Source organism: Zeus faber (assembly GCF_960531495.2).
Source record: "Zeus faber genome assembly, chromosome: 14".
NCBI classification, from domain to species: Eukaryota; Metazoa; Chordata; class Actinopteri; order Zeiformes; family Zeidae; genus Zeus; species Zeus faber.
Window position 1 is genome coordinate 4,650,767 of NC_137200.1, and position 144,179 is coordinate 4,794,945.

Here is a 144,179-nt window from a genome sequence, read left to right on the forward strand (position 1 = left end):
TTAAGTAGGTAGGAGCATTACCAACAATCACTCTGTAGGCAGGCATAAGAGACTTGAACTTGATGCGAGCGGCTACAGGTAACCAGTGGAGCTCGATGAGCAGCGGAGTGACATCTGCCCTCTTTGGCTGGTTGAACACCAGTCGCGCCGCCGCATTCTGTATCATCTGCAGTGGCTTCACCGCACAGGCCGGAAAGCCTGTTAAGAGAGTGTCGCAGTAGTCGAGACGAGACATCACCAAGTTTGTACCAGCAGTTGAGTGGCATATTGGGTCAGGTAAGACCTGACTTTTTGGATGTTGAATTGTGCGAAGCGGCAGCACCGGGAGACGGCGGCAACATGGCCCGAGAATGTCAGTTGGTCATCAATAATGACACCTAGATTCCTTGCAGCCTTGGTAGGAACAAGAGATAGAGAGTCAATTTTAATATCAATGTTGTTACAAATACCTTGTTTGGCCGGGAAGACCAACAGTTCCGTCTTCGCCAGGTTTAGTTGAAGATGATAATCCTTCATCCATGTGGATATGTCAGCGAGACAATCCGAGATCCGCATCGACAGTGGGGTCGTCGGGCGGGAAAGACAGATAGAGTTGAGTATCATCCGCATAGCAGTGATATGAAAAGCCATGTGAGCGGATGATCAGGCCCAGTGAGGTGGTGTATATGGCAAAGAGGAGGGGTCCCAGCACCGAGCCTTGGGGCACCCCTGTGGTGAGGATGTGAGGCACAGACAGCTGGCCTCGCCATGTCACACTGAACGAGCGCCCAGTAAGGTAAGATTCGAACCAGGAAAGTGCACTGCCCGTTATGCCCATACTTGAGAGTATGGACAGGAGTATGCAATGATTGACAGTGTCAAAAGCAGCTGATAAGTCTAGCAGAATGAGAACCGAGGATTTGGCAGCAGCTCTAGCAGTTTTTAAGGCCTCTGTCACAGACAACAGGGCTGTTTCGGTGGAGTGACCACTTTTGAAGCCAGATTGAAGTGTATCGAGAAGGTTGTTTCTTGACAGGTATTCTGTTACCTGTCAACAACCGCCCTCTCTATGGTTTTGGAAAGGAATGTGAGGAGTGAGACCGGCCGATAGTTTTCTACTTGAGTGGGATCGAGTGAGGGTTTTTCGAGCAGTGGTGCGACCCTAGCCACTTTGAAAGTGGCTAGGGTCTCTTCCCTAACTTCTGGGAAAGTGCGGGAAGTTAGGGAAGAATTACTCGTATGTGTGATTGCTGGGGTGATAGGCTTGAAGGAGGTTGGATGGGATCGGATCTAGCAGACAGGTAGTAGGACGGCTATGTGTTAGTAGTTTAGATACCTCACTTTCAGCGAGGGGGGTGAAACCAGGGAGCAATGAGCCTAGGGCTGGAGAAGACAGGTTGTGAGTAAGTTGTTGAGTGAATTGGCTGCTGATGGCTGCCACTTTGTTAGTTAAAAAGGAGGCAAAGCAGTCAGCAGTGAGGTTAGTAGCTGGGGGAGGTGGTGGAGGGTAAAGCAGAGACTTGAAGGTGGCGAATAACTTACGTGTGTCTGTGGCACCGTTGATCCTATCGTTGAAGAAGGCCTTCTTTGCAGTAGTGATGCTGGAAGAGAAGGAGGACAGCAGTGTCTGGTAGCTTGCAAGATCTTCAATTGTTTTGGATTTGTGCCATTTCCTCTCGGCTGCTCTGAGGTCAGTGCGCGTTGTCCGGAGGGTGTCAGTCATCCAAGGGTGCGACTGGATTGATCGGGCAGGTCTGGTGGATAGTGGACACAGGCTATCCAGACATGAGCTCAAGGTGGAGCAGAGAGAATCAGTGGCATCATTAACCTGCAGAGAGGAGAAGGTGCCGTGAGGCGGAAGAGAAGAGGAGAGCACAGAGGAGAAGTGGGTGGGAGAAAGGTTGTGGAGATTGCGGTGGATGGTAACCATGGGTGGGGAGGTGGGGGTTGTTTTGGTAGCTGGACATTGAAGTGGATGAAGAAGTGGTCTGAGAGATGAAGAGGGGTGACCCTTAGGTTGTCCGTGGTGCAGCTCCGGGCAAGAATGAGATCAAGCTCTTTGCCAGCCTTGTGAGTCGGTTGAGTCGGGACCTGTCTTAGGTTGAATGAGCGAACCAAAGACAGGAAGTCAGCCGAGCTCGCACTGTCCAAGTGGATGTTCATGTCTCCGAGGACGAGCATGGGACACTCATGCTCAGGAATTGATGACAGCAGGGTGTCAAGCTCATGAAGGATGTCACCTAGTTGTCCTGGTGGGCAGTAGATGACGACCACATAGGCTTTCACTGGAGCAGTCACCAAGACGGCGTGATATTTAACTTGTTGGCAGATCAGCAAATAGCAGTGAAATGTGGAGAGTCAAACCAGTAGTCCTGAGCTGCAATACTACAATACTAGATAATATAAACAGAGCAGTAATACACTACACAGCAACCTCAGCACTAGAGCTTGTCTCCAACTATTGGGATGTGGTGAGATTATCGTGTTTTTCCAATTGAGTCATAATATTTTCTTGGCAATTGTAAAGGCGATCAAAATGGGTTGGTTGTGTTTAGGTGGTGGGTCAACTGAGGAGAGGTCACAGAGGAGACATATAGACGGGGAGACTGGAATGCTGCGACCCAGAAGGGTTGATAGCTTCTTGGTGATGTTAGTCCAGAATGCTAGGATAGGTGGGCAGAGACAGGAGACATGAAAGTAGTCATCTCTAGTATTAAGGAAACAGTGAGAGCAAATGTCTTCATCCACAACATCCATGATATGATCCGTGATATGAGCTCTGTGCAGAATCTTATATTGGATGTGTTGCATTTTGGAGTTGACCAATATGAGTGAGATGTTCAATCATTGGAGGTGGTTGTAGGATGTTGTTCGTTAATTTGATTTTAACTTGTAGAGACTGCTGTAGTTGAAAGAATTGGAGGAAGCCATTACCACCTATATTATACCTTTGGGTTAAGGTTTTTATTTAGGGTTTGTTCCAGATGAGTAATTCCTCGTCTTTTCCAAGACCTAAAGATTATTGGTCTATTTTTAATCAGAAAATCTGAGTTGTGCCGGATTGGCGTGAATTTGTTTGGAGATAGAGTTTGACCACTTAGTTTGAGGAATCTCCACCAGGCTGACAGGGTTGATGACATGAATGGATTTTTAAAGCAATTATGTTTCCTTACTGATTCAGTAAGGAATGGGAGATCAGATAATGATAACTCCTGACATTCTGTTTGTTCAATGTCTCGCCATCCATCGCCCAATTGTTGCTCTGGTTGTAACCATTTAATTATGAATTGAAGATGGTTCGCTAGATAGTAGTATCTGAAGTTTGGGGCTGCTAGGCCTCCAAGGTCTTTGTTTTTCTGTAGTGTTGCTGTTGTTTAATTCTCGGTTTCTTGTAATTCCAATAAAATTGATTGACCATTGAGTCTAGAGTATTTTGTCGGAAAATTTAAATACAATAATAAGGACCAACCGACTCAATATATTTGCAATTCAAATGAACAATTAGACTTAGTGCTTACCATCTAGCATGTAAACTTGTTATTAAAAACTAGGACAAGTCCACAAACACGACTTGTTAGCCCGGGTGTGCTGATAAAAGAGCAGTTTTGCAGGACAAAGTTGGACGAGATGGGAATAGTCCATATTCTGCTGCCATGTTTCAGTCAGGAACATAAAATCCATACTTTCACTGCAAAAGAAACCATTAAGTACAAATGACTTGTTACCAATAGACAAGCATTGATCAGAGCCATCTTGACTGGCAAAGGCAGAATAGCAGCAGAGCAAATAATGGCCCATCCGATCCCAAATAATGTTTTGTATGGGGAAATTACCTGGTGAGGGGCTTCATGACCGGTAAGACTAATAGGGGGAGCTCACAGGGGGGGGACAGTATTCTGAGGCGCCACCATAGATGGAGTTGGAGGTTCCGGGTGTGTGGGATGTAAACAGTCAGTCACGTGGAGAGGACAGTAAGGCCTGCTGCAAGTTGGCCACAAGCATTCGACTACCCACCCTTTTTGGGCAGACCCCCTCAGTCCCGAAGAGGGAGAAACGATCACAAAACAGATTAAAATTGTCAATAAAACCGATATTGTGAGCTCTGCAGGTGGACTGGAGCCAAGTGTTGAGGCTGAGGATTCTGCTGAGACACCCTGCTCCACGGGAAAGTAAGAGAATAGGACCGTAAATAAAAAACAGACTTTCCACAAATACTTAAAAAGGTTGTTAAAATCTTTTTTGGTCAGCTTTGACTGAGCTGGATCGTTTGACCCCGCGTGAACTATTACACGTTTGGTAGAAGATGGGAATGAGCGCAGCAGCCCCGGAAGATTACCCAGGCTCCAGGGAAGCAGTGTGTGGCTGTGTTGAATGTTCCTGGATTATAGAGTCCCCAACTATAATTGTGTTTGGGGAGAAGAGGGGGACGAGGGACGAGTTGCCGAATGAGAATGTGGTGTCCAAGCAGGCTAGTGTTGTGGCTAGTCAGCGACATCAGACCTGCCGGCTGGCTCAGAGAGAGAAAGACTTCTAGATCCTTGGATCACGGCATCTTTGAAGAGCTTACGATTGATAGTGAGGTCATTACCCAGGATGAGGGCCATTGATTTGACTTCACCATGGAATGACGAACACTGCTAGCCACCAGTGGTGAAGAAGATGCAGTGTAAGCGGGCGCTGTTTTTGGAGAGAGATCCAGATCAGGGTGTGCTGCTGGAACTGCAGGAACACCAGCTGGGCGGGTCAGAGTGTCCGGAGACATGGTCGCTTAGCCTTTGGAAATGCCCAGGTGAGGTGGAAAGGGAGCCCCGTCCGAGTAGCCCTTGCGACCGTGGACAACCACCTCGGCCAAAGTCGACTGATGGCCAGGTGTTGAACAGGAGGAAAGCCCTGGACAAGTAGAGTGGTCCCACAGAACTGTGTCCGAGTCAATCTGCCTGGACTGTCCAGAAGCCACGTAAAGCCACGCAAAACTGGACAAAAGAGAGTGCTTCTTCTGCAGTTCAAAAGCAGTCAAATATCCTCCTTCGGGTCAACGATCCTATAGTTTGCTTTATGGAGTAGCACACAGTCCTCACAGGGCATAGTTGGTTGAGTTAGTTTGCGAGCTTAGTTAAGCTAGTAGCTGAAACCGTAGGCAAAGTGTTATCCAATAGGAAGCAAAAAAAAAGCAATGTAAAAACCAAGATTTTTGATAAAATAGTAAAAAAAACTAGCAAAACAGCTAAGATCAATTGCGGTCAATCGGTTAAAAACGTTAAAAATATAATCATATCATAACATATAATAAGCTTATCATGAGGAGTGCTTGGTTGTTTGTGGCAGAAAACATTTTAAAAGAAAGAGGAATTAATACCAATTATCTGTGACAAAACTGCAGATGAGGGAAATGTAAGTATTTGCAGGTGTTTCCTTTTTTGTTTGTGTGTGTGTGTGTCCATGGTAGATTGACTGAACTGTAGGCTTCGGCGCGCAATCCACTCCACGTTTCTCCAAACAAAACCGTAGATGTATCCCGCTGTATCCCGCAGTGCTCCAAGCTCCGTGCTCCAAGCTCCGTGCTCTGGCGTGCTCTGGTGCGCTCTGGTGCTCTGGACATGGTTGTGAAACTTGGAACAAACTTTTAAATGGGGCCTTGTATCTAATATGAGTGAAGATTCAGCAATTGGCTTATTTATCACCTCAAATGTGTTCAGAAACAGATTTTGGTGGACTAATAACCTGAAATCAGCGTAAGTTTACCGACTAAATACAACGGCACCCGGAGTAAAGCTCAAACCCCATTGTCTCACGGAGCTTGGGGCCTCAGGAGGGGCTCCCACATTAAACAGAGCATCAGGAACAAGAAGAATCTTTAATTATCACACAACACACCAAACTACAACACATGCACACACACACATATGCACATGCTTCAGATGGTGGCCGGTGAAATGAGGTCTCTGCATTTAACCCATCCTGGCTTGTCCTTCCTCCGGGGGGGGAGCCAGGAGCAGTGGGCAGCATTCGTCGAAATTTAAAAGAAAAACAGCGCTTGTTCATTAACATAACATCTATTTCAATGTGTCAATAATAATTTTTAATTCATAAAAAATTCATGAAACATGAAATTTTATTAAAAAATATTTTTTTCCCACAAATTTTATCTACTTCAATAATCATCCATTAACTGAATATATGTCTCTGTTCCTAATGAAACAGTAGTGCCAAAGGAGAGCCTTCTAATATCCAGCTTGCAGACTGAATGGAACTGAAAAACTCAGTGTTCGAGTGTTTCATTTGCACAGTACAGGGGAGATTGGCCGGATTCAAGTACATAAAGAAATGCAGAAAAAAATGCTATTGTTGAATTTAAATGGGTCAAATGATGCAAGCTCTCCAGAAAAAGATGGTTTCTTGCCTGTTTTAATGGAGTATACACCGCGTTCCAAATTATTATGCAAATTGGATTTAAGTGTCATAAACATTACATTTTTTGTTTTTCAATTAAACTCATGGATGGTATTATGTCTCAGGGCTCTTTTGATCACTGAAATCAATCTCAGACACCTGTGATAATTAGTTTGCCAGGTGAGCCCAATATAAGGAAAACTACTTAAGAATGACGTTCCACATCATTAAGCAGGCCACAGGTTTCAAGCAATATGGGAAAGAAAAATAATCTCTTTTCTGCCGAAAAGCATCAAATAGTGCAATGCCTTGGACATGGTATGAAAACATTAGATATTTCACAAAAACTTAAGCGTGATCATCAAACTGTGAAGAGATTTGTGGCTGATTCAGAGCACAGACGGGTTGGTGCAGATACAGGCATAATGAGGAAGGTTTCTGCCAGACAAATTCATGGGATTAAGAGAGCAGCTGCTAAAATGCCATTACAAAGCAGCAAACAGGTATTTGAAGCTGCTGGTGCCTCTGGCACTTCAAGGTGTAGGATCCTCCAGAGGCTTGCAGTTGTGTATAAACCTACTATTCGGCCACACTTAACCACTGCTCACAAGCAGAAACGGTTGCAGTGGGCCCAGAAATACATGAAGACTCATTTTCAAACAGTCTTGTTTACTGATGAGTACCGTGCAACCCTGGATGGTCCAGATGGATGGAGTAGTGGATGATTGGTGGATGGCCACCATGTCCCAACAAGGCTGCGACGTCAGCAAGGAGGTGGCGGAGTCATGTTTTCATGGGGAGAGAGCTGGTAGGCCCCTTTAGGGTCCCTGAAGGTGTGAAAATGACCTCGGCAAAGTATATAGAGTTTCTGCCTGACCACTTTCTTCCATGGTACAAAAAGAAGAACCGTGCCTTCCATAGCAAAATCATCTTCATGCATGACAATGCTCCATCTCATGCTGCAAAGAATACCTCTGTGTCATTGGCTGCTATGGGCATAAAAGGAGAGAAACTCATGGTGTGGCCCCCATCCTCCCCTGACCTCAACCCTATTGAGAACCTTTGGAGCATCCTCAAGCAAAAGATCTATGAGGGTGGGAGGCAGTTCACATCAAAACAGCAGCTCTGGGAGGCTGTTCTGACATCCTGCAAAGAAATTCAAGCAGAAACTCTCCAAAAACTCACAAGTTCAATGGATGCAATAATTGTGAAGGTGATATCAAAGAAGGCTCCTATGTTACCATGTAACTTGGCCTGTCAAGATGTTTTTGATTGAAAAAGCTTTTGATTTCAGTCAATATGACCTCCTAATGCTGCAAATTCAACAAATGACCATTTTCAGTTCTTTACAACCTATAAAATGTTTTGAAACTCTGTTGTGCATAATAATTTAGAACAGTGCATTTTGAGTTTTTTATTTTTGAAAAAAATACTGTTATCATTGGGAGGTTTGTTCAATAACATTCAAATGATACCCTCAACAGTTGATGACTCGAAAATTACGCTGACTGTCATTTGCATCGACTATTTAGGAAAATCAGAGCAAAATATAATTTGCATAATATTTTGGAACGCGGTGTAGATAACGTGTATTATTGCTATGAAATGACAAGAACAAGTGTGAACAAGCTTAGTTGTGTCTGGTTGGTGGAGGTTTTTTCTTTATCATTATAAATTACAAATATAAATATAAATACATAAACGTATGACTATGTACATCAGAGTTGTGTCGTCAGATAAGGAACAGCTGTTTCGTTTGATAGTACAGGACCTCCCAGGCGCAAGGATGCCAAGTATGCAGAGAGGTAACAGCTGTTTGGAAATAGTTCAAAGTTCACAACATAAACCCTTTGCTTATGCTCCTGTGAGTTTTTCGGTTTGTGCACTCTATTTCGCTTTGGACACAAACAGCGCACGTGTCATGCCAGGGAGCGAATCCAATTGAATTAAGCTGAATCATGTTTGTGTCATCGTTGACTTTTTCTGATTTGACATGTAATGTTTAATGTGTTGCACGGTCTGAGTATTCCTTAATTTGATTTAATGGTTGACATTTCCATCTGTCGTGCACATGACCGATGCACGTTGAAAGCTTCCTCAGGTGCAGATCCTCCTGCATTTATTTTTGAACTGTGAACAGACTTCGGCCTTTCAAAGCCGTCATTTACAATTCATTTTCCCTCTGCTGTCTTACTATTTGTTTCCCTCTGCCTTGTTTTTTGAACCTTCATTGAGACAAAGGTGAAAAAGCAGGTCACAGCCTTTAAGACAGTGAACACCAAAGCCGGAACCGAGAGGAAGAAAAAAAATAAAAGATTCACGACAGGAATCAAAGCAAACCTGATTAAACTCACATTAGCATCTAGAGGAGTTTCATCAATCAATGCCGTCTTCCCAGAAGAAATCTGAAAGGCCATCTGAGGCCCAAGGACGGTGTGAATTTATTTTTAGGGTAAGCAAATAATTAAATAATAATAAAAATAATAAAAAAATCTCATAATCTCTGACCTTTTGTCAATACCAGTGATTTATCCATTGACATGACACAGATGCTAATGTGAATTCAGTTATCTTAATCATCCAAAGGACCACATTGACGCATATTAACAAATGCTATGGCAAGCAGCTGAAGCTATTGTGGGCGGTGCTTTATTGGTGTGTTTAAAGGGAAAGTAAACCCAAACGCAGGGCAGCAGGTAAGACAGGTAAACTGTAATATTATTCTATGGAAATGCAATGCCAATGTCACTTTTGGCACCGACGGATCAGTTTGTGGCTAACGGCTGAATTGGTCCTGTATGGGGTGACCTACTACGTCCACATATTGCATATATCAGTGTCGCAGATCCGCCTGCTACATGCCAACCAAGTGGCATTTTCAGGGCCCTCCAGCACAGAGACAAAGACAATGGAGTAGAAAACACACCAGTTTATTGGAGTGAGTGGACTAGCTGGAATAAGCCCGGAGCAGATTTAAAACATGTCATGACAATGGCTCCTCTCCTGTGTGTGTGTGTGGGGATGGGGTTTTTACCTGTTGCTCGTTGATTACTCTAACGAGCAAAAGGCATACCTAGATTGAGACAGGTGTGGATACTTGAACCACACCCTACATCACAATCACCATTTACATTTCATGCTTAGATGCAATTCAAAGGGCACTTTTGTTTCAAAAAAATCAATCCTCCTATACATTCTAAATCCAGCCCTGCAGGATATCATCACATTACAACATTCATAACAATGGATTGACTTTTCTTTATGATCGGAAAACCGAGGGCTAGTTCTAATGACACCATATCTTAAGCTGTTGGTGCTGCCATCTTAAGCGCTCTCTTAAACTCCTCTACTGTAGAATGATACTGTCTCTGGGAAATGTCCACTCTAGACAGTCAAGGTGAGCAAACCCTACTTGCCAAATAAATCATTGATAAAGTGTAGGTGTAGGTAAGAGGTTGCTTAAGACAATGACGATAAGATAATGGGATTCCTAAGAAAGCGCTATTGACATGGCTTTTCGAATTTAGATGTGTGTTTCGATAAAGGCATTCAAACATACACATGTTCACATACACGCATTCACAATAAATAGAATGATTGACCAATCAGTTGCTCCATGGACATATGTTCCCATATGAATTGTATATTGTTAACAGAAATGTCAACAATAAAGCAGAGCCAAATTGATATGTGCCAGTCACATACATGCACATACATGATTAAACAATGAAACAAACTCAGTAGGAGTGGCCTTTCTTCTCTTGTAGTTTATACGCAGGTTGTTATCGGATTGTGGAAGGACCCACGATTCATGGAAGATACTGAGGTTTACATGTGCGTGCACGAAGGCTATGGGACTGCTTTGTCTCTTTGTGTGTGTTTGTGCGTTTGTGTGTATTTGTATGTGTCTGTGTTCATATAGGGATCAGTGTGTCTGTACAAGCCTGCATTTCCCATGCAGACAGCTCCAGCCCCTTAACCGCCCCAGGGACCGCTTGTGTCTGGTGAACCCTCGTTCACCCTTGGGAACAGCTGGATATATGCGCTGCCTCCTTGCACGTTGCATGGCAGCTGATTCCAGGAAGGGCGAGGTGTCCGTTATGATCCGCTCTGTGGAATCTGTCTACGGATGCTACTCTCAGTAAAGGCAGGAGAGAGAAGCCAAATCTTTTCCTTTTTCTTTTTTTTGTTTGTGTGTGTGTGTGTGTGTGTGTGTGTGTGTGTGTGTGTGTTTGGTGGCTTCCATGTTTATTGTCACTTTTAACTTTTAACAGATTTGAATTGAGGATGATTATCTGTTTTGTTTCATGGTGTGATGTTAACTTGACAAAAGGACAGTGATTGTTTACCCACAATAACTATTTGCTTTGTGGTTTTGCAGTTTTAACCCCCTGCAGGTACTGTAATTCTAAGACCCAGAAAATAATCCAGAATCCTTTCTTCATGAGGACATTTATATCAGACCATACAGCAAACAGAACCAAAAAGCACCATACCCTAGATGGGTCTTTTTCCAAAGATTAATTGATTCTGCGCCGTCTTTATCTAATGAATCGCTCTTGTCAGATTAAGATTGCATGTTGCCAAAACACAAAGTGAAACGAGTTAAGAGATGTGGCCGCCAGTGAACCTTTGGAAACATTACGACGAGATTGCAATTGGATTACCTTGTCAAGCTGGTTAGGAATTTATTTATTTATTTATTTTGCTGAGCCCATTAAGACCTGAGTGGCACACCGGTTTTGAAGAACAAAGAAAATCAGGCCTTTGTGAGGGAGGCCGACATTTCACAAACAAAAAAGATAAAAATAACATTGATTATTGGTTCACTGGTGTCCAAACATCATTTTTTTTTGATTTGCAAAACAGACACACACACACACACACACACACACACACACACACACAGACACACACACACACACACACACACACACACACACACGTATGTGTGCGTATCCCTTCTCCAGCAGCCTATGTTCCCCCCCCCCCATGGAAGCAGTGACTCAGCTGTTAGCTGGGCTGAGTCACGGGGGGCCTGCGGCGAGAGTGGATCTCCATTGGAGGAGACAGCCAAGGCACGCAACGATGTGCTCGTGCTCTTTCAGCCGGGCAGGTCTCATGCTGGGGAGACTGGGACAGCTTCAGGGAGCCGGGGCAGGCGTGCATGTGGTGGGGTGAAGGGCAGCGTGAGCCCCCCCCCCCCCCCCACCCCACCCACTTAAAGAAAACAACAAAAAAAAACTACCCCTCAGCCTAATACGTGCACAGGCATGAATATTTGGACAGGCTACTGCTCTTACACAGACTTAGCAGAAATGCTGCATCCCATTGCAAGTCGGTAATTCTGAGTTCACTGTTAAACGTGCAATGCCTCCTGCCATGTTGCTGTGATGTCAGGTCTGTAGTCTTGGCATACTTGGCCTGAGCGATCTTCCTCGATATTCGGACATGGAATCTCAACTTAAATGGCAATTCCTTTGCACTTTTCCCGGTAGGAGGTTGGAGTATTATTATAATAATACTAATAATTATAATAATAATTAATATCATATGCTCCAATTTCAATAGAATGCAGCAAATGGAATGCAGCAAGCTTTGTGTACACTATCAACCATTCAGTCTTTTCGATTTTACCGCTGGTATTCTTGGAAATAAAGCTTTGAAGATGCTATTTGAGCTTTCTCAATGTAGGATTTAGGATGTAGGATTTCTTTCTTGGGTTTCTCCATAACAGGGATAGAGTGGTTGGTCAATATGTCTCCATCCAATGTGACAGGAATTTAAATACCGTGTTGTTAAAATGTGGCCGACCTCTTTCGGTGTCATGCAATGACACGGGGACGTAGTCGCTGCAGGCTAGTTTGTATTTTGGGAAAATATGAAAGATTTGGAAAGGCAGTTGCCTTTTCCTAAGGGGCAACAGTTATCATGTGTGTGCATGTATTAATCAGTGGCCATGCGCTTGTGTGAATGTGATTTTTGTCCACATTGAGAGTTATACAAGTGTGTGTGTTCACTCGTGTCTTGCTACCTTGGCATGTTCTGATTCTTTCAAAGCCCCTGCAGTGTGTTGAACAGTAATGTTTGTGGGTTGCAGGGTGGGGCTGCTTAACGATGTGTCACTCCAAGTGGCACGCTCGGTTACCCCCGTCAGAGATCACTGTCATAGTTCATCCGCCAAACTGTGAAATGCGCCTGGTAATGATATCAGCCCGACTTACAGTATGAGGCTTTGATGATCTCTGATAGCCACTCTACCGTGGGTGAAAAAAACAAAAAAAAACGATGAGATGGTCCCTGGCTTCTCATTTCACTAAGTTATATTTCATTACTGATAAATATCAATAGGACAACAAAAACAGCAGTGAGCAGCCGATGAAAGGGAAGCACAGAACACACAGAGGCAGGTTCTACTGCAGTTGCCACCAGAAGGAAACACTATGATGGATGTGAATTCCAATGATTATCAATCAAAGTCAAACTTTCATTCTTCAAAACTAAGAGAACATGTTTTATAGTTATAGGTCAAGGTATTTATGAATATGAGACCTATCTGTGATACTTGTGTTCTTTTGTTTTAAACAACATTATCCAGACTTATCTACGGAGTGACCCCAAAGCAAGAGAGCGCTCTAATTTCCCAGATTTAGTCACAGTGAAGATGTCAGTCGGCCTGAGAGATTAGAGATTAAGACATCTTTATAAATGGAGCTCTCTCTCTCACTCTACCCATAGCGCCAGAGTCCTAATGAAAAACTGAGGAGATGGATTTGAGGTTGTGAAAATGTTTTTCGGAAGTGGAAAACAGGGATTAATGCCTGTTTGGTTTTCCTCCTCACCGCTGCTTCCTTCGTTGTATCTACTGAAGTCAAATCGAGTGTACCATTAGAAAATTCAAGCAAGCAAGTCTCCATATTGGCCAAGAGACAAAGGCTTGGAGAATTAAGTACAGTATTAGTGAAATGGCCCAAATGAATCCGCTGCAGCTCACGGTGACCAGTGACCTGTAGAGTAGAGTGGAGATTGACTTTCAATCAGCCGTTGGACGGTTTCACAGGAACCTTTTGTGGAAACATTGAAACATCATTGGCTTGCTGTGGTAGTTTTCGCCTACCACACACCACCAAAGTGGCATTTTCAGTGACCTCCCAATAAACACAGTTTATTGTGGAGAGGGGGTTTGATACAGCAGGCTCCGGAGCAGACGGACACATGTCATGACAAGGGCTCCTCTCCTGAGTGTGTGTGGGGATGGGGGTTTTACCTGTTGCTCGTTAGATCAACCAACGAGCAACAGGTATGCAGCGACTCTGATCATGGGACCCAGTTACCTAGACCCAGGACAGGTGTGGCTACTCAAACCACACCATTTTACCATTTGCCAAAGACGTTGCAAAATGGACTTGTTAAAATAGCTTTGATACCGTCCATATAATCCCTCTAGTTTCAATAAACATTCAGCATATACAGTATGTGTGTAATGTTTCTCATGCATGGTTTTAGTAGTGTTAGAAGTGTTTCCACAATGTGGCAAAAAATAACTTACTGTTGCAAGTTGAAGAAATCAGCAGTGAGTTCAGAATGTACCGTGGAAACATTTCCCAGTTTCGGCCAGAACTGATTCTCAGGAACAAGAACCTTAACAGAAGAACTACAGGGAGCATAAGAGTGCACAGTACCATTGCAAGGTTCGTTTAATGTCTGTTAGCCATAGAATGGAGCCATTTCTGGTAAATGTACCTTGACAAGGAGAAAGACATAATACAAAGCTCTTATACAGCACAGGTTATCTATGAAAGAGAGTCTATCTATGAGAGAGAAATGAATGTGAGTAAAACTGTGTGAAACATGGAGCAATACCTCTGATGGATGGCCAAGCTAAATCTTCCTTTCGAATGGGCCTTGCATTTTTTGCACAAGAATAAAATTTCTCTGTTCTAGGGCTTCTCTTGTTTTAAGCAATTTGTTTAATTCCAATGACATTTTGAAAGGTGTAAGTGGATTTTTTTGGAGAGTTAACCTGAGTCACCAGAGGTTCAATTAGCGTCTAAAAATAAAAGACTCTAAAAAGCCTGGGAGAACCACAGGGGTTTCTCTTTGAACTTTGCAATTTGTTTGCTGATTAAAAAAATGCAAATTCAAGAGAAAAAGATGAAGGGGCCGAATACATACAATAAAAGTAGAGTATTGCAATCACGAATGCAAGCATATGAATTGTATCTTATGTATCCAAAGAGGGTTTAATGAGGAGAAAAGACATGTCTGTGTTATACTGTAAAAGTTTTTACATCATCCTAGGATGTTTCCTGGAGATTAGTTTTTGCCTCGTGCTGATTCATAGCACTGTGCCAAATATTCATAAACATCCCCAGCAAACCCCACAATGCAAATGTGGCACAACACAGTTTTCCTATCCAGTTTTTGGGGGGCTCTAATCAGTCTTAAGGAGCTTACCACTGCTGCATTCGAGAGCAATGTGAGTACGCAAGGTTGTACTTGTAAAGCCCGGTGGCAAATTAAAAGTGCCAAATGTCAGTGACATTTCATTAAAGTACCCGTTAATTAGCAATGTTGAAAGAATCAAACTGTTCAACCCCCTTCTGTCAATCCCCATATTTTGTGAATTGGGCTTTTGAAGGAAGTGGATATTTTACTTAATTGTTAGATGTGCACATTTGCATTTGGCAGGTAGGGTATGGAAGAAGGGACCAAATATACAGTATATCTATTAAAGAGAAAGTGTTTCATCAAGTAGGAGTTCCAAAAATAAAACTTTATTTATTTATTTATTGTTTAAATAATTGTAATCAGCCATACCTTGTGCATTGTACTATGCCTAGCTACTGTGTGTTTGTGTGTGTGTGTGTTTGTGTGTTCTTTGGATGGACGATAGGTTGGCGGCTCCAGTGGATTACGATTCCTACTCACTTGTGCCCGTGGCAATTGTGTAAATGCAAATTCTTGACAGCAAAGTCTGGTAATTAATCCTTATTTATACTGACTGGCTTAAGGAAGAAGTTACCCAACTGTCCCTCATTTTGCCCCACTCACAGTGCTACTAAACCCGAGCCGATTAGACTGGAAGTGGTAATGGGGGGGGGTGGCAAATTACGTTAGTGAAGCCCAGCCAGTATCACACTTTTTCGTGCTCACAGGCATGTAAAGGAACACTCTCGAGCACGCGTTCAGAGTTGCCAGGTCTGCAGTTTTCCCATCTAATTGGAATACTTTTAAGTGTTTAAGCGTTTTTTGTTTTTTTTGTCTGCAGGTCTCTGTCCCTCTCTGGCTCCCTCTGTCTGTGTCAGAGACATCACGTTGGGACTGTTCCGGGTTCCTGAGTCCCTGCCTGTGCTTGAGTCCCTGCCTTCCCCATCACGAGTCCCTGCCGGTCCTGATCTCTCTTCTGTTGCATGTTCCTGATTCCTGCCTGTCTACCCATTAAACCCTGCATAAACTCCAAAAGCCGTGTGTCCTGCGTTTGGGTTCATCTTGACCTCATATTAACAAAAACATTATGCAAATCTAAAGGGGAGGACCTCAAGGATTATATTGATTATTATTATAACGAGTATGATGGATGGACCAGGACCGTAACAATCCGGCGAATATACCGATGATCGATACCGAGGATCTAATTACCAGCGCTGTAGAGGTTAGTGTCTTGGATGATATTAACAACAAGCTGGACATGCTTGGTCCGCCATTCGAGACAATTCTGAGATCAAAGCCAGCCTTGATTTCCTGCGAGATGCAAAAAGACCACGTGGATCAAAAAAACCTCTGTGAAGCCTCTCACAATGGAGATGGAGGTTATAAAACAATAAAATAAAATGGAAGAGACTTTCCGCGATATCCAATCCAGAAGTACAGTATGCGGGGCAACCTCATCTTTTCTGGGATCCCCGAGAATAACACAGAGGCCCCAGAAAACATGGTGCTAGGCATCATGCACACCGCCCTGAAATTCCCTACAAACACTGTGAAGCAGATCACCTTCCACCAGGTTTATTGACTGGGAAACCGCTTGGGGAACCATCTCCGCCTCATCATTGGTAAGTTTGAACACTTCAAGCACAAGGAGCCTGGAAAAACAAAGGACAGGAGCTGAAAGGAACCACGCTGTGTATGATCCCAGGGGATCAATACCCCTGGGAGATCATTGACCGAGTGAAGGTTCTGAAGGAGAACCGGCAGAAGGGTAAACGGCTATCGCTGGTTGTTGATAAAACTATATATGGACTGTCTGTTATTCCGAGACTCCTCCACCACTCTGGTTATTCTGATAATTCTGACATGCGAGATGTGGAAATAAGCATCCTTTCTATGTCAATATTGTAAATATTGTTCACTCTCATCATCTCACCTTCCTTATAGCGCCCTCCTTACTTCTCTCATCACTCCCATCCTCTATCCACTCTCTCACTATATGTCTGACTCTGCACTGTTCTATGTTTATCTTTGTCTATTTGACATTTGTGTGTGTAGATGTGTATCCCTTCAAACTTCCTGCAATACTAAGACAGTAAAAAGGAATGTAAAGGAGAAAAACACAGACCTATCTATGGGAAAACATGGGCACGGTAGTATAGCTATTGCCTTCGATGCACTGTGCTGCTGCATGGGAAAACTAGAAATCCACATCCATCACCCCCTAACTAACCTCAATGACACGCATTAAGTTTGTTAGTTGGAATGTGAGAGGTTAGGACTCACCAGCTAAACATATCAAAATCCGAAGTCACCTCACCGGGATGAACCCCAGCTTCTGTCTACTGCAAGAAACTCACCTCACTGCATCCAAGCACTTCAAACCCAAAGCTAAATGGGCTATTCAGATGTTTTCTGCATCATATACTGTAACTCAAAAAAATAGGTGTTCAAGATTCAAGATTCAAGATTCAAGATTTTTATTTGTCACATACATATACATACTTCCATACATATATGCAGTGAAATGTAATGCAACGCACCCGGTGATAGCACACAATATGTCCTAGGAAAAAATAAAAAATAAAATAAAATAAAAAGTAGAAAATTCCTTTCTAATAGACCGACTAACTGACTCCTAAAACGTAATACAGTAAGTGGAATACTTATAGAATAAGATAAAAATATATAGAATAAAATACAATAAAAATAAATTGAAATAAAATGGAATAGATAGAAGGATAGAAGGAATATGCCTATGTATATACAGATATGTGCATTTAAAGTGGCATGTGAATTAAAGTGGCATGTGAATGTGAATAGTGTGAGGTAGTGTTTGGGATAATACAGCACAGTATACAACAGTACGGCGCAGCAATACGGCATCACGAACAACCCTGAACAGTGATACAGTATGCGGTACAGTATGCTACATACAGTACAGTAGGTAGTGGAGCCTAGTGCATGGCTCAGTTAGGACCCCTGGTGAGGTCAGCGTGGAAAGTTCTAATGGCGTGCGGGAAAAAACTCCGTCTCAGTCTCTCTGTTCTCGCTGCGTGACTGCGGAGGCGCTTGCCTGACCGCAGCAGCTGAAACAGTCCGTTGTTGGGGTGATGAGGATCCTTCATGATCCTACGGGCTCTGCTACTACACCTCCTGGTGTATAACTCCTGCAAGGGGGGGAGGGTAGTTCCAGTGGTACGTTCAGCTGAACGCACCACCCTCTGCAGGGCCCGCCTGTCCTGGGCAGTACAGTTCCCAAACCAGGCAGTGATGTTGCCTGTCAGGATGCTCTCCACTGCTCCAGAGTAGAAGGACTTGAGGATCCTCACCGAGACCCGGAATTCCCTCAGCTGCCTGAGGTGGTAAAGACGCTGCCTCGCCTTTCTCACCAGAGTGTCTGTGTGAACAGTCCATGTTAAGTCCTCTGTGATGTGGACTCCCAGATATCTGAAGCTGCTCACCCTATCGACAGAAGTCCCATTAATCCACAACGGCGCGTGCGTCCTCGATTGTGATCCACGCCTAAAGTCCACAATCAGCTCCTTGGTTTTGCTGACGTTCAGGTGGAGGCTGTTGTCCTGGCACCAGAGTGACAGGTCAGCCACCTCCTCGCGGTAGGCCTTCTCATCGCAGTCGGTGATCAGGCCCACGACCACGGTGTCGTCAGCAAACTTGATGATGGTGTTGGAGCTGGACCTGGCCACACAGTCATGTGTGTACAGGGAGTACAGTAGGGGGCTGAGGACGCAGCCCTGGGGGGATCCTGTGTTCAGGGTGAGGGAGCTTGACATGTACTTCCCCACCTTGACCACCTGGGGGCGGCCTGTGAGGAAGTCCAGGATCCAGGTGCACAGCGGAGCATTCAATCCTAGCTCCATCAGCTTGACAGCCAGTCTGGTGGGAACTATGGTGGTGTTTCTATATTGATCAATACAAGTATACCACAGAAGGGCGTTACATAATGATTAACAGAATTTTATGAAATATCAAATTAACTATAGCTAATATTTATGGCCCCAATCAGGACAACCTGTCATGAACCCTCACTGAGATCCAGCATTCTTTGTTCTACTCATTTCAGTTTATCTAGTTTTTTCTTTAGCCTGTCAGTAACTCTCCTGTCATTTCAGATCCGGCCACTCCCCTTTGCTCTACGTCACCGTGGCTTCCCGCTCTTCCCCTCACCTGCAGCTCATCTCCTTATCAGTCACCCAGTACTTATACTGGTCCACCTCCTCTGTTCTGTGCCAGATTGTTTTGCTTAGTCTGAGTGCGCCAGTTTACTGTCTAGTGAGCCCTCTAATACCTTGTTGGTTCCCCGTTTTTTTTGATCCTCTGCCTGTCTTACAGATTCTGATTCTCTGCCTTCTCCTTGCCTGACTTGTTTGCCCTCGCTGATGGATATCCTGGCTTTCCTGACCCTGGTCTGTTTGTTCGAATAAACCCCTGCTTTGTGAACCTTCACCTGCTCTCCTACATTGCGCTCTTGGGTTCACCTCTGGTCTGAGTCAGTGAGCCTAACACAACCCAAATTTCTTTCACAATATATTTTTAATATATTCTCTGACTCAACACAGTACTTGATCCAAGGTTAGACCGTTCACAAACCAGAGATAATCACAAGCCCTTGCCTTCGTCTGACACTTTAAAACAATATATGAGTGATCTCGCTCTTGGCGATCAAATAATCCACATAATAAGGAATACACATATTATGCACCACCCCAAAAAAGCTTCTCTAGAACTAGACTTTTTTTGACAAGTAACTCTGTAATGTTCAAAATCACTAATCCTGAAATCCACCCTATTTTAATCTCCGATCACAGGCCGATTAGTTTGAACCTCATGGATTAAACCAACCCAAACATTCCTGGCAGGTGGCGGTTTAACATCTCACGTCTGACAGATAAAGAATTTAACCATTTGTTTTTTCAGAGAATGAATTTCCTTCATTGAACAGAATGACTCTCCAGAAATATCATCCTTACTCTGGGAAACGGAAAAGGAAGTTCTGAGAAGTATTATTTCATTCGCCACTCACAAGAAAAAGAAGAAAAAGAATGTCAAAATTAACTAGAACTACGATTAGAAGACTTGCACTCCCAACAAGCCAACTCACCCACTGAGCAAATCTGAAATGAGATCCGGACAATTAGATCTCAACTTGATAATATCACCTCACATCAAAAGACACAATTCCTCATGCAACGAACAAGAGTGAATTATTTTGAAATCAATGACAAAACAGGTGCATTTCTTACCAATCAATTGAAACGCGATAGAGAAAAAACACTTGTTACACCCATCAAAGATTCACACGGTAGGATAACACACGACAAGACAACAGAATATTCAGAGACTTCAGAGACTAATAAGCTATATGACTCAGATAATGAATCAAATATATCAAACATCTACTCATTCCTCAATGATATCAACCTCCCTAAACTATCCACAGAGCAGGCTACCACATTAGATCAACCACTCACTCTTGAAGAACTCAGGAAAGCTGTCCTCTCTATGCCCAACAATAAATCACCTGGATCAGATGCCTACGCAGTGGAATTCTATAAACACTTCTGGCCAATTACAGTATATTCCCATTACTCATCAGAATGGTTACGGAGATTAAGTCAACCTCCCCCATGCCTCCGCACATGAATACTACTCTCATTTAGGTTTTGCTCAAATACAATAAGAACCCAACCCTCACCTCCAGTTAAAGACCCATAAGCCAAATTAATTGCAATTTAAAGATTATCAGGAAAACACTAACCAACAGAATTGAAGAAGTAATTCCATTTATAATTCCCCCAGACCAAACAGGCTTGGTCAAGTGTAGACAACCATCCAGCAATATTGGCTGTTTATTCAGTCTGATCAGCATATCTCAAAGGGACAACATTAATACTGTTATTACTGTTATTGATGGTGAAAAAGCATTTGACAGAGTTAATTGGACATATATCTTTTCCACCCTCAACAAATTTCATTTTGGAGAGTCACTCATTCAATGGATCAGAATTCTGTACAACTCACCATCTGCTTCTGTCATCACTAATGGTTACACTTCACAGCGTTTTATTCTACAACGTGGCACAAGACAAGGATGTCCACTCTCCCCTTTACTATTTGCCAACTTCATAGAACACGGTCGCAGTGCATTGCACTGCTGCCTCACAGCAAGAAGGTCCTGGGTTCGATTCCCACCTGGGGCGCTGTTGGCACCATGCTCCGGCGGGATATCTCCCAAATAGGAGTCTTTCTGTGTGGAGTTTGCATGTTCTCCCTGTGCTCACATGGGGTTTCCTCCACGTCAGTAAGGACCCCCCTAAAACATGCACACATCATCGTCGGACCAGTGATGTGATATGTGTGTGTGTGCAAGCATGTGTTGTAGTGCAGTTGTTTCCCAGCCATCTGGTAACCGTTCATTCCTGCCTTACCTCTTACCTAAAATGCATGTAAAACTCCTCCTTTTTCAACTTCCACCATTTTATCTTTGATTCTTCTTTCACTCTCTTCCTCTTCTTGGCCTCCAGAGTCATCCTACAGACCACTATTCGATGCTGCCTAGCAACACACTCCCCTACCACTACTTTGCAGTCACTAATCTCACAGATACACCATACCCACCCATCACCTTCTCATCACTTATGTCTCTGATCCCTTTGCCAACATGCCCATTGAGATCTGCTCCAACGACCACTCTCTCTCTCTCTTGGGGACGCTCTCCACCAGTACATCCAACTCACTAAAGAATTCTTCTTTCTCTCCCATCTCACACCCAACCTGGGGAGCATATGCACTGACCACATTCATTATCACCCCATCAATTTCCAGCTTCATGCTCATCACTCTTTCCGACACTCTGGTCACCGCCAAAAGACTCTTGACAAATTCTTCCTTCAAATCTATCCCTAACCCATTTCTCCTGCCATCCACTCCATGATAGATTTGTATTGTATGTATTGTGTAACCCAATATCATCCCTACCGGAAGTGTTCAATCTGATATCTAAATGTTCAGCTATCTCAGACTATTCACTAAACTGGCTCAAACCACGGTCTTACCACTCAGTGGGGAAGACTGGAATGCAGTAACCCAGAAACTTCCCTTAACCATCACAACAAGCAACATTAGATACCTTGGTATTGATACAGTATGTCCACCAATCTGTCAGATTTGTTTACCATTAACTTTATTCCATTGCTGAAATCCATTGAAGACCTCACTCGGTGGAACAACCTACCCATCTCACTTGTTGGTAGGATAGCAGCAGTGAAAATGAATATACTACCAAAATGCTAAAAAATCCTTTTCCAGAATATACTTTTATTAAAAACAGATGACACTTGCTGTTTCCACCAAGATCAACCTGTGGAAGCTAATTTGCAACACCTTTTCTATGACGCGCAATTCCAAAATGCAAAATGATTTTGCACAGAGCTCATATCACCCAACACAAAATGTTCAAAATGGGTTTTGTGTTCCATCCTGCCGGGGCTGGTTAGACATTCCGTCTGGTCCTGTGACCTGGGCGGGGACCTGAGCCTAGCATCCAGGCACCCTACGCTGAGCACACTCAGCTGAGTGGATGGGCGCTCGTGGCTTGCGGCTGGATGGGGAGCCTGGTAGGTTTTGGTGGGGTGGGTCTCACCCTTGTGCGGGGTGCTGGTGGACGTGGTGGCCCCGCTGGCTCGCCTGCTGGGCGGGGGGTTCAGCCGTGGTGTCGGTCTGTCGGCGCGGGACCTGGCTCCTTGTCTGTGGTCTATGCCTGGCACCCATGGCACTGGTTCTACACCTGCAGCTGCGTTTTGTGCCTGCACATGGGGGTGGGATGTATGTGTGCGCCTCAGGGGTGCAGGGTCTCCTTGCGTGCTCCCTGACTGGGTTATGCTCCTCGGGACTGGGTGTGGGTGTTGCTCCGCAGGCTTATGGCTTCTCTGGGTGCTGGGGAGTCTTCTGTGGCTGCAGGGCACAATGCTCCTGGGGCCATTGGGTGCATTTCCTCTGCTTGGAGGCGCTACGATATAATTCCCACCTTATACTCCAGAACCAATTGGGACAAGTACATACACTCACCGGTGGACACTTCTCACACACACACACACACACACACACACACACACACACACACACACACACACACACACACACACACACACACACACACACACACACACACCATCAGCACCTGCTTTGAACGCAGCCCCATCACCCTCTTGGTTACATCACTCTCCTTTTCTCCCTCATTTACTGCCATAACTATGACAGTAAGAGGCCACGTGCCAAATTGGTGTTCCAGTTTTCCCGGACTTAATTATCTCTGTTTTTTCAATACATGTTGTTGTCGGATGTTTATGTTTTTCCATTTACATGTTGTTATTTGGTTCTATGTTCATTTGTTTCATCTGTGGTGATTCTCTCTCTCCTGGAGTAGTGATTAGTTGTTTATAGACCGAAACATGATAAGATAGTTCTCCAAAGAGGGGGACTGATGGTGGTTCTGCATAACAAAAAACTGTGCTTTTGTCATCCTACAGGTCATCCACAGGACAGAGTTATTGAAGCAGTTCTTGATGATTAAAGAATTAATAAAGAGTTGCACTACAAGTTGAGAACTTGAACTCCACTTGCAGAATAACACTGTCCTAGATGCAATGGCATACACTCTGTGTTGTATGCCCAGCATGCTGACAGCACAGGTAAAAAAATAACAACAACAAAAAAAACCCTTTACATCAGAAACAACAAATTACAGAAATACAACATAAAGAAATCATTAATCCAATAATGGAAATGCAAAGTCATCTGCCACCTGGCCCAGGTGGCTACTTGATAGAATTATTGAAAACATTTCCTATTTTTGGCAGGAAAGGTGAACTGTATTAAAATGAATGTGCTCCCCAGATTCCTCAGTTTCAATGAATCCCACGTTATCTTCCTCAATCTTTCTTTAAATCTACTGATGAAACTTTCATCTCATTTATATGGAATGGTAAGAGCCCTAGATTCTCTTAAAAACACAACACTCCCAAAGATTAAGGTGGACTGGGTGGACGAGCTAGGGGAGGACATGGAAGATGACCTTTGGAATTGTGCTCTAGAAAGAGTGAATGAAAGAGTGAATACTTCTTGTGCAGAGCTAAGCATAATACATTCAAAATTCTACATCAAGCAAATTTTTCAAAACCAAGACTAACTAAAATATACCCTAATTCAGACAAAAGTTGTAAGAGGTGTCGTAATACCCCTGCCAACATAACCCATATGTTTTGGTCATGCCCTGCTCTGGCAACTTACTGGTCTGTGATCTTTAAAACACTATTGGAGGCACATGATATTGATTTCCAACCAAATGCAGCAGCAGCAGCAGCAGCAGCCATGTTTTGTATCACAGATAGAAAACATTTTATAATAAGGAAAATACATTAAATCATCATTGCTTTTACGACACTGCTCAAGAATATTATTACATTGGAAATAAATTAATCCACCTAAAGCATTTATGTGGTTAAGTCACCTAATGCAATTCATACAGTTAAAGAAGATAAAATACTCACTTTGAGGGTCCAGGGACAAATTCCTCTTCATCTGGAATTCTGTTTTGACATATTTAGGTAGACTTAAAAGTATGTCTGATACCCCTGAGCAGTCTTTCTCCCAATTTAGGATATTTAATCATGTAGACCACAGACCACCAATATAATTGCTTAAATTTTTAATTTTTTAATTTTTTTTATTTTTTGCTCTCTCATTTTTATGTCTGTTCTATACCAATTACTTTCATTATTTCTATATTCATCACTATCCAACTATAGGGAATTGTTTGTGTTTATGCCACTCCAATTATTTAAAATGGTTTTGGGTATATGTCTATTTTGTATGTTTATCGTATTTACCTTGTAGATTGATGAGGGCTAGTATACAGTATAAAGATATATATGTACTTGTGGCAGCAGGCCACACGCCACCAGAGTGGCTTTTCCGGGGCTCCCAGACACAGAGAAACAGGGAATGCTTTTAAATAAATCATTTTATTGAAGAGAGTGGCAAGAGCACCCCCGCACCACATTCAACACCAAACTGAGGCCAGAACTTGGCCTAGCTAACCACCCCCTCCCAACACAGCATAAAAAAAATACAATAAAATGCTTGGACTCTGAAACAGGGTTTCCCATACTTTAACATCTAAACAAATGGACTCTGAACCAGGTTTTTTATACCTAAAATAATATAAGCCCGGACTCTGAAACAGGGTTCCCATACCTTTACATAATAAACAACCGAACTCTGAAACAAGGTTCCCATACCTAACAAAATAAAAGACTGGACTCTGAAACAGGGTTCCATACCTTAACATAATAAATAAGAGGACTCTGAAACAACGTTCCCATACCTAATATAATAAAAGACCGGACTCTGAAACAGGGTTCCCATACCTTAAAGAAAACAAAAGTTCCCATACCATACTCCCAAAAACAGTCCCCTTTCTAGGAGACCGGAGCACCGGAATAGCAAAGTCCATGGGCGACCCTCCCCCAGGGTGATGAAAGAAAGGGGCTCCCTTCCGGAGTGCTGGGCCTCAGGCTGCTCGGCTGCCTGGTGCTGGGTAGCCCAGCTTGGCTGTTGCAGGGCCTGATTGGAAGGGGCCTGGCTACTGGGCTGCTGATGGTCACTGCAGTGGCTGCTTGGAGTAGCTAGCCACAAGCGGTTACCCTCGGTGGCTGCTGTGGCTGCTTCTCCCACTGTTCTCCGCTGGACATTGGCTGGGTGCTGCTGCTACCAGTCGGGAGAGGGCTGGTGCTGTGGCCGTCTGTCAGCCTGTTAGGTCCACGGCCTCCCAGCACTACTAGAGGCTGCTTTTGACCCATCTGCAGCTCCTCCCTTAGGCCAATTTCACACACCTGGGATCAATTACCTTCATCACTCACACAGTATTTATTCTCCAGCTACCCAGTCACTCATTGCCAGACCGTCAACTAGCTTACCCAAGTTGTACTGCTACTGGCTAGTTCCTAGTTCCTAGTTCCTAGTTCCTAGTCCTAGCGCTTGTTCCAAGTTCCTAGTTTATGTCTCCTTGTTTCGTCTTCCCCTAACCTGCTTGTCTCCTCTCGTCGACCAAGTCTGTCTGTCCCTCTCCATCCAGCCCGGTTCCCCGTCTCTCCACCCGGATCCTGGACCCCTCCCTCCCGGTCGTCATCATCCCTACCCTGTCCTGCTCCATCTCTCCATCTCAATCTCCACCGTGTGATCTAATAAACATCCTTCGTCTGCCTCCCGTCTCTCTGTTTTCGTGCATTTGTGTTCCTCCTAGCTCCGGTCGTAACACAACCTGCTGGTGGCTCAAGTGCGTTTCTGGCCCTTCCCTGTGTTGGGTCCCTGTTCAGGTGCCAGTGTGGCAGTTCCCCTGCCACACTGGCACCTGACAGGTGTTGCTGCTTAAATCACACCACCCCCATACCACAGTACTGTATATACAGTACATATAGACATTGGGCTAAATGTGACCTAGTTCAAATGTTTTATGTTTGCTTCTCTAGGTGGGTGGGATGGGTGGGTGGATAGGTTGTTTGATGTATATAAAGAAATTGAAATATTAGTTTAAGTGCATTTTCACTGTATTTAGTACCTGTCAACATTTCCAAAAAAGAAAGTGTGGCTTTCGAGTACTTTTTTCACCACTGCAAACATCAATGATGCAGAAAGACAGCTGGAAAAAGGTGCAAACATACACTGGTTGTAACTGAAGTGCCCACCCACCCCACCCCTCACACAACACACACACACACACACACACACACACACACACACTCCAGAACAAATTGGGACAAGTACATACACTCACCGGTGGACACTTCTCACACACACACACACACACACACACACACACACACACACACACACACACACACACACACACACACACACACACACACACACACACACTTCCAAAGGGAGTGATCTACCAGCTCCAGGGTTAAATTCTGTGAAAAAGAACATTGCTGTCTCATGTTTGGTATTTCAAATGTACAACAGAAGGGTTAAATATCATGGCTAATGGAGGGAGTTATGCAGATAAGGTGATTTTCTGTGTAGTTCGTTTTTTGGAAAGTTGATTGTAGTATATTGTAGTTGACTGCAATATTCAAGAAGGGAACTTTAAATTAATTGAATTCCTGCTAGCTTGGCTAAATACCAGGCGTAGTTGACCCTTTTGCATGAATCTTCCCCTTACTGCTAAGAATGCCATTGTGTCGATATTGCATTTTTTGTTGTCATATGCTCTACACTTCTTGGCCATCTCTTTATGGAAAAAGCACTTGGAACTGAACATTACTAAAACTTTAGCTGTATTTGCTAGTTTGGTGCATCCGTCTATTGCTTTGGCATATTTCGTTAACCTACATTGGGAAAAAGATCTACAATGCTCATTTACTTGTTTGGTGATGGTGGACCAATCATAACGGGTAAAAAAAAAAGTTATAGTATTAAATGGGCATTGTAAAGCAATTATTAATAATGCCGAAACAAATATGATTTTGTTTCCCAAATGCCTTTTGGTATCTTTTTGGACGGTACTTTGTTATGTTATTAAGAGAATGTCATGCAATATGACCCCGTGGTCATCGAAACACAGTCATTGACTACTTTTTTAAGTGGTGTGGGGAAACCACCTGCAGCTGTACGTGGTCAAGACAAAGGAGATGGTGATGGATTTCAGGAAGAAGAAGGCCCTCCCTTCTCTGGTCCGCATCAGTGGTAGTGATGTGGAGATTGTCAAGTCCTACTGGAATGGCCCGCCAACACCAAGGCCATCTAAAAGAATGGCCTTAGCTTACTTCCTGAGAAGGAAGATCCTTCAATGATCCTTCAATGTCAACAAACAGATGCTCCACATGCTCTATCAGTCTGTTGTTGCGCGCACCATCTTCTATGCTGAGGAGTGCTGCGGTGAAGGCATCAAAGCAAAGGATGCCAACAGACTGAATAAACTCAAAAAGAAGGCTGGGTCTGCCATTGGATCCAAGCTGGTCACAATTGAGGAGGTGGCGGAGGACGGAATGCTGACAAAAGTGCTGGCGATCTTGGATAACACCTCCCACCCCCTACACAGCATGTTAGCCAAGCTAAAGAGCACCTTTTGCAACAGACTCATTCAAGCCCGGCGTGTAAAGGAACGATACAGCTGATCATTCCTGCCATGTGTTATGAGACTAAATTCATCTGTCTTTGCCAGGCCTGCTGACATTGAACTGTTCGTGGACTAAACTTGCTTGCTTACTTGTTTTGTGTCAACACTCCGCTCTTTGCACATGCTCTTTGCAGATCAGGACTACCAGAGCACTTGAATGTACCTGTACTGAGTATATCTGGACTGGTTTTGGCCTTATTTAATATTTTCTATTTATTTGCTTTTATTTACTTGTTCTGATCTTTCCTCTTGCACACTGTAGTGTTTGAATTGGTATTTCATTATTGTGGTGTGGGGGTGGTGTGGTTTAAGCAGCCATGCCCGTCTTTGGTCTAGGTCCGAGCTTCTACAATTATTTTCTGTTACGCCCCCCCTCGGAAGAAGTAAACATTTCGCGCCCCCCCCAACTCTCTGCCGCGACTGTAAATAATATCATTTGTCTATAAAATTGTTATAGGTCACCTCTGCATAACATTGTATCCTTATTAACATTAAAGAAAAGCAAACAAACAAAAAAGAAAAAAGAAAGAAATACGGATCAACTTACAACAAAGAATAACTTTATTAACATTGTTTTTTAGTCTGTAACAGAAAAGACTTAAAGTGCATCAAATTCCCTGAAATTAAAAAAAGAAATTCAACCCTTATTTAAACTGTAAAATTTTTTTGACCATTTGATGCAGAAAAATAAAATTAAATATAATCAATGAATAATAATAAATTCAAATTGATCATCAACATTAACTCAGGAGCAGAATATATGAAACACTTTGAACCATCTGATACTGAAAAATAAAGTTAAATATAATCAATAAATAATAATAAATTAAAATTGATCAGCAACATTAACTCAGGAGCACAATATATAAAACATGTTGACCTATAAAACAAAAATGAATAAAACAATTTGTGCTGATTTTTTTTTTTTATCAAAATGAGGAAGTCAGGATTAATGGCTGCAATGAGCACGTTTTGCAATTCACAGCTTTTCGAAGCGGGGTTTGAAGCATGATACTGCAACTCTCTGCAACTGCAGCTCCTGCTCAATGTTTAGCTGGGACCTGTACTTGGTCTTCAGTGCAGCAACAGCAGAGAAGCCAGTCTCACACAGATAAGATGTTGCAAAAGGAAGAAGAATGCCCATGGCCCTCTGCCCTAAGAGTGGATACTGCCTCGCTACACTCAGTGTCTGTGATGTGAACCTCAGTCTCATTGTGGAGTCAGACGTCATATCAATGAACTGGTCCTCCTCTGCAGAGCTGAAACCAGTTGGAGCTGGTGCATTGAAAGGATCTCTCACCCAGTCATATTGGGAACTGTTTTCAGGGAAGTACTTTTTAAAGAATCCCATCAGTGAGGAAATATGCTCCTTAATATATGGAATCACTGAGGTGGCATCATAGTCAGTAGTGTCAACAAATTCATGCAAGTTCTCGAAAGAATCAGTATTTCCTTCATCAAGTCGCCTGCCCCACATTGCAAGCTTTCGAGTGAAAGAGCTGATCTTGTCTGTGACCTGAGGGAGGTGTTTATCTTTCCCTTGAAGCTGTAGATTTAGTTCATTTAGCTTTCCAAATATGTCACTCAGGTAGGCCAGTTTTGCCAGGAAGTTCTCATCACTACATTTTTCTGCGAGGTCATACTTGTGCTCCTGCTCCAAAAACATTCTTATCTGCTCTCTGAGCTCAAAGACTCGGGACAAGACTTTTCCTGGTGACAGCCACCTTGCTTCACTGTGAAACAGCACAGCTTGATGTTCAGCTCCCATCTCCCCACAGATAGCTGAGAAGACTCTTGTTTTTAGTGGTCTGGTCTTTATAAAATTGACTACACCTACAATGTCAGTCACAACCTCACTTCATTCAGGGGAAAGGTGCCTTGATGCCAGTGCTTCTCTGTGTATAACACAGTGTGTCTTCTTGATGAGTGCCCCAAGTCCTTTTCTCATCCCTGCCATTTCTCACTTTAGCCCATTCTCAGTCAGAAAGCAGTCCAGCATTTTGAACAGCTCTTTAGCTGTAGCTCTATCGCTGACATATTTACAAAAAAGTAGATCCTCACAAAGGGAGTTTGTCATGTCAAAACGTACATAAGCGATAAACAAACAGTCTTTGTTGCTGTCAGTTGCTTCATCGAACTGTAAGGCAAAACGTTTGTCTTTGAGTTTATCTACCAGCTGTTCTTTAAGATCGTTAGCAATGTCATTTATACGTCTGGCGACAGTGTCATTGGACAGAGGGATAGTTTTTATTTTTGCAGCACTTGCGTCATCCAGCATGACAGAGACCATGTCGCTGGTTGACTGAAGTAGCATTTACAAAGCAGGACGATTGTTGGCAATATTCGGCACGTTTTCGCTGAAAAAACTCAAGCGGCTTATCAGCGTGATTGGGGTGTAATGTCTTTAAGTGACGCCTTAATTTATTTGGCTTCATGCTGTCCGCTGCCAACTTTTTTAGACAGTAATGCTACTGGCCAGTTCGTAGTTCCTAGTCATAGCACTTGTTCCAAGTTCCTAGTTTATGTCTCCTTGTTTCGTCTTCCCCTAACCTGCTTGTCTCTTCTCGTCGACCAAGCTATAGACCAGTAAACATACTGGTTCCTCGTCTCCCACTGTAGTCACAGTGAAGCCAAGTGCTACATACACTTCGTCATTACATCGTCTTAGCTTTCGGGAGACTTACGTTTGACTCGTTATCTCCGTCTCTCTCCGCCTTTCTTTTCATCCCTGTTAAATATTTTTCCATGGTGTCTCTTAAGGGTTTGTTATCTGCACTTCGTATCTCCTTCGTATCTCCATCTCTCCAGCTGTGCTCTTGTTCGGTGCAAAAAAAAACCCCTACCTGCGGCAAAAAAAAAAGCAGGTTCCCCGGGGTCACAGCGCCCCCCCCTGGCATCGCTCCGAGCCACCCCAGGGGAGCGCGCCCCACTTTTTGAGAAACACTGGTCTAGGTAATTGGACTCAGGATCAGTGTGGCTGTACGCCTGTTGCTCGTTAGACCAATCAACAAGCAACAGGTAAAACCCCCACATGCAGGAGAGGAGCCCTTGTCATGACATGTATTCTGTCTGCTCCAGGCTTGTTCTACCTTGTCCACTCTTTCCAATAAACTGGTGTGTTTTCAACCCCATTGCCTGTGTCCCTGTTATATTATATTGAGGGTTTGAATAGTTGTTTATGCACCTGTTGTCATCTGTGATTTAACGTATCTGGCTGCTATAATGATTATTACCGGAATTAATAGTCATCCATCCATCCATCCATCTATCTCCCATATATAATCATTTTAATGATTATTCCTTTCCAATAAAATCCAATATAAATTTCCACATAATTAACGTGAGGCAAGCAAGTGCACTGAATAATGTAAAATAATACACACACATACAGTATATACTGTATGTATATAGTATATACAATACAGTATATATTTACTTATTTATTAATACATATAAAGAATGATAGATGCTGAAACCTGCATAAATGCAACCCTTTTATTGTAAAATTTCACAGCTGTGTGCAATTTCCTTATGAAAAGGATATATATATAATTTTTTCCAGTACATGTATGGTATATATTATGCAGACTCGGACAGAATTCATCAGTGCCCCTTTTACACATACTCAAGAAATATACGGTACATAGATGGCAAACAATTATTTTTATGGGAATCAGATGAAGTTTCTTTAATTTTCTGGATGCCAGCCACACGTCTGTACCTGTGCGGTGGACTCCAATGCTATCTGCAGTCTGAGACAAAATGACAAATAAAAGTTATTTACATGTGCTCTTCATAGACTGTATATGTATCATTTTGTGGGTCCCAAGATAAACCAAATCATTGTTTAAAATAAATAAATGCGGTGCGGTAAACCTCAATGTCAGTGATGGCAAAGGCCTGATGACAAGTGCAGATAAGCTTTGTTTTTGTTCTGTACCCTTAAAAAATGTCACCTCCTCCATGTGTTCACACATCAGCAGTTCTCATTGTTTCACATTTTCCAAAATAAACACTTTTATCAGGTTGAAATTACAGTACACTGCTTTTAAAGATGCAAAACAGCCAAATAATATTTTATCAGCATGGAAAAAATAGTATGTTGTAGCCTGTGATTTTTATTTGTCTGCTCTTTCACAAAAGGTGAAACATGTTTGGCTCAATGGCTCTGTAAACGACTGGAGCTTGATTTCCACACCACACAATAAAAACAAGTAAAAATTAAAATAAAATCAAACGTCATTAAAACCAACAAAACAAAACATGTGAAATATTGTTCAATTTCTGATATTCTGCTCTATTTTTGAAGTGCCATCAGTATATAAAGTTCTTTGTTTCAATAAATAATGATCATCTGAATGTACATATTGTCACCATGCACTGAAATGTGACGCGGATTGTATGAGGTGTGAGTAAAAAATAAGAGAAACGGAAAATATTGTTTGTTCATCACGTCTGCAAATGATTGGTAATCTCCATAGGAAACATGTGCGGCCAATGTCTGCATTATATTTTCTTCAAGGAGAGAAAATACCTACAGGTAAGTTCCTTTCCACACAAAGCAGAATGTGCCAAAGGGGTCAAAACGACAATTACAATAATCTGGACGAGAGCCTCGATCGCGAGTGTTGAGTGGGAGAGTTTGGCACTTGAAGACACATTTTCCAACGTTTTCCCTAAACTTCCCTAAATAGTTTACACCGGTGAAAACCGATCTACGTCACAATGGACACTTCAATTTCGGACAAGATGTGAGAGATATGTGCACACTAAAGACAAGTTAAGGTTACCAATGTACAAGAGGACAACCTATCGGATAAATACGACAGGGACAGGCCTCCAGAGCATGTCGGCTCCAGGGAAACTGTTTTCTCACTGCTACGTTTGTTGGAGGTGGCAAAAAAAAATAAAGAGTACATTTTCAACAAATGAAAGATGAAATGAGTCGGCATTCGCAGGAGTGGATAAATAAACACATCATAACTAAGTATTGAAATAAACCACCAATGAACTTTTTTTTCAGTGTCTTAAGAAGCAACACTATAGTCAGACTTAGTTGTTTGTTGGCTTTTTTTTACCACCTGTAAAAATTTTGTTCTACATTTCGAAAGCTGAACAATAGGCTGTGGCTTTATTTTTATACTATTTAACGCACAGAATTGTTTGACAAGTCTTTTTTTTCTGAGACCAGCGTCAAAAAAATAATGAAAAAAAACAAGACAAGATAAACAGGCTCAAACTTCATTACCACAAAAAAAAAAAAAAGTATATCTGATTGATATAGATAACAACATTCAGTCTCGCATTTGGGCAAGAGAAACATAAAGACCTTTTTCTTTTCAAATAAATAAATCAATAAATATCTCCACATAATCCTACATAGCCAGTGCAGCATAATACAATAAATCGAATATATGATATGCCATTACAATCCTGAAATTACAAAATATATACCCATTTACAAAATTTCAGAGTGGTAAATGTCGCTTTCCCAATGTCATTTATGTACAGGTAATCCTGTGATTTACACATATTGATAACAAACTGAAACAGTATTGGTATTTTTTTTTTTGCATACTGATGAAAATCAAAGTTGTACTGAAGTGGGATCTTACTTACTGTTCATCATACTCAATCTGTGTTCTTTTGTTTTACTAATGAGTAAAAAGCAAACAAAAAAGAGCACAAAAACGTCGGCCTTAATTTTCTTCAACTTATTTTGGCCCGCTCACTAATATCGGGGCATTTACAATTTCCACAGTGTTTCTCTTCAGAAAGACAAGGAGAAGAATGGGCTTGGAAGCCTTGCAAGAGGCATTTACTTTTAAGTTCATTTTAGCTGTTCTTTCCTTCTTCTGGAAAATAAACATCATTATTAAATAGTTAATGTAATTAGCCCTCAGTTGTTTTCGTGTTGAACCTGTTTCCGACCAGTGTGGCGCGGGAATGCAGCAGATACGCAGAATTTCTAAAAAATATATATATATTGCAGATGTCCTGCACATGCTGATTTCCATTTCATACTGACACTAAAATAAACCACACCCAGCGACGGCAGCGCCCTTGTCCTTTTACTCCAGATAAAGATAGGCTTTGTCAGTGCAGTTTTTAAACACTGGTATGACGATGCAGCAGCTCCTGTCTGTCACTGTAAGACATTGAGCCTCTCAGCTTAAGTTATCAGCACGTGAATAATGGTTGTGTTTGGTTTTAAGCTCTGTGTTTCACCATGAAGTGTTTATGTGAATTAAATCGGTGGTTTCACAGCTGTACCTACAGTATATACTCCTCTGCTACACAAAGATGTTCACATATTCTGGCCAGATAGGATGTATACTGACAGCGGATCGAGCAGAAATCCAATTCTTTTCTTCATTTTTTCTCTTGCTGCAAGGAAGTTCCGCCCTAAAGTGAATTGAATTTTGTGTAGAGATATTCCAAAAACAACAAAACAAACAAAAAAAACATTAGATGTGGTACAAGCTTTAAATTGGCAGATTTGTCTGTTTGCTCACTATGGTTACATAACCAGAAGATTTGACACCTGGTACTAAATACTCATATGAAATACTCGCGCAGAGTATAAAAACTTGTGCGCTTAAATACCCTGGATGTGGATGAGGCCAATGGGTTTTTTACGTCTTTTTCTTTTTTAAATCTTATAGCTGAGCCAAATAAATGTCCTAAAATATTTCACTGATCCCACCTCTAGCCAAAGAGGAAACACAATTCAAAAATACATCTGCGTAATTTCTAATGCTTAATTTTTCTAGTTTTATTATAAAAAAATTTGAATTAAATCCTGAATGATAACCAGTTGCATTTTTTTGTTTGTTTTCTCAGCCAACAGTAGAAGACCTTAAAACATGTTTATTTTTGGCCTGAAAGGTGCATGCAATGAATGTAAACCACTAAGGAATAGTAAAATATATACAGTATCTGTACATTTGACCACTGATCATTAAGAGTCTCATCTAACATTCTGACCACACATGAAAAAAAACAAAAAAAAAAAACAAAGGTAAATCTATTATGCAGAATAAAACCTATTAAACCAAATCCCCAAATCCATACTAACGGGTTAACATAGCTCTACTAAAGTGCCTCAGATTTGATTTATTTACCATGTTATATGTTAAATTAAGTAAGGTAACGGTAAGTAACAGTGTACGAGTGTATACGAGTCTTTGCAAGCCTTTTATGAGGTTTCTGATTGGAATCACCATCACTGTCATGGGGGGTTGTTAATGGTAGCATTAACATTTCAGAAAGAAAACTGGTGCAGGAAGCAATGTAAAAAGCAAAGAATCATCTTGCGTTTTCTTGGCACAACCATGGTTCTAACGGGGGGGATTTGGGGAGTCTGACCCCCCCCCCCCAATTAAAAATTGTGCCCCCCCCAAAAGAGGTATAAACAACAGGTCGGAGGGCCGAAACATTTATATATTTATCTTACCTGTAATCGTAAACATTTCAATATATTCCCATATTCATGCTTGGAAGAATCTTGTAATATGATTAGACACCCCTAAAGCTAAATACCATTAGGCTGAGAATGTGCTCCGCAGCAGAGGGATCAGAGCGATCTGTGTTTATATTGTAGATTAATTTATTTTACTCCGTTTTTCTAATTGAATGAACCAAGAAAAGGCCCTGTGTGTAACCGTGGATAACGTTGCGCTAGGGAAAAAAGATGACCCCTCCCGATTGTCAATGTATAATTTGAACTCTGAGCACAACTGTTCCTTCCAAAAGCTCCTTAGACCCTTCCCATGCAAGTTTTTTTTTTTTTTTTGTTTTTTTTTAAATGGTGCTACAACTTTTGCATTGCTCTCTCAAAGAAGCATACTAACAGAAAAAAACAAACAAACAAAAAAAAAACGTACAAAAAAAAATTTAATAAAATATTGGATATTTTCAAGTGGGTCCCCGCCTTCAAAATGTCCCATTGGTGGAGCAGAGTTATGTATATAATGTAATGACTGTGGGATAAGGCTGGATACTCAACTGGACCTAGAGATAGAGATAAGACACCCAGTAGACCAGGTTGAAGAGACCGAACGCGGTGGGAAAGAAGATCCGTGCGTACGAGTCTATCTTGGCGATGCGGATGTGCAACCTGCCGTGCCTCCAGGCGCCGGAGCGGCAGTCCTCGAAGCAGCAGAAGAAGCTGGTGCAGTCCTTCCCATCCAGGCACTCATAGCCGTACTCTTCATCCCGCTCCTGCATGTGTGTGGCGTTGTTCATCTGGATGGCCGTGGCCGAGCGCGGGCGAATGTCTACCGTGGGCGTCTGCTTTTAAACAGGAAAAAAACAAGAGTGAGCCACCAGAGTCCCAGGGGCGCTACGTCTATTGCTCCACTATGACGACAACAACGCCCCCTAGGGAACAAATTGATTATTATTATTATTTTTATTATAATTATTAATTATTAATAATTGGATATAGATTACGAATTTGGGTATAAATGTTGTGATTTTATTTAGTACACACATGATGCTAGTGCTGGGCAATTCCATTTTTAAATCCTAATACTTTTTTTGTCTCATTAAGGTGGGAAAAAATGTAAGACAAAAAAAAATCATAGTAAGCAGCTGACCATTATCCTTATTTTTGATACACAATGACTCACTGGAATTACGTAATCCTGGCTCTGTACGGATGTCTTAGTATGGGTGTTGCTAGAATAAATTCAGGATACATAACTGGCTTATGATGCATCAGGGATACAAGCCTGGAGATAAGCAGTGTTTGCTGGCAGAGATATAACACAGAACGCAGGCTTCCTCCAGCCCCCCTTCCCTGTCACTAAGCGAGTTGAAAGGAACTTCCCTTTCAAGTGACATGCTTAACGCTGGAGGGCGCAGACCTTTTTCCTTTCCTTAAAATAGGACAATGACATCAGCACGTCTTTAACTCTGTCATTCTAAAGGGAGACAATTAGTATTCAAATGCCTTTTCATCATCTTTTATCTCAAAATGCCATGCCACCTTCGCGTAAATTGGAATTCAAGCTCTCTGGGAGATTAACTGCTTACGCCCCCCTTGGCAGATGAGGAAGTTTCCCTGACCTTGCAGATAAACTAGTGCGTCATCCTCCGCATTTGAAAAATGCATGGTGAGTGTAGCCTACTCCAAAGGCCAACTCCGAAGATTTTACATGTCCATTTTAATTTCAAATAAGTGCAGCTAGCTCATGTTTAAAGCCTCCTCTCGACCCTTTCTCCACATTAGTAGAGAGAACTAACTTCGAAATCGCTCTAAGGAGCTTCTAAACACACTTTATGAGCTGTGCTGATGCTGTGCAAGTACGCTCGCTTGCTATTCGTCATTTGATTTTATCATTCTATTTGATATAATGTGCTCTCTACCAACATTACCAACACAACTTGAATCTACAAATTTTAGAAGCATTGCTCTTTCGGTAAGTACAAGGTTAACCACTGTAATCGCGCAAACTCAAGCGAGCTTGAAACGATTTCAAATGTAATAAAACCACAGAGCCCTCAGTTCCCTGCAGATTAACATTTGCCCAGCACTAGTGCACAAAAGTGGTTGTCTTCCCTTTGAAAATGATCCATAACCATGTAACAAAACCCAAAAGAAGAACAAAAAAACAAATAGTTTTTCTCTGGTTAACTGACAGCCGGTTCAGATAATGAGGGGATTGTCAGAGCAGGTTATGTGACTCAGGCTGAGGTTGCACAGGAGGAAGTGCAGTGTCAGTTCAAGCAGAAGCATCCAGCGCCCTTGAAAGGCCCGTGGCTTTGCAAAAAAAAACCCAAAAAAAAACAAAAAAAAAAACAACGCAGTGGCATTGGCAACTTTAACTGGCTGAAAGTAGACAACCTCTAGTGGGAGAGTATAGGAACACATGGCAATAGGAACAAGTGGGAAACAGTGGGCTCCTCACTTTGTTTTTTCTGATTGAGATTGCACGTTAAGTTACCTTCAAAATAACATTTCTCTGATTGGTTTCAGTTGTGTGACACAAATCCAAATATCTTGGTTCTAAACCCTAAACCCAAACCACTTCCACCTCCTGGCAATTCCTTACAGCTTTTTTGTTTTAAATGTATTTTTATTTCTCGCCTTACCCTGATTGAATTTAGCTTCTTTTTAGCTTGCAACTACCCTCTTCACTTTCTGGGTATTTGAAGATAATCTGCCGAGATGACCCGTGGACCCTAATTAGTGGTAATAGAGTGTAGGGGTTGTCTTTTTCAGTCTGTTAAGGCTCTGCTTACTCAGTAGAAAACACAGAGGTTAGAAGCCCAAACACAAAGCTATAGGTTCACTGGCAGAGGAAGAAGAAGGGGAAGATGCAGAAGAAGAAGAAGAAGAAGAAGGAGAGGGAGAAGAAGGAGAAGAAGAAGAAGAAGAAGAAGAAGGGGAAGAAGAAGGAGAAGAGGGAGAAAGAGAAGAAGGAGAAGGAGAAGAAGAAGAAGAAGAAGAAGGGGAAGAAGAAGAAGAAGAGGGAGAAAGAGAAGAAGGAGAAGGAGAAGAAGAAGAAGAAGAAGAAGAAGGGGAAGAAGAAGAAGAAGAAGAAGAAGGAGGAGAAGAAGAAGGAGAAGAAGCAGGAGAAGAAGCAGAAGCTGTTATGGCAGTTGAGAAGTTACCATGGTTACGACAACAGAGAGACAGGACAGAGGAAGCCAGAATGAATCCATATTGGGTTGCTCTTATCATGGGATGTGTGGGTTTTGGTTGTTTATTTGAAATAATAAAACAGAAACCCTGAATAAGTACGTCTGGCTGGCTGCCTCCGCACTGTGCACTGCAACCCCTCCCCCCCCCTTTTATGATATTTCTGTTGGCTAGTTAGTAGCTAAGGTGGGAGTACAGTTAGAGTAGAGGGAGAGAACACAGGAAGGAGTATCGACTATGTAACCAGAGGAAAGCAGTGAGGCGCTGGGGGCCCAAAGAGCCAAAATGCAGCAAACACATGCAGTCAGTACAGTAGGTGTACTCAGATGCAGGCAATATACCTTGGAGGAAAAGAGCCGGAAGAGCTTTTGTCCAGACAGGAGACAAAGAATATGTAGAATTGGAAGAGAGTAACACAGAATGAGGAAGAAAGTAAACGTAAAAAAAAAGAAAAAAGGACATAGAAGCATACAAAGAGAATGTCAAAAAATTAACAACAGTACATCACACTTTCTGACTCAAAGTGGGAAGAGAGAAATTTACTGCAGATGTCATACGTTTTGCAAACACACAAAGGGGGATCGGGGGTGTATGGTGGGATATATTTCACATGCTCATGTAAACATAAACATCTTGAATCAACAATTAATGACAGCGATTAATGCAATCTGTTAAATAAAAGTTATTGCAACATTAAGTGCATCAGATAAGATTTTTCTAATTTCCTCCACTTTTTCCTGTTCTTGTCGTCTGTTAGACTATCCACAAGATCAAATGGATTTCAGCCAAAGGCTCCACTCGCCTTCCCTCTCTCTCCTGCTTCTTGGCAGGGCATGTTGATAGCCTAGAACAGCTCCTCAGAGATGGCAAATTGGCATTATACCTTCCAGTTCATTATTCATTCATGCAGCACCATTACCTTAGACCTTGGAGCATTCCCTTAGTTACAGAGATGCAAACCAGAGCGCTCCACTTTCCCAATTCAGTTCAGGAGCTCATATTATATATATAGATATATATATATATATATATATAGATATATACATAATACATATACATACATATATATATATAAATATATATATATAAATGCATACATGTAAAGAGAAACTTGTTTGTATTTTAATATTTTTCAAAAATATTCCAAATGCTTGCCAACTGGTCGGATTCCCTCAACATCTGACTGAGCCATTCACAGCAAACAGACCAGCGAAGTGACAACGCATAACAACAGCTACCGAGACATTGCAAAATCGGCAGGTGTATGGTCTTCTTAACCACCGCCATATAAGATATCAATGAGTTACTTGGAGTCAGTACCAATGGGGACAAAAAGCTACACGCGAATTGTACATATTGATGATCGCTTATAAAGAAACAATTAGCATCACCTGACAAAATCTTGAAATTTGTTTTCACCAAATGGTGGACCAAACCGTGATTCCAAAAAAAACTTTCAAGGCACTGCATACTACAGATAACAGGAGACAATCCCATCGGGAAGGAGAGGATATTAAAGCTGGCTGCTACTGTACTTAAACAGCAATGTTGTTGAAGCCATTTTGGTGTGTAGGATTTAAAAACACACAGTCCCCAGTTATGTGGCACACGTCTAAATTATATCCTGTGACAGAGTCTTGGATTAAGGATGGGTTTGAGCCGACTGCTTCACCCACTGAGCGCCAAGAGCTGCCGGCCTCCAGGGAAGATGGTCCCTTAGGGGTGCGGAACTGTATCGCAGCTCACTCGAGAGTTTATCCCTATGCTGTAATACACATGGGGACACAGTTAGAGGGAGAATGGGAGAGCGAGAGAGAGAGAGAGAGAGAGAGAGAGAGAGAGAGAGAGGGAGAGAGATTGGGGCTTTAGTGGAGTGGAGATGAGTTGAAGTGCTAAAGTCTCTAACCCTTCACCTAGATACTGCAAAGGGCACACAGCATATTCATTGTCGCTCCATGGATCACAGGCGCAGCGTGGGATGTCATTATAATCCGCTTGAATTCAACTTACTGACATATGACACGCTATTTGAACATTCATCACAGCTAAAAAAGCTGTTTGTTGAGGACCGTGAAAGACCTTTCCTGGATGATTATCCGGCTAATTTCAGTGTCCAATTTAAGAAAGACACTTACCGGATTTTTCTTCTTCCTGTCCTTTTTAGCACTGGGCTTCCTGTTGCTGACAAAGTAGTGCAGCGTGCCATACTCTATCAGCGCAGCAAACACAAAGATGAAGCAGACAGAGACAAACAGGTCCATGGCGGTCACGTAGGACACCTTTGGTAGAGATTTCCTCGCAATGGTACTTAGCGTGGTCATGGTCAGCACAGTGGTGATACCTGAGGGGAGGGACACAAAAGACGGGGCGTTAAAGACAGTAGAAATGAGGTATATATTACATATTTTGCCATTATTTGGTATTTGAAATGCTTTGTACAATGGTCTAGTTCATTTTGATCACTGTAAGCCTGCCCAGTCATAGCCTACAACCCCAAGTAACTGCAAGACTTTTCCTGAACAGCTTAACTTACTCAGCTTAAGTAACTTTAATGTGTGTTGACATTACTGAGGTGGTTGAAGATGGACACAGCTTAGATACATCCCTCAACATCAGGTATCAGGTGTTTGGTGAAGAATGACAAAAGACCACATGTTGCACGAACACTTTCTTTAAAAAAACATGTTATGAAGGAGTGGAGGAGTGAAGGGATGAAGAAGTGAAGGGATGGGTGGAGCTGGAGGGGGTTGGGGGAAGGGAAACACCGGGCGTTTGAAAGGTATTCAGATGAGGCGTGTGTGCAGTGGAGATAAAGATGAAGAGTGAAGAGGTAGAGATGGCATCAGCTTTAACAGCTGCTGTAAAAATCAAAAAAAGAAAGATTAGGAAATGGAATGAAATAAGTGAATGAAGGGGGAATGTAAATGTAAAATCACAATATGATATAACAAAATATATATTTATCAGTATTATGATTTAGTAGTTGCAATAGGGATAGGTCTGGTAGTGGTAGAAATAACATTTTTGTTGATTCTAATTAAATGTACTCATTCTTTATTGACTTAGTTGACAATTAAAATGAAAATTTAGAAAAGGGGTAAGGGTTAGAGTTAGCCTAGAAAATTTGAAAACAGAGTACAAATGCCAACTGTGTTTTTGTGCACAAGCACTGCTCTGAAAAGGCTTGGCTTGAAGGTTTGGACCCTGGTGTGAAATTGTCCCTCAAATCCCGTTTTTTTTTTTGTAGTCGATACCCGAGATGACGAAGATCGCAAGGTAAGTGTTTGTTATTAGTGAGCTTAAAAAAATCGCACATTATAAAATCCGCCACTCGACGCTGTGCCTTGAATATAATTCATCCTTCATTCCATTATTTCAAAGAGATAAACCCAAAGGCATCCTGCTAAAGAAGTAAGGCAAATAGCACGTTCAATGAAATAAAAAACATTACATGTCATTTTTTTTTTTTTACAAATAAAAGCTTAATTATTGTTCAAATTTCACATTTAGGAGGCAATTTTCTCAAATTATTTAGAATGACTAAAACACATTTCATTTAATTGTTTATCCATTTGTGAGTATATTTATTACACATTGACTTAAAAAAAATCACAGTTAGTATATAGTATTATAATATTTTTTATATGATTATTATTATTTACAATAATAATAATAACAATAATAATAATAATAATAACGTTCTCATTATTATTTAGTAGGAATTTTACAGGTAGAATTATTAGAATTATTGCCTAGAACGGTTCATGGATTTGTGGTGAGATGAATGGATTATGAATCCAGAGTTAGATGTTTAATTGCGGACACTTTGTTGTTAGAAAGTCCAATATGAGCCTTTCAGTGAGTAGTGATTTACTGTGCCCTTGATCCATATACTTTGCTGCTTTCATGTCCAGCCGACATCCAGCACTTTGCTAACATACTATGCCTCTATATCCACCATCTGGACATTCTCTCTCTCTCTCTCTCTCTCTCTCCCTCCCCCTCCCTCCCTCATGATGATACAGTTGAAAGGGAAAGTGACGGAACATGATGAGAAAAAGCTTTGGTATCGTAAGCATGCTGATACCAAGAGATTATCACTTTCAACTCCAGCATCGCATCCCCAAAACACCAACAAACACTGCTCATCAAGCCAACCAGGCTGCCATACATCTGCCTAATAGACCAGTATACATGCAGACCATGTCTGCATGTATACTGTAGAATCGGGAGGCCATCCATCCGGTATTAGGTTGGACATTTGTCCTCCCTTTGAGATCCTATTTTATACTTTACCAATGGTATATATGAAATAATTACAAATAAATAAATATATATAAATAATAATATAAATTATATGTGTAAATATACATTCCCTTAAGATTTGTGGTCTAACAAATTATTGGCTGAAAGCGGTGTCAAATAAATATCTGGTATTTCATTGGTTAAATAGCCGTAACCAAATTAGCCATGTTGCTTCTTGACGTCACTTCACGGCAAGCACATACCCAATCTACATGTAGCGGTGGCACTGGCGTCGTTAGGGATGGGCAAATGGGGCTTCATCCCCAAATGTTTTATGAATAGCCCTGGATCTAAAATAGTGTGTTTGTGTGTGTGTGTGTGTGTGTGTGTGTGTGTGTGTGTGTGTGTCTCCCCTCTGGGGGGGCGCCCCTGTCTCCCCCTCCATGGGTAATGGAGACACTGAAGAGGGAGTCGCGGGCAATCGTATGTCCCATTACTCTCTATAAAGCGAATTAAAACATTGTGTTTTTATTGTTGATTTTATTGTGTTTATTTTATTTTACTCAATTTCCTAATTGACGAAACATAAAAAGCAATGTTCCTAAGAAGAACAGTAGAAAACATTCTTTATTTATCACACAGCACACGTGCTCTCATATGGCGATGGCAACCAACACACACACACACACACACACACACACACACACACACACACACACACACACACACACACACACACACACACACACACACACACACACACACACTTCGAATGGTGGCCGGTGGAATGAGTTCACTGCTTTTATCCCATCCTGGCTTGTCCTTCCTCTGGGGGGCAGCCAGGAGCAGTGGGCAGCTTAAAGAGTTACAAGTAAGTTAGTCAGACAACAAATTACTGACGTTACAAGGAGGAAACCCCACGTGAGCACGGGGAGAAAATGCAAACTCTACACAGAAAGGCCCCTTATCGGGAGGTAACCCGCCAGAGCGCAGTGCCAACAGCACCCCAGGCGGTAATCGAAGCAAGGACCTTCTTGCCGTGAGGCATCAGTGCAATGCTGTGAGGCATCACAGGTCCCCCCCGTCCGGTCCCCCCCAAACGTCCTCCTTTTTTTGGTGTTATGGAAATGGTAAATGGTCACCCTAGCATAGAGGCGGCCAAATTCATTATAGGACAACAGACATCAACATACTTAATGTTTAATGATGCAGCATCCAGAGAGATTTCAATAGTTTGCTGGATGGTATTGAAGGATTAAGAATTATGTCATCGGCATTAATCCCTGCCCTAGCAAACTGCCTGTACGTAAACCCCCTGCCACCCACCCACCCACCCGTTATCTTTTAGAGAGGAAATTAAGACATTTGACTCTGTATTAAAATTTAGAAGGCAATTAAAATGCTGGTTCTGGAGATGCAAGACGGTTAAATGATTCAACCTCCAAACTAAAAATAGAGAGCCCACCCCCCCACCCAGAGAAACCTAGTTATTTTTTTGCATGCCAAACAATAGTCACCAATAATGACAACTGTGAGTATAAACAAACCACCTGATGGAGATTCAGTAGTACTGAGTTTTGCTGTACATTCAGTGACACCTGCTAATGACCACACTCGGAGAACATGGGGTCATGGGGTTTAGAGCCCTAAGGACCCAGGGGAAGCTGACTAAGGAATATGAAACCACTTTATGAGTATACGTTGAATCCTCTGAGTATGTCCTCCCCTAGGATACCAAGGGCAAGTTTGAAAGCTGACAAATTTCCTCGGAAACCCCACACTGGCCCTCTTTTGTTTTTACCATGGCCCCTTTTCGCCTCCAAAGAGGTGGCCACCTGCAAGATTATTGCGCTGAGGCTGCATCTCTGTTTCTTCCCCTGCTGTATTGCATAATTAATGCCTCATTAAAGCATGCATAAAGACATATGTGCCCGGATAGGCCCTTCTAATCAAGATGGACTAGATTCCTAAGCAGCTGCCCCCATCTCCGTGGTGTAAATGAGTGGGGGGGGTGTAGAGGAGTGGAGAAGAAGGATGAAGATAAGGATGATGACCACCACAGGTTTATTGATGTATTTGGAGGGGCAGGGATTCATTTAGGACAGGAAGGCCCCATGGAACAAATGGAATGAGTTTGAAAGAGAACGCTTTTACATTTTGTACCTACAAGATGAAACAAAGTGAAATAACAAATTCAACTGGAAGCTGTTTATTTCTTTGTGTCTTATATTTGTCCATTAAGTTTTGGCCTACTGTATGTTCACGTTAGTATTACATCATGTATTCCAAGCACATTTCACCTAAGGATGTTCTGGCGGGTACAGCGTCCTTGTTGATCCAGAAGGAGACCCAGGACAGGACCACGATCAGGGTGCAGGGGATGTAGGTCTGGATGGTGAAGTAGCCCATTCTCCTGCTCAGGTCGAAGAACACTGTCAGCACTACGTAATCGCCTGGAAGGAGAAGAAAGGAAGGTGGAATTGGAAGGAAAGAGATGGAGAGAAGAGAGATGGTTAAAGAATGCCCAGGAATTTCCCTGGGTGTTACTATTGCAGAGGTGAAGTACACTGATACAGGCATTTTCCCCCTCCATTTTCAAGTAAAAGCAGCCATTGAACATTGCAAAGGGCTGGTGAAACAGTGGAAGCCTCAACAACGGAGTGATCCTGTTTGCTATTTTTTAACATCAAATATGACATGATTTTGATATAAACAAGACCATTTAATTATTATAAAATACATAAAGTATAACATGTCTCCATGTTTCTCTTAAAACATGGAGAGGCCAACATGAACGGAACGGACAAATTGATTTGGATCTCCTCTTGAGTTGAGATTCGGTATTACTGAGCAGCCTGCAGCAGATATTTCCAGGAATCCCCCAAACTGTCTTTTCATGTATGATACATTAGTTATGCATGTCTGAAAATTATTCAATGCATCATTAACTGTATATGTTAAAAAAGGTTAAAAGACATTTGAAAAGCTATTAACCAGGCTATATTATTTCATGGCCAATGTAAATACTGTATCCACATTGGACAAACCATGACCAGAAGGTCTATATAATATCTGTTATTGTAGTTAATCCTGGCTATAAATGCGAGGATGTCCACAAGTTAAGCCTTAAAGGTTAATTTAAGAGTGCAATAGATTGTGTGTTATTACTTTTTTCAAAGAGACATCACATTTGCCAAAAAACAAATATAATGAACAAAACTTGACCATCACACTTGCCCTCCCCAATGATGTAATTTTTTTCGGATGGATACAGGTGTAAATTCAATGAACAGCTCTTGCTGATTGATCAGACACACACACACACACACACACACACACACACACATACATATACACATACACACACAGACAGACACAGACAGACACGCACGCACACACACACAGATATCCTCCTGTGTTGGCAGTAGTTAGCTGGAGCATTAAGGCCAGCATCCAGCTGATGATGAGCTCTCCTCACGCTGACCCTGTGACCACAGCAGATGTTAGGTGTTAAAAGGTTGAGGTTAACCGAGCCCGGATAGACCTGACCCTGACAATCTGGATCAGCCATCCTGCCTGTTTGAAATGCAGGCCAAAGCCTGCATGCACACACACACACACACACACACACACACACACACACACACACACACACACACACGCATGCAAACACACAAACACACACGCGTGCGCACACACACACACATTTGTGTACTTAAGGTTGATGTGCACCGACCGAGTATAAGAGCACATACAGGCACATGTGCAACCATACACACACACACACACACACACACACGCGCACAGTTGGTCTCGCTGCTCTACGATGTTGTGATACTCGGACCACTGCCAACAGCTCGGGTTTTCCTAGCTGTCTGCCTGTTTGCCTGTTTTCTGTCTGTTTCTGTGGCTTTAATGACAGCTGACTACATGCCTGCAGCTCAGTATGAGTTGTCGGGCTAATTGATTAACATCAAACTGTCAGCAGTGTCGCCAACCTCTCCTGCCCTCGTGATACGTATGGCCTCGCGTTTGCAGTCCCTCTTAGCTGCGTGTATAAGCAAGGATTTATGAGCTTGTGTTTATTCTGTGTTTGTGCGACTGTGTGTGTGTGTGTATGTGTGTTTTGAGAGAGGCCTGAGAGGCACTTCTGGGCGAGGAGCAAGAACATCTGTGTTTCCCTGAAAAAAACCACAAAGTAATTGTGTAACCTGCTCTCTCCAAAAAGGAAGTATGCTGCACGTAGTTTAGGGGAAAGCGAATAATACAAAAAAACAAATCAGTCACCTGTATATTTGTTTTAGTTGTGTGTGTGTGTGTGTGTGTGTGTGTGTGTGTGTGTGTGTGTGTGTGTGTCTGTGTGTGTGTGTGTGTGAAAGAGAGAGAGAGAGAGAGAGAGGAACCCCAGTTAATTCACTTTGCATTTGCTATGGTGCGCTTATTTGCACCTGTGGTTTTTGTGTGTCTTTTGATAACCAGCCAAATTTCTCCATAAGCGTTTAGAAAAAGACCAGGTGTACGTTATCCTTCCCAGCATGCATCTGTGTTCACCCAGCCATTGATAGCATCATTAAACAAACTAATTGCACGAACCTGAGCAGTAGAACAATAACTGTCCATATCTCCATGTGTGTTTTCTGCTGATGCAGGCAGGTGCACAGCAGATTGCAGTTCGTAGCCCGAATTTGTAAGAAGTGGGGGAGACACATGAAGGCTGCTCTCTGGGGTCCCACATTTCCCCCATTTTGTTTTTATTAACAATACATTAACGGGGGCCTGAAAGTTTCCCCAGCCAAACACCCCTGACAGCTGAGAAACTGCCAGTTAATATACTTCTTTCAGCTTGGTCAGCAGCACCAGGCCCTCTACCTCCTCCTTCACATTTCCTTACTCTCTTAATGATAATGGGCTTTTTTGGCCACAGGGTCCAGGTCAATGGCTGGTGTAGCACAATCCTCCCATGTTCTGCTCCTCATTTGTTTGCCAGTTTCATTACAGGAGGCCACGCTTGCCAGGTGGACTCTTTGAGGAGGTGTTATCGACCAGCGCCTTCTATTTTGAAAGGACGATACATCTGCATTAGTTAACCTGCCATTACAGCTCTATACTCATGTGTCAGGTCCCTAACGACTTCCTGATGCTGCTGGGAGAAAAAATGTAAAACAAATCTTGTTTCTTTGCTTGTTTAATAAGTGTTTGGCTGGGATTGCCTGACACTACTGTGGAGCAAATGTTTTCTCTCCCCAACTCCAAAAAAAATCTATGAACAATCGGTGAGCAAAACAAATTACTCCACCCCGTTTCGTTTACAGTGTTTACATACAGGGGGTTGCACAATATTGACTTTAAAAGGCGTGATCTGTATTGATCTTAACTAAGGAGCAAAACTATTCTCTAAAATCTTGAAAAAATCTGTAAAATACATGTTGGCCTTGTATTATGTCCAAATTGGAAATTGTCTACTCACCCTCTGGTTTGGGTGTGGCCTCAACACCAACACAATACCTATCTTCTCTCTTCCTTCTTGAGGTTTCTTAAAGTAAAGCTCAAGTGAAAGCCTTATGTTTCAGTCGTTGGGAGTCAACCTGAGCGATTGGCATCAGAATTCAGAATCAGTATTGAGAGAATTGCTTCAGCCAACTGCCACACAATGAAGAAAATGGTCCTCATTGGTTGTGAAAGATGTAAACTGGCTTACAGGTCTGTAAAAATAGGTTTTCGGTTTGACTTACCGGTCACATTGCTTGAAATACAGCTCCATGTCTAGTCATGAGTATATATACTGTGCATGGAGATGCTCGGACTTGGCAACTGCTGTTGTTACTGTAGAGAAAAGCTCAATAGGATTTTTGAGTCCTGTACACAGTTGGTACAGACCGCTATAAATGTATCAGAGAATAGAAATGCTTACGTTGCTTTCACAAGGCACATGCTTTAATGTGGAATCATCCTGAGCCTTGTTGCCTCAGCTCCTGCCTTTCTCAAAATAAAATTGTCAAAAGATCATTTAGGCAAATTTCTTATCTGTAAGAGCAGACGAACCAGCGTCAATGCGACTTGACATTTCTTTGTAGTAATAGCATGACATTAACTACATTTTGTGTTTCTGGAGAGAGAAGGCAGGTGGTGTGACACTCACTTTGTTTCCGTAGCGACGGATGCTCTACTTGGCTGACGAAGCTTTGCCTCACAGACAAAATTTGGGATAAATACACAGCAGATGTGTTGATGTTGCATGTTTCGGTTTTTTGGCTTTTGTGAATTCAGTTTAAGCATGGCAAGATGATGACACAGTATACCTGGCTTTGGCAACAGGATGCAGTCAACGACCACTTTTTGTTCTGAAACGGTCCTAAATAAAACAAACAGAAAAAAAGTGCTGACTTTCACAGCGTAAAGAATTGTACTCTGCAAAAGAAGAAAAGAATCCTACTCTAACAAAAGCATCCAAAGCTGACACTCTTTCTCTGTATATTAAGATTAAAGAGGTAGCGGCAACTAGAAAGGAAACAGCAGGATAGTGTCAACACAGCCTAATAGAAAAAAAAAAGGAAAAGACAAAGGTGTGACTACACATTCCTGGTTGTTCTTGTTCTCGGCCACAAGGCAAAGAGCTCCTGAATGCGCCATCGAAACAGTCGTTGGCGGAGAGGCAAAGGTGTGGGAAAATGATTTAAAGAATAGATATCGAAGATGCTGGTTTATGCCTCTCTCGTGATGCTCATCGGTTATTAGGATCGGGGGGGACAATATGTAATAGCCCTCATTCACACCTATTTTATGTTGCAGACACTAAGGCTTATTGGAAAAAATGATCGACTATGAAACCTCTCCAACTGCAGATAGCATCTATCCTATATATTTTCTTGGATAATTTAGCTAAGTTAAATTTGGATAATTTACTAATTTACTTTATTTCCTGTAGGATTGTCATCTCCATATATTCTAGGTAGTAGTCAGATTATCAGTTGTCATAACATAGTAACGCAGCGGTGTGTTATTTAGAACTTAATTTTGAATGATGAGATGTAAACAACCACTCCTTTGGTTTAATTGTTGAAAAAGTGGCAAGTGGCATGTTAGGAGTAATGCTCTGCAATTGCCCAAATTTCAGAAAGTCCGACATTATTGCTTCTTTATTTAAGTGATAATATACATGGATTTTACAAAGGTTGAGGCAAGTTGAAGCACAGTTCTGGTTTAGTATAACGGTGTCCCGTACTTCACAGATTTCCCTGGCAAGGCGATTAGGTATGAATGAATAACATTATGAAAGAAAACAGTTTTCTGCTATATTATCTAAATTACGCACACACAACACTACAGGATACTATTTTGTCTGCTGCATGAGCCATCTGTCATGCAGGCAACAAAATCAAAGTCACGATAACTGACTACGATCCACTGAAATTTACAAACAAGGAATTTCCAAACGCATTAAACTGTTAAATATAGATACGTTCAAACAATATCACTTGACTGGAAGGAAAGATGAATTGACAGACTTCGGAATAGCAGTGGTGGTCGTAGCAGTACATCATCCCAGAAAAGCGACTGTTCATGGGGGAAAGACATGTGTGAAAGCATGCTGACCAGCACAGAAAAAAAACTGTCACACGAGAATATCAGTCCTCCGGCAGCTGGAATGTAAATTGGCACAGATGTGAGGAGTCAGGAAGAGACCTGAGGCACATGTTGGCCATCCAATGGGGGCTGGCGAGCCAGACACTTTGTGAAGATGCTGACAGGCAATCTCGGGGAGCGCCGTGCCAGGGTCATCTATAGGAGGTGACAGCAGCCACTGTGCTATGCATGTGTGAACGTGCGTCTTCACTTTTGTGTGTGTGTGCAGGGGTGGGAGCGGGAGAGATAGTGTATTTACGTCTGGTCTGTGTGAGATCGAGGCTACTGAGCGGGGTTATGACACTGCATAGGCCACCAACACTCACAGGGGCAGACAATTTTAACTTGCTATTTCCAGCACCGAGACTAACGGCTATTCGGAGTGATTAACTACTGTAGCGGCCGTGACGTGGCGTTTGATCCCTCCTCCCCACACAGTGTGTGGCCAAAGGATGTGAAAGTTAAAAATAGTCAATGCCAACAGCATTGACTACAGCATTTGCAGCTGCACCAAAGCATGCAATTACCATTTGGAAGCCTTTAAATGTCATTACCTTTACTGCATACACAGCGTTTATCTAAAAGCCATGCAGGTCTCTCTTACAGACATAAATGGCGCTGAAATCACTGATGGACAGATCGGATGCGAAACCACTTATTGCACCCCCCTCAAAAGGAGAAGCAATAGACACTTTTTCTTCTCTCTGATTTCACATTTAGACACGCCATATCCGTTTGGAGAAACAGAGATTACCTTGTGTTGGTGATTTATAAACTCCTCTGCACCATACTTAATCCTAATCACTTTGGCATCTCACGATAATCCGAAATTAAGCCAAAAATGATTAGTTATCTCCTCAAATTCCCAAGTAGCATGCCTGCCAACTTTCAAAGGCATCAGCCTCATGTCATTCCCTCGCTCTCTATGGATCTCCTCTGTCTCTCTTTCAGTTAAACACTTGCTCCAGTTTAGCCTGTCTGAAAATGGCTTCATTATTCCTAATTCACACTCTGTGAAGATGCGATTCACAGTTGTTATGTAACTGCCAAGTACTCCCTTCTCCTCATTCTTTATATATCACATTGTCTTTCTGATTTGTTTGATGATGTATTATAAAAACAATATATAACGATACTTGAATGTTAAAATAATGTTCTTATTTTTATCAGCATATGCTCCAAATTTATTTCAAAAAGTAGTCCTGTTTGCGTATGTATTGAATTTGTAAACATTGAACATTATTTTTTACTTGTAACATCACTGCTGAAAGGGGCTGGGCGAGTGATTTGGTGCATTTAAATTCAGATTTTAAAAGCTTTGTACATCCCACTTTGTTCCGTCAATTAAACAGGCTGAGCCCTACAGAGTTGTTCCGTTTCAAATGTGTCTTTTTATGTTAAATGCAATTATAAAAAGATGCTTATTTTAATAATTATTTCACAAATTATCGTGATACTAAAAAATGATCATCAACATAGCACGACAAGACTTCATTCCATTTTTAAGACTGACTTTAGTACAGAAGATGAGCATTAAAAAATAAAAATGCTTAACAGTCCCGAAAAAGGAAAAAAATAATAATTATAGGATAAAAATGTAATAACATGTCAGATATATATCTATAATAATGTCTATATAATAAAATGTATGGTCCCTGAATAGTATCGTAGCCCATGTATCTAGATACGTACGGATCATCTTATAAGGGAGAGATGCACACCCCTATATATATATATATATATATATATATATATATATATATATATATATATATATATATATATATACACATACATATACACACACACACACACACACACACACACACACACACACACACACACACACACACACACACACACACACACACACACACAAAAAGTTAGGGATATTTGGCTTTAGGGTGAAATTTATGGAAAAGGTAAAAACGTAATGCTACAGTGATATTATATCATGAAAGTAGGGTATTTAAGTAGAAGCATGCAATGGTGATATCCTCATCTCAAACAATTTATTGAAACAAAAGCCAACAACAGTGGTGGGTTTACCACAACAAAAAATGTCAATGTCTCAATAACTTGTCATGTGCCCTCGAGCATCAATTACAGCTTGACACTACATTTCACTGCATATATGTATGAAAGTATGTATATGTATGTGACAATGTGAAAAAAATCTTGAATCTTGAATCTTGACAACGACGTCTCATGCTGTTCACAAGTCGACTTATTGTCTGCTGAGGCCTGGCCCCCCACTCTTCTTGAAGGGCGGCCCTCAGGTCATTGAGGTTCTTGGGTACAGAGTTACGAGCCTCTACACGGCGACTCAGCTGATCCCATAGGTTTTCTATGGGATTCAGGTCTGGAGAAAGTGCAGGCCACTCCATTTGAGGTGCTCCAGTCTCCAGCAGTCGTTCCCTAATGATGCCACCTCGATGAGCTGGAGCATTGTCCCACATGAAGATGAAATGAGGCCTGTGTTGTTCATGCAGGGGCACAATGACTGGATTAATGATGTTATTCAGGTAGTATGGACTTGTCACTGTACCATTCACAAAGTGTAGGGCAGTTCTGTATTGTCTAGACACACCTGCCCACACTGTAACACCACCACCAGCAAAGGCTCGTCTGGTGCCAACAGTGGCTGATGCATTACGCTCTCCTTGACGTCTCCAACATCGTTGTTGGCATCATTACTGCTCAACGTGAATCGACTTTCATCAGAGAACAGCACTGAGGCCACTGGTCCCTCGTCCAGTGTAAATGCTCCCTGGCCCGTGCAAGACGATGATGCCTGTGCCTGGTGGTGTGGTCAGGTACCCTTGCAGGTCGTCTAGCACGCAGACCACGCTGATGTAAACGGTTTTGAATGGTCTGACAAGACACTTGGGTGCCTCTCACCTCCCTTAAATGTGCCTGGAGTTGAGTGGTATCATCATCCGGTTCCGCAGGGCACTGTTCACAATGAAGCGCTCATCAGCGTGGGATGTGGCCAAAGGACGTCCACTTCTATGCCTTTCTGTGACTCCTCCAGTCTTTCTGTGACTCTTCCAGTCTTTCTGTGACTCTTCCAGTCTCTGTATCTCTGTTGCAACCTGCTGATGACACTCTGTGACACTCTAAGCTCAGTGGCCACTTCCCTCTGAGAACATCCTGTTTGAAGCCTCGCAATGGCGAGGTACTGTTGATCAATTGTTAGGTGTCGTCTTGGTCTCATGATGTCAAAATGTGAACAGCATGATGAAGAGAACTGTTTAAATACCAATTCTAATTGAACCAAGAAATGTATTGGTCGATTCATGGACAAACACCTGTTGTGAATTTTGCCGTTCAGCTCCTTGTTAGAGAACAGAAAGTTGTGCAAAAAGTACTGAAACATTGAACAGTTGGACATGTGCATTCAAAAGTTTAGAGAAGGTCAAATTAAGTTCACCTGTAAAGGTTATAGTGCATTTTGGGTTAATCCTGAAATTTCACCCGAAAGCCGAATACCCCTAACATTTGTGAGTAGTGTATGTGAGTAGTGATTATAAATAAATAAATAAATAAATAAATAAATAAATAAATAGATAAACAAACAAACAAACAAACAAATAAATAAATAAATAAATACATATATTGATATTCCCATGCTTTGGCTATGCCAGCCTAGTTTTCAAACCTGCATAAAAAAAGATTGAGTACATATGCCATCTTTTAGTCTTTTAGTCTCTCTCTCTTAGAATAAGTATCAGGGATGCCAGAAACTAGCTAATCTAGCTAACTAATAGCTACAGTCTAACTTATAGACGACCAACAGAAAGGTTCATCTTTGTAGATCTGTTTAACAGCATGATTCATGCATCTAAATTTAGCTTCAAACTTGTGACGAGCGCCACAGTGATTAGTGATCACCATGCCGGGTGTTATCAGCAATTTATAACTTGTGCGACCACGGAATGCAGTGAAAACATCTGATCATATGTCAATCCCAATACCATCATCTATGTTGTAAAGGAGCATACTGGTGTCAAATTGAGTTTTAGCCTGTTCACAGACATTAGATTGTCCCTGACCATTTTCCTGACGGTAGTTCACATTTATTTTTTATTATTTATAAATACTCTATTTCAGGTCTTGAAAAATTTCAACAATCTCATGAGGAACCCAGCCTAATCAATCTCCTGGTTCCGCTAACAATGATGGTAACACGTATTTTGGCCAAAGTTACTTAATTTGCTATTTTTTTGTATTTGTTAATTCCATACGAAAAGGCGGATAGGCCATTGCTTTAACATGGAATTATTAACTACACCCAATATGACCTGTTTACCAGTGCTGCTCGTAAACAGACCAATATTAAAGTTGTGTTTGTATGGTTCTTTGATTAATGCTTGCACCAATATATCGATTTCTGGCAGATTAAAAAAATAAATTAAAAAATAAATCAATTTTAAAAAAGAGCAGAAGAACGTAATCCAAAAGCTGAAAATCCAACCCTGTTTGGCCATCTGTCCCAGTCCCTCTCTCCCGAAACACCGCCTGATTCCTGTCCACCATAGGAGCTCTTTAACATGCAGGTGGTGATCATTCAACCCAGTTTCGCTTCATGCTCATAAATGCAAAAATTAAAATATTGAATCAGGGGTGGACCATGGATGTATTAAAATTTAAAATGCACAAGTTTAAATTTTGTTCTAATGACATATATAAATATACCATAAATATAAGGGGAATATTGCGTTTTTCGCTTTTTACCTGAATGGTCTATTAAAATCGGGAATAAAACTTGTTTTTTTCTGAAAACAAGGTTGATATCCTACACACAGAAGCAAAAACAAATGATTATACACATTGTGTAATATTTAGCAATTATTTATAAACGTTTCAAACCCTAACCCTAAAAACTACAAAAACTACAATTAGGTGCCATTTTGTTATGCGTCTTGATGAAATGGCCTAATGGGTGAGGTAGTTATATTATTATAAACCTAAAAATTAAAAGAGGGTATGGGTGAAAAACAAAATGCATGCGTGTGTTACTAGAGGTTAATTTGGTCGGGGATATAGATTATATTAGATTAGATTAGATTCAATTTATTGTCATGACACAGAGTAAACGTACTGAGGCAATGAAATGCGTTTCTCTGCATTTTACCCATCCTATTAACTAATGTATCGAGGAGCAGTGGGTTGCCATATAGCAGCACCCGGGGAGCAGTTAGGGATAGTATACCTGCATTGTCAGAATTTACATGAGTAATTTGCAGAGCCCTGAATTATATGTTAGGCCATTTTAAGTGGTGCTCCCTATTGACACGATCCCCCCCTCTAAAAGTACATGTCCAGAGCTGTCCAAAACAGCTGACCTTGACAGTTGACCTTATTTTTGTAGCTCTTTTAATTACTGGGATATAGGGTTTCAAAGGTCAGTATCTCAGTTTAGGGTCCACTGAAACATCTCAAACTTACATTAACGTACACAATGAGACCTTTCTAACAATGTGTACTTTTGTGCTGTGACAAAGTAAAAGAATTCTGATTTTACTCCATTTAGAATGTCTTGGAATCCACACTTGGAACCCGACTGCAATGGCAGGGTTGGATTTTTTTTACATTGTTGTAGAACAAAGCCAAACACATTTTTGGTTTGAAAGGTCTCATCTTATAGGTTAACATATGTTAGTTTGAAAGATTTCAGTGGAAACTAAACTTAGATATTGACCTTTGAAGCCTGATCAGAGGTCAACTTTGAAGCCCTATACCCGCACTTAAAATGGCCTAACTTATAATTCAGGGCTTTTCAAACTATTATGTCAGTTTTGTTTTTCACCCATACCTTATTTTCCTTATTCTCCATTTTCCTTTCCTTATTCTCCTGCCTCGCCCATGAGGCAATTGCATCAAGATTCATAACAAATTGGCGCAGAATTGTTGTTTTGTCGTTTTTAGGGTTAGGGTTTATGCTTAGTGTTGGAAAGGTTTATTTATAATTGCATAAATATTATGCAACGTATATAAAACATTGTTTTTGCTCCTATAGAAGCCCAGCAAGAGTGAAGGGGAAGGTCTACAGGACGGTAGTGAGACCAGCTATGTTGTACGGTTTAGAGGCGGTGGCACTGACAAAAAGGCAGGTGGCTGAACTGGAGGTGTCAGAGTTGAGGATGTTGAGATTTTCATTGGGAGTGACAAGGATGGACAGGATTAATAATGAGTACATTAGAGGGACAGCTCAGGTTGGACAGTTTGGTGGAAAAGTGAGAGAGGCCAGATATAGATGGTTTGGACACGTGTGTAGGAGAGATGAGAGTTACATTGGGAGTAGGATGCTGAGGATTGAGCTGCCAGGCAAGAGGAAAAGAGGAAGGCCAAAGAGAAGGTCTATGGATGTGGTGAGGGAGGACATGCAGGCGGTTGGTGTAAGGGAGGAAGATATGCAGAACAGAAGGTATTGGAGGCAGATGATCCGCTGTGGCGACGCCTAACGTGAGCAGCCACAAGAAGAAGCCACAAGTCCTTATAATATCAACCTTGTTTTTTGGAAAAACATGTATTTCGCAATTTCATGGAGAAGTACTACACTACCCACAATCCTAAATTGTAATGGCGATATTTCTTATAGGTGGAGATCTCTGTTACCATGGAAAAGTTTACCGCACTGGCGGATGGGTGCATTAAAATTTTCAGCCAGGTGTGCAAACACTGACATTAATATACAGTTAAATTGTATCTATGAATGAAATTCATACTGAGGGTATGATCCTATATCTCTATTCTCGCCAAACCTTAAACCAATGCATTCTAAATTCAAATACATCCAGGCCCCCCTCATAAATCTTGCAGAAACTGGGACACAGGACTAGTTGATGAACAATTAGAACCTTGCCTTTTCGAAGAAGAGCTCAACAGAGTGAGCGTGGGGAGAGGGAAGGAGGGTCGGAGACACCGGTTAAGACAGAGAGGGGAAAAACAAACATGAAGAGGGAAAGAAAATTGAGAGACAGCGAGACAAAGGAGGCGAGTCGGGGAGAGAATGAGAGAAGGACAGTGAGGAAGACGGAGAGAGTGAGGTTGAAAGGAAAGCGGGACAGGGGGGAAACAGAGACAAAATGACAACATGAAAGAGTGAGAACGGGCTCTTGGGAGCAGACGGCAAAGAAACACAGCCCCCCTGAGCGAGCGAAGGACGACACCTCTCACTGCCTGTGAATATGAGAGGAGAGCGGATTAGGGAGGGGCGTGAATTGGCATTTAATTCCTCAGAGGGAGGATTCCAGCTGAGTCAGAGTGTTTTACTCCCACTCCTGCCCATCACAACCATCACACAGAAGGATATAGGAGGTTGGAAGGAGGGAGAGACAGAAAGAGAGTGCTGCTATTATGGCACAACACTTTCACCGCTGCTAATGGATTGTCTCAATCTGTGCTAGCCTTTATGTTATCCTGTGGCGTCGGGGAAACACCCAACGAAACGCTTAAAAACCGCACCGCTCGTGGTTTGAATAAACACGTTTGAAACGATGTTATATACAGTCACAATACATGAGCAATACTGCAGTGCGTAATGGATATGTAAAACAGAATTACAGTTGTGCACAAATGTTAAATCAAATTTTCTCCTGTAGCTAGTACCTTGAAAACTTAGCCATTTTATTATCCAATACCATAAATATGCTAAATCAAGAGTCTTCATGTAATGCAAAGCAACTGGCAGATGCCGGCTTACGACCAAATGTCTGGCAAACATTGACAAAAGATGGATTTAAAGTACAAATTTGTATCTCAAATACAGATTTCTGATTTTTGGAAACATACTGAAACCGAGATATTGATGGGGGAGCCAGGGAGAGCTTTTTGTTATTTAAACACATCTCATTTTCTACTTTTCACTGCCATCTGGTTGTCCTGTATAGTTTGGAGATTGCAGAAAGCGCTGCCTTCATAATCAGGAAAGAGTGATTGAAAACAAAAAAAACATGAATAATTCCCCTCTTGTGTGTTTTTCTACGGGGTTTGATTTGATTTGGGATGTTCTGTCTCTGTGACAATAAAACAATAAAAAAAAAAAAGACCAACAAAATTGACATTTCAGGTTTATTATTCTCCGCCTGGCTCCAACCTTTCTTGATTAAAACAGTCAGACGATGACAAAACCCCTTGTCTCTGTGGCATTATTTTCTCAAAGAATTTGATGAAACCTCCCGATAATTTGCTTTGGATTCTTCTCCTATCGAACCCGCCTGCGCCGATGTCTATTACCTCACCACCGTGAGGGAATTTTCCGCAGTTCCTCCGACACTGAGGCAATATTGCCATATGCCTGTCTTGTCTCCCTGTAAGTGGATTTCCTACAGCACTCAAATCTTTTTTTTTTTTTTTTTTCCTGTTTGGCATTACAAGCGTTACACAACACAACATTTATAGAAACCAAGCACTGGATTCATCAAGCCAATCTTAGGATTATATATCGGGCAAAATGAAAACTGGGATGACATGCAAGGAATCTAATGGGATATGACAAAGGAGGAAAGGGGAGGGGAAAAAAAAACTAAAAATGAATTTCAGTCTCCTTGTGAGAATTGATTAGGGAAATCCACATATTGATGGTGAGTAACTTTTTTTGCAGCTGTCATTCAATGCAACAATTTCTTTGTCTTGGAGTGTATGGTATTGTGTGTTGTGTTCCAATTAGAAAACAGTGTGCTGCACTGAGGAGCTGGAGCGAACAGAAATACACTCCTCTGTACTAAAAGGTGGTTCTCGAATAAACGTTCTGTCCGTCAGACCATGACTTCCGCCTGGGATTGTCGGTCAGTCCCTCTGTCTGTTTGTCTACAAAACTTGTTTGTTGTGCTCATGCATTCCCATGCTCAGTCAATCCCTTTTACCCACAATGCCTCCAGATTCAACCCGTCGAGGAGACTTCTGCGCACTGTGGAGCTCCATAATCAGGAAAGGGTCACTGATGTGTCTCCGGGCTTTCTCCACTCAAACTCAATCACACAGGCCGAGGCACACAGATAAGAGAGCCGCACGCTAAACCATCTACAGGGTCACTCTAAGAATAGCTTTCACAAAAAAAAGAAAAGAAAAAGGAAAAAGAAAACAAACTCCCTTCTGCAGAAGGGGACAAACACACAAAGACAAATGCATGCAGGCAAATGGACATGTATAAACATCCGGGCATTCATGGGTGCACCCTGCACGCTCACCTCAACACACTTGCAAATACACACAGACATGCATGCGATGAACATCCTAACACACATGTAGTCACGGAGATGAAGTGAACCTCCAATGCCAAATGTCCTGTCAATCTTCTGGAGATAGAGCAAGTGAAGAGGAAGACAGCCAGAGAGAGAGAGAGAGAAGGATAGCAAATGGCACTTCTTAGGAGAACGGTTTGTTACCCTTGTTAATTATGTAAATGATTATAAAATGTGTCTGGCAAGCAGACTCATTTTTAGAATACTATTTGTTCTTACATGTAAATGCAGAGCATCCCACGAGATACAAAATAGATCAAAGTCTCCACATGCGTCTTGAGTGATCTACATGCAAATAAACACATATATCATCAAGACCTTGCTGCGGACCCTGGCGCACAGGAAAAAAAAATCCAGACTGAAATGTTGGTGCTGGGTCTACTGTATGCAGCGCAGATTTTCTTGATCTTCTTACTTGTATGGAAAATAAAAAATGTGAACATAACGCAGGGAATTGAGTGGCGTTTTTTCTCCTCAGCGGTGCGCCGCATGCACTGGGGATCGGGACACTTTCCACTGTCCCGCAGATCTGTAAAGTGGAGAGGGAGCGATCTACAGTCCACTGCACTGTCTAGACAGCGGTGTAGACAGATCTATTTATTTCCATTCGTTTCAAACTTGTGTGAAACAATTTTTTTTCAACAGAACTGAGTTAAGGTACTGTCCCGATCACTGCATAATGGAATGAATGAAACAAAAAATCAATGTGTTCCTGCCACATAATGCACATCTCCCTCTACTTTCCGTTGCTATAGGACTTAACTTAGTGAAAACCAAATGTTTTGGTGTAAACACTTTACTTTAATATGATGCTGTTGACCGCTTACACTATGGACGTCAGTTGAGTAGGCGGTCCTTAAATGTGGCCGAGGACACCTTTGCGTGTACACCGCAAAAAGAATATGGCCATATGTGGGCCACACCATGTGGTCTGAGCGATTGGATCTCAAACCACTTTGAGGAAGCATTGGGTGGGTTTACACCTGGCATTAGAGCTGTCCACTTGGATCACCAAAGACGCATGCTAACGCCAGGTGAAAAAGGGGTCAATGTGAAATGTGGAAATCCTCTTCCTTAAAGCTACACTAGGTGAGTTTGAAGGGACGTAAACACTCCCTTGTGCTGCCCACATGGTGCTCCTGTGTATGTGGGGTTAAAATCTTTTATTTCCTCAGAAAAATGGAGGCTTATTTGACTGAATGCTAACGTTCACATCTGTGATCCACAGCGTGTGCTGCTCTGGAGTTACGTGACACATGAGTATCTGTTATGAGCCACATGAGTATCATGGACTTGCAAATTTCCTTCGAGTCCCTGTAAAGTCAAAATAAAACCGTGTTCTGAGTTTGTCACACCACAGTAAAATGGGTTATTAACCACCCAGCCAAATATGAATGAATAAAAAAATTGCCAAGGATATAAAAATTAGGTTTCAAAAACGTAAAAAAAAAGGCAGTTCCATCTGGTCCAAGAGAGTGGAGGCGTGTCCGCTGAGAACACTGAAACAACGCCCAATTGCGTTATCCGTGTAATAATATAAAAAGGTTGACATTGCAGTGACTTCCATGTTTAAATGTTCTGCTTAACCAAGTCATTTTGCACACCTCAAAACGCTGCTATCTGCCTGCGGGACTCCCCGCTGCCCCCTGCTGGCTCCTCCGCAGGCCAGGTCAGGGCTCTGCGGCCTGCTAGCATGCAGCTAACGCTAACATAACCAAACCCTGCATGGTCAAACCATTGGGACAGTTCTTGTTCATTGTTCATTGTTCTGGGCGCATAGGCGCCGATTTATCTTTCTATATAATGTTAGAGGCAGGCCCATGCCAAGTATGACCAATCTACGTCCACGAGTTATGTTTTAGGGGCCCCCACCCAAAAAATCCGAACTACAAAGATGGTAAAAAAAACTATTTAACGGTCTAATTCCACAATTCAGTCCTACATCGTTCAGTCTTTTCACATGTTTTTAGCAATTCCTTTCTAACATGTACAATGTGTTTAGAAACAAATCACTGAATTCACTTTATAGGGACTTTAAAGACTAGAAGCCCGGGCTTTCTGTAAAGAGCGATTAGACTGCTGGACATCATACTGCATCTGTATCGTTGTGTTAAGACTAATGTGCCATTAATTTGGTACTTTATGGCAGATAATAAAGTACCAAATTAACCCTGTCCCCCAATTAGACAGAAAGAACAATCTCCCAAAAAAACAACCACCAATGTGGCGGACAGTATGTCATGTTATCTCACTGATTGTAACATTAGGGTCACACTTGTGAACTTTAAAATAATGTCAACCAGTAAATAGGTGTGTCACTGTGTGGAGTTTTGATGACACAATTATGGTCTTAAGAAGAATATGTTTGACCATTATGTTTGAATAATGTGGATTCATCATCCACTCACACACAAATAAGTGTGAATGTGTGTATGAGTGGGTGAATAAAAGGCTGGATTAGTGCTACAGGTTAAATTTGAACTTCCAGCCTCTCCCTTCAGTGTGAACGCAAACAAATGCCATATATGGAGAACAATTGATTGCAATTGTTATTATAGTGCTTTCTTCTTCTTATTCTCCTTCTCATGTGTTTGTCTCCTTCTGCTCAAGAAATAGGCTGCACACAGTGGGATTAATGAAGGTATTAAGAAGAATACATTTTATTTCTGAAATTTCCCCCTCTCTAAATACATCTCTCTCTCTCTCTCTATATATATATATATATGTATATACAAACGTATAAATATATATACAAACATATATATATATAAATATAAAGTGTATTATCCTTCTTGATATCCAGGCTGACAGATGGGTGTGAGTGGAGCTTGCATGGCTTAGCCAGGTCAGTGATGGGGTTAACTTTTCAATGAAGTTAACTTGCAAGCAACTTTGGCCTCAGCTGCAGTGTCTTAAATCCTCAGAGTTTATTTTATCCCTTCTTCTTATTCCTCTCTCTCTCTCTCTCTCTCTCTCTCTCTCTCTCTCTCTCTCTCTCTCTCTCTCTCTCTCTCTCTCTCTCTCTCTCTCTCTCTCTCTCTCTCTCTCTCTCTCTCTCCTCTCTCTCTCTCTCTCTCTCTCTCTCTCTCTCCGAGGGTCGTTGCTTGGCATTAGCAGTAGGGATTCAGCGGGAGATAGCGACAGAAGGATGCTTGTGCATGTGCGTGTGCGTGCGTGCGTGCGTGTATGTATGTGTGTGTGTGTGTGTGTGTGTGTGTGTGTGTGTGTGTCTCTTTGCCTTTGCAAAGGTGCGCCTGTGGAAATGTTTTTGGATTTAGGTATAGACTCCTGGGCCGCTCAGAGTGAGCCTGATGTGATCTGACATATTTAGGAACCGAGCCTTTAGACATTGACTGAAGGAGAGAGGAAAGAAAGAAAAAAAAAAAGCAATAAACAGACAGTCTGCAGAAGAAAATACCAAAATAACATCTAAAATACAACTGTAGCAGAGCAGCAGATAGCCTCTCACCTGAAACTCTACGTTTCATTTCAAAATCTTGGTCTTTTGACATGCACCATCACGATTCATCATTTCATTTCCATTTGAAAAAGAAAAAGAAAAAGAGGCTGTCATGAATGGTACGAGGGAGCGCTGCTGTTATAATGGGATGAAATCTTAACTGAGCTGGCCCTGCATGCATGAGGACCACGCACCTGCCTGCCTGTCGGACCGCCTCACCGTCTCTGGCTCTCTGCACGCCCTGCTGCTATCTGACCCCCTTTAACCCCCTCCCCATTTTAGAGCTGATAAAACATATCACTGATGCTTCTGCAGAGAACCGCTCATTGTGATTTTGGTTGTAACTGCTGCTGCAACAATCTGAATTGCATTTGCACACAGAATTTTACCGGCGCGCGCGCGCACACACACACACACACACACACACACACATATATATATATATATATATATATATATATATATATGTATACGCATTACAATGCATAATGTGTGTACAGTCACTCTATGGAATCAGACTGGGTGACTGGATCCATAGGGGGGTTGGTAACTGCAACTTACCGCAAGGAAAACATTAATAGAACCTGTTAAAACCTTTTGTGCCACTCAAGAACAAATGTCTCGCTAACCCGTCATCCTGTTGTATCATGTAGTTCTAAAGTGCTTGATACCAGAGTGAACTGAAAGACATTAAGGTTAAAGTGATGACAATCTATGATACAGATCTTGTTATCTGCTGTTCATACATGCATTATGCATCATGCACCATTGGAAAGGAAAGACACAAAATAGCAAGGAAAGGAAATAAAGAAATAAAGGACAAAAAATACATATTTTGTGGTAAAGTAGCCCTATCCTCCTCCTAAACTTGCACAAACACAGATCATATTAAAACATTTATGCATGCAGCAGCATATTGCTGCAATTTCTGAACCTTTATTGAGGTTGCTACAGCTTGCAGAGTCATTAAAATTATGAGGCTTTTAAAAGGGTGTCTCCTAAAAGCCGCTTTTTTTTCCCGCTTTTTTTTTTTCACAACACAGATGCTGCGCTCATGAATCTTGATGGCAAGCAGATACACAAACTGACAGAGAGAGAGAGCGGGAGGGCTCATAGCCCCAGTCAAGGTTCTCTCGTTTGACAAGAAAGCAGATGGCTGTTTATGTAAATAACAGACCAAAAGACGAGAGCATTAGACCAGCCTGTCCACCCATAAGGTTTATCTTTCTTGTTCAAACTTTAAAGGTTCACGTTATGATTGTAACAACATCGGTCTTTGGAATTTGAAATCATATAGTATGAACTGCTATTCTATCTCTTTTCCTTCTTTGTATCTCTTTGTTTTTGTATGTGTGTTGTGTGTGTGTGTGTGTGTGTCTGTCAGCAAAAAGCTGAGCGTCACGCTACAGTTACACTCGGTTAAGCTAAGGTGAATAACAGTTTTCTTTTTTGCTCAGGTGAATAACAGTGTTTTTTTGTTGAGTTCATTTTTTTTCTTATCATCTCAGCAGTATTATGGATGGTAAATGTTGTGTGTGTGTGTGTGTGTGTGTGTGTGTGTGTGTGTGTGTGTTGTGAACACGAAGGCTCAAAATGTGTTGAAGCAGTCTCACATGGTTGAAAGAGGCTTTGGTTTTGTTGGCTGTCATTTAAAATAGACATTTTCAAAATGTAAAACCTGAACATGGGGAGACTTGCACAATTTCCTTGAATGTCCATGGTAATTCACATATTTGGACATCCCTAGTACCTGCACAAGGAGGCAACGCCCACTAGGGTTTTTTCCTGGCATGATTGGTTGGAAGGATGGAGGTTGGAGCCCACCCAGGAACACCACCTGTGGAATATGCACTTTGGGCTACCACCAAGCATACTGCTATTATTGCCATTGAATTCATAATGAATAGGTCAAGAACGTGAACTTCATTGTGACCGATGTTGGTTAGTACTGGGACAAGCACGCTATGCTCCCTATGCTTTTTAAGGGTGCAGTGGACTACTAAGGACCACTGGTCCCTGAGAGGTTGCTGGTTTAAGTCCATGCTGGCAAAATGTTTGCAACCTAGCATCGGTACCTGCAATATTTTACATACTAACTACTTTATTTGGTTACTATTTTCCCTCGAGAAGAAAGCACTGACCTTGAAAGGCAACTTCCTTTCTCTGCGGATGCACGCCACCAGTGCTGAGGAAACCTCCTCTCTTGGTAAACGTTAATGTCACTTTGAATCAGGGTTTTGGATCTCACACAGCTGTTCCTCATTCAATATGCAAACATTACTGATTCTCACTCGCTAAGGTTGATCTGACTCCTGGTCACAGTGAAAATGTTTCTTTCATATATTCTTAATATGTCCAAGTGTTGTTTTCCCAGGCTGCATATAATAATAATAATAATAATAATAATAATAATAATAATAATAATACACAGATTAATATTAATATTATTATAACTATTATTATTATTATTATTATTAAGAACAGAAAAACTGCCCAAATGAGTCATTAAGAACTAAAATGGCGGCCACGAGATACAATTTGGGAGCGCATTCATTTACTAATGAGCTCTTCCAATGTACTTGACTACATGATCACACATACCGGGCAGTCGACGACTGCAAGAATAATCGGGGGGGGGGGGTCACTAGAATAATCCATTACCCGTAATCAATATTCACTTAAGGGAATTACCACAATAAAAAATTCAGTTTTTTGTGAAGCTGTATTTTCATGTGTTGCGCATGATATACACCACATTCTCATGAATATAAACACAATAACACCACCATACACAACTAATGAGCCCAGCAATGCCTCAGAGAAGGCAAATCTCACTTATTCCGTTGTCCTGTCGTGGAATCCAGCCAGTAGGCAATAAATGAATGGATACTGCTTACATTCCACCATTCCCACAGTTGTTTAGTTCAATACTGGCAAGGGAAATGGCTGCAATGCATTAGGTCCTGGATCAGCTGGTGAACCAGAACACACACAGTAAAGCCAGGGAGCTACAGCCTGGGCAAACAACACTTAACAAAATATTGCATGTACCCATGGTTAGGTTGCAAACATTTTAACACAGCATGGGCTTAAACCAGCAACCTCTAGTAGTCCAGTGTTCATGGGTGGGCTCCAACCTCCATCCTTACAACCAATCGTGCCAGGAAAAAACCCTAGTGGGCGTTACCTCCTTGTGCAGGTACTAGGGATGCAACGTTACAGTGGGTTCACAGGGCCACGGTAACGGTACAGTTTTGGTGTCTTGATATTAAAGATTTCTTTTTTTAAATGTAAAAAGTTCAAAGGTTTAAAACCATACATAACTAGTGTAACTCTTTGTGTGTATGTGGAGGTGGGGGGAGACAGGGGTTCATTGGTGGGTTGTTATAATTTGCATAAGTTCATCTGACTGGAGGGGAGGTGTCCAAGATATTGGATAATCCAAATATAAATTGTTGTTAATATTAATTGAGATATATATATATATATATATATATATATATATATATATATATATATATATATATATATAAAATATATATATATATATATATAAATATATATAAAATTTTTCACACCTAAATAATAATAGTAAAATAAAACCTCACAGTCAGACGAGTGCGTGAGTGCCTTCGCTTTGTGAACCTGACGTGACAGTGGGTGGTGTGTTCAGCCAGGGCACCTCCCAGCGAGGGAGGAGCATCGGCTGTCTCTTACATAAGAGTGGGAAACATTTGGTGGTGGCAGGTGAATGCAACTTAAACAAACAACACAACATAAAGCGGTAAAAAGATAACCCAGCGATACTCGGTTCCCTTCATTCCTACAAAAGAGCCGTTCAAAGGAATCGTTCAAGAGTAGTTTTTGAATAAAGAGGGACTCCCCAGCTGGTTATTTTCTGACTGGACACCTGGATTGAGTGCACTCTTTACTAAAACATTTCTATGCAGTTCTATCTTGTGTTGCTATTGAAAATGCTGCGTAGCCGTGCGCAGTTGTAGAGAAAAAAGTCGCCCAAAAACAAAGTAGGGGGGGTACCGAACGGTTCGGTAACATACCGTGTACCACTGCATTCCTAGCAGGTACTATTCAACATTGTTAGCAATAAATATTTGTCCACAGCCTACTAATAGGAGTTCACTACACCACTACAATGAATCCCTCAGTGGGCTTGTTCCAAAACCCTTTAGGATGAGAGTCAAATGTGCCAACTAGTTGTACCAAAGAGAGTCAATTAAGACCCAGGAGTGGGTGTAGGCTCCTTGTGCAGGTACTATTCAAAATTGTTTGCAATAATATCAGCATATTCTTAACCGTTCTACTGAAATGCTGGGTGGGCTTGAAGCACAAGCCTGTGGGATTACAACCAAACATGCCAAACAGCTGCACTACAGAGCCATCAGGACGCCTCAGTAAAGTTGAGATTTAAAAGGGAAAATATTGGAGTTCACATATTTTAAGCGATACACAGTCAAATCAGCACACCAGTTGAAATGTTAGTTAATTGTTATTTGCATGTTTAATGACAAACATCTGCATGCATTTCAAATCCACACTTCTTGTCACCCAGGACCCAGTGTCAAAACATCCCACAACAAAACAATTTATTTTAAAAGTTCACTCTAGGTTGAATGTTAAGGTCACCTTGAATCAGGGTTTTGTAACTGACACGGCTTTTTGTCATTAAATATGTAAAGATTACTAATCAACGACGTTGCTTTGACTGGTGGCCTACGTGACCACGAATCTCTTCAAATATGCAAATTCCAATCATTTTTCATTGAATCCTAATATCACCAGATATTTATTTTGAATGACTCAGAGAAGCACCTGCATAATGTAAAAGAGGGAAGTAACTCAAGAAGAATAGAAGATAAATCATCTTTGCATTCCCATGTGGGTTATCAACTCTAAGGCTCATGCATTAATTTGTTTCTTAAGCGCGTTGCCTATTTCCAACGAGTCCACGTCGACGTGCTTTGAAGGTATTGCTGTTGAATACATCTTTTTTCGATTTAACTTCAAGCTCCGAGACTGAAACACATTCCGACCTGAGACGGTCCTGACGATCTCGGATGTGTTTCTCAGGCCCACGAAGGAGAACTGGTACAGCCTCCAGGAGCGGATGTCCCCGACCTCCACCGAGCTCCTCTTCCACTTGTACACGATCTCCTCCCTGGGGTAGCCGTCTGCGTCAGGAGGATTGAGGAGAGAAAAGAAGAGAATGCCATCGATGTGGTGAGGATGACACTTGACACAGTGGGTATTTTGTAAAATGAAAAAAAAAATTATGGAAAAATTTGCGTCTCCCTCTTCCTGGTTCATTTGTTGATTAGATTTAATAATTAAAAAACAAAATTTAAAATTGATTCATTTATTTCATCCATTTTTTTGTACAATTTTCGATGTAATTAGCGCACGTGATGCATTGCGGTGAAAGGTTATGCTTATGAAATTGGGTTAGCCATCCTGTTATAAGACATGAACATATGGGAAATGATAATTCCTTGGCCTAAGCGCTGGCACTAAATTTGGACTGCGTTTAAATGTTTTCGACCAAAGTCTGTTTGGTTGTCCTGGACGGAGGAACCTAAAGCAATTAGCTCAGAGCAACCTGAGCAGATTTGCACAATGCACATTAACTTCCCGGAGCCAACTTTAATGGACTGTTTAATTGAAGTGCTCTCCAAGACATCTGGTAATTCCAGACCTCAGAGACACATTGGAGGGCTCGGCCAGTTCCTGCTTCCAGCCGTGCCCGTAACCTGCAGTTTTAACTGGAAACCCACGTGGGGGTATACCACATTAATGATTCAGTTTTCCTACGAGAATAAAGAAGAGAAATGCTCTTGCAGGTAAAGGTCAAGGGCAAGGGGTGAAATGAGAACTGGCAGTCCTTATTTAAGTAAGGTTGTTTAGAGTGTCTATGGATTAATGTCAAAGTACTGTTTATAGAAAAGAAGAGTAAATAAAATATGCAAAAATAAAAATAAAAAAATTTAATTTAATTAATATAAATAAAATCAGATACTGTTTCATTTTTTATTTCAAAATAGAAAATAGGGGAGTACCTTTGCCGGAAATAAAAATAAAAGTACTAAATTTCTGTTCTACTCAATAAAATTACAGGTGAAAGCGTAGAATACTGCAATAACAATAGTTTTAACTAGTTACTTCTCACCTCTGCATCAAGGACACATGATGAGTTTTCACTGTTTATTGATTACGTTCTAACCTTTGAGAGCCTGTGTGACTCGTGCAGCAACAGCATGGGGCAGCATTAGAAATTAGACGCCCTGTTTCAGGCTCTAATAGGCACATGTCTTGGCACGTGCTGCAGAAAATATTCTGCATCATGAAACACTGTTTGCTGCTCTGCCTGCTGCCTCTCTCAGGCCAATCGCCAGATTCTCAGAGTGCAGAAAACCTCCATGGCTTCCTTTCATCGATTTTAACTGCATCATTTTTTCCTGCTGTTTTTTTTTTTCTTTTTCTCAACATACAACTCCCAATTCTCTTTCTTGTTACTCTGGAGCTATTTAGGGAAGCGTGGTGCATCTCTTTGGAGCTGAGTGGATGCCTGAGGGTTGCCTCTTCGGGGTCCATGGATTTAGAGGACGTTACGATTATGAAACAAATTCAAAACAACATTGACAAAATGGAGGCAATCAATCAAATAAATAAAGCAATAATTCGCAATGAGAATCTTGAAGCATTTTTTTTACATTATTGTCACCATACCTGACAATACTGTAAAACTGAGAAGTTGATTGTGATTGATTATGTTTAGACCAGTCTATGTGGCCACTGTGTGTCTTGGTCAGCTGGACACAATAGGAATAGAACTACTCTACACTCATTGTCACAAGGTAAATGTACAGTCCTTGATTCAAGGGTCTTTAACTTGGAAATTATAGATCTAAAGTTCCAAATTCAACTAATCCAAAATAAGTCTTCAATATTGGATTATCTAACATGTTTTGAGAATAAATAAGAATGTTTGTTATTCATCAAACAGCAGATGTCACATGGTGGACAGGGAAAGGGCCTCTTAGTTCTCTGCTTTTATCCCTTCCAGGCTTTCCTTCCTCTGAGGGGCAGTGGGCCACATACAGTGATGTGCCCAGGGATCAATTTTAAGTTTCTTTGCTGGGCAGATGCAGAACCATGTTCTGCATCTGTTTGGTCGGGGTCCTTACTTGTGCTAAATGGAGGAAACCCCATGTGAGCTCCAACCAAAGGCATCTGGTCAGGAGATAACCTGCTGGAGAGTGGTGAGAACTGCCCTGGTTGGGAATTGAATCAAGGACCTTCTTGCTGTGAGGCATCAGTGCAATGTACTGTGCCACCATACCCACAAGGAATGCACAACTTATGTACAAACAATATATGTACACACATATTAAGTTTTTCTTCATATAACCTGTGTGCTTTTCTTTAGCTTAATGATTTTATTTATAACAGAAAACCATGCAGCTTGTTGAGATATACAGTATTTTTATATATATATATATATATATATATATATATATATATATATATATATATATATATATATATATATATATAGTTGCCAATGATATCTTTGGCCTCCTGAACAGTGTGTGTGTGTGTGTGTGTGTGTGTGTGTGTGTGTGTGTGTGTGTGTGTGTGTGTGCAGAGAGAAAGGGAGACATAAGCGAAAAGCGAGGGATGGGAGAGGTAGAGAAAGAGGACGACAGAAACGGTGGAACAGTGGGGTATCATCAACATATGGCCAAGACTTACAGCTTGAGAACTCCAGGGGGCAAGAATGCTCATCCATGGGAAAGTTGTTCAGTTTAAGCTGGCACTCGGCGTCAATCGTCAACCTGTAAACATGACATATTGTTCAGATTTATTGTGCCATGTAGTATACACATAGAGTATATAAGATATGAATAATAATACGGTATAATAAATAAAATACTAATAATACTATTAATAATAATAATAATAATAATAATAATCATCACAATCATCATTGTTGTCATTGTAATTATTATTATTATGATGATGATGATGAATATGATTATTATTATGATTATTATTATGATTATGATGATGATGATGATTATTATTATTATTATTATTATTATTATACATTAATATACAATCATTTTATAAATTAAAAATATCAAAAACAAAATTGAACACTCTTTTTATTATTTTATTATATATTTATATTCATATGAATTCAAATGTCAAATAATCGTAGGTTCTGTTTTCCAACAACAACAACTTAAGGCCTTCTCTTCACACTTCAGGTACTTTGAAGACAAAATCATTCATTTAAACATGGACCCTAATGACGGCGTGCCCTTAAAGGACAGCAAGTGCCGATCCGCTCACTCGCTGTCATATATCATCGTGCTCGTCCTCATTATCCGATAGTTAAATTCAGGGTTCCTTAACAAATTAATGAAGTGGAGGGGCTGCAGTCGGTGCAGGAGAACATCCATCACACTGAGTCCAGTAGAGCTTAGTCCCTGTTCACTTCTGTTGTCCTTGATAACGTTGAGCAGCGTGAGTATCATTTCCGACTGCATGTACGATGATGTATGGAACACAATAAACTGTGCCATTAATTTTACCAACCTCTTGCTTGACGCACACTCCCCTCGCATCATGTGTTATCCAAGGTGATCTCCCCTTCATAGACTCTGACTAGTGGAACTACTACTACAGACTAGAGACTAGTGGAACTCCTCCAGGCCTGGTGAGAACTCGCTCATCCTTTCCCAGAGACAAATCTGTCTGCTACAGAAATTAAAGTCACCTTTAGGAAGTTCTGATTTGAATTTGACTAGGGGCTTGTTCTGAGTAAGATGGATCTCGGTGAGATGGATCTTTTTTGGGGACGTAGGGGTGACCAGGCGCAATTCCTGATGCAATCGTTTTCTGGAGGAAATCTGGCTAGTTTAAAAAAAGTACGATTTATATAAAATATTTAGCCTTTAGACCAAACTAACTACATTAACTATGGTTTTTGATGTGAGATAACATTAGAACAATTATACTGGCAAAAGAACGGTGGATTACTGTCAGGGTCATGGTCATGGTTGGTTGTCTCAAGACATCTGAGCTCCTTTCATGACTCTGGCACTCATTGAAATTCTTAGTTTGACCACAACCTGTGTTACCTTTAGGTCTTATTCTTACTTGTACCATTAGTACTTATCCTTGGTGGTAATCTTGTTAGACAGCACTGGTTTTACCTCCTCTCAGGCATTATTGACGTTTTTACCTGAGTGTGTACAGAATCCGTCCGTCATTCCAAATCCGGAGCATGCGATTTGGCGTGGTAATCCAATGGGCGTCGGCCTTCTTGGAGTTTCGGAAGAAAGTGTCTGGAATCCAAATTTTCCCGACCATGTTGCTGTTTAACCGGAGCACCTTCATTGTGCTGTTGAACTTCAACCTCCTGTCATACCAGGTCTGAGCGAAGAAGATGTCAATGGTGTACTCCTGGAGGTGGAGGAATAAAGAAAATACAGTATATCATTTGGTTGTGATTCCAACTTAACCACGGAGAACAAAGTGGTGGCCTCTCATAACCTCACAAGCAGTGTAGGAAGCCTTTTATGAGGAATGAGGTAAGATTCCTATTCGGGGTATGCACAGTGTGAGATGCACAGCATCCTTCAAATCCCTTACTTTTAATGGGAAATTTGAATAACTGACTCCTTTGAAGGCAGGTTATGTTTTTAGTCTCATACTGATCCCATTTGAAATCTCAACATTTCAGAGCCAAAATGCTGTATCGTAAACACAGCGATGCACATGGCAGAAACAACGACAGCGTTTTATACATTTTAATTCCATTGCCTTGCGATAAAAATAAAAGATAACCTAAAAGGGCCACAACAACTATCCTAGTTTTGCCCTTGGCTACGAAGAGAAACTCCACAATTACAATGGAATTGTAAAGCCTAAACACATCGAGTGGCACGGCTTCTAAGCCAAGATAGCTATCCTTTCAGCCCTTTGAAATCCCTTTGTCCTCGTTAAAGCGCAATGTCGAACCGGACCATCTTGACGCCCTCAACCTGAAAATTAAATGTTCAGCAGGGCAATTAATAGTCTTGTTTGGCTGAAGTATTATCTAACCCCTCATAACCTGCCTCGACAGTGCTTTGTCCTCAGCCCGACAAAACCTTCTGTCTCCCACTCAATCCCCGCTGAGAGCGGCGTCGGGAAACATACATATCAGGGATGAAAATGTAGTGAATAGAAGCTCGGCCACGGAGAGAGAGAGCGAGCGAGCGGAGAGGCGGCGCCGAGTTGTGGGCAGCAGAGAGGGGAGCTGGTAATGTGACGGGGAGAAGAAAGAAAGACAGAGGGATAGTGAGAGAGAGAGAGAGAGAGAGAGAGAGAGAGAAAGAAAAAAAGAGAGCGAGAGAGAGAGAGAGAGAGAGAGGGAGAGAGAGATAACGGTCGTTCTTATTTATTTGGCTGCATTGTGGGATGGCTGAGCCCTGAGGTTCAAAGTGAAGTACGGGATGGGCGGAGAAAAAAAAGAAAAGAAAAAAGAAAAAAGATCAGGGGATTTGTATGCGAGAGGGCATGGAGGCATTAACTTCCTGACAAAGCTTAGCCCAACAATAAAGCCCAAATCCATGCCAACGAGTCCCAAACAAGATTTCAGGAGCAACATTTTCACCGAGCAACATTTCTGTCCTATCAGGAGGCTTTTTTTTTTAAAATACATACAAAAAAAAAAAAAAAAAAAGTAACCCACCGATCAGAAATGATTGTGTATTTTTGATTCCTCATCTTTTGCCGACCGCACAGAGGAAGCACGGGGAATATTACCGTCAATAATCATATTTTATGTATTCATCGCATGATTTTTTTTTTCTTCTATCTTTACACCTGTCTCATATCCTATACTTGTTCAATCTACAGCCTCACAATCCTCCTGAGTCCATGTTGCTATCTTCTCTTGCCCCCCTCCCCCCATCTCCCCGCCTCTCTGGGATAACGCGCGCTTGGTGACGTTGACATATTTGACGAAAGGCGAGTGCGTAATCAAGAATGTAAAACACTTTTCACGCTTGGACGCACCTCCCCGCACCCTCGCAGTCGTCTCAAATATAATCCTCTCCTCTTCACCCTCGATCCACCGTCCCCGCCGGAGCAGTCGCGTGATTTAGCGAGAAGGCCGCCGGCCAGCCACGCTGATTACGTCCTGAACGCTACGGCATCAATCAAACTTTCACCAGAGCCAAAGGACGGCTTACGGCACACAAACACAAACTCATGTACAAATAAATAAAACACCTGGAAAATGGGCGGAGGCAGGTTAAGTATTCTTGTGTATTTAAGTTTTAAGTTAGGTATTCTGTACGTATTACAGGTTTAAATTTAAGAGATTATTTGTCACATACATACACATACGGTCGTACATTTCTTTGCTTATTTTACTTTCTTTGCTTATTGCTTATTCCTAACTCTGCACAGCATGTGGGCCGTGTGTGATTAACAGCCAGCAGATCACGCCGCTGCTTCTCTATTAGCTCGGCTGTGGCTTCAACCACGTAGCGCCGGCTGCTCCGCTGAATAACAACGGAGACGGAATCTCAGCGGCGCTTGGGAGACGGAACACAATGGAACACAATGCTCCAGCGCTGCGGTGACTGCCGCAATCTCTCTCTCTCACACTCTCTTTCTCTCTCTCTCTCTCTCTCTCGCTAATCTCGCTCCCAAACACCACCACCCACTCTCCTGCCCTATTTTTACTGTCGCTGCGGCTTAACTTGTCTACAAATAGTATGGGGTTCATCGCCGCTTCTCCGCGTTACGCTTATAATGCCTTCGCAACAACAGCAATCAAAGTGACACTGTGGGCTGAGAGTAAGCCGCCCTGAAGTGGACAATCCTTAAGAAAGTTATCTATCCATCCATCCATCCATCCATCCATCCCTCCCTCCCTCCCTCCATACATCCATCCATCGATTTATCTATCTATCTATCTAACCAACCAATGACCCTCAAAAAATTCAGCAACCCTAACAACACTCACATTTTGAGCTGTTAACACGTTTGCGCGCCTCCGATTTAAAGTGATGTATTAATCCTTCACTTTAAATGAACATGTCATACCCAACATCATACAACCTGAAAAAGAAAGCACAAAACAAATATTTCTTGTTCTCTCTTGCTCTGCCCTTGGTCCCCATGACGATCGCCGCCCCGCCCTTAGTCACAGTGAGGACCAGAGTTACGCACTTCCACGCAGCTGCGCTCACAATCGGTGTGAAATGAACATCCGATTCATTAAAGGCAGCAGCTAATTATTCAATCAGCGTATGCGACTGCCTTGTAGTTGCATTTTCATGAATGTTGGAATGTGTGCATCTGTGCATCACCGTGCTCCTTTGATAAGCGAAAGCCAGGGTTAAAGGTGTGAAATGCATCAGTAAATCCGGCCCTTAGTGGGTCCTCTCAAGCGCTTGCTAAATCTATAAAGGTAAATCAAAATTTGTGTTTTTAAGGAAGCAAACGCAAACTGCAGTGACTGGGAAGTTGAGCGGTTATTAATGGCTGCACTGCAGTACAGCATCACAGGGGAAGAAGTTTGGTCTCTGCGGCAAAGCCATTGCTTTGACCTCCATGTTTAGAGGGGTAAGTGAAAAAATCATGTTCTCCTTGGGGATTAATATAGTCATAAATTATGGAGCCGAAAAAACACCATTATGGATAATATTCATAAGATCCCATGAAAAACAATCCAGTCTCACTCACCATGTTGATGGCATTTACTGGGCCGATGCTGTTGACGAACATATCTGTGTGGATCACTGTTGGTTTGACTGCGAAAAGGAAAAGTGAAGTTTAGCATGAGCATGTATGAGCATTTACTTTTTTATCACACATAGAATAAGGCCATTTATCATCATCGTCATCGTCATCATCATCATCATCATCATCATCATCTTCAACATCATCATCATTACTTACAGTGATAAACAACATAATCTAGTGCTCAAACTGGAAATGAAACAGGAAACCGATGACGGAATTATTTCTCCGATTGTCTTTTAATCAATCTGGATCAAAAAAGAAAAAATGCGTTGATGAAATAATGCTCTCATTCATGTTCTACTTCAAGAAACCTTGTAGTTCCAATTTTGACCCCATGCAGCGGGAGAAATCTGTCACAGCAGCTCATGCCTGGTGGGTTATAACTTCCCTTTTGATCTCGGCGTCTCTGTGCGACTTCATAATATTTGACTTGCTCCACTCAACCGTATAATTCACTTTAATCAAATTATGCCTCTTCGGATTCGCGGCAACGCATTGAACTTCCCGGGCTCGGCGTGCTCTGAGGTTCGTTACATGACGACGGTGTGAGTGGATTTCTTCAGTAGGAGAGCGAACCCCAGGTACCCAAGGTCCGCCATTGCTTTGGAACTACCTCACTAGCAATGTTCTTTTTTATTGTTTTAATGATAAGACTCAAGAGCAAGTCAGAGCCTTGCATTACACACACACACACACACACACACACACACACACACACACACACACACACACACACACACACACACACACACACACACACACACACACACACACACACACACACACACACACAAATTTAACAAAGACCCATCACAGCGGGACGATGATGAGGAAATGCCACCAGACAAAACAGAATATATAATTTGTCTCCATTATTAATATCGGAATGATTCAAATGTCATGAAGACCCTTTTAAAGGCAGTCGAACTAGTTAAATGCAAAAGTTTGAGGAAACTAGTTGATGAGAGAAAAATAATGTATAATAATACCCACAGTTAAAGGATGAGTGGGCTATCTTCAACCCAGCCTTATTGAAATGTAGGGTTCTCGTCGTCAAAAACTGCTCATAGCACAGCCTTGCTGAACTATTGAGAAACTTACCACTCTGCTGCAGCTTCTCCCTCTGTTTAAATACATTGCAATGGGGCAAACGTTTAGACCTTAAAAACATGTTCAATCTCCTTTTCAAGAACGGGAAGCTCACAACATTGTCAGACGGTCATATACCGGATTTTATCAGCTCTTTTAAAGGTTTATAGACTTTTGCACTTTAAATCTTGACTACTTCTGTCTACCGTGCGAAACTAGAAACAAGAAGGTGCATTGGTTCCTTCTGGCAACCTGCTGTAGCCAATCTTACGCATTTGGAGTGAAACACACACACACACACACACACACACACACACACACACACACACACACACACACACACACACACACACACACACACACACACACACACACACACACACACACACACACACACACACAGACAAATTTAACAAAGACCCATCACAGCGGGATGATGATGAGGAAATGCCACCAGACAAAACAGAATATATAATTTGTCTCCATTATTAATATCAAAATGAATCAAATGTCTTGAAGTCCCTTTTAAAGGCAGTTGAACTAGTTAAATGCAAAAGTTTGAGGAAACTAGTTGATGAGAGATAAATCATTTAAAATAATACCCACAGTTAGGATGAGGATGAGTTTGCGTATGGAGGGAGGCATGGAGGCAGGCATGGAGGGACGCATGGAGGGAGGCATGGAGGCAGGCATGGAGGGAGGCATGGAGGGAGGCATGGAGGCAGGCATGGAGGCAGGCATGGAGGGAGGCATGGAGGGACGGAGGGACGCGTGGATGGACGCGTGGAGGGAGGCATGGAGGGAGGCATGGAGGGAGGCATGGAGGGAGGCATGGAGGGAGGCATGGAGGGACGCTCCAGCGCATGCTTGGGATGGATAATGTGCAGATAATACAGATATATGGAGGATGTGTTGTCCGTCAGTGTTTCCATCCTTCTTTCTGCCACGTCACAGATTTTACAATGAAAGGATCCCACGGTGACACCTTCCTCCTGGTGATTATATTATGGGAATGTATTGCTGCAATTGCAAAAAGTAGGCTTATATAAAATCTGACATAACTGTTATTCAAAACATGTAGAAACAAATACAAAATGACACTTGGGACTATACTGTATGTGTACGCGTGTGGTGTAAAAAGTGGAAAATTGAAGCATCTTATTGTACGTAAAAGATGTTGCATTACATTGTAATATAAAACATTATATATATAGTATCCATTACGATATATATAGTTTGATTGATCGATGATAATCAATAACACTCTGAGAATCAGTATACTACAATAATCATAAAGCATATTGAATGGGTTATTACATTTCTGGTTCAGATTTTTCTGGTTCCCTGTCACATACTGTGGACCTGCCTGGTTCCACTCTCACACTTCAATGGGATATACTTTCTTTCAAGTTTAGAGATGAATGGGTAATATGTCTGGGAAGTGAGACAGGTTGAGGCTGGGCGTTTGATGTGGCCGCCAGGTGAGGGAGAGACATGGCGAGAGGAGGAAAGAAAATAAGGGACTGTGTGAAAGGGAAGGGAAATGGGAAAGTAAGTGTGAAATGGAGAGCAGAACCTTTCCATTTATTTGTTGTATTCCCTCTACATTTATGATCACAAACACAAAAACCTCTCCCAACCAAGCACACACACACGCACACACACGCAGGTAGACAGAATTAACACAAACTGGTTTCCACTGCTGCCGAAGATATACAGTGGTACCTTGAGTTACGAGTGTACTAACATACAAGTTGTTACAAGCCGTTGTTCCGTCGATTTTTTGTATTGATTTGCGAGCAAAAATTTGAGTTACGAGGAGCGAGCTTCAGGTGCACCACCGCTGGTGGGCGTGGCGAGCGAATGCGGCCAGCATCCCGTGTCTCACTCCTTCACTTCACGTGGTTACCTGAGCGTGGAAGCATCTCTTTTGTGTTTTGTGCTCGCAATTTGTGCTTTTTGTGCAGCTATTTTGCCAAAAAAAAAAAATCCGAACCATGGGTCCGAAAAAAGTCAGTGCTGAGAAGAAGAAGTGGATGATGTCCATTGACTTAAAGCGCAAAATAATAGGAAAACATGAGCGAGGTGTGCGTGTGATGGAATTGGCGAGGCAGTACGAGCGTAGTACTTCTACGATATGTACCATACAGAAGCAGAAGGAGACGATAAAGGGTGTTACGCCAGCCAAGGGCGTTAAAATAATGTCTAAGCTGCAGAGCGCTGTCCCAGAAAAGATGGAGAATCTGCTGTTGGTGTGGTTGATGGAGAAGCAGATCGCAGGAGATAGCGTGACGGAGGGTATCATCTGCGAGAAGGCAAAAATGATCTACAGATTCTGTTTTATTATGTTTTTATACAATATTTATTATTTATAAATACATTTTTCTTATTTAAAAACACATAACAAAAAAAAATTGGGGTGTTTTTTTGGGGGCTGTAACGGATGAATGGCATTTCAATTAATTTCAATGGGGAAAATTGATTTGCTATACGAGCTCTATCATGGAACGAATTAAACTTGTAAGTCAAAGTACCACTGTACTCAAACAAGTGTGATCTTTCCAGCGATATAGTATACACATATTTTCATATTGCCATATTATTTAAGATGTCACTAAAGTTTGACACTTAGCCAGAGACGTCCATGTCATGAATGGTCATATCGATAAATTGCATTGCAGAAGAAAACCTTTTTAAAAGACTAAGAAGTAGAGCATTTCCTCAAAAAGTGACCAGGGCCTTTATTTACCTCATCTGCAGAGGCTAGGCTTTATTAGAAGTAGGCTTATGTTAGAGGTAGGCTATTATATCTAATTCCCTCTGTTTAACAAGTATATTTGATCATATTTTAGTATGAATTTTAAATCAAATTCCGTCTTGGTGCCAGGCCATGCAAACACATGTGTAGTGATAAAATAGAGCTCGTTGCTACCCAAAAATTCGCACTTGTGGTGGTAGCTGACGGCGGAATAACAGTTTTCCAAGTTCGCCTTGAATGCACCACTTCCTGCTCGGAGCGCTGGAGAGTGAAAGTGATCAGAGCATTTGCTGCTAAGCAGCAGTAGGACATGGAGTCAATTAAATACATCTACAATAAAAACACAATGTTTTTATGTCCTTTGTTTGTGAGTGGAGCTCTGCGGTACTTTTGTATGTCATGATGAACAAATGATAACTAACTTGATGTCTTGATGAATGTACAAAGATGTCAGCTGAGCCATTGCCAAGACACAAGTGAACATAGTGGAATACAATACGTTTCTCCATTATGATTATTTGAGGAAGTTCACCGTGAAAACAATTAGCCCATGAGCCTTAATATGATGAAGTGTATTAACATATGAAACGATTTGTGATGCCATTATTTCTACATTTGAGAAAGCCTGAGGACTCCTTTTTTCACCTCAGGGCTTCCATATACAGTGAGTAGTGTTTAGATAAGAACAGATAAATTAACTACATTTAAGAGTGAGTCGATTCATTTTCTGCACAATTTTGACCTTGAATTGTACCGTGCTGTATTGTGTCCTATGTATTTTGTTCAAATGTTGCTCTCTCTCTCTCTCTCTCTCTCTCTCTCTCTCTCTCTCTCTCTCTCTCTCTCTGTGTGTGTGTGTGTGTGTGTGTGTCTCTCATCTTCATGCATAGACTGCAGAGGCATTAAAATTGAATGAGCCTCACAATGGACTTCAAAGGGAAACTGTGGCACAATCCGTGATGAATCCCAATCCCAGTATTACAGCGCTTCGAGGCGGGGGAGAACAACCGTGCACTTTCCCTGGCCCGTCTGATAGGTTGGTCGGTCGGTCGGGTTGCTCGGTTGCTCGGCAGTTGTGTGATTGTGCTGCTTGGTGGTGATGGAAACTGCGTAGCTTCCTCATTTTTTAAATTGTCTCTGCATCTGCGTGACTTGGCAGCCTCCAGAAGGCTGATGCCGAGGACGCCAGATCACAGCACGTTTGAAGATGATGGCAGCAGCCGAGCTGTGCGATAGCGCTTGCCGTTGGAGATGGAATTTGAAAATCAGATCAGAGATGCACTTGTTCTTGTTTGGAAGCACGACTCTTCTTCTGAGTCTGACTTTATGACATTATGTCAGGATGTAAATAATGTAGTTGTTATCAATGGTTATTAGTATTACACCAAATAAATTTGATTATATGGCGATGAAAACACTGAAGAGATTGAACAACCAAATCAGCAGAGAAGAGGGAATGATGTCCTACGTCAAAGTAGCAGCAGTTTATATTAAAAGTAGCTTAAATATTTTTCAATTTACCGCCTAACTGCAACTAAGTGATGTCAAATTTGGCATTTCTTCGAGTGACATCATTAGAGTGGCATAATGCTCCTTGTGGCTCTTTATTTCAATCAACTTGCAACAGAGTGCTCTCTGCATCAAAGTTTCTCCCTAAGCATGGCCTATGTGTACATATCTGTCTAAAATATATTAATACAAATGTGAATATTAAGCAAACCTGTCATGTTAGGGATGAACAATACCACTTTTTCTCTCCTAAACATGAAGAAAAGGCTGTTCAAATGACTTAAGATGGATAAGGGTGACAATCTTGAGGGTTAGCTTGGTTTCATGAGAACGCAACCAACGGCATACAATAGTTTTCTACATTAAACACCCCTAATATGCTTCTTTGTTTGAAAACAATACGGTTGGTATGGCCACTGGTATTTTGTATTTGTATTTGGTTTCTGTACCAGTACAGTTGTACAGTGCATCTCAAGTCTCGTGGCCTTCCCAACATTTTTCTCTTGACTGCATGCACTTGTCAGACTGGAGAACATTTGCACTTCCAGAGACTGGGGAGCACTACCCATCTGCCCGTCACAGGGAGGCCAGAAAGCTGCTCCTCTGCTGCTCAAACTGACAGACAAGGCTAACAGGACAATGATGGATGACTTCACCGTTCCCCATTCACACACACACACACACACACACACACACACACACACACACACACACACACACACACAACGCAAACATATTTTAACAGACAGACACAGACACACACATAGCCTTGCCATTGTCGATAATCTTCCCCCTAACTGTACGCTGAACACACACACACACACACACACACAAACACACATACACATACAGGCATAAACACAGACAAATCCTTCTGCTCAGCATGGGATAATGATACTGTGAATACCCTTAATATGCTGTGGACCATCCCCTATGTGCTTGCAGGAGACAGCAAATGCGTATTTGATGCCAGTATATTGAGCCATTAAATCATTAAGATCCTTACCGTTTTACATATCTCTTGACAATTGGAACAGCCAAAGAAATGTGGAGTTAGTTGTGATGGTTATGCGTCATATCTGGCAATTAAGAGTGTACATGATGCTGTAGATTAGGTCCAAAAAAAGTGTAAATCGGGATTGGCAATTATATATTTTGTTTGGATGCTTACTTTTACAGCTGAACTGCATGCATCTCCATAATGGATACACTTTAAATGGATAAGATGATGACTCTGGGTAAAGAGAATGCAAATAAATAGTGGGTAAATGTGTGTGTGTGTGTGTGTGTGTGTGTGTGTGTGTGTGTGTGTGTGTGTGTGTGTGTGTGCGTGCGTGCGTGCGTGCATGCATGCGTGCGGATTGGCGTATTTGTATTTAACAGTGGGCGTAGTTCTTTTGTCGTTCTGTAACTAAACGGATCACTCTGTAAAAAAAAGAAAACCGACGCCCACCTCCGATGTCGGGTCGGAGTTTGTTGTCATAGCCGTCCAGCAGGCTGTTGAGGATGTGCGTGACGTCACTCTCGTACACTTTGGGCGTCAGCACCCACGTCTTATTCGACGCCTCGTCGTCGTCATCGGTCTGGAGCGAGCTGTCGGAAACATGCAGAGAATGCTTATGATTAGAACAAATGACTCCAGAGGTGGGGACCGGAGAATAACTTCTAGTCTGTGTTGTTTATTCATAAATAAATGGAGTTGCAAATATATGACTCACTTAACGCTGCACAGAATAAAATACTGAAATCCAGTGATTTATGACTCTTTGCAAATATATTACTTTGGGAAGATTAAAATGGGACTCAACCAAGCCAACAGTATTTCATGTCGGAAAAAGGAAAAATTCCTAATGAATCCCCCCCCCTTTTTTTTTTTCTGTAAACATAAACAACACAGCAACCACTAAGCATTCTGTGAGCAATCAGTAACACCCTCAGTTCTTCTGAGTATTTCATCTGCTCTGCATCCGCCCATTGCGCAGAATTCAAGGTCAACCTCTGTTCAGCTTTTTTACACCACAACATTTGAACATTTTAGAATGGGACATTTTACATCACATTTATTCAGTGTGCTACTGCATACAGATGAAAATAAAAAACAAAAACACAGGCGTTGACAAGAAGCAGATCTGTTTTCATTCGTTTGGAAAGCACGCAGTAATGCACAGTTTGGATGTTCTGGGCCATGTTGTCACATGCCACACTTTGTGTGATTTGCCACACTTGTGGAGATCACATCATAACCCCCCAAAAACAAGAAAGAGAATGACGCTCAACAGAGTTATCTACCATGACACAGTTATTGTATAGACACTAAAGCTAATAGGAGCAGTTTAAGTTTTGACGTGCTGCCGAGGTTACTGCACAAATTAAATGTTTCAATTTTTCCCACGTTTGCCTTGTTTTTTCCACCACCGCAGAATATATTGCTTCTGTTCTGTATCAATGCAAATATAAATAAAGTATATGTATGCAAATTGTGCAGAAATAATGACAAAAAGACTCAACTCACAACATCAAGCCTACAATGAAAATAATGAACGATCTATGATATGGATTTAGCGGGTTGGGTCAGGGTTGAATCGTCCGTTATTCTGTGAATTGTATTTTAAAGGCCTTGTGCATCCGTGGGTGGTGAAGAGTACCGAGCAACATTCCTTCCTTTCTCCGGATCTCAGTAAATTTCTCAGAATGGAACGCATAATGACGTCCCGGGAGCCTCCCCTCACCTCCCAACCCCCATAGCAGAGCAGTAAATGTTTTTTTGTTTTTTTTCCACTTCTCTCTACTCTGCTCCTTCACTCAGAATAGGAAGAATGATTATTCCGTTATTTGAGAAACACACAACCTGCTCTCAAAGATCATTTTTCCTTATCGTGATGTCCGAAAAGCATGGTGCATGATGTGTACAACGAATTGAATACGTAAATAAAAGATACATTAAGAAAGTTCTCTATTTTCTTTAATATACATGAAATTATATTTGTAGATTGTCAAAGATTATAAATTCTTTAACATTACTATTGTACTTGCCTTGATGTTCGCGATCATCACAATCATCATCTGCAAATTCAACGTGGTTGACACCAAACGAGCCCTTCATCTGTTTATTTTGTTAAAAGCCAACTTAAATAGTTAATGATGTCACATAGCAGTAGGTCAATGCCTACGTCATAGCAAAAACGACAGTTAACTTAGAGTGATTTGCAGGTGATTCTGCGGTTGCCTGGCAACACCAAGAGAAGAAGGCTCAACGTGCCGCTCTGCTTTGTAGTCTGCACAAGAAGGGAAGAGCGGTGAGGAACACAAACTGTGTGATCTGGGCCTTTCTGCGTGCGTGCATGCGTGCGTGCCTGCGTGCGTGCGCCTACGTGAGTCTGGATTTATGTGTTTTTCTCAACCTGGATAGCTGTGTGAGTTTTTAAGGGAGAGAGAATTTGACATGATGACAAGGAGAGAGATAAAGATAGATAGAGAGACAGAGAGGGAGTGAGAGAGAGAGGGAGAGGGAGAGAGAGGGAGCGAGCAAAAGAGAGAGAGGGAGAGAGAGAAAGAGAGAGGGAGAGAGCGAGCGAGAGAGAGAGAGAGAGGAGAGAGAGAGAGAAATACGATGAGGTGGCCAGAGATGGTTTTGGGGGGCGGGGGGGGGTGATTTGGAAGGATTTCAGTTATTTCATTTTTATTTTTTTTGAACCCAGCCCTGGATCACTTGTTTGACTCCCAGCTGCCGTGCAACAAGAGCAGAGAGAGGTGGACGAGGGAACAAAACAGGAACCTTGAACCAGTTGTGGGCTTTCAGCGCCACTCTGCAGCAGCGAGAGCATAATAGGTGACCGCCGAGCCCTTCAATGAAATATACATAGCGAATTGAGCATGCGAAGATGCCACGGTGAAGACATGGAGAGGGAGGCACTAATAGCTCGGCCGCGCTCTCAGGCTGCAGCAGGAACCTCCATGCTTTGACCAGCGGTCTCCCCCAGACTACATTAAGTGGCATTAAGTGCCATCCACCCCCCCCCCCCCCCCAACCCTACCCTACCCACCTTATGAAACCAGCGCCTAGCACATTAAATCTTCATCACGTCGTACCGATGAAACCTTTTAGATCTGCCTTCCTGGGTTTTGTAAAGAAAAAGTAGAAAATGAAACATGAAAACTAAAACAGAGGAAAATATAACCTTTTCTCAAATGTTGAACAGGATGTGTTAGAGTGACAAGACAGACAGACAGACAGACAGACAGACAGACAGACAGATACTGTAGATAGATGGATGGATGGATGGATGTATGGATGGATATATGGATGTATGGATGGATGGATGGATGGATGGATGGATGGATGGATGGATATATGGATGTATGGATGGATGGATGGATATATGGATGTATGGATGGATGGATGGATGGATGGATGGATGGATAGATAGATAGATAGATAGATAGACAGACAGACAGACAGACAGACAGACAGACAGACGGACAGACGGACAGACGGATAGACGGATAGATAGATAAGATAGGCAGGCAGGCATACAGACAGAGAGAGAGACAGACAGACAGACAGACGGACAGATACTGTAGACAGGCAGATACTGTAGATAGATGGATGGATGTATGTATGGATGGATATATGGATGTATGGGTGGATGGATGGATGGGTGGATGGATAGACAGATAGATAGATAGACAGACAGACAGACAGACAGACAGACAGACAGACAGACAGACAGACAGACAGACAGACAGACAGAAAGACAGACAGACAGACAGACAGACAGACAGACAGACAGACAGATAGATAGATAGATAGATAGATAGATAGATAGATAGATAGATAGATAGATAGATAGATAGATAGATAGATAGATAGATAGATAAGATAGATAGATAGATAGATAGATAGATAGACGGTCAGACAGAGGGACGGAGGGACGGAAAGAGGCAGTGTGAGACCCTGACCAGGTTTCAGTGTGCGGCTCGTTCAGACTCACTCTCTGTTTATGGAAATGAAGAAATGCTCCAGAGGAAGAAACATCAAAGTGAGCAGGCATGTGCTCTCCACTGCAGACAGATCTGAGCTTTCACTGCTAATTTGGTACCTGGAGGTCTACAGTACAGTGTGTGTGTGTGTGTGTGTGTGTGTGTGTGTGTGTGTGTGTGTGTGTGTGTGTGTGTGTGTGTGTGTGTGTGTGTGTGTGTGTGTGTGTGTGTGTATGTGTGGTAGATACACTGTGTGTTAGCTTGTATTCAAATGCGCAGATGTTTCCGTAGTATGCATGCATGTGTGTGGGTTGCTGTAAATGCACATGCATGCAGTGCATGCATGTGCATTTATGTGCATCAGTATTGTGTGTCTAGGCGTGCGTGTGTGTGCCTATATGCGCCTACTTGTTTCTAACTCATATCTTTCAAGGTAATCCATGTAAATGTAATGAAATAGAATCAGAAGTTAAATTATGTATGGTTAATTACTCTATTTTAGTGATTTTAGTGATATTTTAATATTTTAGTGATAAACCGAGAACATTTATTTTGTTTATTCATTTTTACAGGTCACCACTCAGTTAAATAACTTAACGTAGGTTGGTATTGATGGCATATTGATGGCATTTACTAAATGAGCATGTTAGGTGAATGTGAGTGTCAGTATATGTCAGTAATTTTGCAGAGCAGATGAATGATCATCATTGTTACTCAGTCACACAGGAGAGCTGTGGATAATAGTATTACAATTATAAGTTATAATTGAGTAATATCTGATTCTATCATCATTGATGAAATTACCTATCAGCACTGGTATATTATTTTACCATATTCCACTGGTATATTATTTTACCATATTCCACTGGTATATTATTTTACCATATTCCACTGGTATATTATTTTACCATATTCCACTGGTATATTATTTTACCGTATACCACTGGAATATTGTTTTACCGGTTTATTATCAGCACTGCTATATTATTTGGTTATTTCCAGTTAATAAAATTATTCTTAATCGGTTCATTTTTCCCGTATACTGTACATTTACAGTATAAATACATTTCAACTGTACTGCTATTACAGGATAACACATTTAATTAAATTTACATGATTACCAAAATGTTAATATACAGTATCGTACAAGAAATCAACGATTCATACCCAATATCATTTTACTTTTGATCAAGCAATTTAAACATGATTTTCTTGCAAATGCTATTGCACCCTACAGCAGAGAAGTGTGATGCTGCCTGTGCTGTGCCATGCATCCATAAATACGGGAGAGGGCAATTCAAAGCAGTATCAGTGATGGAAACCAATGTTTATCTACCATCAGCCCCCCATCAGGTTCCCCTGAGCCATCATCTCTGCATGTTTTTAATTGTGCCTAATGAAGGAACAGAACCTAATGAACCCGCTGCTTATTGAAATATGAAACAGGCTTTGTGCCTACAGTAAATGGCAACCTGACAACAACACACATCTCCAAGCATCGTGCCACACAACTTCTTGCACCAAAATGTGCACTGCTTGAAATCATGACTCCATTGAAATAACAAACAATTTGCTAATGAATGCTTACTGTTTTAAATGTATTTCATTAATTTGATTATTTTATTCTACTTTGTAAATGCATTTTTCTTTGCTTGCTCTTCTTTTATTATCACTATCTGACGGCCTTCTTTTAATGTAAAGCACTTTGAGTTACATGTTGTGTATGAAATGTACTATACAAATAAAGTTTATTATTATCATTATTATTATTATTATTATTATTATTGTTGTTCAAGAAGCTTCTAAATTGAGCTTTTGTTGTTAACCTCAATCTGGAATACATTTGGGTTAAAAATATATATAGTTTGCATTTCTGTTTTTTTTGTCATTAGTCCTGATACAGTGGTCAGGTTGTTGTTTTCCTTCAGAATCGAGGTGTGATTTAAGGTAGCCTGAAGACACACGGGTTAGTAGTGACAGATCACCGGAACTCTGGTGGCCGTGACAAAGCTCTATTTAACTGACCTCTGGCGGTGGATGCTGGTCTATTTACAGACTGTGCCCTGTCTATTCTAAACAGGATGACATGAATTAGAGACATTAGGCCGAGCTGACATGCAATACAGTCTTTCTTCAGCCAATAAGTGAGATAAGGCAAATTAAGCTCATTTGGAAAGGCGCATGAGAGTTGTCTCAAGTGAAGTTTGAAGTCCACAAGGGTTTGTGCAGATGGGAAAACTGCAGTTAGTGGTGACATGCCCAAGACACGGTCGATTTAGGAGGACAGCCCAAATCTAATTCACTACTAAAATTCTGTGATTAGTTATAATCCCTTCCCATATGATGAGGCTGGGTGATCATTGGAGGTGAGGGTTGGAAATGAAAGGTTGAGGGGAGGAGTTTTGAACTTTAAATTTGCACATTATCCTCTGTTCACTCGCCAGTAACTGTGCCCTTTAAAAAGAAACTTGCACACTCTTTTGGATTAAGGAAAGCCTGTAGACCTAAATATATCTCTCAGGATAAAAACAGGGCTATTACCTGCAGAGCAAAGTCAGGGAGTGTGGCATTAGTGAGAGACTTAGCAAGGACTGTATTAGCTCTGTCGTGCAAAAGAATCAACACCAACTTTGTATGTATGGCATAGAAATAACACACACCAATATCCATGGCTTTATATATTAGGAATATTGTATTACCCTCTAGGAATTGCTCTGCTGCCGCTAATCTATATATCTATTAGATTAGATACAAAAATTTTGACTTTGTTATCAATACCAGCTTTGGGACCTTGATGTCGATACCAAATCCGTACCACGGTAAATCAACATGAACTCAACATATATTTTCAAAAATAAACATAAAATAACTAAGAACATATAACTGGGTGTCTCTTGAACATCAAATCAAATCACTTTTTAAACCATTGAAATAACTTTTCTGAACAACATTTCTGATATATCTGTTATCACACCTGTCGTGATTTTAAAGTCATTGAAGAGATCAGGGTGGTTGTCGGACAGGTGCCTCCGAAGGTTGGAAGTGTTGCCTCCCTTGTGCGAGACAAACTTTCCAGCACCTTTTTGAAAAATAGCGGCGCAATATATTCGGGTTCACCATTTTCATTGGCCTGGCTTCAAAGCACTTACATATTTCGCGGCGAGCGCCCTGCTTTTCAACAAGTTGTGGACCGTAAGTACAGATCATATACATCTACATATACAGTATAATGTATATATACAGTATATATATATATATATATATATGCACACACATATGCTCACAAGCCACTAAACATCTATCTATCCATCCATCCATCCATCCATCCATCCATCCATCCATCCATCTACTGTATCGCTCTTATTTACTATTCTGTAGATGTAATGCATCTACATACGTTTATTAAATCCAATTTGACCAATTATGACAGATTACACTCATCAAGTATCTTCATTTGTAAAGCTGCACCTGTATTATTCAGTCATTCAACCTATCAATCTATACGTGTTTAACATTCCAACCTAATGGTGTAGAAATGTTCATTGTAATCTTGATAAAGACAGACTGGGTCTACTGTTAATTTGCTTGTAAAAATATATATGGTTAATGTTCGCACAATGATGACATGTAAAAGTCATTAAAACCATTAGATAGATGTCAAGATACGGACCATGAGATTGTGATATACGTGCTTCAAGCGTCGTCTCAAAGCTTTGCATTCCGGGATGAGGTTCCCCCATTTTACTGAATGGTACATTCCTGGTTACATTGATCTACATAAATACATACAATTCATACATTCAACATTATATATGAATAGTGCTGGAAAAAAAATGTGAATGCTGAGGCCCTGAATGAACATAGGTTCTTGGTACCAGCAGATCTATATTTAGCTGTCTGCACTGAACCAAATGCGTTGCCTGCATTTCACCGAGATGTAACCAAACTCTAAGTTCTGGTCATCACACGGCCAGCTGGAGTTGGCCAGCTAATCCTTAAATTGATTGTTGTTGTTAAAACGTACCAAAACAACTGTCTGTCCTGTCTGTGTGGCGCTTGCATGATCAGCTTAATTATAAAGCCTTAAACATCCTACTGGAACAGTGCATGTGTTGGACTCAAACACTAATAAGTAAGACCGAGTCCTTGAGTCCCCGAATAACTAAAGAGTATTTTTCTGAAATCCAAATAACTGAAAAGATGAACAGGTGTTCCAGTGACAGTCATCGATGGAAAACAATCAGCACAGGCCAATCAATTACAGTGTGACATAAATGTAAGATAATGAAAATGCATGATCTCTAACATCTCTGTCATTACTAATGACTCCACTCGTCGACAATATCATCAGACATTCATTATTGGTATCCAACAGCTCATTAACTAAAAGTTTGTTGACAGCTGCTGTTACAAAAAGTTATAATGTAATATTTTACGAGCAAGCACAGGCTGGTGCATTGTGTGGACTAACCAGAATACGAAAACTATACCATCATTCAGTGTCATTAAATACATGGGCTAATATGGCAGCTTTGCACAGGTTTTAAAACAAGACAAGGATCTTTTTGGCAATACTCGGACAAACCCATTTCACTTATCACATTGACAAATTTGGATTTAGCACATTCACTAGTTTCCTCATTCACTAATAATCAAAATATGTCACACAGGCAGACACACCAGGGCATAAAATAGACCACAGTACTAAATGACACAAGGTTGAAGGGTGGGTGAACACTCATAATTACAAATAGGAAAGCACAAGGTGTAGATTGCAATCTATTCCAAACAAGGAGGCTGGTGGCTGGATTCATCACGGTGGTGCTTGAGTGCAGACTGATTTGTTAGCCACCATTTTTTCAGCCTCCGGCAGCACAAGACGCAGGCCAATTGATTGCCAAAACCATCGCTTCCCCCCAACCAATCCTATCATTCTGAACCCTATCCTACACCAAATCACGTTACATTTTGCCAATTTCTTATGCCCGCAGTAATTCATTTGTTTTTTATTGTACCAAAATCAAAGCCCATATGTGTCACCTTCGTCCTAACTGTGCATGCACAGTTCCATTTCTCAATGTGATTGTCTGCCATTTTGATTAATTTTTTACCCCCTTTCCCCTTTTCCACTAGTATGAGATGTTATTTCCCTGGATAAAAGCTGAAGTGCAACCTGCTGTTTGTATATATTTATTTCAGATAGAGGGAAACAAACAACTTGCATTAGGAATGTGCTTTTGACTCTCAGGGTGCCCATGATCCTTGCAGGCAGCTCCTAGCATCCAGTGTGTGGCCTTAGCCTCCATGTAGCCAGACACCAAAACGCAGAATACAGCACCGACGACGAACACATGCAAAGCCTCTCTTTGCATCATTCATTTAGCAAAACACTGAAGATGAATCATCTTGGATGATCCCTTCCACGCTCATACAGCCTCCACACAGAGGTCAGCTTGTTGTTTCCATTAAATCAAATCCAAATGCAATCCACGTTGTGTTGTATTGTATTGCACTGTTTATTTTATGTACAACTAAACAACGAATTTGGTTTGAAATATAAACATGTAATCTAATGCACGGTGCAACACTGGAGAGAAAAAAAACCCTCCTCATCCTAGCTACCTCAGATCCCACTGAAAAACAGGGTTAGAAATAACCATCAGCTGACATATTGTATGGTTGGGGAAAAACATATTTTTCTTATATTATGTACACATGATAAATATATATATATTTTTTTTCCAAGCACAACATACCCTCTGGTTTGGATCGCCTTACCTTGCAGGGAGATTCACGAGTAGGAACACCCAGAACAGTAGCTTCAGAGGAAGGCAAGGCTTCGCCATTGTTGCCGAGCATTTGGAGGCTGAATGAGACGGAGCCATCGTGACCGTCTTCTCTCTTGTCGTGTCCGCGTCCGCGTCCGTGTGTTTACTGTGGATTCTCCCCGCGACACATCACGGGTCTGCTGCAAAACCACAGTCGGATCGAGGCTATGTATCACCCTTTTTCCTCTCGATAACCACCCGTGTGAATGAAACCATACACGAGCAATAACCCCCTTAAAGAGAAAAACCCTTAGAAAATAAAAAATTAAAAAAAAAAAAACCTCCGCAGCAAGGAGCTACCCTGACAGCCCGCAGCCCAGAAGGAGCGTCGGAGCCTGGGTGTGCATGCAGATTAACTCGGGTCAGAGGGAGCTGATGCACGGTGCGGCAGCGCGGATCAACACATGCGTGGTTTCACATACGGAAGCAAGAGCTGTGGAGAGGGAGAGGAAAAAAGAACATGTGCTTGGCACCTTTTTCCAACCGGAGAAGACGCATTTTAAACGCTCATCATCATGTTATGTGCGGATGTGTTTTATTCGGACATAAACATGTATATTCAAATCAGACACCTGAGAAAATAAATCAAGAAATGAAAATCACTCCAGTGGGCGACGAGACGGCGAGGAGCTCCCTGGCGTTTTTGTTTCTTTTTCCGATCTGTTTTATTTTATTTTATTTTTATTTTTTATTTTTTTTGTTATTTCTACCGAATTGCGTCACTCGGAGCAGCGACGTCAAACCCGCGCCGCGCTTTGAGCACCGCGGACAGCTCCGGGTTCAGGAGCCGTGGTGCTGCGTTCCATCCCGACCAAACTGGGAAAAAAGACACCGCCCCGCTTGCAACGTGCAAAGGAACGAAAGGGCCGTTTAAATCGGCATTCCAAGTCGGAATTTTCGGGGGGGGGGGGGGTTAGAAAGAACGCTCTGACTGGAGTCTGACCACAAGGCCTGACGTCACGGCAACATGGCGTCACACACCGTAAATGGTGTGGCGCGTCTAAATTTGATCTTTAACTACGTTATATATCTTGCCATAAATGGGTAGCATGGTCGTGCAAACTATTTCCATAGTTGGAAAGTTTTGATTTTAATGTTAGGGTTATTTATGCTCCAAATGAATATATATATATACTATTGAATATAACATATAAATATTATATTAAAGTGCCAAGTGGAAAAAATGCATGCATATGCATATAAACTGATTTACGTGGTCTGTTGTTGCTGCCGCATATGGGTGTATAATATGTAGATGGACAATTAAACATACGTACTGATGGATCATTTTAATGTGGACTGGATGGCTGGACTGAGGAGACAAAGACAGTGATTAGAAGATGAGTATTTTTTAAGTTCTGGTACAATGTTTTGAGAGGGAAAGAAAGAAAGAAAGAAAGAAAGAAAGAAAGAAAGAAAGAAAGGAAAGAAAGCGAGCAGGAGAGAGAGTGATTGAGAGAGGGGAGTGATTGGGGGAGACATAGAGAGAGCGAGAAAGGCAGGGGAGAGTGAGAAAAAAGCAATCTCTGGGGGCCGGCTGATAGTCTCTGTGGTGACCTCCACCGGCAGATGTCACAAAAGGTGTAAAAGCTGAACATTGCTTTGTGACACAAGTTTGACATTTCAGCAAAGATCATTATGCTCGGACATCTTGTGCACCCGCACGTAAGCCACAGCACCAACTAAGAGTAAATAATAAGAGTAAATAACATCACCTTAAATGGTTACATGGAAAGTCAAAAGAAATGGTGGTAAGCGTGATGACCCATGACCTTTGGCAAAAAATTGCATCACTTTACATCATTCCCCCTTGGAGATTGTACATCTTCACAAAAGAAAGAGAACAGGATAAAATACATCACAACAGAAAACAAACCAACAACCAATCTCAAAACACAAACAAGAAATTAAACATAAAACAAAAACAAGACTGAAAGAAACCTCAAACCAATCCAATAACAATAGGTACGTATATGTGAATGTATACTAAGAGTAAAGCGGGAACAAATGCAATAAAGTAAATGACTGTTACACAAGAATTAAGCGATATGCCAACAAATAACACGTTGTATATGGTTATCAGAAACACCTAGCCCTTTTAATGGAAAAAGATGACCAAATAACAAGGTGGGAAGTGGCAGGGCCAGAGGGGGATCGGACTGGAGGGATGTGGGGTCCGAGGGCCATCTGGCGGGATGTTGAGTTCTTCACCACCTCCGCATCTAACTCTGAGGAGCTCCATGCTTATAGTGGACTTGCCTTGCCAGGGACTCGGGACCGTAGCCAGATCTCCATTTCCAGCTTGGTCAGGGGTGAGGGCGTATCTGTGGAAGGGAAGCAAAGGGTAAGATTCAGGTTGCGCCAATTACGCCATTTGTTGCACTCCCACAGCCTTCATAATGAAACCTCAAGCCAACAGAGCCACACAAGACCCGATGATCAATAGGACAACTAGGACAATGCAAAGAATGATTAAGAATTGAGTGATGATGCCGCCCCATTGTCCTGCCAGGCCATAAAACCAATCCATATCCCACTGGCTGTGGCAAGCATTGTCCTTAAGTTTTTTACGCAGCATTTTAGGCTTATACAGGACAAAGGTAAGCTCTCCGTCCGGGTTGGTATTATTCGGGAATCAATCCAATCGACATTTTGTTTATTGTGCACCGGGGACAGATTATGGATGTGAACCCATTAGAAAGTTGTTTCTGGGCCTTGTATTCATCGGGGACCCCCCTTGGGACTCCTATCGTGTCAACATAGACACTAGGGGGACAGAAAAATGAGCGACCAAGCGCCTGCTAACATGACTGGGAGAGGCAGGAGCACTGGTAGTTCTAGGTCAGCTGCGGTGATAATGGACATTTTCTGTGCCACCGCTACACGGGCACATACTGTAGGCCTGACCAATTGGCGTGCAAGGTAGCACGCAGCTTACGGCCTCCGCACAGCCAGAATAGATCGGGAAGTTGCCTGGTCTGCTGTAGCAATACCTTGGGCATGAGATAGCCACCCACCACTATGAGAATGTCGTTGGGTGTTATCTGATACACTATGGAGCAGTTGCCCGGGAATTTCCCTATGGATTTTCCAGATTGGATGGACTGAAAACACTCATGTTGGCCTAGGAGGTTCAATTCGGATAAGTGACTTACAGATCATTATGTTCGGACATCTTGTGCACCCGCACCTAAGCCACAGCACCGACTTTGAGACTAAATAACATGACCCTATATGGTTACATGGAAAGTGAATAGAAATAGGGGTAAGCGTGATGACCCATCACCATAAGCACAAATTAGCATTGTTTTACATCAGTACATGTCTCGCTAAAAGACATGCACAGTATGTCTCTACTCACGTGGATCGTGTAGACAGGTGTAGAGGGGCTAATTGTTCTCACAGCCCATTTTTTGTAACAGAAATAAATGTGTTTGTCACTTAAATGCAGCCAAGGATTCTGATTCCAACATCTTAACAAGTGAAATGATTGCTTGATTGAATGAATTTAAATGATAATACAAACTAAAAAAAAATTAAAGATAGCACGAATGCAATCTAATCTTACCAATCGTAGTTTTTCAATTCACATATTGTCAAAGCAGGATCTACCCGATGCCTTTTGGAAGATTTTCTAGTTTGCATTTCAGTACCCTTACATAAATTTGCAAATTACTCCTGCACTGATCCACAGAAGATGATTTCAAGGACCCCTTGACAAAATAATATGAGAAAAAGAATACGTGTTCATAATCTTGAATACAAAATATAATTTAAAATATATCTCTCTCTCCGTGTCCCTTTCCCGCCCCCTGGCCCCTATTCCATAGCATAACTCTTTCTCTCTCTCTCTCTCTCTCACACACACACACACACACACACACACACCCACACACGCACGCGCACACACACACACACACACACATACACCACAGCAGCTTTGTCATTCAAACTCGCAATGACATCAAATATTCAATTAATTTCTTTAACCCTGCCTTTTTATTATATGTTATTCAATGTAAAGGATGATTTTGTTATGTTTATATTTCCATACATCTTCCTTATCAGTCCTCATTTACTTTAGCTTTTTCAAAATCCATTATTCCAATTCCACATTAAATGTATCCAAATGATAAGCAGAGTGATGAGACAACAATACCAATTGATATTTATCTGAAGGCGGGTGCATCCTCCTTGACTTGGTCGCAGTGTATATGCCAAAAAGTCTCTGACATTTCACTCTGGACATTTATCCCACAAGCATACAAATGCTTAATGCCACAATACTCTTTTAGCGAAGGATACATACACGGTGCACTCTGTTTACTAATGTCTTTGTGGCTTTATAAAGTTATTGACCTCGTAAGTTATCAACTCAAGGCTTTACAACCTAATTGGAGCATCATACAGCATCTGCTCATTTTAACAATTGTATGTCTGAGAAAATGAAAATTGATTTCCTGAGTGTAGAATGCACAGGAGATGAATTGTGTCTGATTTTTGAACACTATATCACATGCTTATTTGTGGCAAGTGAAGCTCAGAGGGGTAAAATCATTCAAAGAAAGTTAGGAGGTGCTCAATCCAGAATGCCTATCTCCTTATGAAGCAGACTAAATAATCATATCAAATGAAGTAATAACAGATGGCTGTATTTACTATGTTTATGGCAATATTTACCGTAAAAATTAGGAACTATGTCTACAGGAAATACATATATATATATATATATGTGTGTGCCAGGACCTCTCCTCTTTGCCATATACACCACCTCACCGGGCCCGATCGTCCGCTCGCATGGTTTTTCATATCAGTGCTATGCGGATGATACTCAACTCTATCTGTCTTTCCTGCCTGATGACCCCCACTGTCTCTACGCGGATCTCGGATTGCCTCGCTGACATATCCACGTGGATGAAGGATAACCATCTTCAACTAAACCTGGCGAAGACGGAACTGTTGGTCTTCCCGGCCAAACAAGGTATTTATCACTACATTGATATCAAAATTGACTCTTTATCTCTTGCTCCTACCAAGGCTGCAAGGAATATAGGTGTCATTATCGATGACCAACTGACATTCTCGGACCATGTTGCCGCCATCTCTCGGTCGTGCCGCTTCGCACTATTCAACATCCGAAAAGTCAGGCCGTACCTGACCCAATATGCCACTCAACTGCTGGTACAAACCTTGGTGATTTCCCACCTCGACTACTGCAACCCTTTCTTAACAGGCTTGCCGGCCTGAGCGGTGAAGCCACTGCAGATGATACAGAATGCGGCGGTGCGACTGGTGTTCAACCAGCCAAAGAGGGCACACGTTACTCCGCTGCTTATCGAGCTCCACTGGTTACCTGCAGCCGCTCGCATCAAGTTCAAGTCTCTGATGCTTGTCTACAGAGTGATTGTTGGGAATGCTCCCTCTTACTTAAATGCTCTTGTAAGAGCACATGTTACACCCCCCCACCCCGGATGCTGCGTTTGTCAAATGAATGTCGCCTGGCTCTGCCGGCTGCACAACCACGGCAATCCAGGCTATTCTCATTTGTAGTTCCACTTCGGTGGAATGAGCTGCCAAAAACCACCAGAGCAGGGGCCTCCCTCTCTGTCTTTAAGAAGCACTTGAAGACCCAGCTCTTCAGAGAGCACCTCCTCTCCTAACCTACAATTACTTAGCACTACTTAGCAGTATTTATTGTTACACTAATGTTTCTGTTGCAATGTAGCTTGAATTTTATTCTCCCTTGTAAGTCGCTTTGGATAAAAGCGTCTGCTAAATGACTAAATGTAATGTAAATGTGATGTAATGTAAATGTAATGTAATATATATATATATATATATGGATTATGCAGCCTCATTGCATGTGCCTCAAAAATTATTTCACGTTGAACTTATGATGTAAATTTTAGCCATCCTTTGCCTCTCTTTCCTTCTCATTTTTAACCTTTTAAGCTACGCTTGTGCAAAATTCCCCCTGTGTGTCTTTCTTTCTTGCCCGTAGCCCTAGCTGCTTGTCAGTCAGAGATTGCAGTTCCAGTAGAGAGTGGTTAAATGGAAGGGTTCGAATGTGGGGGCCCGAAAACCTGTTGGAAAGATAGCATTTGTCAGTTTCTCCACACGGGCTGTTTTCGACAGGTCAGCAGTCAATGGATACGTCCAGCTAGTCCTATGATTACTGCTGACCAGCAACAGCACACAGGGCCCATCATACTCTTGGGAACAGATATATCTCACTGCTTCTGGCAACCATGTGATTAGTGCTGTCGAGCCAACCCAGACCAGAACTCAAGGCCACTCCCTCAGTGGACTCCACAGCCTCCTTCAAGAGAAGTCGCTCATGTCAATATGAGAGCAATGTTAATGCGAGCTGCTCGGGGATTGCATACCGGTTTTGCAAAACAGTTGCGCAGGACGGTATTGCAGGTGAAGGACTCGCCAATCCCAGTTTGCTGTCCACTGGGCCTATTTTGAATCAGGACGGTGTCCCAAATCCATCACTGGTATCGGTTCCTCTCATAAGTGTGCATTTGTACATTTAGCCAGTCTATGATGTATCTCTCTATCCATGATATGGATTAATAGATAGATAAATAGATGGATGGATGGATGGATGGATGGATGGATGGATGGATGGATGGATGGATGGATAGAGGGATAGAGGGATGCCTCCATCTCAATAAAGTCTGGTTATCCAGCTACGCAAGATTAGGAAATAAATACTGTGACGTTGACAGTGGGTGTGAGTGGGTGTGCTTAGTGGCCTGTGAGCATGTGTGTGTGTATATGTATATATATTACATTACATTACATTTAGCAGATATATATATATATATATATATATATACATATACATTATACTTTATATGTAGTGTTTTACTATTAGAATGAAATGAAAGCTCCCCCAAACATCTCAAATGAAGGAAGTAAACAAAGTTTTGTTTCCTTTGATGTAGTTTACATATTTCATATTATTTATCATCAGTTGTGTCGAATTAGGTTCAATGGCAGGTTCATCTAGCCAGAAAACACCATGATTTGTTGCTCATACAATAGCCTCAGGCTAATAGGTTGACAATTCTAATTGGTTATAACAAAACACACGATACATAATTAAAACTCAATTTGCTCCTAAGCACGTAGGGAATTTGTCAACATAATTGAACACATTGGAAACACTCCTGGGAACATCAGGGGTGACACGTGAATGCTTCTTGAGTGACAAATGTCATACTGTTGCACCCTGTTCAAATAAGCTTTCATCTGCCGTGTCATCAATTTTGTGGACAGACAAAGCTGAGCTAAAGCTAGTATTCCCATTGTGTTTGGGGGAGATATGGCTCTCTGTAACGACACCATTAAGAGCACAGATGTCCACTTACACTGTCATTCTGCTTTTCTGCTTTGTTTAGCATTCGACAGTGTACAGTCAGAAGTGCGTAGTCATGACGTAGCCATGTATCCCCCAGAGGTAGAATGACACTCATTGGGCAATCACAGTGCTGATAGTTTGATGCTCCCAGAAAAAAGTGTGGAGGTGTCCTCAAGCAAGTTAGCCATCTAATCCCCGATGAGCTGTTTGCTGCCTTGCATGGCGGCCTTCGCCATCGCTGTGTGAGTGAGAGGCTTTAATTAGTCAGGTCTTTGAGTGCCTGTGGTGATTAGATTAGCAAGTACATAAATGCAGTGTTTACCTTTTAATCTTTCAATTGATCTATCGGTAGGTATATCCACACAAGGTAACAGGTTCGTAGGGATTTTCTCACATGAGAGGTTGGAGGATACTGGGAGCATGAAAGCAGGGCTAGCTTGAGACCCAAACTTCTTTATATTAGGAACGAATAAATGAGCAAACTTTCTACCCTTCCAGGCTTTTTGTGGACACGAACACAAGAAAGCACTCTCTGTGGTCAGTCATATCTAAAATGCTTTAGCGAGTAAATGTGCAAAAAGCCAGTAGACGGGATAGCACCTTACTATAAATAGTCCTCAAGTCATCTGACTGTAGCCTTCATCAATAATTACCCTGTCAACTTAGCTGTTTTTGACACCTTTAACATCTTCTTGTTGGGATTTGTTTGGTATTATTTTTGTATGCTGGAGTTCAATGTGACTAATCATTCTCCAGATTGGTCTTCCAGAGTCAACAACTTTGAAAAACTTGCTATTGACCTCTTGGGATAAGCTTTAAGAAATGTGTGCCTATGCTAATTATCATTTATATCATTTCATGAACAAGATCTGTATGATTTGAATGGATGTTCCAAAAACTGGACTTGAGAATACAACAAACTAAAGAGGAAATCTATAAGAACCTCATGCTTCTTTAATTTTTTTTTCACTTGAACATATTTCGGTTTAAATGCTCCTTTCACGAGCTGGTTGCCATTTTATTCACATCGCAAATGTGTTGTATGTACTGTACGCTGCTGGAGCTTCCAAAACACGCACACCAAACTGTATTGCGGCTATAACACACTTTACCTAAATCGTCGTATGATGTATGATGAAGCATTTTTTTCTAATTGTGTGAAGGAAAACAACTGCACCAGGATCATCCAATATTTGAGAGTTTCCGAGACGCCTGCCAGCCATGACATAATGTGTCTCTTTCTGGTTTCATTGCTCGCTCTCTCACATGCTATTCGCTCTGCTTACCGTTAAGCAGGTATAATCCTTTCTCCCCCAGGTAGATCACATGGAGTTTCTCCATTCAGCACTCATATTGTTTCTCAGGATTGTATGTCCTTTATGGAATGGTGCTTTTCCAAATCCGAGCCACAATTGGGTAAAAAAAAAAAATCACAAATTCAGATATTACAAATTGCTGTTTTGGAACAATCCCATGGTTTAAAATCATTACTGGTTACATTTGAATCATAGTGAAGCAGCAGAGGGAGAGGCTTACTGGAATATGCCAGGCGTGTTCAGGAACTTTTCCCGTTGAACCCAATGGAGTTAGTCTGCTTTTTCTAAAGCCCCTCTCTGGGGGGGGGAAAACAAACTTCAATACAAACGATTGAATGCTACCACACACAAAATCACCCATCCCAACACACCCCCACGCAAACACAAACACAGACACCCACATAAACAGAAATGAACAAAGGCTATGAATGCCAAGAGCCGCTTTGGGATGTACTTTCAGCATGATCAACTTTTCCATCAAAGCAAATCTCCCTATCATTCCAGAACAGTTGCAATCAAGATTAGCCCATCCCTTGCCGACTGCTAATGCCTTACCATCCCCAAACACCACTGGCTTCCATGTCCCCTCCAAAAAAACACACTTTTAAAACTCATCAGCAATACAAATAAGAAGCAATGATAAGACTTAAAACAGCTTACCTCAAATGGATAACTTTTGTTTGCTTTAGAATTAGTCAGCCGAACAGATTCATCAGTGATTCTGAGCAGTTTCACACTCAAATGTATCGAGTTGGTTAAATAAGTCTGCAGGCCATGCAACCTTGAACTCTAACAGTGTCACTCTATGCACCGAATTTAAGTTCTGATGTTGAGACAATAGTAGAGCCTTTTATTGTTTTCCTAGATTTTTAAGGATTGCTACCAAAAGAAAATCGGCATGAGAATGTTTTGTTAATCTCACTCATTTGGTAACTGAATTATTTTCCACTACTTGACAAACAGTGCTGATAGAGCGTAATGGTGCATAATAATGTTTGTGCCAAATTATCTGGTGTATTCTGACAACAGAAATCCAATTCTCAGGTTAAAAGAAATAATAATAATCATCACAAATAACGTCCCTATTTTTGAACCGACATTCACTGTGTGACATGGTTAGAGTCAGATTGATTAATTTAGTTTGTATACAGAATACAGTATATACACCGATCAGCCACAACAATAAAACCACTGACAGGTGAAGCCAATAACAATACTCATCTCCTTCCATTGGCACCTGTCAAGGGGTGGGATATATTAGACAGAAAGTGAACAGTCAGTTTTTGAAGTTGATGTGTTGGAAGTGGGAAAAATCTGAGCAACTATGACAAGGACCAAATAGTGATGACGAGACAACTGGGTCAGAGCATCTCCAAAATGTCATGTCTTGTGGAGTGTTCCTGGAATGCAGTGGTTAGTACCGACCAAAAGTGGTCCAAGGAAGGACAACTGGTGACAGCAACAGGATCATGGCCACCCATGGGCTCATTGATACGTGTGGGGCGTAAAGGCTAACCGCCTGGTTCGATCCCACAGAAGAGCTACTGTAGCACAAATTGCTGATAAAGTTAATGCTGCTATGATTGAAAAGTGTCAGAACACACAGTGCATCACAGCTTGCTGTGTATGGCGGCAGACCGGTCAGAGTGCCCATGCTGACCCCTGTCCACCACCAAATGTGCCTACAATGGGCACGTGAGCGGAAGAAGGTGGCCTGGTCTGGTGAATCATGTTTTCTTCTACATCATGTGGAGCCGGGTTTAAGGTCTGATCCGATCAAGCATCTGTGGGATGTGCTGGAACAACAACTTCGATCCATGGGGCCCCACCTCGCAACTTACAGGACTTAAAGAATCTGCTGCTAACGTCTTGGTGCCAGATACTACAGGACACCTTCAGAGGTCTTGTGGAGTTCATGCCTCGATGGGTCAGAGCTGTTTTGGCGGCAGGAGGGGAAGCTACACAATATAAGTGGTTATTAGAGGTGGTTTTAATGTTGTGGCTAATCGGTATATGTATGCTTTGAAAGGTTTATTTTTCCTCACTTCTTCCTCTGCATTTTCCTGAGGTTGTGAATCTATGATGCTGTGAGTCCTATCTAATGGCAGAACTATGAGGAAACATATTCATATCCATTACAAATGACAAAATAAAGCACCTAACTAGTCTGACATCATCTGTGTCTGAGGGAGAATGGATTGGCAGGCTCCCTTGGACATGAAATGGATGTAATGCTCTATGCCCAAGGGATGATTTACCATCGCATAAAACATCGGTTACAAACTCGTGCCTCCGTTTCAACTTTTAATGGAATTTAAAGCACCACAGGATGAAGGGTTGGGGGGACATCTAGGTTATTTTCCTTATTCTCTACCTCCAGTATAATTTCGGACTCAGAGCATGTCAACTTAGTCATCAGAAAAACAGCAGGGGGAATCCATTCAGAAGGCACAGATATTATTAATGGCTCATGTTCATAATGGTAAAAAGTGTTTCCTAATGACTGACAAAGACTTTGAAGTGGACCACTACAGAAGAGCGAGTGGTAGGATGCTATAATATCTGTCTTTTGTGGCTCTGAAGGAAATATAACGTTCAAAATGCAAAAATACATGATATGATTGTTAGTGACCTTCTATTGCACAATATGGGGCATCTACCACCAAATGGTGGATCAGCGCTACAAAATATTCACAGACGCACTGATAAAATATGAAAATTCCGCTTGATACACAATGGACGATACTACACATGCATTGTGACCGACTGTACAGTATTTCGACTTGACTGCAATAGGCTATCTTTTAGACATTGGAAGAAAAAGATAAAAACAACTATTGAATATTCCTAGAAGTTGATTCATTAAAATACAGAACTTTCACAGCCTAGTTCACCTCATCACTGCAGCGCATGTAGTTTTCAGAACCTTTGATGAAAACACCTCGTTTGAGAAAAAGCACCATTTCCATCAGGACTGTTACGTAACATATTAACACAAGGTCACAGCATTCTGTCCCTCTGCAAACAACAGACAGGACAGTTACTCATGGCAACTGTCGTTAATTCCCATTATTGTTCTCGGTCGTGTGGAGCGTTTGCTCTCGGGCTAAGTGGAAATGTACAAATAGCCTGTTTGACATTTCCAGAGGCCTAAAGGATGTTAACACCATCAGGCATCATGGTGAAACTGTTTAAACACATTGTTGTTTGGAAAGAGTGATAGAGAGAGAGAGTGTGTTTTGTGTTATCAACACAACTTTATTCAAGCAGTTTTTCCTGATGTTTTCCCATGTTTCCTGAGACACATGAGACCATAATTCCTGAGACCATAATTCCATTTACTTTAAAACATGTATTACATTTTTTTTTGTATTCCAGCTGTATGCGTGCTTTGACCAAATGTAAAAAAGCATCAGACAATCTCATCTATGTTATCTATGCTATCATGACCAGATAGATAGATAGATAGATAGATGGATAGATAGATAGATAGATAGATAGAGAGATAGATAGATAGATAGATAGATAGATAGATAGATAGATAGATAGATAGATAGATAGATAGATAGATAGATAAACATAGAAAACCATGACATAATTTTTGCTTCTAATCAAACAGTAACTGAAGTAGAAGTGCATACTTACTTCACTAGCAGGTGGTGCCCAACGTGCGGCCAACACGACCGGTTGCCGTTTTGCAGTTTTACCTGTGTCTTCACATTTGGCTGTAAACCCGGCTCTGGGCCGCCTGCCTCAGTGTGTCTTTTATCACTCTCAACCGAAGGAAGCCAGAAGAAGGCTTCCCATCTTCTTTTTCTTTGCTTTCTGAAATAGGCCCTGGTGGTGGCAATGGTCCAACGCTGCCCCTGCTTGCTGCTTGCTGCTTGAAGAACTAAAGATCACACCATGGTGTTGTTGGCCTCTATAGGGGTGCAGCCCCTGGGTTACCCCACACAAATACCACCTCTGGAGCGTGCACAGGGCCACAGTCAAGTGCACCGCTGGGTGGACGGTGGGGCACTCGTCAGGACTTCTCAGATCAAAGGATCAGAGTAGAGCCTCTGTGGAGAGAACCCCGAGCCCCACAAGCTAGACAGCCAGATGGAGGCAGGAAACCAGAGAGAGAGAGAGAGAGAGAGAGAGAGAAAGTGGTGGAGGTGGAGGGGGAATGAGATTTGGGTTTTATCAGGACCTTCATTAAAAGTGATAAAATATTCAACTCTTTTTTGAGTGTTCCTGATGAGTCGCTCATGAAAAACATTTGTTCAGTTTTCCAGCTCCTTGTTCATTTGATTTAGCTTGATTAACGCAGGGTGAGCCAGGGAGGACGAACGATGAACCATAGTCGGATTAATCAGTTGTGAATGGAATTCTCACAGGAAACTGGTGTGAAGAAAAGTGTTACTCAATCACATTCAATATGAATTATGCCACATGCCTTGACCTTTTCTCACTTTTATTTTATGTTGAGTAATTATTTCAAGTTGGCAAATTGAAGGCTCTCTCACTCGCTCTCTTTCTTCTTTCTTCTTCTAGCTCATGGCTTGTTTCATTCATGAATCTAGATTGAGACTGAGTGACTTCCTGTATGCCTGCTGTTCAGCGAGTCGCGAACAAAACAAACAAACGACTCCCGAAAACAGCAGTTAAAAAAACGTCTTCGCTGCGAACGACTCGTTTGCGATGACCTGGCAACACATCCAGTCAAACGGATTTCACAACTGCATTCAGAGACGTCCTTTTCTAATTCCAAACCCGATTAAGTGAAACAAGAGAGAGTGAGAGTGAAAGGGAGAGAGTGTGGAAGATGTGGAGAAATGGAGGGAGAATAGATGAAAGGCGTTTTGAGATCACAGCCTCGACATATTTAGCAATCGCAGCGTGAATCTTGCAGTAAATCATGAAATTTACTCAGACTGCATTGTTTGTTTCGGGTTGCTTCTGAAGGCGGCGGGTGCGTTTTTTTGCCTGTTACCTCTAACCCAAGGCCATCCCAGTCTCACCTGGGGAGCTGAAGCAAGCAGGCCGTCTAATTTAGAGAGAAACAAGGGTATAGACACCCGGGGATAAAAAATTATGCCTTTGGTGATGGTTTGAGTTTTGGGTAGTCACACAGCATTCCAATGGCTTTTCAACATTTTTGAAATGGTGGTGTCTTTGAACCTACATAGAGATGTAGATATAAATGACTCCCACATAGCCAGTGGCACTGTGATGATTGCTTCTGCTTATACACTAGATTTCACATTTTAAATGGGGTTCCCTCCTTTACAATCCAAATGAGAAATTTGCTGATGAATGTTTGGGCCATAAAGGTAGAATTAATCCCGTTGAAAAGATGAATGACAAAAATAAAGGCCTATTCTACACAAAGCGATGGTTATTTGCGCAGTGTCTTTATGGAGAAACAATAGTACTTGGGACTTAATTTTTCACTGGGACCATCAATTCAAAAAGTGAATGTGTTCACAGTAAAATAACAGGACCTCTAAAGATTAAATATTGTGGAAGTCAGAGACATTAAGTCCCTACTGTACTCTTTTTTTCACACTCTTGAACAGCATTGGATATCATACCCTAATACTTATACTCATTTTCTAATGAAATCACAACATGTATATACTGTATATTTAAATAAAATGATAACACTTACAAAATGTGACTCAATTCAGGATAATCTAGCTTTGCTCCACTCCCCTCTGGTGGGTCACTTCATTTAGTGTGTTAGTATCAACTCCCCGGGGCGACGTCTCAAACTTCCCATAAAATGTGATAAAGACACATTCATTTCACACCGTATGGGCGAGGGACTTCACGGAGTCTCACTTTGAAGAACAATGGGCCTTTATACCTGCCCTTGCTCCATTTTACAGAAGTGCAAAGAGCTCTGAACCACAAGATGTGCCCATATTCCCAGATAATTGCCCCGAGTACCGCCACGATTCACAAAGTTGCTCTCTCACTCATCGCAAAATGTTCCAATTCCAAAACTCAAGGCCGAAGATTTGTGTTGCCTCTGTGGTGTCTCATTTTTGGATACCTGCCTAAAAATCTTTTTATGTACATCCAACGCCGTAGCAGTACATTTTTAATTTCATCAATTTGGAATGCATCTGAGGATTTTATTATCGATTCTTGTTGATTTGGGGCATCCATGTTGTAATCCATTATGCAAATTCATTGTACATATATACTGTATGTTTTTATTGTCATAGCAATGTAACCTCACTAACTCACTGATTGACTCACTCAATTAATACACATTGTGTTGAATGATAGGAAAACAGATAGATAGATAGATAGATAGATAGATAGATAGATAGATAGATAGATAGATAGATAGATAGATAGATAGATAGATAGATAGATAGATAGATAGATAGATAGATAGATAGATAGATAGATAGATAGATAGATAGATAGATAGATAGATAGATAGATAGATAGATAGATAGATTAACTGAAAATCAGTCTAGACAGACAGACAGGCAGACAGGCAGGCAGACAGACAGACAGACAGACAGAACCCAGGCGGACAGACAGACATACACAATGCCATCGTTGATTTGTAAGGTTTTTAATTATACATGGCTCTTTTTTGAAAGGCACCATGTAGGGTCAATTTTGGCTTCACACTCTGTTTGAGTAATTATTTTACAGTCTCCCAATCATTTCTATTGTAGTGCAAATGAAAAATAATGTGGTTTGGTTTTGCTGACTTGTTGAATTGTGGACCATAATTGATTTTACGTAATATATTTGCGGACCAAGTTAGAAAATAACTGTAGCCATGGTTGTGATGTAAAATAAGCTATTGTTTTCTTTTCTTTCATTTTCTTTTCTTTCTGACAGTCTGTCTGCTTGTCATCAGTCCATCTGTATTTCTGTCTGTTAGCCTCTCTATCTGTCTACTTTAATGTCTGTGTGTGTTTGTCTTGGAGGGTTCTTGGAAAAGTCACAAATAAACCATTCTGTCATCTGAAATATGAAATACAAGGAAATCTTACTAACATAAAAGCCAGAGAGGATTTTTTTAAAACCTGCTTACTAAACAAAACAAAAAAAGAAATACAAAATAAAAGCCTGTGTGCTAGTATTGCAAAATAAAGGAATTTGTAATTTGTAATAATACATTAATTGCACAAAACTGTATGTGTGATTTACATTGTGCCTTCTTAATGGGCGTCATGATCAACTTAAACACTAAAACACTAAACGGCCAAAGTATGTTGACACCTGAACACCACACTTATTTGTGCTTTTGGAATATTTAATTTCAAAACCATGGGCATTAATGTCGAGATGGTCCGCCCTTTGCTGCTAGAACAGGCTCCACTCTTTTGGAAAAGGCTTTCCATTCGATTTTGGAACATGGATTTGCTCCATTTCAGACAAAAGAGCATCAGTGAGGTCAGGCGCTGATGTTGGGCAACGGGGCCTGGCTCGCATCAGTATTCCAATCTGTTCCAAAAGTGTTCAATGGGGTTCAGGTCTGGGCTCTGTGCTGGCCAGCCAAGTTTTTCCACACCAGTTAGTAAACCATTTATTTTTGGACCTTGCTTTGTGCACAGGGGCATTGCCATGCTGAAACAGAAAAAAGGCCTTCCCAAACTGTTGCCACTATGTGGGCACCGCACAATTCTCAGAGTGCTACGTCATTGTATGCTGTAGCATTAAGATTTAAATTCACTGGAATGAAGGGGCCGCCACCAAACATTACAGTTGGCACACTGTATTCAGGCAGGTAGCGTTCTCCTGGCATCTGCCAAACCCAGATTTGTCCATCAGACGCCAGATGGTGAAGTGCGATTCATCGCTCCAGAGAACGTGTTTCCACTGCTCCAGAGTCCAATGGCGGTGTACGTTACACCACTCCAGTCGACGCTTGCCACTGTGCATGGTGATCTTAGGCTTGTGTGCAGCTGCTTGGCCACAGAAACCCTGTTCATGAAGCTCACAGCGAACAGTTACTGTGAAGACGTTGCATCCAGAGGCAGTTTGGAACTCGGCAGTGTCCGAGGACAGACCATTTTCATGCAACATGCGTCGCCACTTGTTCTGTGAGTTTGTGTGGCATACCGCTTTGTGGTTGAGCTGTTGTTGCTCTTAGACATTTCCAGTTGACAATAACAGGTTGACCGCGCCGGGTCTAGCAAGTCATCAATTTGAAAAACTGATTTGTTGGAAATATGGCATCAAGGTGCAACGTTGAAAGTCACTGAGCTCTTCAGTACAAGCATTCTACTGCAAATGTTTGTCTGAGGAAATTCCGTGGCTGTGTGATTGATTCTATGCACCTGTTAGTAATAGGTGTGGCTAAAATAGCCAAACCCATTAATTGGAAGGGGTGTCCACATACTTTTTGCTATGCAGTGTACCATGGTTTGGATTACTTTAAACAAATGGTACTACTACTACTCTCCTACTACAACTATGACTCATACCTTGAGCAAGGCACTCAAATTCAAACAGGACAGGATTGCAAACAGAACTTTTAATAATAATGATACTAACAAAAAAAAAGAAGAAAAAAATAAAATAAAATAATAATAATACAATATATGCAGGCAGCAATTCACAGGGTCCAGATAAGTCGTATTTGGTACACATTACAGTTTCCTGTGTTCTCTAAAAAGCAGCCCTATTTTCCATTTTACATTGAACGCCGCATCGGCTCCCTCCTGTCTGTCGCCTCCTGGTTGCTTGTCTCACGGAGCAACCACTTTGTGGCCTACACAGCGCAACCCTCCTGTCTTTTAAACAACCGTCCATGTTTGCCTGTAAACCAGAACTTCCCATTGCTGTAACTCAATGTTTTGTCTGTGGAAAAAGAGCTACACTGTCAGGGACGGCCAGGTGACTGTTTGGTGCCGTGTGGGGCAACGATGACGTAGTGATGGAGAAGTGACCGTTTGATGCCATGTGGGGCCACAATAATGAAGTGACGCAATGACACGTTGACGCCTTTCTGTTATAATTTATACTTTTCCGGGTCCTAGTTTTCCAATGCGTTTCGAGTCAATGAAACGCATCAGAAACGCAACAGTTTGTATCTTAGGACTTCCTTGAATCCCGCAAAGTAAGGAGGGACACAACGCCACATCCAACACGGGGTTAGATGCAAACAGAATGCCTTTACAAAAAGAGCAAAAGAGATAAAATATCGAAAATATAAGACAATACACAGACACCTAAACACGTGCAGTTTGCAGCCACAGAGCGATGGGGTTCACACCGCGCACCTCGCAAGATGCAAATGGGCTTCCGGAACCATAACCTACACATACAGTATATAAGGAATTGGATGATGATGTCACAAAGTGTCTTACTCAACAAATTCATCTCTCCCCCCAACCGACTGGAAGTTTTAGAACCTTGGCTTATCGGTGATGCACGAACGTTTGATTACTTCCTGTCAGATTTCATCGTTATTTCACTAATTCCTGCTCCAAATGTAGAATGGTATGGATGACACTTGAACCACGAGATGTTTTAGATGTCCCGGTTCTAACGAGACCTCAGCCGTGTCTGTGGGTCCAGCGGTTGTTGTGTCGTGTTGTCAGGTTTAGTCCGAAAAACGCCAAGGAGAATAATAATAATACAATTCTGAACAATAACAATAGCCCTGCGGGCTGGACCCCAAATTATAATAATAATAATAATAATAATAATAATAATAATAATAATAATAATAATAATAAAAAAAAAAAATAATAATAATAATAATAATAATAATAATAATATCTTTATCCTCATTATCAGACTGGACACGGTTGTATTCTCTTGTTAAAGACAATCAATGTGAAACAACAGCGGTATAAAAAAGTCAATCCCCTTTTTTTCCACACACTCTCCATTTTCTCCTCTCTTATGTTCTCTGTTTATCTTATAATTGATCCGAGCCACCCGAGCCTTTTACTTCGGCCAATCTCCCATCTGCCGTGGCCCGGCGGAGAGAAAGAGTATGAGGGAGGACGGCGATATGGTGTAGTTTTTCTAACGTGAGAACAATTACCTGGACCCGATTTGGTTTGATTCGATTTGGAGCGGAAGGGCACCCGCCTCCTGTGGAGACTAATAGATTTAGGTAAGTAACTTTTTAATGCCTTCTCTGGAGATTGGCCGGAGATTCAATTGGATTTCCTCACATCACACCCGTTCCCGCCTTCCCCCCATCTCTCTCTCTCTTTCTCACTCCCATCTGCCCTCTGACTCTCCCCACCTCTATCTTTCCACCCTCCTGTCGCCCCCCACCGCACTGCTTCACTCCAGCGGGGCCCCGTCTCCTCCGTGTGAATATGGAAACCCTGCCAGGGCCCGGGTCAGGGCGCAGAGCGGCGTGGAGGTGTCAGCGGAGAGGAAGGCGGAGGGAAGGGGCGTACAAGATAAGAGTGGTCCGGCTACACCCTGTCAGGGGTGTATCTGATGCTGTGTCAATCAAGAGGCACCCGTCCGTGCACCCGGAGCTCCAGCCGGGAGCCCTCGGGAGGCCTCGTCTGCAACAGATACCCTTGGATAACAACACAGAACAGAGTAGAATAGAATAATTTATCTCTGATTAAATCTTTTTTTCATTTGTATTTTTTTCTCAGAGTTTTAGATTTACGCCCACCCAGTTGTCCGTTGTAGTGTGAAAAGGATAGTTTTATCCGTGCTTTAAACCCACAGCTTGTATTATTTAATGGGATTTTGCATTGATACATATTCAGAGAATTAATAAATCTCTCCATAATTCCATTCAAGTGAAGTATTTACTGCTGCCTCTATTCAGGTCTTACGAGCACATAAAATGTTAAAATGTTTAACTTTTCTCTGAACATGGCATAAGATGGAGCAGAGAGGGGTCAGCGATCATTAACCTTTGAATGCACATTACGTTTAATCGCTCTGCACCTTCCGAGGTAGCAAGGTTTCCTGGCAATGATGACAAAATATCAACGGATGTGGACGTGTTTGAAGTGGCCGCTCAGGCTCTGCACCACACTGGGCTTCATTTGTCTAATTGTACAACACAGGAGGAGAATGCCGCAGCTCAAAACGGGAGCAGCAACTTATGAAAAATTCAAATGAAAGAATTTTATGGGTTTGTCCCTGAGACACAATTTGCAGCAGCAGCAGCAGCAGCAAAGGGCTGGGGGGGCTCACGGAGAGAGGGAGAGAGAGGTGTTGGGTGTAAATGAGAGATAGAGAAACAGCATGCACTTTAGTAGACTGACACAATTTGGAATATGACAATTTAATTTGGAATATGACAAAATATTCAGTGGAAATGAAATGGGAAAAAAAGAGAAAAGAACGAAATAAAATGATCAAGTTCTCCCAAATTGTCCCGCCTTGGAGATAGGCGAGCAGTTCTGCCATGGTGCCTCAGTTCTCTGTGACTGTCCAGGCTCTTTGTGTTAATAATGGAAAAATGAACGCCAAGGAAACAACATAACCTGAAAATTGTCACCTCCAAGGAATAATCTCCTTCCTCATTACACTTTGTGAGGTTTATTTCATTCTTCCGTTTTTTGTGTGTGAAGATAACAAAAACAATCCAAAACACAATGGATAACGTTCTGCCACTGAAATGCATTTTTTATAAAATGTTTTACATAATAATTTACATAACATAATTAAGATTTGTAAAAACATAGTTGTTTTTTTCTCATGGAAAATTTGAATTTATTAAAATGAATAAGTATACAGGAAAACAAAAGAATATATACTAATAAAATAATAATATATATTTTATTAAAATATAAACTATATATAAATGCATTCAGTATTATAATTGCCTTCCTTCCAAGTATATTAAAGTAAGTTGGCAGAGAAGAAGTCATAATTCGACATATGTGGATTTAGTTTGAAAAAAACTACTCCACTTGCCTCATATCAGACCTCATCCTGTGAAACACCAAGACTGAACTGTTGTTTTTTCTGTCTGTCTCTCAGTCGTCCTGTGTCACTCTCTTTCACAGTTTCATCCCGTCTGTGTCTCGCTCTCACCATGTCAGAAATGTCACAAACTCCCAGCTGAGGGGCAACATTTCATGCCTCTGAACAACAGCTCTCTCTCCTCCTGTCCGACACGGGGCAAGGCACAATAGAACCGAAACAGAGAGAGTGAAGGAAAGGGATCACTCATCATCACTTGTCACCAGTAGATATATAACAACATATCAACAGTTTGAAAATAAAATACATTTACTTAAATGTCCTTGCTGTCTTGGAGCAATGCAGAATGTTATGGGATGGATACAGTAAAGATAGATAGATAGATAGATAGATAGATAGATAGATAGATAGATAGATAGATAGATAGATAGATAGATAGATAGATAGATAGATAGATAGATAGATAGATAGATTTTATCTCTGTATTAATGATTCACATTTTGACCAAAGTAGGAAATTGTGCAAATTTGCATATATATATGTGTGTGTGTGTGTGTGTGTGTGTGTGTGTGTGTGTGTGTGTGTGTGTGTGTGTGTGTGTGTGTGTGTGTGTGTGTGTGTGTGTGTGTGTGTGATTAATTGAGATTCATATGTTTGCATGTGCAGTGGATATTCTGCCATCATCCAACTATTGCAACACCTCCCCCTGCTGGATCCACTGCAATGAGATAAACAGATGAATAATGGAGACCGTCTCTCTCTCGCTCTCTCTCTCTGTTCCAACCGCCACCACCACCCACTCGCCCGGATGCCAACAATTATGACATTGAGCTTTTTAAAAACAAGCTGTGCAAACACCCAGGCATTCTGGTTCCCGTCCATGCATCCTCAACGCAAAATAATAGAGCAATCTGTTGATGCCGCTGTGTTCAGCTGCGTGTTTTAAAGGAAAACTCCTGTACTTATAAACGAGAGCCAATGATCTGTTTACTACCTGGTTAGACCTACCTGGTCAATTTTAATTTTTCCGCTTTAGTGTGAACCAGTCATAGTTCCCATATGTGCATGTGATGTAATAGCACGGTGCTTGTAACCCCTGCGCTATTTATGGAAGCACACACAATGTTTTCAACCTCATGAAGCAGAATTACATGACAGCCAAACTGAAAAACAGCATGGAGAAGAAAACGAAATGAAGATGCCTCTTTCCATTTTCACCAATCCATCAGAGCTCAGAGGTGTTGTTTGGCTTTGTAGCAAATGTGCCTAACGTTCATAGACCTACAGGCAGACCTCTTCTGATGGTTTAGTTTTGTACCTGAAATTGGCTGAATTGGTGTGAATTGCCTCCAATAATCTCATTTTCTACTTGTATGTATTTGGTCTGTACCACACTCATTGTCCTCATCTCTCTCTCTCTCTCTCTCTCTCTATAAATATGCATTTCCTCTTCTCATGGAAGGGGAGGTGTCAGAGAACTAGGAGATACAAACTGAATTAATCAAAGATGGATGAAGATGAAAGACATAGACATAAGCTGCTTTCACACGTGCACTGCAACCCTGGTATGTGTGAACAGAGCAGGTAATTGTCCGGAGAATTCACTGCAAACGAGTGGGCGTGTCTCGTGTTGATGACGTGGTGGCGATGTCATCATCATGCCCGCTCGCCAAGGGCATTTACTTTCGTGCATATATTTGTGCATGGAGCGTAGCTGCTGCGTACATCTTTCTGCTTTCCTTTATATTCCTTTCCACTCTTTTGTTTATATTGCAGATACGTAAGTCTGTAGCATCTCGGGTGTACCAACACATTGCGTCAGGTCCTGCTTCCTGCCCGCTCTGCCCAGGATCTGCCCCGCGTCTAAACCAAACGGAGTATTTCCAGGTAGAGTAAATGCGTTTGACACGGACAGTCTTGGGTTGTGTGGTGCATGTGTGAACTCCGGACAATGTCCAGACATTATGATCCCAGTTCATGTGTGAAAGCAGCTAAAGAAACAAATTACATCAGCATTATAACACACACACACACACACACACACACACACACACACACACACACACACACACACACACACACACACACACTCAAAAACTCTATATTTCTAGGTTAATTTTGATTATTGTTCATTATTGCTATTTTATTTATATTTAAGATAGTTTACATTTTTGGTATAGTGCCATTTTTTTTCTATTTGCTCTTTTTATTGTGATAGCCTATTTCTTATAATCTGAGCTGCTCTAACACCGCATCTCCCCCCCGGAGATTAATAAAGTATCCAAAGTAATGTATTCCAAAACTGTCTCTTGATGGCCTTTAAATTTCATAATTGATTTGAATGTACTGATCATGTTTGTATTCAGCCCATTCATGTCTGAGGTAAGTTGGGCCCGTGACCCTATCTGTATTTGCATGTGTGTTATTGATTGGCGCTGTGGTTTCCTCCCACCTCGGGAGACGTGTAGGTGAGACGGCCGCTCCACTCAGGGTGTCTCCCGGCCCCACGCCCTCACTCAGCTGGGAGAGGCCCCGGCCCCAGATAATGAAACTGGATGGATGATAATGGCCTGGTCCTAGGTATTATTATGTCAGTGTTAAGTGTGTGCCTTCAAGCCAAAGGCCTCGTGCTCTATGGATGTACCCGTTAAATCACTGTGGCATAGTAGTGCATATAGTTAAAGGATAGATTAGCTATTTTTTTCAATCCACACCTCTAAACCCACGCCATTGCAGGGATGCTGTCTTCCAAACAAACAACCTCAGTCAGCCTCTTGTGGTGAGGTGCTTCGTTAATATCCCCTCATTTCTAATGTTGATAGCCAGACCTTGAACCAGACCTTCCCATAATTCCTCTAAGATTGTTTTTAAGAAAGGTCCATCCGTATATCTTTGTTTCCTTCATCATATCCTGCAGTAAGGTCCTGGGGTGTGCTTTTAAAGGTGAGCTAAAAATACTGGTTCAAAACGCTCTAATAAATGGCAAATTCCTAAAATGTGTCTGTAAACTAGCGTAACAAACAGCAACTTGAGTAATAAATGTGATTTTTCGTATATGCTTCGAGCCAATTTAACTTCGAGCCTTTGCATTTAACCTTCCTACTATTGATGGGTGTTTCCAGCCTCCTGAGCAGCTCCTCGGAATTTTATAATGATTTGGTTTACAGTTGAGTAGACTGCTGTATGACTCAACATTTTGAGTTTTCGATATTTTTCCCCGGATAAATGTGGGAAAATTACGTATGAACTCCAAGTCTTTGAGGTTTTATTTTAAATCGTTTCCTTCACAGTCACGTCACAGATACTATGATGAGCCTCGGCCAAGCAGCCAATTAATGTTTCGCTCCGTGGTTTCTTGGTCACGCGCTGTGATATCCTATGTTCTGTTCCCCATTGATTTTTGCTCTTGGGCAGCTCCTTTGAGGGGAAGTTCTATATTTCTCCCTCCTGTTGAAGCCAATACATTAATGGGTTAAAGCCGACACAGGGACGCACTGAGGGTAAATGGCGTGGGCTTCAAGGGCAATCCCTTCTCGAAAAGAGGAGGGATTGCAACGTCATTGTGGCAACGATCTAAAAAAGAAAACGCAGAGACTTTCTATGCCAGGGTGATTGAATTCCGTACACTTTGTGCCCTATGAGCTGTTCTCTTTCCTCCCGAAAAATAGATGTCTTTCAAAGGGGCATGTCTTCAGAACAGGATATGATTGAATGGAAATGTGTGGCTGGTCTGAAGCAAGCTTTACAGCCTCGTGAACAGCAGCGCTTGTTAGAGATGCACACTGTGAGTAGTGGTTTCGATAAAGAACATCCAGAAGGCCTTGGAGAGGGAAGAAAAAAAAAAAAAGGGAGGGCGCTAAAAAGAAGAGCATCGGGGGTGAGAGTCGCAAGAAAGAGGGGGAACGAGAGAGAGGGAAAATGAACCAGAGTAAATAAAAAAAAAATTCAGCATCATATTTGACTTGTTTGCGAAGGCCAACAATGTTCACAAAAGTGACCCCCCTGTAAAAACAAAGAATCCTTAGGAATCACAAGCAGTTTAAGGCACGGTAGATACCCAATGTGAAGAAAACAATGGGCAGATGATGCTTGGCGACCATAGTACTGTAGCTTTACACATTGATTTACAAGAATGAAATTTCAACATACTGTACGTAGCTGGTGGCTGGGATGGGAGGTGAGGTTGTATTATCTATAGCTCTAGTGTAGTTTTACTTTGGCCCCGTTGGCTAATGCATTCTTGCAAACTCTGCAAAAAACACTGCCTACGTTGCAAAAAAGAAAGTAACAATAATTAATTTAATAAACAGATAGATTCAGGTGCACTAAGCCTTTATGAAAACCATTAGCCATCGACCAGTGGTCACTTGGTGATGATGTAAACCAGCTTAGCAAAGCACAAGTTCGACCACTTCCAATTTATGGAGGTTCAAACAACGTCTAGGCTTAATTTGGTTGATAGGAGTCATACTCCTGTAGGGCTCCTATATTTCATTGAATACTGTCTGTTTTATTATCCAATGGTTGATATGGCCTCACAATATCACTCCCTTAAAACTTTGGTATACGAGTTATTGACATCAATAAATTATACAGAGAACATAAGAGCGGAAAGTAAAGACAAAGCCTTTTACTGGTAGTGAAGAACACCAGCCATTTCTTCCAACTTCTGTAAATCACCAGAGTTATGGTCTGCATGAAAGAAGTAACCATCATTTAATCAGTGGGAATCTGCCGTAATGTTGCTTCAGCAGCAATCCAAAACCAAGGAAATTACATTCGGGGCACCATATGCCTGTACGATGGAATATGTCTGAGACTGTAATTAACTGATGGGGTTGAATTGGTGTAAAAGTAAGCAGGCAGAGAAACAGTCGTTCCCTTCCTTGAAAACCCGGACTTGAAATTAACAGAACACGATGCATTTAGTTTTGCCGTAACAAACACATTCTCCCATACTGTCTGCTAATAGATACAGTCATGCATTGCGAGAGGATTAAGATGTCTGCTAAAGCAGGATGCTGGGCAGCCCGGAGTAGAAAAAAAGTGAATAAATTGAATGCAACAATGGAAAAATGGGAAGTGTAATTATTATATAAGTTTTGTTATATACTGTAAGACTCCACCCTACAATAAAAAGTTCATAGAAAAGTAAAGTATAGTAAAGTATAATAATAGAAAGGGAGCCATTTCATGCATTTATGTATGATACAAATGTCGTTCAAGCAATTTAAATTTAAAAAATGTAAATTGATTTATAATTTTGGATTGAAAAAAGTAAAAATAAATCTGCCAAAAAGTGCCCACAATGTGGTTTTCTCTAAGGTGGTGTTGACCAAAACTTGCAAGTGTGTTGCAACACACAGGTTCAGGAAATGAGATGGATGGAAATAGAAGAAGAAAGGAAGACAGACAGACATGAGAGCAAAGAAAATGAGTAGAGCAATAGAGACAGAGTGGGAGAGACAGCAGGAGAGAAATAATAGGAGGTCTTTGTGTGTCTAATACCATACGGGCCTGTCTGTCTTGCAACACCTCTGCTGAGATGTGTCAAATTCTCTCCCAGAGTGAGTGTGTCGCTGACATCTTTTTGAGGTGCTCATGACACGTGTCAAGGTCCACTAACAATCTGCCTCCACTTTACCCTTCGTCACCAGTACGCCACTTGGCAGCCAAGACTTCTCTTCTCCGGTCACCCCCGGGATTTTACCAGTGAAGCCAGAGGCAAAAGAAAAAGTTGAAAAGGTAATGAGCAGGACCTTCAACATGAACAAATTGAAACATCATTCAACTTTCCCATTGTTTCTTCCATCTTTTTTTGTCCATTCTTCATTTCTGAATGTCCATCAAACATACACCTGGTCAAGCAAGTGAAGATGTTCTGCTCTGCTCTATTCGGCGATGTATTTGTGTTTCACCTGCCACGTGCCAACCAAGTGGCGTTTTCAGGGACCTCCGGCACACACGACAGGGTTGTAGACACCAATTTAGTGTAGAGAGTAGGCTAGGTGGAATAAGCCCAGGAGCAGATAGACATGTGTCATGACAAGGGCCTCTCTCCTGAGTGTGTGTGGGGATGGGGGTTTTACCTGTTGCTTGTTAGACCAACCAACAAACAAAAGGTATGCAGGCACTCTGATCCTGGGTCCCCAATGAACTAGATCCAGGTCAGGTGTGGCTGCTCAAACCACACCACCGTATTCAACGGTATATCAATTGTTAGCTCAGAGCATTTCTATGTTGTGGTCAAATTGACTTCAGAATCAGGCTTTATTGGCCAAGTAAGTTAACACATACAGTACATACATATGTCATTTGTTCTCCCTGATCCCCTCTCTCCTTCTTCTTTTCCAACATCACCTCTCAATTAAAAAAAATAAAATAAATAAATAAATATATATATATATATATATATATATATATATATATATATATATATATATATATATATATATATATATATATATATATATATATATATATATATATATGTGTGGGGGTTTTTTTTGCCTACCTTTGTTCCACCTCGTTTTCATTCTTGGCCCAAAGGCTGCTCATCCCTTTCCCCACAGACACAGGCCACAGCAGAGAGAGATTGGAAGAGGTTGACATGAAGCTCTATGGCTTGGTGACTGACCCTGAGCTACATCTTCCAAACCAAGAAGATTTACAAAGGGGGGTGCTGAGAGAGAAACAGGGCCAATGAAAATATATCTCACGAAATTCCACAAGGCCGGGAAAAGAAACAACAGGAAGAGCGTGAATGGTAGAAGCGGGATAAATGCAAAGGAGGAGATTTTTTTATTGTAATGAGAGCCTGGGAGGAAAGACAAATGTAGATAATGGCCTCAAAGACGTAACTTCCCATGCCCTTTCTCCCACTGGCTGCCATAAATCATTTTCAGTTTTTATGCTTCTCCTCTGCATTTATAAATGTAGCTTCTTCCAGCAGATGAACTGATGCTCAATGCTCAACAGAGTTCAGCAAAGTAACAACTAGCCCATTTGGATAAACCCGTCACTAGGGGGTCAATGCAAATATTGCATTGAATGACTAGCATTACCCATAATGTAGACCCTCTCCCATTTTGTGTGATGCTCTGCACACCGTCATTACTACAAATGGTTTGATACATTACAGAGGTAAGAGCTTCTTATAACCCAAACACATTTGTGCTTGATGTGGGTATTATGCATGGCTGATGGTCCTCTGTTGAAATCTTGCCTTGGGGAAATGCCATCATCTTGCTCTTTTCAGCAGAGTAAGAAAACACAGAGTGACAAATCACAGCTCTGGAGCTTTTGGGAAGGATTTTGGACCAGGGTTCACAAGCAGCGAAAGTGAGTGAGGAAAGTCATCATCGTAACCTCTCTGTCAGAGTTTGTGCAGAGGGATACCTTCCTACGGTGTGCCAGCCTTGTTTACATGACCAGTACAACATCCATACCGAGGCTGTATCAAAATGAAAGGGGAGGAAGGCAGTTTGCTCCAGTCCATCCCAGTCTAATACATATCAAGGTCCGCAAATGTTATGAAATAAAACTCAAATAATGATGGCATTTTGTTTTTTCAAATCATGATTCAAATTGATTGAGTGATTACATGTTACAGTATTTAATTTTATGAATGTTGGTCATGCTTTATAATGCTTGTAATAAGCCTAGTGTCAATAACATCATTTATTAGCAGTTAACTATGCACTTATAAACAATTAACTGTGCTTTTATTATGTGTTAATAAGACTTTACAAGTGTTAATACTAGCATTTATTAGCAGTTAACTATGCACTTATTAACAGTTAACTATGCTTTTTGCAGCTACTGGATCTTAAGCAGGAAAAGTGCCTTATTAAGGTTAATAAATCCTTTATTAGGCACTCATTGACAGCTAATTATTAATAATCAATTATCAATTCTATATTCCTGACGAGGCTTCAAACTCCAACAACTCGCAATTTTTGATTATTCTTGATCATGGAAATTCCGTAGACCCACCCCCACCATGCAAAGGATTGACCACTGCTATACCATAAATAAAGACACACTTATTCTGCGGAATAAAATTTTCAATAATGCCAGATAATTGCTCTGTGGCCGGATGCCAGGGCTACAAAGGAGTGAAAGTATGAGGAAAATACCAGTGAGTGAATAGGGCTGCATCCAACATTTTAAACCCATTGACAAAGAAAGCAAATTGCAAGAAATAGTTTTGCAAGAAGTTGTGATGGAATGCTTTTAAGCATATATTCACCATCTGCAAAGTGAAGCTCCCGAGCTGTAAACAAATCTATTGACCTGTGATAACTATTGATTGCATTACTGATGCCGACCGGACTGACTGATGCTATCAGGAGGTGAGGTGAAGTGAGGATTTGGAGGATTCTAAGACTGGACTTTTTGACTTTAATGAATTTCTCTTCCAAAACTGATGATTAAGATACCAAGGAGAATGATGAATTCATCAGGGGTTTTTTTTGGTGAATTTCATATGATACAAAGTTCCCGAAATTCCAGGCAAAGGGACATTACTGTCACATTGCAGGCCTTTAAGTTTTATCCCACCCAATGTACTGTAAGAACGTTTGACAATGGATTAAATTCCCAATGGAAATGACAGCCTTTAAGAGCCCAATCCAATGAGGCATGTTGAATCCTTAAGCCACGTTGAGCAAAAAGGGAATCACTGATTAGAATTTTTATGAAACACCCAGGAGTAAAATAAGCAAACTAACAATCTAATAAACAGCATGAATGCATTTGACCATAGGGCAATAGACAGAGAGATAGATGTGTGTTGAGAGAGGTACAATACACGCGAAATGGGAGGATAAATAAGAAAGAAGGGAGTGAAGGCAGAATTTTGTGTGCACAAGAGGAATGAAGGAACAGGGAGAGGCAAAGATATGTTAATAGGGACAGAAAGAAAGCTAGAGAGAGGAGACAGGTAGAGAGAGGAGGAGGAGGAGGAAGCTCCTCTCCTCTCTCCAACTCTGCAGGCCAGAAACCACTTTTATTACATAACCGACTCTGTGCTTGGCAGATCATGTTCGTTTTAAGAAGGGCGTACATGTTCTCCTGCGCCAGAAAATGTTGTGGCGGAGAAGAATAGGAGGAGGAGGAAGAGGAGGATGAGGAGGCAGGTCAGCAACACACAAACTCAGAGAGTGGGAGCGGGAATAAGAAGAAACAAAAGGAAGAAAAAGAAGACAGACGTCAGCTCAGAGGTTTAAAAGAAAACGAGGAACTGCTTTCTGCTTCTAGGTGCGAAATCTAAGCCAATTAACTTTGAGTTTAAAGCAGAGGGAAAGAAATGTTTATCAGGGTAATGAGCAAAGGGAAGAGCGAAAAACAGAGATGGAAGGTCCGATTCTCAGAGGAGGCGAAGCGGCGGTTCTGCTGTGATGATGAACACACACAACAAGGACAAACTGAAACAAAAAGATCTGGGAGGGTTAATAAGGTAAGAAAAAAAACATCCAGTCAAGGGATTTAAAAGATATGGTCTGAGGCATGAGAATCTGGTCGGGAACGAAATAACTACTCCTTCTGTTGGGGTCTTATAAAAACAAACAGCTATTTTCATGTCGTGGGATTTTGACGTATTGTCTATACGCACCGAAATAAGTCAAATTATTATCAGCGGTGGAGAAACTGCTCAGAGCTGACACCAAATCAGTCCACAAAAAGTGAAATCACCACATTTCCACTGACATTATACTTCAGAAAAAGTAGATTGGTACTTATCTGAACCCAGTCGAGCCCACAGTTGTAATATTACAACATTGACTTTTAGCTCTCCTACAAAAGTCTTTGTAGAAAAAACATGTTTTTAAAAAGACTACATTTACTTTCTCAATGGGTCTTACTGTATTGTTTACCATCGCAATCCTATTGGATGGATAATGTGTTAACAAATCTGAATTTGGTTATAAACTCAAGTGGCCTGCCAACTTTTCTCTGAAAGTAGAAGAGCCTGTTGAATCAAAAGTAAAATGACTTGTCATATCCAATGCCCTGGTATAACAAGAGGCTATTATACTACATTAAGTGCCAGATGGGCAGGAAAAGTGAAACTCAAAAGTCTCTGAAATTGAATAGACGTAAGTATGTACATGTGCTTGAAAAATGAAAACATGTTATTCATAACTCAGGGACAGCACAGCAAAGGCTGGTCTTTCATTTCTTTTGTTTTTATTTAAAGACTTATGCAGAGAATCAGATTCTACAGGGCCATATCATATAACCAAAAGAAAGAAAACAGAACATTTACAGAAGGTTCTTCATCATCGCCACCATCATCATCATCATCATCATCATCATCATCATCATCGTCGTCGTCGTCATCGTCATCATCATCATCATCAACAACATTATCTTCCTCATCTGGCTGCAACAGAAGCCTCTTCTACGTCCACACTGTTTATCACCACTATGTTTCTTTCTGTGTTTGCATGTGTGCATGTGGGTGTGCGTGTGCGTGCATGTGCGTGTGTGTGTGTCCATGCTCAGTTATGGCTATCATATATGCATATTCCCTTGCTTCCGTTGCTTCTAACTCTAATCAACTTTTGTGCTTTAGAAAATTTGTTTTTTGTTATTTCTTTTTTTTACATTTCAAGTCAAAAATCAAACGATATTTTGCTTGATAAAAATACAAGAGAAACTCCAGTATGTCTGTAGCGTTTAATGACCAAAGACTGAGGGTTGAGTAACAAGTGCTAATGGACCTTGCGTTGAAAGAAAAGAAAACGGATGGTTCTCAGATGCCTACAAACACATTATATACACGGATCTGCTGAAGATGTCGATGGAGGTGAAGTTAAGAGTAGGAAGCTCATGGTTGCAGGTCAGCACACACTCCACATTCTCGTTCCTGCATTTTAACACTGACTTTGAAACCCCTTGGATCTATTGTGTTTGTGTGTGTGTGTGTTTGTTCTTGTATTGGGCAGAACGGGTCTACAGCGAGAGAAAAGTTACAGTCCGCTCACTGAGCTCTCAAGCATAAAAAGGTATTCCACATAACCATTGAAATGCCCTTTTGTGATTGTTATGCAGAGCGTTAAGTGTTTTTTTTTTTTGTTTGTTTTTTTGTTGTTTTTTTTTTCAAAAGAAATAGTAGTAGAAGTAGGATTCATTCATTTGGGAACATTTGCTTTTTATCCCCTTCAGCTTTGTTCTATACTTAAGAAAAACAACAATAATAATAACAATAATAATAATAATAATAATAATAATAACAATAATAATAATAATAATAATAATAATAATAATAATAATAATAATAATAATAATATGATATTGATATACCATTGCTCCAAATTCATGATTCAACTACTTTATTGCCTGTCTCTGTAGATAAAAATAAAAGTGCAGACACCATTGAAAACTATTCCCCCACTAACTACCTATAAGCTAAAAGAGATGATCCACAATTTTCTTTTCTGGCCCACTTTTTTGTTGTAGATAACCCTACACAATGGTGCAAAAAGCTGATGTAAGAGCTAAGCATTTTTTTTTCCTCTTTTTTTAAAAGTATATCAAGATACAATAGCTTGTAAATGTAAAGCAAAATGGCCATGAGGAAAAGGTAGAGGATGTGGTTGAAAGCTGTCCTTGCATAGCACAAAGCTGACTACAGAAAAGTAATGATATTATACTTCTAAATGTGCAAAATGCATAACAATAGGTTGATAATACAAACAATATTCATCATCATCTAGTATTTTCAATAATAAAGTCAAATACTGTATGCATTATGTATTTTACATATGTATATATATTTATAAATATTATCATGATAATAAACATCCATATCACAGTTTAGAATTTAAATATATATATATATATATATATATATATATATATATATATATATATATATATTTAAATACTTTTTTTTTCTTTTTACAACTCTTCACCCCAAACTTTGCAGTTCATAGACTCTGGCTATAGGTTAAGTAGCTGTGAACAGTGGCCTGCTTGCATATCCCAGAGGACCTCTGCCATTAGGGGACAGGTTCAGTATTGGTCATAATAATAATGTGAATAATAACAATCGCCACGACAACCAGCATTCTTTGTCTCCCCCCACTCTCTCCCTCTGGGGACGGCTTGACCCCTTCACCCTGGTGCACAAACACACAGAGACGTACGCAGGGTCCCGACATGCCTTTTGCCCTGTGCAGTGTCCTGTGAAGCCTCTTAAAAAGCACACTCAGATACCCACAATGCCATTCAATTTTTTCCCTTCTCTTCAACAAGGAATTGGAAAATTCTTCTTTTGTTGTTTTGTTGTGGTTTTTTTTGTTTGTTTTTTTTCCTTTCTGCGGGCGTCGGTGGTGTCAGAACCAACGACGGGTTGAAGTAGAATGCAGAGCCTGTTATCTTTGATCAACTCTGAACGGCCGGCTGGATCTCAATGTACAGCGTAGAAATGGAAAACAAGCACCGGGAGTTAAATATGAAGCTACAATGGATACAGACCCCCCTCCCATCCTCAAACTGTGTGTCAGGTTCAGGTGTTCAGAAAAGCCCTTACTAATAAATATTGCTACATTAACAGAATTTAAGATGGACTGTTCGAAAAACCTTCACATGCCACATCGAAGAAGCTCCATTCCCGCCTAAATGTCTTAAAAGTCAAAAGAAAAAATGAGCAAAGTGAAAGGAAAAAGAAGTAAGGTACTTTTTCATGTTTTTTTTTTGTTTGTTTGTCTTGTTTCTGTTGGTTTTCTCTGAAGTGGGATCGACATGCTACAAAAATATAAATATTCATCTTCATCACTTTCATAGAACAACTACAAGACAAGTCATCCTCCACACGGGACACAGCGCTGGTTTAAAATAAGACTGTGGTGCCACTCCATTTTAAAGTTCCCCTCCCTACACGCCTCTCCCTCGCTCTCTCTCTAAATCGCTCGCTCTCCCTCTCTCTCTCTCGCTCTCTCTGTCTCTGCCACCTCACCCTGTCTCAGGCTGTCGCTCGCCAACAAGTAACAACGGAAAAAGTCCAAACTGGCATGTGATACTAAAGGCAGTGTAGCTGGTACTTTCTGAGTGTTACGTCTGAAATTGCAACTGAAAGGAGATGGGAGCTGTGGCCAAGCAGGGTCAGGGGACACCATCGCTCGGAAGAACCCGCCATCAATCAACGGAGCGGGAGCCTCTTAAAGCTCCGTCTGCTGAAAAGAGAGAAAAGGGGCCCGGTTCCCCCCGCACCCTGCCCTTTCTTCAGCGATTTGGACTCGATCTTGCTCGTGAAGGGGATAACTATGTAGCATACGAGGCCCCACAAAGAAGGGACCTTGTCTTTCACACGAGCCAGAATCCCCCCACAAAAAAATAAAATAAAATGATATTAAAATAAAATAAAATAAAATAAAATAAAATAAAATAAAATAAAATAAAAGTTTGAATAATAGTGTTTTAATTCTAAATACAAAATACACTCCAACATTAAAGATGAGTTTTACATTCTTACTCACTGCTATCTAGTCCCAGTTTATTGTGTGGACGCTGTTGCTCTTGTTTCCATGGTTCTGTACATAAACACACGGTTAGAGATTCATTTGGATCATCTTTTTTACCTCAAATGTCAGTGGTGAAAGCAGCTTCGACAAACGATCGACCAAACGCAAACGTGGCCGGAAACGGTTGCTTGAGCGTGAAAACAGACCAGTAAAACTCTTTTCCTGGGTAAAGCGATTGTGAACGTAATAGACAAAAAAATTATTATTATTTTTTTTTTTATGAAACAACGTAAGAGCGTCCTTGACATGTTCGGAATAAACGTACCCTTAAGTTACACTTTGCAAAGCTTAATCATAATATTGACATCTCTAACACTTGATATTTACATGAAGTAAATTAACATCATTGTTAATGCTGAGCACAAAAAAATTACTAAATTTGTTCCATATATTCTTTGATCTCTAAACAAACTGTGTTTCCACTGAGACATGTTTTATTGCTATTGCAGAAACCCTAACTTACTTTTTTTTTTCCAAATGAAAAAAAACAAACAAACGATAAAATAATGAATCAAAAAACATCAACACCGACACCAGAGAATGGAAGATTACTCGACAGATATTGAGGCTAGTATTTCCCCAATGCTATTGAAATAAATTAAGCCACTGGTCAATGTTGATCTGTAATCAAAATGTAATCCAAAACATTTTTTTCTAATTAAAGCAATGCCCTGCCCATGCAAATGCAGAATGCCTTTACACTGTCAATGAATCTGATGTTCAACATTTCATCAAAATATAATTGAACTACGAAGCGAACATTAAAAAACGAAAAAATCAATAAATAGACGTTCAGCGATTTTGGGCGATGTGCAGTTGTAGAATAGTATTTTTTTTTTTTGGTATATATTAATATATTTATATATTGTGTAAATAGCATTATTCCCAACCCCATCTATGCTTTTTCAAAAGTCACTATGTTTGTCCTTCTGAGACAATTCCTCTCTCTCCCTCTTTCTTTTTCTCTCTCCCTCTCATTTATTTTCTTATTTTTTTTTTTTTTTTTACAAATATTTCAAATTTAGGTGAACATAGAAGCAATGCAGTAACTGGAGATTTAAACCAGCATAAACACCATATTTCTCTGAAAACCAAAACCCTTTTTTCGGAGGGTGGAGGGGTTAAAAATGAAACAAATGTATTAACAAAACCAAGTTAAAAGGAACAGATTGGGGATTAGTGGGGGTCGACCCCCTGCAATTTGGGCTTCTTATTCAAGTAGGTTGCCCAGTAGACCAGGTTAAAGGTTCCAAAGAGCAGGGGGAAGGCTATTCTGGCAATCCTGTCTATCTTGCTCACGCTGTTAAAGGTCTTCTTGGCCTCTGGGGGCTTGGGTTTGGGTTCCTCCTTGGGCTCGGACGGGGGCGGAGGGGCGCTCTTGGCGATGGTGGCCAATCCCGGATCTCTGGCGATGTTGGGCGCAAAGGCCGTCGCAGTGGCGGCTGGGTACGCGGTGGTGTTGTTCTTCTTCAGAAGAGACTCCTTCTTTTTCTTTTGCTGTTTCATTGTTTCCAAAGGTCGGGGGGAAGTGACAACAATGAAGAACTCAGATTATGTGCATCACTTGATTTCAATTAAGAATGTCTGGTCAGTATTTGAATATAACTTAAGTCACTGGAGGCCTGTGAAAATATTTAAGAATGCAAAATTCCATCAGCTAAAATTAATATATTTCTTGCAATGGAAGTGCAATATCATAAAATGTGAAACGATACGAGTCAGATTGCTCTTTTAGCTTCTTGTAATACAGTGTTGCCAAACTGCAAACAAACAGCCTCTGTTAGCAAGAATAAACACAATGAATTTGCTTCCATTCCATGTTTGACAAATTGCAATAGTGTTAATTTTGGAGCAGAAGTCAACACTAGAATCTTGGTCAGGCTGCTGAAACATCTGAGATGAACATCCAGACTGCTAATAATTTGAAACAGAGCACAAAACATAACCGTGGATATTTTGCAGAGATGTTCTGTCAGTGTTAAGCTATGGAAATATTAGGAATGCCAGACTGACACAAATCTAGTCAGCCAACTACTATGAGGGCCTCAAACTCAGCGATCTAAGATTTAATAAAATGTTGTTATCTTTTTTAAGAACAGCTTGGGACAATGAGGTTGTGTGCTGCTCACCCAGCATGAAAAGAAGTGAAGGTGGAAACTCTGGAGGAACACTAAACTATTAATGTTTGTGTCATGTCTCATGAATCTAATTTGCTGGGGGATGAGCTGGCAACTACAAAGGAACATTCCCTGCCTGGACACAAGGATCTCTCAACAATGAAGTGTTAATGGTGCGTGCCACGCACACACTTTTTGTACCTGTATTTGTTGAGGTGATATATCATTTGTATTTGGAGGAAGAAACGGGAAAATAAATTGTTCGGAGAGAGAAAGAGAGATTCTATACTCCTAATTATACGATGCATTTTGTTTACAGTGTGGGGACAACTGCAGGGTACACACACCCATGTTTTGGTCTGTTTTGTCAAGGGCAGTTGGCTCTGACGTCAAGCCTTCACAGGCATGTGGAAAGTGTTCAAATACCTTCTCTGGCACCACGCTTTTGCCGTCCCAGGCGTAGCCCCTCTTGGTGAAGTAGTTGACTGTGGCAAACTCAATCAGAGCGGAGAAAACGAAAGCGTAGCAAACGGCGATGAACCAGTCCATGGCCGTGGCGTAGGCCACTTTGGGGAGAGAGTTCCTGGCGCTGATACTGAGTGTGGTCATGGTCAGCACAGTGGTCACTCCTGCAGGGGGAAGAGGTGGAAGAAAATAGGACGATGAGAGGAGGAATTTGGAGTTAATGCTGTGATATCATAACTTTGGTGAAGTTATGATGCCATGCAATGAGCTCGGGAAGAACAACATCCCCAAATCCATCGTAACCTTTTCTATTTTTGTCTGGTTTGGGAACTTGACCCTGGTGTACTGTTTTAAATGTCTTAGTTGTGTTTGTATTTCTTCCAGCCCTGAATGCAACCAATTGAACTTCAACATAGTTTCCATGCAACGAAGACATGTTAAGGCAAAGCACACAAAGAAAAAAACAACACTTTATAAGGCTGTTTAGTCATAATTGTCGCCCATGAAGACATTATTATTTCTCTTTCCTTTTTCATTTTCCATTACAGTATGGCTTTTGAACGTTAATGGATAATAAATAACAAATATTTAGGAAGAGTAACCCAGTGGTGAGGTCTGATTTTTTTTTACTGAAATCAAACTCTAAGCATTAGAAATATTAAAACAGTCCCACAAACCCCTGTGACTGCTGCAGCTGTCTGTGGTCTGTGGTCATTTTGATTTGATTAACGTCAATGTGATTAACAGCAACTGCCAGGATTTAAACATTCCTATAGACGTACAGCCTTTCACCAATAATTTAAGGAATTTTTTTTTTTTCACCATCAGTGACTGCTCAGGGCCTCCCCACAGTCCTTGTATATATTTTCTTATACTGATTAAAATTAAAACAATAAGCTAGCATCATGTCATCGTAAGGCTCATTCAATTCAAATTCAAATTCCAATCTGTTTTGATACATTAACTTAGCTACCTGTCTAGGTGCTTTCAGATTCAAAAGCTCCATGCGGAACATAGGCCATGTGTTTCTGGATTGATAGACATAACCCTGTTAAGCAAGGCTGATACACTACTCTGCAGTGACAAAAAAGTTACTTCCTGATAAAATAACCCAAGACCAGCCGACACAGAACGATGTTTAAATATCATTGAAAAAAGGATGTTGGGATATAGTCGAAATGTCCCCTTTTTACACACCCGTGAAAATACATACTTCCCACACTTGTCCTGAAAAAGCTTCCAGGCGACAACAAATGCTTCTGACTTGCCACTTTCAGCATTACACAGATAAATGACCACCTGGTAGTTCTCCACATGTCAATACCAGTGATGCATCCAGAGGAAGGCTGTAGGAAGGTATTTTATCCTCCACCCTGTAGTATACTGTACAGGTAAGAACCACATACTGTAGAATAGCAGATTCCACTAAATTTCACCTGCCCAATAAGAGTGGAAAGACTGAAGAGTGTACAATATAGATCTGTTGGTAGAAATTATCAGCATGAGTGGGGATACAATAGTACCATACAGTACATTATACAATCCCCTGCAGGATAGCGCAGGGATAATTTGAACTATATTTGAACTGCACTGAAAAAAAGAATGTGAATATATAATCCGATATTATGACATATCCGGTGCACATCCCCAACTGCACATTAACACCCAGTCTTCCTTTTACTCATAAACCTTCCCCTCATGACTGGGTGGTGTGTACCTGTATCACTCCCACACAGCACAGATGTTGTGATTGTTGCCGATTAGAAGCCTTGTTGGGAATCAGGCTCTCATTATCAGCAGCGGAGGTGACGGGGCTGCGTGCCGGCGGAGTTCTAAGCGGGTCAGAGCAAATCTGACGGTGCATTGCTCATCCGCACAAACTACCACAGATGTTTACACACGACAAAAACAACAACTCCAAAATCGGCCCAGAGGCAAAAAACAACAACAACAACAACAACAAAACAAGCGCTACCTGCCTGTCTATGGGACCTCCTGACACTCCAAATGTATGGGGCTGGGAAACAGCTGGCTCTGTACATTCATTATAAATGATGCTGAGGGAAACCTTAGCACACACAGAGGAGCGTGGATGCACGTTCACTGCACGCAACATCCAGTGGAACAGTCGATGTTCGATAAAAGTTTAGATCCCTCACAACAGCAAAACGAATGGCAGGGGATATTTTGCATGCATGGGACTGACTTACCAATACTCAATACCACCAATAGATACACGATGTGGACGGAGACAAAGCGTACCACATTCAACGCTGTGCTCAACTCTTTCATGGGCTCTCGGTTTTGTGCCGTGGCTCGTTTCAAAAGCGGCTGTAAGCATACAGTTTTCCCATTAATCGCATGGCTTTTAATTTTGTTTAATACCCTTTGTGGTAGAGAGAAAAAGAGACGGCGGAAATGTGTTCTATACCTATTTATTTTACCCACTCCTTCAAATCCTCTTAAAGAATTATTAGAGACAAAAAGAAAAACACAAAAATCTTCTTTTCGAATTGTCTTCTTTGAAATTAATCCTTTATGCTTAGCAGATTTCTGACGTCAACTTTGTTCTCATGACCTTTTATTATTGCAAAAAAATCCCTTCTTGATCCACACAAAAAAAAAAAAGAAAAAGCCCTTATGTAATCCCGAGGCTAGGCAAACGAAAGAAAGAACAAAAGAATATTATTTTTGATCTCTCGATGAGAGTGAGATCTCCAAACACTCCGAAAGCAACTGGCAGCGAGCGATTGCATCTGCTCCAAAATGTTAATATTTGCCAGCAGAATTATGAATTATTCTTCCTCTTCCCCCTCTGTTCCAAAGAAGTGTTGGTGATGAATCATTGACTCCTCCTCCTCCCACTATTTTATCACATGCTTTAGCGGTGCTGACTTGGTGCTGCCGCTTCACGAAGCGTAATGGATGATTGTAATATTCTCATTAGTCAAAGCCAAACAAATGATTTGTCACTTGCCGTGAGTGTGAAGGCACCTCTAGTGGATGAGTTGAATCTGCGTGGACTTACGTTTCAGATATTTATAATGAAGCCGCTGCTTCAACGGAGATTAAATGGAGTGAGTGGAACCTCTATGGTTTGATTTGCTCTCATCAAGGTTCCTTTTGTTTTTCCCTCCGGGTTTATTCGGAATCCGTCTTTCAGGGTTAGGCGCTTCCCTCAAACTGCCCATTGGGTGTGGAGCCTGAGATGAAGTGCTTTACAAATAGATCTGACTCACCGCCACACCTATAATTTATCATTTCTCTCAGGCGTGTTTTTGTGTAAAACATTTTAGATCGATTAAAGGTTAATGATCAATTTTGAAAAATTGATGCCGGAACAATGCAGGGATTTTCAAGAGGAATTCCTTTCTTGTCGGATGCACCTTTTTTTTTAATGTGAAACCCCCTCAACCAACGAACAATGGATTCGACAACAATCCGTGTGCACGACAATTCACCAGCGCCATTCCATGCTCAACAAACTATGTAGTACTTCCTCCGACACCAAGCTGAGAATAATAGTGTTTGATAACGGGCAATACTAGGTGAAGGAATACCAACACATGCTACACCAAGCATCTGGAAGGCAGGGCCCCCCTAGGGGTCCGTGTAGGAATTGCAGATGATCTACAGCAAATTATTATTTTTCTGTTTGTATTACATTTTTGTTTTGATTTATTTTGTTTGTTTTACACAAAAAATATATATACTCACCCTCACTAATGACAATGAGTATAGATTTAAGATATTACATTTTTGTGAATTCATATTTGTATAACCTGTAGGGGATCCCCAGCCAGAGCTAATACATCTGCGATCCCCAGCCATAGAGGGTTAAATGACGGGTTTTCCTTTGTTTTACGTATACCAGAAGGAATAAAACATTTAACGTTGTGGAGGGCCCTTCAAGTGTGTGCTGTTTCTGGGATTCGTATAAATTTAACTCGGAAGAGATGACAAGCTTAGTTGTCATGGAAACTATTCCTCCAACTCTCCCAGATTGTTTTATGGCAGAGAAAAAGCAGGTGTTAAATTTTGAAGTAATATTGGATTCCTGTCAAAGCCATTGCTTCAGACGAGAAACTTCTCGTATATGCATGGAAATAAATTTGGATGTGTAGAGCACAGGATGTGTGTGTGTGTGTGTGTGTGTGTGTGTGTGTGTGTGTGTGTGTGTGTGTGTGTGTGTGTGTGTGTGTATCTGAAGCCAAAGTAACAGAATGGCTGTGTGAGTGTGGGAGAGTGTGAATGGGTGTGTGTGTGTGTGTGTGTGTGTGTGTGTGTGTGTGTGTGTGTGTGTGTGTGTGTGTGTGTGTGCGCAGGTGTTTGTATGTGTGTGTCTATTCTTGTGTGTCTGTGTGCTTGTCACCTCCACAAAGGAAGAAGAAAAAAGTTAGTGTATAGTTTTTAGCAATGGGACCTATTTAGGAATAATTTCGAACACTAGCAGGTTGATTCATGATTCATTAGGACGTGACTCTGGAGCGGCTTTCAAATGACTCCATTTGACACGTCTGCCTAATAGACTCCAGGGACTCGCTGTGAAGGCTGTTAATGAACAAAGCTACTGATCTGGAAAGTTCTAACTGGATTAATAGTAGTGTAACTCAATTCTTTGGGAGTCCCCTCTGCTCAATTTAGTTATGTGTGAACAAGCAGTGACACTTGATTTATATCGTACGCTTTTAACAAGGTTTTTGCCTCTTGACTCTCACACACATATGTGTACTCACACAAACACACAGACACACAGACACACACACACACACACACACACACACACACACACACACACACACACACACACACACACACACACACACACACACACACACACACACACACACACACACACACACAGATTTTCTCATATACACCACACAACACACAGGATGATGAAATATGAAATAAAATGTCAAGACAGAAAAATGGCACGGGGAGAGCAAATTGGGGTTGGGAACAAATCTAGAAATCTGAAATGATAGATGACAGGGCGAGGTGAAATGTCTCCCGGTGTGAAGGCAGCCACTCCTGCACTGGCGAGTAAATGGAAGCTATAAGAGCCAACAAGACCTGAAGTTAGACAGACGGACAAACTGATGAAATGTAACTAACTTCATGTTAGAAAGCTATTCAACCAAGCACAACTTAACCATACATTATACCAAAAAAAGCTCTGCTACACATTATCTCATGCCTCATGCCGCCGGCCTGCCTGAAGTCATTCAAGTCTCTGGAAGAGCTCTATGATGGAACGCCCCCTGGTGGCCAGTGCGTCAGTTGAAAACGGAGCGATGGATACTTGGAGAAATTTTGAACGAAAGTGGTTCTTGTCAAGTAAAGTTATTTTGAAATGTTTTTACAGTACATATGTATTATGCATATTTTAGCATATACTGTATATATAACTCAAGACTTTTATTAACATTAAAAAAACATTCACATTGTAATATTTTTTCAAAGTAAATTGAAATGAATGTTCCCACCATTTCTGGTTGTTATGAACAACAGGCAACACAATGTATCCACAAGTCACATTTAATACAATGAGAGCCATAGCAGTTACTACCAGTGTCAAACAAAAAACGACCAGGTTGCAGCAACATCCTGAATATTTTGCCCAATCCCCAAACTACGTCTCGGACACCACCAGCTCATGTATTTCCGAAATATAGTTTGAGCTGCAGAGAATACACAGCGGTTTCTGTACAGATCCAACACTCGATCTGTCGAGTCGCACTAATCTTAATTAATAAATGGGCCGGTGTGTGCTGCTTGTGCGTGCCGCAGCTTGTAGACGTGTCAGTCTTCTGTGACACTGACAGCCGTCCAAGGGAGTCCTCTGGAGTGGATTTCCTCCTGCCTGGCAGCCAATCAGCTTCTACGCTGCCAGGTTCTACCCTTTAGGCCACTGATATATTCACGTTATTGTAACTTTGAATATGGCTTCTCTGAAGAAATTAATTGACGCTGTGGAGCTTCACGGCTGAGAGAATGGCTCATACGTGGGCACACACACACCGACACACACACACACACACACGCATGCACGCACACGCGCATGCACATACACACACACACACACACACACACCACACACACTCACACACACACACACACACACACACACACTCAGTTATCACTTCAACTGCTGCTAACAACACATGGTACGATAAGTGAATGATATACGCAAGCCAACACATGAACTTCAACCAAATATAAATATACAAACATGAGAACATTCATATAAAGTGTCCATCTCCCTCACACACACACAATGAACTAACATAAACTCAACCAACACACACATGCACATAAAGAGTCACTAATTCCATGTCAATCTCTCTTAAGAGGGAGTGTGTGTGACAGAGAGAGAGAGAGAGAGAGAGAGAGAGAGAGAGAGAGAGAGAAAGAAAGAGATAGATTGGGAGCTAGAGGAAATACAAGCAAGTACCATATCATCACCATCAACGACTGTTTTGTTTTTTGTTTTCTTTTTTTTCATTTGAGTCGCAAATAAACTAATTTAACTAACGGTTTTCCACTGCACTGATCTCGCTGTAAACTAATCAGCCCCTTTAATCGGCACAATGATGAATAAGATAACTCTACCCACCGCTGTGTTTTGAAATTGCCTATTCATCTACGGGGAAGGCAGCAGGGTACAGATTTAGTTCCGCGGCTAGACCGTGTGGATGTAATGTTATTTATACAGTATTTTCATCTGCGTCTTTATTCATGTTAACACAATTCCTGTGTCACATTTGAATCATATGTAAGCTCTGCATCAGAGCCATAAAACAGGCAGCTAATTGTTCTTTTTATTTTTCAGCCGTGGAAACTTAGGGTGTTGGCGTTAATACCGTGCCACTGGCTTGGAATAGTCAGTGGATTAAAATAAAGAGTGCGGCCAGGATTACATTCCAACATTTGTAGACACAGCAAATCTGATCGCAAACATAATAGTGTTCTTTCCCATCTTCACCAAGGTTTACAGGGTTTTCATCTCCTTCTTTTGGTGATTGAATTTCAAAAACTGAGATGCAATAAAGAGGCACGAAAATCTTTATTTTTCGAGCTCACCGAACCGTCACTCAGTCACTGACTCCAATCGTTATTGACAGATGCTTCAAAAGGTTAATATGATGGATTAGCAGAAGAAATTCCAGCATGCTTTTCCATCATGAAACTCGAACACCCGAGTGCTTCCCCAAGCGATGTACGTATTCTGCATTAGAAACTAAAATTGGTCAAAAAATATTTGGGCTGGGGTTTCTCTGGTTGCATATGAACACTTGATACTACATTGTGGGAGTTTTGCCACCACACGCCACACAAGTGGCGTTTTCAGCTGTCACTGCGGCACAGAAGACGGGGGGTTTTTAACACCACTTTATTGTAGAGAGTGGGCTAGCTGGAATTAGCCAGGAGCAGATAGAACACGTCATGACAGGGCTCCTCCCCGAGTGTGTGTGTGGATCTGGGCTTTAACCTGCTGCTCGTAGCCCAACCAACGCACAACAGGTATGCAGCCACCCTGGCCCAATCACCTAGATCCAGGTCAGGTGTGGCTGCTCACACCACAAACATTAAGGTATAGTCTACTGGTATTGTGGTTGTTTGCCTACTTCAATTCTCATTGTTTTATAATAATTTGATTGATGGCGAATGATTCTATGTTCAGGCAGAGTTATAAAACCTATATAGTATATAAACAGTAAAAATGTTATCACCCAAAAAGTGACAACATACACAGCTAGATCATAGGAGTAGCAGACTAGATCATATCCTAGAAAGCTCTGACTTAAACCAAATGATTAGGACGAGGATGACAGCTTCAACATGCTCATGGTGACCTATGTCTTTTTAATGATTAATTCAGAGCGGCACTGATGTAACCTCCGTGGCGAGGAGACTCCTGCGCCAAATGATGAATACTTATCACCACAAATGACCTACCTAGCAAAGTGCTGTGCTCTTACTGTGCATGTCCATCTTCTTGCAAACGTGTGTGTGCGTGCGTGCGTGTGTGCGTGCGTGTGTGTGTGTGGCTTGTGAGAAGAACCAGTGTTGATATCATAAGGGACACACACGCCCTAGATACTTCTCTGAATCTAATCTAGGCCATCCTCCTTTCCCCTCTCTGCACGTGACGAGCACCGCAGGTTGCTCGCTGCACTACAAGCACAAGTACACATTTAGACATCCACATTAAAAACCCAAACACATTCAAATGCCGCCCTGTAACCAAACAGAGAGAAGCGGATGTATGAAGGAAGGGTTCGGGAGACACACCACTGCATGAAGGGTAAAAATAAAAACTGCAGTCTGAGTGCAGCACTGGAAGGTCTGGTGCCATAGTTAGAAGCTGGGTATTCTGCTTTTGGGAAAGCTCTTTAAGGACGGGAGAGAGAGAGAAAGAGAGAGAGAGAGAGAGAGAGAGAGAGAGAGAGAAGAAGAAGAAGAAGAAGAAGAAGAAAAAGAAGGAGTGAGCAGGGTGAGGTAACTCAAGGACATTGGGCCTACTGCTGTGCCTCGCTGCTTCAGAGCATGCTGCAGACCAGTGAGAGCTTTTCTTTTGGGCGATGTTACATAAGACCTCGCTTTGACAGACACACAGAGACACACATGCACACTCTCTCTCCCTCTCTCTTCCTCTCCCTCTCTCATACGTAAAACAATACAATACAATTTTGTACAGTAGAGATTCCCCATGCAAATGTGCTCGCTCGCACATACACGTGGAAGTGTGCACAGACGGAGTTGTGGATAAAAAAAACCTGGCGCAAACGCACATACACGCATACATACAGGGGCACACACACACACACACACACACAAACACACAACCATGCTGGAAGATCCAATTGCACACATTCAGGCCACATTACTCTACTGTCACAGGAAGCCCCGTGCCCGAAGTTCCACTGCAGCCAGCCACAACTGATTAAACAACTCGTGTTAGTTCCATTGGTGCAGAGTCAGCCCCAAAATCTCCAAGGAGACTGGAGACGAGGGAAAGAAGGGACATCTTGTTTTTTGCATTTCACCTTGATGATAAATGCAAATATAAAGAGTCCAATGTCACAGCACTCCATGTTTTTTTCTTGACGACATCGATAAGCACTTTCAATTTGATCGGAATCCAAATCCAAAACTCAAAATATATGGAACGCATGGCATGATTCAACCAAATGAACACCTTAAGGACACAGAGTAGGGGTCACAGCAGAGGAACTATTTTTGCAGGTGACTTCATCTGCGGGGCTTTCAGATGTGTGGAAAAACACGGTGCTCTCATTGTGTACATGTAGTACAGAGCGCATTACCAATGCTCTGATCATCTGACGGACAGAAGAATCCACTCAGTGCAGTGGGACGGTCAGTGACAGCTGTGTGTAGGCTGCGTGTGGCTTCTCTGTCATCCAAAAGCTATTGGCTGTAACGTTTTATTTTGGAAATCCCAAGCAGGATTGATTATAGTCACTTGAGTTAGATTAGTTTGATTTGGAGTGAGTGTTTTCACATCAGGCCACATCAGAGCTTCAATGTCATTACTTTTTTTCGTGTTGTTATTGTCGTTTTCCACCCTGACCAATTATTCAACCAATACATACAGTGTGGCTATGACTACAGTCCATATGTATGCTTGGTATATATATAAATTATATAAATTATACTGCACTTTAAAATAAACTAGAATAAAGGAAAGCATGACTCACCAAAGACAGTCCTGGCAGGGACAGACTCTCTGTTGAGCCAAAAGGACACCTGAGAGAGGATGACCGTCATGATGCAGGGCAGGTAGGTCTGGATCACAAAGTAACCGATCTTCCTCTTCAGGAGGAAGTGGGTCGTCATCACCACATATTCTCCTGCAGTCAGCACGAAAAGGACGGCTCAAGAGATTTGCAGGCACAATGACTCATCGTGAAAAAATGAATGTCAGTTTGGGAATAACAAGCAACAGACACCTATGACCGCTGCAACAACTTATTAGCGATTCCCCAAGTAAGCAGTTTTGCACACATATGCCTCCACATGGCAAGAACTGTATGTCTTGCCATGTTGAGGCGATCCTAAGCACTTACTGGATAGAGATAGCAGCCACATATACAAGCCTTTGTCCTTGTGTACTTTAAAACAAGACAGCTCCAAGGCCAGCACGGTGATACTACTGGCATTTTTCTTGTCCGTACGACATTAAAAACCCTATTAGGGACCACAATATGGATATCTGACAGGCTGCAAGTCCCAGTGCTGAGGGCTTTGAATTCTCAGGACGCTATAATTGGCGATCTGGGGTTGTGCGGTAAAACTATAATAACCTTGAATGAGCATCTCTCTGTGCTTACTCCCAAGTGTTTTTTATAAAAGGTTTATAGTAGTATTGTTTCCGGATGCAGTTTTATTGCAACTGAGATTTACTGCAGTAGTTATTGGTGTCATGTATCAACCAGCTCAATAGGCGGGACAGAGGCGATTCATCAGTGACCGAGCCACACGCAGAAAAACACGGTGGGTCATGTAGAGCCAGAGTAGCCTCTGCAACAGTGCTGGAATTAATTAGGTTGTAATAAATAAGACTGTTTTCAATGTTTGACAGACATACACAAGAGGATCAATGCACACTTGATTGATAGCAACTGAATCATTTAAAAAAATCTATTTTCTTAGAAAATCAGCTAATGGGATTGAACTAGTTATCGACACGTGTGAAGCAAGGGATGAACCGTTATTTATTTTCCCATTGAAGCTATGAGTCGTAGCAAACAGGTCACCCAGTTTACGCTGTCACTAATTTTTGCCAGTATCAATTGACCAAAAGAGGAGGAGATGGAATAAAAAAAGCAGCCAGGAGGGAGATGGAGAATCTGGGACATGGCTCCACCTTTGTAAAGCGACCAAGCTAATTCTGTTGCGGATGCGGGCGTGTTTTGATGCAGCTGTCAGAATTCGTGGTGACAGCTTGTTTGTTTTCTGATTTGATGGATAGTGACCAATGCTGAAGGTTTTTTTAGTGTGCAGTGGGTCACTCCTTCTCCTCCAACGTTAGTATGGAGGGGCACTGTTGCGTTTTAATCCAAGAAGAATAGTCGAAACTGCCACGTATTGGTTATAAATGGGGCTGGTTGGCAGATGCCTACCTGTGCTGGACTGCACCACACCAGAATCCACACTCTGCCCCATCAAATCATACTGGTTCAATCTGGACCCGTCCTCGGCCACCACCACCGACTGGGCAGCACCTCTGGTCCACACGTACACCACCTCTGCACGGGTGTAGGCATCTGACAGAAAGAAACCCCCAAAAAAAACAAAGAAAATGTGAATTTTCTTATTTTCCCAAAGAATCCAAGTACTACAGGTACATCTTTATAGATCCAAAATTGCTGGCTTTCTATATTATAAATAGAGAGAGTATATACAATATGTATACTGTATACATAATACATAATATGTGACTTCCTCTACTCATCCGGTATGCTTTTTTAGAATGTTCTCTTCTCTTATTTCATCTCTTATGTTCCTGTCTTGTCCCTTCCTTTGTCCCTTTTCAAAAATGCACCAGGTTTCCTCTCATCTGATTTTATGTCAATTCGACATGCCTCGTCCGGACTTATCAGGCCTCAGGAATCATGTCTCGGGGTCTCACCTCATCTCGTGTCAACGGGAAATAAACAAACGGAAACCCGACGGGACAGCGACGTGAAGAAAAGAAGAAGGAAAGGGAAAGGCTTGGATTTCCTCTGGCATCCCGACCTGTCAGAGCTGCAGTGTGACTGCGGAGAGAGCGGCTGGGGAGACTGCAGACTGCAGCATCGGGGAAGGGAGCTCATCACTGAAATATTTACGGAATGACTGTTGGAGGCTTTGCCCTCTTTTAGTTTAGACAGAACAAAGAGGTGCAGACACAAGCTCAGCTCTCCAGCTGTCTTACTTCATCTTATCTTATTATTATTTTCTTTTACCGTTTCAGTTTGTCTTTTTTTTCCCCACTGGGGTTGTTTCATCACACGCCCTTCTTCCTCCCATCCCCTATATCGCCTGTCTGTCTTCTCCTTTGCTTTGTCCCACTCTCCCCTTGAACTGAGTTTGCTTAGTCCAAGTCACCCTCTCAATCTCCCCTGGTCTGTTTATGTGCCTCACGCTACGATGTTACGTGTTCCCATTAAACACAATGATAGATGAATGTTGAAATGTGAATCGGTTTTTTTCCCTCAAGCTCTCTTTACATGATTCTTTCTCTCTCTCTCTCTCTCTCCCCCCCCCCCCCTCTCTCTTTCTGTAATCTCCCGTGCTCCCCCTCTCGCTCCGGTACCATTTAAGGATGACTTGAGGTCGGGGGAAGCTGGCAGTGGCGAGCAGCTGGCACCAAGTTCTGAAAATATGACAGGGAGTGTTGCCTTGGGTAAACACAGGTCTGTTTGCCGCACGCCAGTCACGGCCTTGCCAGGGGGTCAGGGCTGGTGCGGCTGGCGGCGGCGGATCGGGGGGCCTTGGAGGACACCTCCTCTGGGAGGACAGCTGTTACCAGCCTCTCAGCCCCCATCAGGGACTGGTGCTGGGGTCTCGCTTCCAGTTGGATAGCGTGGCGCTAGTGAATGTATGTGTGTGTGGGTGTGGGTGTGGAAGTGGGTGTATGTAAGGGTGTGGGTGTGTTTCACGCACGTGCAGAGGGCGGGGCGGAGGGTGCCCGAGCACCTGCCCCTTTGCCCCATGGTGCAATTTTTTATCAGGCCCGGTTGTTTTTAAGCGTCAATGGGCATCGAGGTGCGCAATGTGCGCACAGTGGAGAGCAGAATACACCCTCTTAACGTCTCTGCACAGGCCTGTAATGTTTGTAAGTGTGTCTAAGTCTGTGTGCATTTCCATAGATACATATGGATCTGTGAGTGCGCATATGTGTGTGTGTGTGTGTGTGTGTGTGTGTGTGTGTGTGTGTGTGTGTGTGTGTGTGTGTGTGTGTGTTTGTGTGTGCGTGTGTTTGTGTGTGTGTGTGTGTGTGTTTGTGTGTGTGTGTGTCTGTGTGTGTGTGTGTGTGTGTGTGTGTGTGTGTGTGTGTGTGTGTGTCTGTGTGTGTGTGTGTGTGTGTGTGCGCATGAAAGGGGGTACTTACAGCTGCCAAACTTCAGTGGACAGGCGTGGGCGTCCATCGGGAAGTCTTCCAGGTGCATGGGACATTCAGCTCTCACTGTGAGCCTGCGGAGACATGGGAGGACAATGAGCGGCATGGAAAACAGAAAAACAGAGTGTGACGAAGAGGCTGAAGACGAAGAAGAAGTAAGGGCAGTCGTGTTCCCAACAAGAGAAAAACCAGGACTCTGAGCTACAACAAACATGCGGTGCTCCATTCTCTCTGTCGCTCAGCACCTTCTAATTGCAGCCGCTTTGCCCCAACCCGACAGACAGCTGGGTGAAAAACAGCATGTCAGAGCGTCCGTGACACACTAATCTACCATCCATCCGTCACTGCTCTCATCCGGAGCAGCGGCGGAAGCCCCTCCCGCGGCCCCTCCCCCTCCAATAAACACACTACATTGAAATGCTTTATGGCACAGGAGTCGGCCCTCTCAATCCGGGTCAAATATTTATTTTTGTTCATAGATCAATGTTTCTATTGGGATTTTAATATTGCTGCCAATTGTCTATTTAATGATAAGTTTTATTTTGGTTTTCTATAAAATATGTAGTTACAGATACATGAATAAGCTATAAGCTATACATTCTCAGTGTCTCAGAAATTACCCTCAGATTATTATCTGAAATAATAATAACTATTATATATATATATATATATATATATATATATATACAGAATATCTTGATGTACCTCATGGTGTAGAGCAGCGTGCCTTCCTCTGTTATCCGGAGCAGCTTGTTGGGCATGGTCATGTTGTGCGCCACCGACTTCTTGCCATTGTGGAAGAAGGTGTCTGGGGTCCAGATCTTGCTCGCCATCAGGTTGTTGAGACGCAGCACGGCCATGGGGCCTTTGAACTTTAACCTCTCGTCCTTCCAGCTCTGTCTGAAGAACACGTCTATGGTGTACTCCTATTGGGCGAGAGGGGAGAGAGAGAGCGAGAGTGAGAAAGATAGAGAGCGAGAGAGAGAGAGGGAGAGAGAGAGAGAGAGAGAGAGAGAGAGGGAGAATAAATAAATAGAAACAAACAAATACAGGCAGAAAGGCATAGACATGGCGATGGCAAGGAGCCAGATGTCATCCTCCTCGCGGCTGTTTTTGTATTTCTTTTGTATTTTTTAAATGATTTTATTTTTCCAATCCCTAGCTGGGTTTGCTGACAGAGAATGCTGACTAATCCAACGTTTTTCCTCTCCTTTTTTTAACGTATGTTTTTTTTGTCCTCTCACTATTTTGTCGTTCTCTTTCTCTTGTCACTTTGGCTTTCTTATGTGAGCCGTGCCCTAGTTTCCCTGCTGGTAACTGTCTGCTCATGTCACACTACGTGTGTCAAATCGTGCATATGTTCTCCCCCGTATATATATATTTTTTCATTTCTTTTTGTATTTTTTTTTTCAACCCAATGGTGCTGCTGCCAATTCGAATGGAAACAAATACAAAATATGGTAAATGAAGTCACTTAATTTACAAACGTTAAAGAATAGATTAAAAATCTGCAAATGCGAGTTTTCATAGGGTAAATGGTCAGGGGTCGCGTAAAATGTGACCGGACTGATAAAATGACTCAACATTTAATGCCAGTATGGTCCTTTAACATCTACCTAATTTAAATGTTGTCTATTAATTGGTTACCCTGCTGCTTTTATTACAAGGTTCGGGTGTAAAGGATCAAGTGGGCATGTTAATGAAGCAAGAACAAAGAGATGCTTGTGATCAGGTTATTTGGTTCAATATAAGGCAAAAGTAGCTTTTAGCCAAAGGGACATCGTGATAATCATTCCTGTTAAGCAACGGGGGACATTTTGGCATTCAACAATCTAAATTGTAGTTGACCTAAAAACTGAGCCTTGATAAATTAGGAAGACATTTCATTTTGAAGCCTGCTAACGACCACTGCTGATAGCGGATTTTAATGGTTCCACACTGACACAGCAAATACAGCCGGGGAAAATTAGGGTGTAGCCCTGTGTTTTGGTCTTCTTCCTTCACCCCCTTTCCTATTTTCTCTCTGCATGTGAGATAATTAGCTTGAGCCGAAACAGCGCTTCAAGGTAATGGACGAGGAATGGAAAATGAAAGTCGGTGTTAGGGAATTGGGGAGAGCTTTTTTCTCGTCCGTGGCGCCTTCTGGGTCGGCCGC

The 144,179-nt window shown here is 41.5% G+C and overlaps 2 protein-coding genes across 7 annotated transcripts in view; both read right to left on the bottom strand.

Moving 5' to 3' along the window:
• Nucleotides 1-36,013: 36,013 nt before the first annotated feature.
• Nucleotides 36,014-76,053, bottom strand: gabrg2 (gamma-aminobutyric acid type A receptor subunit gamma2; the record flags this gene model as incomplete). Of its 6 annotated transcripts, none has more annotated exons than XM_080013262.1 (8): nt 36,014-36,292; nt 38,990-39,013; nt 40,784-40,989; nt 45,194-45,346; nt 68,276-68,413; nt 70,992-71,074; nt 72,490-72,710; nt 75,990-76,053. In XM_080013262.1, the coding sequence occupies 8 exons, from the start codon at nt 76,029-76,031 to the stop codon at nt 36,014-36,016; spliced, it is 1,146 nt and encodes a 381-aa protein (XP_079869388.1). The 6 variants fall into 6 exon arrangements, with proteins under 6 accessions (XP_079869388.1, XP_079869387.1, XP_079869391.1 ...); XM_080013261.1 differs by having other exon boundaries at nt 36,014-36,295; XM_080013265.1 differs by lacking the exon at nt 38,990-39,013 and having other exon boundaries at nt 40,787-40,989.
• A 51,433-nt stretch (nt 76,054-127,486) lies between these two features.
• gabra1 (gamma-aminobutyric acid type A receptor subunit alpha1) overlaps nt 127,487-144,179 on the bottom strand; it is a gene marked incomplete at its 3' end in the record, with an annotated part of 23,498 nt that continues 6,805 nt past the window's right edge. The window contains exons 4-9 of the mRNA XM_080014056.1: nt 142,730-142,950; nt 142,016-142,098; nt 140,043-140,186; nt 138,618-138,770; nt 128,854-129,056; nt 127,487-127,807 (exon numbers count right to left, since the gene is read on the bottom strand). Of these exons, the coding sequence (XP_079870182.1) occupies nt 127,487-127,807; nt 128,854-129,056; nt 138,618-138,770; nt 140,043-140,186; nt 142,016-142,098; nt 142,730-142,950 (1,125 nt within the window). The remainder of the gene's footprint in view (nt 127,808-128,853; nt 129,057-138,617; nt 138,771-140,042; nt 140,187-142,015; nt 142,099-142,729; nt 142,951-144,179) is intronic.